At 39.0% G+C, this 144,179-nt stretch overlaps 4 protein-coding genes and 1 pseudogene across 9 annotated transcripts; 4 read left to right on the plus strand and 1 right to left on the minus strand.

Annotated features, from left to right (window-relative positions):
- The first annotated feature begins 5,457 nt into the window (after positions 1 to 5,457).
- LOC127942673 (duodenase-1) lies at positions 5,458 to 96,962 on the plus strand. 6 transcript variants are annotated; one of them, XM_052538542.1, is made up of 5 exons: positions 5,458 to 5,535; positions 5,609 to 5,759; positions 5,909 to 6,047; positions 6,429 to 6,680; positions 6,788 to 7,026. In XM_052538542.1, exons 1-5 carry the CDS (start codon positions 5,475 to 5,477, stop codon positions 6,944 to 6,946), a joined length of 762 nt encoding a protein of 253 aa, XP_052394502.1. In that variant the 5' UTR covers positions 5,458 to 5,474; the 3' UTR covers positions 6,947 to 7,026. The 6 variants fall into 6 exon arrangements, with proteins under 6 accessions (XP_052394502.1, XP_052394506.1, XP_052394504.1 ...); XM_052538546.1 differs by lacking the exons at positions 5,609 to 5,759; positions 5,909 to 6,047; positions 6,429 to 6,680; positions 6,788 to 7,026 and adding exons at positions 27,077 to 27,221; positions 96,186 to 96,324; positions 96,423 to 96,674; positions 96,754 to 96,962 and having other exon boundaries at positions 5,461 to 5,535; XM_052538544.1 differs by lacking the exons at positions 5,609 to 5,759; positions 5,909 to 6,047; positions 6,429 to 6,680; positions 6,788 to 7,026 and adding exons at positions 27,077 to 27,221; positions 27,331 to 27,469; positions 27,568 to 27,819; positions 27,899 to 28,120 and having other exon boundaries at positions 5,461 to 5,535.
- On the plus strand, positions 37,637 to 38,823 carry LOC127942678 (duodenase-1-like). Its single transcript, XM_052538552.1, has 5 exons — positions 37,637 to 37,694; positions 37,777 to 37,927; positions 38,026 to 38,164; positions 38,294 to 38,548; positions 38,651 to 38,823. The coding sequence occupies exons 1-5, from the start codon at positions 37,637 to 37,639 to the stop codon at positions 38,807 to 38,809; spliced, it is 762 nt and encodes a 253-aa protein (XP_052394512.1). The 3' UTR covers positions 38,810 to 38,823.
- LOC127942679 (granzyme B-like) lies at positions 48,334 to 59,748 on the plus strand (annotated as a pseudogene).
- A 27,749-nt stretch (positions 96,963 to 124,711) lies between the features above and the next one.
- LOC127942676 (granzyme B(G,H)-like) lies at positions 124,712 to 125,960 on the plus strand. Its single transcript, XM_052538549.1, has 5 exons — positions 124,712 to 124,780; positions 124,862 to 125,012; positions 125,111 to 125,249; positions 125,378 to 125,632; positions 125,735 to 125,960. The coding sequence occupies exons 1-5, from the start codon at positions 124,720 to 124,722 to the stop codon at positions 125,885 to 125,887; spliced, it is 759 nt and encodes a 252-aa protein (XP_052394509.1). The 5' UTR covers positions 124,712 to 124,719; the 3' UTR covers positions 125,888 to 125,960.
- Positions 125,961 to 141,913: 15,953 nt separating this feature from the next.
- Positions 141,914 to 143,142, minus strand: LOC127942455 (granzyme G-like). The gene is made up of 5 exons (XM_052538155.1): positions 143,085 to 143,142; positions 142,853 to 143,003; positions 142,619 to 142,754; positions 142,236 to 142,490; positions 141,914 to 142,135 (listed from the first exon to the last, which is right to left on the minus strand). The coding sequence occupies exons 1-5, from the start codon at positions 143,140 to 143,142 to the stop codon at positions 141,983 to 141,985; spliced, it is 753 nt and encodes a 250-aa protein (XP_052394115.1). The 3' UTR covers positions 141,914 to 141,982.
- Between the last annotated feature and the right edge of the window lie 1,037 nt (positions 143,143 to 144,179).

A 144,179-nucleotide genomic window follows, 5' to 3' on the forward strand; every position in this document is an offset into this window, starting at 1 on the left:
AACCCAGAGATGATGGCTATGCTTTCCCAGGCCACCGAGAATGTCATGCTTGTGTGGAATCCTCCACCTTGTAGTTCCTCTGATGTCACCACCCTCATTGGTGGAACCGCTTTGGGGTACACAGGCATTCCCTCGGTGTCCAACAGCCACTTCCACTTTGCGGGCTGACCCATTTCTCCCCTAACGGGGCTGTAGGTATTTGTATTATAGGTATTAACATCCTCCTGGAAACAAGGATACCGTGGTGCGAAACACCCTCACAAAAGAACAAAGCCGTCGTGTTTACATCTGTGATGACAAGCACTCATAAGGATCAACTAAACGCTGGATTTTCAAAAGTATGTGAAATATTTAAATATAAAGTTTGCGGCATAGAATATTTAAAATATGTCCAAGAGTTTTACAGAGTGGTCTGTTATTGTGGTGACATTTCCACGCCTCGAAACATGACAATAAACAAAATGAACTGTGATTCGTTGTTTGACATGTCGATCAAACAGCCTCAAGGGCAGGCCTTGGCCAATGAAAGCTGCCATGAATTACAGACCTTCAGTCTGGAGGTCTGGCTACGTGAGACTACTTCAATAACATCAGGCCAAAGCCATGAGAGACCTACCCAACGATTCTACGTGAACTGTGTACTGTGACGGACATCATGCTTTGAATGACGAAGATGACTGTACAGTCTCTAGATCATGCGATGTCCATGCTAGTGGTCCAGGAACGCCATCTGCTGTGTCTGGCCAACATGAAGGAGCATGATTAGATGCAGTTCCTGAACCCTCCCATGTCACACCCAGACTTTTTCCTGCTGTCGAGAGATTTGCCAAGCAGTTCTCGGTGGCACAGAAGTAGACTGGGGCATTCAAACACATCCTATGCAAGAGGAAACCTGCTGCTTTCACCGCACCTGCAGCCCCTCAGCCTGCTTATCACCGTGGGTGCCCCCCGTTGCTGCCTCCAGCCGATATAAGGTTGGGGTTTTACAGCCCTCACTTCATTGTGCCCATGAAAAACAGTGGGATACGACTGATCTTAGATCTGTGAGTTCTGATCCATGCGCTTCAGAAGCTGCTGTTCAAGATGTTGATGCAGAAATGCATTTTCGAGTGCATCTGTCCCCAAGATTGGTTTGCAGTGATCGACCTGAAGGAAGCATACTTTCATGTCTCGAGGCAATTCACACCCATTATTTCAGAGGCTCCAGGGGCCGTTCCACTCGGTCTGCTCCATATGGGACCACTTCAGCACTGGATCCATGGTCAAGTGGTCACCGGGTTCAGATTACACCGGCCTGCTACAGAACTTTAAGCACGTGGTCAGATCCCTAAAATCTTTGGGCAGGAGTACCCCTGACAAAAGTATACAGGCATGCTGTGGTATTCACAGATGCCTCGGCCACCGAGTGAGTTGCCACGTACAACAGGAATGCAGTGTCAGGTATTTGGATGGGTGCACAACTGCAATGACATATCAATTACCTCATATATGAACTTTGAGTATATCAACTGGCAAGGCGGTTTATGCTCCCGTTGCATTCCGCAATTCGTTCGCCACCTCCTCTTGTGGAGTCAGAAGCATCTGAGCTCCCTTCTGCCATCCACATCCCAGGAGTGTTCCATCAGGCTACTGATGAGCTGTCTCGAGCAGCACTTCCAGGAGAGTGGATGCTCCACCCCCAGGTGATTCAAATGATCTGGGGATGGTTTGGAGTTGCTCAGGTAAACCTGTTTGCATCTCCAGAAACCACTTACTTCCAGTGGTTCTACTCCCTAACCGAGGCAACGCTCGGCACGGACGCACTGGCACACAGCTGGTCCCAGGGAAAGTGCAAATTAATTAATTAATAAAATTCCCCAAGTGAGCCTGCTTACACAGACACTGTGCAAGATCAGAGAGGACAAGGAGCAGGTCTTGTTAGTGGCTTCAGATTGACCCAACAGTACCTGGTTCCCAGAACTCATACTCCCCTCTCGAAAGCCCCTCCCTGGCCAATTCCTCTGAAGAATGATCTGCTTTCTCTGTGGAACTAGAGACCGACTCTCTAACCATTAGGCCATGACTTTCCATCAGCCCCCAGGATGATGCAACATATGATAGTGGATGCCATCACTTTGGCAAATAGTAAAAATTCACAGTTTTACAGATTAGATTATGAAATGTTCATATGAAGCTTTGGTAGACTTGTGGCTTTAGCTACACTAAAATTTTTTTATACATTTAAAAAATATGTTTTTCATATTTTTATTCTAGTTTTTATGTTTGAGCTTATATATCTCTATTATCATAAAAGTCTGAGTGATCCTGAACAGTAAACTTTGAAGTGACAGCTTTGTGAACAAATGTTGATTATGAATCTAGTCAGAAAGAATCATGAGCAGAAACATTTTTATTTTGGGTATATAATTTCTGTCTCCCATGCCAAAAAATGGGGGGTGACTGGTAAGGGGTTAATGTCATAGATATGTTAGAATGCATCTCATTTTTGGTTCTGTGGCAGTGCATTGATGCATTAGTTCAATTGAACTTTACTCCAAATATATGAACCAATATTAGTGTTAAACTGTTTGACTTTAAATCTACTATTGATTTTCACTGTTGACTGATTTTGCAGAACATTTATATGCAGATGCGACAAATATGTCACAGGACATGCAATATTAGTTTATCACTATGTTTGAAAGTATATTTTTTTCTGATTATTGATTCCATAGGCTCTCTCTCAAGCACCTGCATGGTTTAAAACACCAAATAGTTATGCTATGACAAGTACAGAGAGTCTCTCTCTTGCTCCACCCATGCATGATAATTTTGTGTATCGCGATCTCACGGTCTAACGATATGATGATTTGAAAAATGAATATATCGCCTAACACTATTGTTAATAGCAGATGTTCATCACTAATATCCAATGGTCTTTAATTAGTCACTTAATTGTCTCATTAACTTTAACTCTTTGAGTACTTGGGATTTGACTTGAGACTTGCTTGTGACTTGAAAGGAATGACTTGGTTGCACCTCTGGTGAAATGAGCTGGCTAAGTTTATGGGTGGAATAAACATATGGCAGTACTTTTACTTTCATACCACTGGACTTTCCACCTCTGCTTGCAGGTCACTAGAATGTTATTAGCATGATTAGCAAACCAATATCATGCCATGAAAAAGTTTCTTGCATGTTGATAACATTATTAGCAAGTGACTATCATGTCACTAGCATGTGTCCAGCATGATTAAGTAATAGCATGTTCCTAGCATGATTAACAAGTGATTAGCATTTTGCTAGCATAGTTAGCATGTGACTAGCATGTTGATAGCATGACTAACAAGTCACTAAGATGTCGTTAACATGATAAGCCAGTTACTAACATGTTGTTAATTCGTTAATTCGAGCATGTTATTAACATTAGCAAGTGACTAGCATGTTGTTAGCATGACTAGCATGTCATTAGCATGATTAGCAAGTTACTGGCTTTTCGCTAACATGTTTCCAGCATGATTAACAAGTGACTAGTATGTTGTTAAAATGATTAACAAGTGACTGAAATTTTATTAGCATGATTAGCAAGTAACTAACATGCTGTTTACATGTTTCAAGCATGTTGTTAACATTATTAGCAAGTGACTAGAATATTGTTAGGACATATCCAACATGATTAGCAAGTAGCTAACATGACTGACAAGTGACTAACATGTCGTTAGCCTTATAAGCAAGCAACTAACATGTAATTAACATGATTAACAAGTCACTCGCATGTCGTTAACAAGTTTCTTGCATTTTGCTAACATTTTTAGCAAATGACTACTTTGACACTAGCATGTTTTCAGCATGATTAGCAAGTGACTACCATGTTCCTAGCATGACTACCAAGTGACTGGCATGTCATTAGCATGATTTTCAAGTAATTATCATGTCACTAGCATATTGCTAACATGATTAACATGTTAGTAGAATGTTGTTAGCATTTTTCTGTGTTTATCCATCTTAAACCATCTAAAACCAGTTGATTCAGTAAAAAAATAAAAATAATATATATATATATATATATATATATATATATATATATATATATATATATATATATATATATATAAAAATAAATAAAAATGCTAAAAACAACATTACATGCTAAAACAGTGGCCAAAACCACTTTAAAACCAGTTTGGGAGACCAGCCAAAGCAACTAATCAGCTTAGGCTGGTTTTAGCTGTATTTTCAGTAGGGAGTTTTAAAGTTTTGCTATGGAAGTAGACAGCTTAAATACACCATAAGTCTTATTGTATAAAAGTTTTCACCCCTCTTCAATGAAAGTCTATGAGATTTTAGGTGGTCTAAATAGTCTGGTTTACGAAAACCATAAGCCGGATCAGATAGAAAATATATAGCAACCCAAGTCAGACCAGTCTGAAGTTTTGGCCCGAGTCTGGTGGTTGTAGCTTTAAAAAAACATTTTAAAATTAGGTCTCAGTAGAAGAAGTTTAAATCAGATTTCAGTAAATTGGCTTTTTCAAGCCACATTAGCCTTTGGCAAGCACCACTAATAATAATAAAATTAAATTAAGGGGAAGTCGCGGCCTAATGGTTAGAGAGTTTGACTCCTAACCCTAAGGTTGTGGGTTTGAGTCTTAAGTTGGCAATACCAGGACTGAGGTGCCCTTAAACAAGACACTGAACCCCCAGCAGCATAAATGGCTGCCCACAGCTCCAGGTGTGTGTTCACTGCTGGGTCGGTGCACTTTGGCTGGGTTAAATGATGAATCTTGTCACGTATGTCACGTGGCTTTGTCAAGCAAATTTAATAATATGAGTATGTGCAATGGTAGAGCCAATATGTATACAGGTCGTGTGCTGCCTTCAACCAATCAAAGACACTAATGCCCCAAATATGCAAATAAGAATGTTAACCTGGGGTTAAGGAATGTTCAGTTTGAAATGCCAGCTTATTAAACCAGAACTAATTGTTAACTCCATGCAAATTGTGAGAAGAGTGAAACGTGAAGCAAGAAAACCCAGGATTGCAGTTTAGAGTGGCCATTTTTAAATATGTGAGTAAATAAATAAATATTAGAAGAGTGGCTCATCTCCTGCCTTCATAATGTCTTTTTGAGAGCTGAAAATCTTTTGAAATCTTTCAAGTCAATTTGTGAATACAATTTATACATGAATAAATTGTTACATGTTTAGGTCTTATTAAAAGCCAATTTTGATGAACTTCACATTATCTCATCGCCTTCTATTTTATCTTTGAGTTTTAAGGTACAAAGCAAATTAGTTATTTTTTCATGCTCGTAGTACATGCTTAATTCTTAAATCCTATTTCTGAAAATTTGAGGCCACAAGGATTGACAAGAACAATGCTTGCTCATGCCACAAGTTTTTTTTTTTTTTTTTGGGGTCTGGCAGCTCAATGTCTCCGCCTCCTTCAAACTATATTTATACAGTGTTTTGTCAGTGAAAGCTCACTGAATGTCTTCATGATGACCATCATCTCTCTGCTCCTGCTGGCCTCTCTGCTGCCACACCTGACCTTCACTGGTGAGACTGACCAAAGTACTGAATTGATTAATCTGCGCAAAATTAGAACTAAATAGCACTCTCTTGTTCTCAGCTGATGTGGATGTGGGTATAGTAAATGGCAGGGAAGCAAAACCCCACTCCAGACCTTACATGGTTTCTATTCAATTTTTTGGACATCACATCTGTGGTGGATCCCTCATTTCTAATCAGTGGGTCTTGACTGCTGCACATTGTTGGAACAGGTAAAAGCTCTGATTACTTTGAACTGAAACATTAAGTTAAAATCACGTTTGACGGACAACATTTGTAGTCCAACGATACAATGTCTTATATGTCATAAATGAGCATCATGACTTCATAAATAAATTTTTACAATACATTCTTTCAACAGACGTATGACTTTGACGGTTGTTGTTGGTGCTCATGACTTAAGAAATAGTACGAGTTTGAGCCGCATCAGTGTAAAGAACTACATCCCGCATCCAGACTACTTAATCTGTACTTTGCAGAATGACATCATGCTTTTGATGGTAACCAACTGTGCTCATATTACTTGTTCAGACAATATCTGGTCAGGAAACAGATTTTGAATAACATTCTGTATGACTTTCTTTTGAAATTTCTTGTTAAAAAATAGAAGGGACTTACTTTCTAACCTATTGAAAATAACTTTGAGTATTTTCCCTGCATGTCCAAAACCTTAGAAAAAAAAAAAAAAAACATAATTTGTTTGAGGTTGTTATATAAAACAGTCAAAAATCTAATGTGCAAGAAATATACTTTAAGAGGAACATTTTTTTTTTTAATTCACTTTGGCCTTTGGGGCTTCTGTCCTAACCACAAGTACAGCAATAAAATCAGCCTTAAAAAAGATTATGTTTATTACTAATGGTTGTGCTTTTGAATTGCAGCTACAAAGAAAAGTCAGACTAAACAAAAATGTTGGACTGATACCATTGCCAAAGGACAGCAAAGACTTCAGTGTGGATACTCCCTGTAGTGTTGCGGGCTGGGGAAGACTGTGGACTACTGGCTTAGGGAGCGATCGTCTAATGGAGGTAAACGTGACTGCACTAAATCACGAAGAGTGTCAAAGTAAATGGGGACCCATCTACTCGGCCTTACAGATGGTCTGTGCATATGGCGGTGGCGGATCCTGCAAAGTATGTACAAAAATTAATAAATACATTTCCATTAAAAAATTCACAGACTTTATGATAATGTATGAACTGATTTTCCTAGTGATGTGCTGATCTGTGTTTCTTAACAGGGAGATTCAGGAGGTCCTTTGGTTTGTGGAGACACTGCAGTTGGTGTCACATCTTTTGGTGACTCTAAACTCTGTAATTCAGCTGAGCGTCCTAATGTGTATACTAAGATTGCAGCATATCTTCCATGGATCTACCAAAACATTAAAAAAGTTAAATAACTTCAAAACAAAAAAAGAAGAAATGTTTTTTTTTCTTGAATTCTTCCATTAACCTTCTTTCAATAAACATATCGCATCAATCGGTCATAGTGTCCTCATTGTCACCACAGATTATTAACAATATTACATGGGAAAACCATAAACCAAAAATAAAACAAAATAAAATAACAAGAAGCCTGGAAAAGCCTCTAGGATTTGATTTGTCACATAAAATCTAACAACATTTGTAACACATTCATAATTAAAATAAATTACAATAAAATAAAGGAGGAAGCTAATTAGTTGACCTTTCTTAAAGAAAAAAAAAATGTTTCCCAGTAAAAGTAAAATAAAAACACTTTTTTAGTTTTAACAAATTCATGTTAAGGTAAATATACCGGGTGTCTATTCCAAAAAACTAATTTCAGTTGAGCTAACTAATGTAACATTTTCTTCAGCTATGTATCAATCTGATGATGCAAGCTGATTTATGTGTTAAAACCAAGCAAACTGATAGCATTAACAGAACAAAGTAAGTGTTTCTCCAGTTGAGTAAGTGCTACAGTTATCCTGCTCACATGCATGTGCTAACATAACCAGAGAGATCACCACGGTATCAATAACTGCAATTACTGCAATAAAGCACTGAACAGTCTTAACGTTTCTAGACCAATCTTCAACCAAACCACAGGCTCTGCTCTCCATCACAATGCTAACACCCTCAAAATGCAGCAATAACAGAGACCCTTTTAAAACCAAACATAACAACATTAATTGTGAGAGATTCCTTTCTTTTCCCTGTTGTACTGTATTCTCCATAAGTCTAATGAATGTTTCCCTGACTTCTGTATCTGTATCTGTTTGCTGTCTACTTTTTATTCAATACTATGGAGCATCCTAAAGCCATCACTTAGTTCATTTCAGTCAGCACTATTTTGGCCTTCCCAGTGCTAAAATTGTAATGGGCCCTCTTTTCATTGTTTAAATGCTTATCTGAATGTAAAATTAAAATTTAATTAAATGTAAATATGATAATACTAGTTAGTCTTTAAGCTCCCTTTTCAGAAACATGTGGTTCACAATCTCTTATGGGTTACAGAAATGGCAAAAGTTGCAGTATACATGGAGTAAAAACTTGACATTTATTTAAGGTAAAGGGTAATGACCTGGGCCCGGTTCCCCAAAACGTTCGTATCGCTAAGTAGTTCTTAACCTATTCCTTAACCTCTCTATTAACGGCTAAGATCTAAATGGCTAAGATCTATAAATGCGTAAGCATGGTGGTGTCCAATAAGCGACCAACTTTGTCAGCAATCCAACGTGTCCTTAATTGAATCAAAGACGGAGCCGGACGCAGAGCCGTTTAGTCCATGTCAAATTTTAAGCCCTTTTGACATTTTGCCTGACGTGGCTATATTAAAAAAGATTTTGCCTCACAAAACAACTCATTATGGAGATGCTGGACCTTCTCACACCTGCGCTTGCCAGGTTAACGGGGAGTCATTTTGCTTTAAGCCCTGAAGTCCAGCTGCTTGCAGCACTAAGGTTTTTTGCTACAGAGAGCTTCATCGAGGTCGTGAGAGAGGGCTACGACCTAAGCAAGACCTCGGTGTGGAGCTGCGTCCACACTGCCAATGCCCTTCTGCACCATGCCGGGGATTACGTCTGGCTGCCGGCAACACGTCAGGAGATCCAGGAGGTGCAGCAGGGCTGTCATGCCATTGTTGGCATCCCCAGAGACTTGGTCCTGGTGGATGGCGCACTTATCCCTATCGCCAATCCATCAGTGATTGATCAGGTGTACATATCGCGAAATGATACGTGGCCATAAACATTAGGTTAACATAGGTTATAGTGGATCATAGGGGTGTGATCTCAAAAACTCCGACCTGGTGGCAAGGTCCAACAAAAATTCAAGTTCCTCTAACGAGAAGCTTGGTGCCCTTTTTTTTGTTTTACGTTGCTTCCCCACCCTATTATGTATCTAACTCTCTCTCTCTCTGTTCATTGTAGATAGGTTGCTTTTTATTTAAAACGTTAACCAATGACAATCAATACCACATTAAACAGAAGTAGGCTAACTACAGCTGCTCGCCAATCAATTCTGATTGTAAAGTACCTTGCCATGAATATAAAAGTTTATTACATAATTTTTAGAAGTCGTTAAACCCATGTCAAGAAGCGGCACAAGTGGCACAACGGAATAAGGAGGGTGGATGATTAGTAAGGGATAACCGGTACATCTAACCGTCACAACAGATCGTGTGAACATATTACTGACCATTTGATAATTTAATTTATAGTCTATATTTTACTGATAACATAAACTATGTTAAATTAATTAATTTGAGGAATGTTTCATTTGCATAAAACGTGTTTTCTTTCATAACACCGTAGTGCACCTTCGTGTGAAGTGGAAAATCAATTCCTGAGCAATCGATGCCAACTAATTCAGCACCTTCATTTTGGACAGCGCCTTTGTAATGTAGAACGTAAGAGGCAGCATGTTTAGAAACTTCCTAAGGGACACTTCAGGGAACACACTTAGGAAAATAAACAACTTTGGTAAGATATATCTTTCGAGTCTTCCTAGTGCACTAAGAGTGAGTGTTATCAGGGAACCTTTTAACATACTCATTTTACTTATTGTGGTGAGCCAGCTAACGAGGGATTAGCGTCGCCCAGGAAACAGCGCTCACACTGCAATCACTGGGGAGAGCATGGTGATCAAAGACACCTGAACCTCATCAGCAGAACAGCTTTTAAGCAGAGGAAAAGGAGAGGTAGTTGAGCTTCGACTCCAGAACTAGACTAACACTGTGTTCTGGCTCTCTTTCAGATTCAGGTGTCTGAGGAACAGCACGTCACGCCGCACCTACTGATACTTTGGGCTGCACAGCCAAGACTCCTACACCAGAGCACGCCAGCACTGCACAGTCTACTTTCACCCACTGCTCAATAAATCGCCCCTCTGGGGACTTCACTGCAGTACTGTCGTCCGTGTGATCACTCTCCCCGCCACACTGGTGGAGAATGCGGGCACTAAGAGAGTGATTCCTTCCCCACAAACCCGGATCGACAATTAGCGTTAAGTGTCCCCGTAGAACCACGCTCTCTCTCTCTCTCGGCTCGGCGTGCCTCTGGGGCTGGAAATGGAGGAGATTATTCGCAGACTCACAGAAATAACGGTCCGACAGCAGCAATTCTCTGAGCAGCTGGCAGCCCGGCAAGAGAGGACGGAACAGGTGGTAGAGCAGCTGCGTGGTGCCACGGCCCAGCGAACCCCACTCCCTGAGCCACGATGGCAGGCCCATCAACACCTCACGAAACTCAATGACCAGGATGACGTGGAGGCATATTTACACACCTTCGAGGTCATTGCGACCAGAGAGGCATGGGAGAAAGAGCGGTGGGCACAGTTGCTCGCTCCTTTCCTGACAGGAGAAGCCCAGCGAGCATATTACTCCCTCCCACCACCCCGAAATGAGGATTATGACGCGCTGAAGAAAGAAATCTTGGCCAGGGTTGGGCTGTCCCCAATGTGTGCCGCCCGACACTTCCAGCAGTGGACCTACGACGAGCACCTCACCATCCGAGCTCAAGCTGCCCGACTGACTCGCCTTGCCCACCTCTGGCTTTTACACGACGGCCCAACGGCGGCCCAGGTTGCTGAGAGGGTGGTAATTGATCGCTTGCTTCGGGCCCTGCCACGTCACTACCGGAGGCTCGTGAACATGCGCAACCCCTCCAGTCTGGCAGAACTGATGGAAGCGGTGGAGCTGGCAGAGGCATCCTTTGCCCCCGAGGCAGGAGACAGAGTGGCGACAACGCCACGGAAGACCAAGCTTGACCGACGACAGGCGGAGGGCACCTCAAGGCCAGTTAATGGACCAGTGGTACCTGCGCCGGGACAAACCGATGAACCCATGCCCACCGAGCCGCCATCCCCGGGAGGTCGCGTGTGGAAAGCTGGTTGTATCGTCCATAGAGCAGTCCCGCAAGGTGCCCCTGAGCGAACCGTCTGCCTGGATGGGGGAACCGTACGAGCTGTCCTAGACTCGGGCAGCTCGATCACTTTGGTCCAGCCTGGGGTACTGCGACCCCGGCAGAGTGGGAAAGCTAGGATACCCATAACCTGTGTGCATGGAGACACCCGCAACGTTCCCGCACAGCGTGTTACCATCTCAGCCAGCCCCGGGACATGGCAACTGGAGGTGGGGGTGGTTAAAGACCTCCCAGTACCGGTGCTACTGGGAAGAGACTGGCCAGGTTTCGATCAGCTAATGGCCACCGCGATGCAACAAGGACCCAACCCCCGGGCTCGCCACAAACAACTAGCAGAACGTACAGAAGGCCGCCGACCAGCCCTTCTGGCCACCGACAGCGACGGGGATGGTGAGTGTGCTAATTCTACTAATATGTATATGAACTTGTTCCAACAGATCACAGCAGGGGGATCGTTTGGCCGAGAGCAGCGGGAGGATGAGCGCTTGAAGAATTGCTGGACTCAGGTTCGTGTAATAGAGGAGGAGGTGCGCCAGCCCCCGCCGCACCCCACCCCTTACTTCATAATCAAGAATGGCCTGCTTTACTGTGTTGCCCAGCGTCGGGGGGAGGAAAAACTGCTCTTAGTGGTGCCAAGGACCAAGACTGAGACGGTAATCGAGCTAGCACACTCGCACCCGATGTCTGGACACCTGGGCGTGGTTAACACCACACAACGGATTCGAGACCGGTTCCACTGGCCAGGATTGGAGGCGGAAGTGAAGCGATTTTGCCAGAGCTGTCCAACCTGCCAGCGCACCTCCCCTCGTCAGCCTCCACCCAGCCCACTTGTGCCACTACCCATCATTGAGGTGCCCTTTAGCCGCATCGGTATGGACCTAGTTGGGCCTCTGCCGAAATCCGCCCGGGGTCATGAGCACATCTTAGTCATACTGGACTATGCAACCCGGTACCCCGAAGCCGTGCCCCTCAGGAAGGCCACTTCCAAAGCCATTGCCCGTGAGTTATTCATGCTATTCAGCCGAGTGGGAATACCACAGGAAATATTGACTGACCAGGGAACCCCCTTCATGTCTCAGCTCATGGCGGAGCTCTGCCAGCTCCTTAAGGTGAAGCAGCTCCGCACTTCGGTGTACCACCCCCAGACGGATGGATTGGTTGAAAGGTTCAACCAGACACTGAAACAGATGTTGCGACGGGTGGTGGCGGAAGATGGGCGTGACTGGGACCTGATGCTCCCCTATGTGTTATTTGGCATCCGAGAGGTCCCTCAGGCGTCCACTGGGTTCACGCCTTTTGAGTTGTTGTTCGGCCGACAGCCCCGTGGGCTGTTGGATGTGGCAAGAGAGGCATGGGAGCAACAGCCAGCACCCCATAGAACCGTTATCGAACATGTGCGAGAGATGCGTGAGAGGATTGAACGGGTGATGCCTCTTGTCCGAGAACACCTTGCAGAGTCACAGCGCGCCCAGAAACGGCTGTATGACCGGCCAGCCCAGCCAAGGGAATTCCAACCTGGGGACCGAGTGCTGGTTCTTGTGCCGACTGCGACTTCCAAATTCCTAGCCTCCTGGCAGGGGCCCTACACCATCATAGAGAAAGTGGGGCCAGTAACGTACCGGGTTCGCCAAGTGGGACGCCGGAAGGAGCAGCAAATCTACCACATCAACCTGCTCAAGAGGTGGGTGGCACCCCGGGAGCAACTGGCAGCTTTTGCCCAGGAGGAGACCCCAGTGGTCGCAGTAGGGGAACAGCTCTCTCCGATGCAGAAGGCGGAAATAACCACCCTGGTCAGACAATTCAAAGATGTGTTCAATCCACTACCCGGGCAAACCCGGATTATACAACATGAGATCCGCACGCCCCCTGGTGAAATCATTCGGCAGAGGCCCTACCGAATCCCGGAGGCTCGGCGGCAGGCTATTGAGGAGGAAGTAGCCCGGATGCACCAGCTGGGAATCATTGAGCCATCCCGCAGCCCTTGGTCCAGTCCCATCGTAATGGTCCCAAAAAAAGATGGAACTCTCCGGTTTTGTAACGATTTCAGACGGCTGAATGAAATCTCAAGCTTCGATGGTTACCCCATGCCCCGTGTGGATGAGCTCTTGGTGAGATTAGGTGGGGCCCGTTACATCTCTACACTCGATTTGACCAAGGGCTATTGGCAGGTGCCCCTCACCCCCGACTCAAAGGAGAAGACTGCCTTCAGTACCCCTGGTGGCCACTGGCATTACCGGGTTCTCCCTTTTGGCCTTCACGGGGCTCCTGCCACATTCCAGAGAATGATGGACATCATTTTGCGACCGCACCAGTCCTACACCGCTGCGTACCTGGATGATGTGGTCATCCACTCGGTGAGCTGGGAGGAACATCTCGATCGGTTACGGAGAGTACTAACGGAGTTGCGGCGAGCTGGACTTACTGCTAACCCAAAGAAGTGCCACTTAGGGCTTGCAGAGGCACAATACCTGGGCTACCAGATTGGCCGGGGGCTAATCCGACCTCAGAGCAGAAAGATAGAGGCGGTTCAGCAAGCGGCGCGGCCCACCAACAAAACTCAGGTGCGTGCCTTTCTGGGACTAGCCGGATATTATCGTTGCTTCATACCAAATTTCTCCTCAATAGCCAGCCCTTTGACAGACCTGACCAAAAAGGGACAGCCAGAAAAGCTGAAGTGGACGGCGGCAGCTGAAGCCGCATTCCAAACCCTCAAGGAGGCGCTCTCGTCTTCGCCCGTCCTACATGCCCCGGACTTCAGCTGCCCATTCATCCTACAGACAGATGCTTCCGACACTGGCCTGGGTGCAGTCCTTTCCCAAGAGAAAGGAGGAGAGGAGCACCCAGTCGTATACATAAGTCGGAAGCTCACCCCAGCAGAGACTCGATATGCAGCCGTGGAGAAAGAAGCGCTTGCCATCAAGTGGGCCATCTTAGAGTTGAGGTATTACTTGTTGGGCCGCACCTTCACTCTTATCACAGACCATGCTCCGCTCCAGTGGATGGCCCGGGCCAAAGATACTAATGCCAGGATCACCAGATGGTTCCTGGCCCTCCAGGATTTCCACTTTAGGGTCCAGCATCGGGCTGGGGCAGCTCATGGCAATGCCGATGGGCTCTCCAGGATGTGGTCACTATGGTCAGGCCTGTCAAATAACACTTCCCTCCCACCCCCCCGATCTCCCTTGTCTCTCCACAGATGTTCACGCAGTACCAGGACGGCGCTTTGGGGGGGGGGGAGTGTGGTGAGCCAGCTAACGAGGGATTAGCGTCGCCCAGGAAACAGCGCTCACACTGCAATCACTGGGGAGAGCATGGTGATCAAAGACACCTGAACCTCATCAGCAGAACAGCTTTTAAGCAGAGGAAAAGGAGAGGTAGTTGAGCTTCGACTCCAGAACTAGACTAACACTGTGTTCTGGCTCTCTTTCAGATTCAGGTGTCTGAGGAACAGCACGTCACGCCGCACCTACTGATACTTTGGGCTGCACAGCCAAGACTCCTACACCAGAGCACGCCAGCACTGCACAGTCTACTTTCACCCACTGCTCAATAAATCGCCCCTCTGGGGACTTCACTGCAGTACTGTCGTCCGTGTGATCACTCTCCCCGCCACATTATGCATTTATGTATTTATTATTTTAATTCTTTTTGCAAGATAACTTTCAATTTAATCTTTTTTTCTTTTTTTGTGGTTTCTAGCAATCAACATAATTTGTAACTGACATGTCAGTTGGGTGATAAGGTGAAGGGGTTGAAAAATATTATTTCTAAAATGGAGAGTGCTATTCTAGAGACGTAAAAATAATAAAAAGTAAGAATAGGCAAAGAAAAATGGATACATGTTAATCCCTGTAACTTTTGCACTGTGAATGTTGTGTTATATATTGCTTGTCATTGTTAATGCTAATAAAAGTGTCTTAAATGATCACACAACAACTTGATGTGATATGCTTATTGTTATTTGAAAAGGGTTCTATATAGAACCTTTTAGGGGTCAGTTTTCTGCATAACAAAAGCATAGTAGACAAACAGTACAGACTATTATTACGATTAAAATCAACAGATTTATGTTCAATAAAGGGATAGTTCACCCAAAAATGAAAAAGGAGACCTCACGAGCAGGCTGTGTTTTAAGGAGAGGCTCAGACAATTCAGTCATTGTTTAGTTTGATCATTTTGTGTCTTTACACATCAATGTATCGTCATGAGACACAGGGTTTATTATTATTTTGTGTGTGTGTGTGTGTTTTTGTTTGTTTTAGTTTATGTTTTAGCCGTGATTTCCATCCACTTACATTATAAGACTGATAAACTGCAACAATTTGTTTTAAAAATGTCTGTTTGTGTTCTACTGAAGAAATAAAGTAACCTACATCTTTGATGCCCTGTGGGCAAGCAGATAAATATCAAATTTACATTTTTGGGTCAGCTATCCCTTTAAGTAAAGTAAACTAAAAAGTGTGAGTTAGGACGTAGACCAATACTGAGATCCAGCCAAGTACAGGACGTCTCTTTTCAGACATTTCAAGACCTGACAAACGGTTTGGTGCAAACCAACATCCATCATGTTCAGTTGATTAAAACAAGCACTGTCCAATGCCAACAGATGTTACACACTTATCAGACAAAACACAACAAACCTGTCTGTTACTCTTTTTTAGTGTCACTAAATGAAATGTAAATAAAGCTTAAGAGATCTTACCACTCCTTTAATGCTTTAATGCATTTAATGCATTTTTCACAAATGTGTATAGATTTTATTTTTTTATTTTTTTTGGCTTCGCAGGTATTTTTCCTGGATAAATAAAGGAATAATAATAATAATAATAATAATAATAATAATCATAATAATAATAATAATAATAATAATATTAATAATAATAATAATGGCAACATTTAATTTTGGACATGTAATATATATATATATTTATATATTTCTATTGGCAGACTAATGCAAAATATATAAATAAAAAATCTAACATGTTTTAGATTTGTGCACACTTCTGTACATATTTGAACAGTGATATTCTGTCTATCTTTAGTCTCATTATAGGGGTCAGCACAATGTTTATGTCCAATCAGACATGGCTAATCCCATAGGAAAGAAAAATCACAAGTGAGTTCTCTTTAACATCTTAAATATTTCTGTTAGAAAAAAATGGAGGTTAGTTTTAATATCGAAAGGAGACATTTGCTCGAGTCTCCTGCTTCTCAAACTTGTCTCCTGAGACAAAAACTCTAACAATCTCACACTGGTCTCCATTAAAGCTTTAAAAGAGATCTCAACAACATACTGTGCTAAGATTTTACTCCTTAGCTAGATACTCTGATTCTCTCACATTTGTCTCTTTTAAAGCTGAATAGATCTCTTACCTAGAGACTCTGGATCTATAACTGTTTATTGTACAGTACACTGGCTTCACCCTTAGTGTCTTTAAAAAACGTTAAATAGATGAACGAAAATCATGCAAAATTGAAGGCCAAAATGTTCTCTTTTTTTTTTTTTTTTTTTTTTTGTAGTCAGATGCTGATTGCACAAAGAATATTTATTCTCTGGTTCTTATAGATCTATGTTCAGAAACTAATATGCTAATCTGAAGAAACTACAGTTTAATGCAACATCAATAACTTTTTTAAATCTCCAAAAAAACAAACAGACGTGCTTAGCTCAACTCAAGAGTTTTAAACAGCCACAAGAGTCTTGATATGAGGATTCTTTGTTGGACCTACAATGTAAAAATGAAAAGAGAGCATCTTTTGGAGAACTTCTAAGAATCCTTTTACAGTTCCCTCAAATATCTAATTTTGTGCTCAAGGAGTTCAAAATGTATTTTAGGTAACTGAAAATCTTTCCTTTATGATGGGATCCCTGGAAGACCTTTGATGTCTTCAAAAGCCTAGCAGGATGATATGGGTTTCTACAGGATCTTCTAAGTACCTCATGGAACTGCCCTTTATTTTAAACCCTGTAGTTAATAGACTTCTCCGTGATATACATGTGCTATCAGGGAATATTAGGTAGTGGCCACCAGATTTTATCGAGGTAACAACATCCTTAAGCCATGTGATATAGTTTTGGCCTCAAGGTCTTATGCTGGTACTATGTTTGTCAGTCTTACTTCAAAATAAAATGTTAATGATTACAGGTTGTGTTGCACTCATTGACTTTCTGTTTCCTTATTTGGTCATTTTCCTGTTCGTGTTTGGTTAATTGATTAATCCACACCTTTCTCCATTCACCTCATCACATTACTTCCCTTGTGTTTAAATACTCTGTCTTTTTAGTTCCTCATCGTCCGTGATCGTTGTTTCCTACGCTTATGTATTGTATTATGTTGAATGTGCCCTTATTCTCCTGCGATTATTAAAAGTACCCTTTAGTATATCTTCTCCTTTGTGCGCCTTCATTCATATACCAGCAGCCGTAACAGGTGGCTGTGGAGATTCAGATTTGTTTATGCATAAACTCATGGCCATGATGTTATTTGCTCAACATAAGAAGTCAAGTGTAAAGAAAAAGATGTTGTTCCCTCAGCATTGGATCTTGAGGCTGCATCTCATTAACACATTCTTATGATATGTTTCAGCTGCATGTAAACAGAAGTGAAGCAAACAAAACATATCCTTTTCCAGTCACCATAAGAGTCAAGAGAAAGAGGAACATGTATTTGGTGGCTTCAAGCTGCAAGCCATTTACATCATACATACAGTGGTGGAAACTTCTAGAAAGACAAACTTTGGGCCTTCAGTGTCTTTGCTCCATCAGCTCAGATGTGGTTTTAGAAATTATTTCTATGAAATGTTACTACACCTTACAACTAAAACGTTGTGAAAGAGCTCTGCTTTTGCAACACAACACATCTTTAATTGTGACAGAATTGTAAAGCAATTAAATATGTTTTGAGTAAAAATAATTAAATAGAAAATAAAATATAATTGTGAATTTTACAGCATTTTAAGAATTAATAATTTCTAGAATGTTTTACTTTTTACTACATAATGCGAACTGATCTAAATATCTGATATTCAATACAAGTGAAGTTTTCTTGATAGCACTTGTTATTGTTGAATACCATGAAAAATAATTTTCACTTGTCCCTTCATTTCGTAATAAAATAAAAATCTATGATACTGTAATACACTTCACGGGGAGAGGGGCAAGGAGAGGTGGAAAACACAGGAACTCAAGGAAGACGTTTACAACAGCCGACTAAGAAAATTGGAACAGGGAACACATATATAAAGGACTTGATGACGGGAGGAAACAAAAGACAGACTCTGACAGATACAGTGAAATGTACTCAGTGTACAAGTACAATGAAAGTGAATGGGGCCAATCTATGAATGTTAATACACTCACTGTTTTACTAGTATTACTACAAGATGTGAACAATGTATGCTGACACTTTTTTACTTGAAAAAAACAAAATAAAATAAAATAAATAAAACCTACTAACCTATTATATGTATATACAACTTTCTAATGTGCGACAACGCCGTAAACGACTGCAAAAATAGTTCACTTCATGGCTCAAATGGGACACAAGTTGTAACATAATAGGTAAAGCAGTTGCTTTATACAAAATTATGAGCTTCAGATTTTTGCTTCTAAACCCTACAAAAATTGGCACATTCACTTTCATTGTAAGTCACACTGCCACACTGTAACATTGATTTTTTTTCAAAGGAAAACAAGAAACAATTTGTATAAAATAAACAATAAAAAATAAATAAATAAAATGCTTTTGATTTATCTAAATTTCTATAAACTATTCAGAGTTGATAAGAGGTTAAACAGTCATTTGGAGCCATTTCCATGTCATGCAGACATTTGGTCAGATAAATGTCTCCACCCCCTTTAAAGTATTTTTATGCAGTGTTTTAATCAGTGAGAACACATTGATTGTCTTCATGATGACCATCATTTCTCTGCTCCTGCTGGCCTCTCTGCTGCCACACCTGACCTTCACTGGTGAGACTGATTGACTAAATTGCATATTGATATATCTGATGAACAAGACAACTAACAGTGCTATCTCTTTCAGCTCATGTGGGTATAGTGAACGGCAGGTAAGCAAAACCCCACTCCAGACCTTATATGGTTTCTATTCAGATTTCTGGTCAACACGACTGCGGTGGATTCCTAATCTCTGATGAGTTTATCTTGACTGCTGCACATTGCTGGGATGGGTACGAGTTTTGTTTAGTCTAAACTGGCATTAACTCAACAATGTTAAAGCCATGTCTGACTGACAAAAGGACTGTGGTGCAACCATACAGTGTATCATTTTCATAAATGAATAGCATAACTCAATAAATAAAGTTTTTTCAATACACTCTTTCAACAGATATGAGATTCCACATCAGAGTGGAAAACTGCATCCTGCATACAGGCTACAAACCTTTTTTGAATCACATCATGCTTTTGAAGGTAGCATCCTGTAATACATATAGCTGTTAAAAATAAAATCTGATCAGAAACACTAGCGATAAACCACACCAATAGACTCACACTATAAGAATGTAATTTATTGCAACTGCAGAAATTAGTAATTCAAGAAGTTTTAGGATAATTTGTTTGTTTAAAACGGCTGAAAATCATAAATACAACCTCCAGTAACATGACTTATTAACTTATCACGTTTGACCAATAGATGGCGCTGATGTCAAATTGATGTGGTGTGTTCCGTGTAAGCTTACAATGGCACACACACAGTTTGGTCTCAATATTCCAAAGCATTGCAGAGATCATCATACCTAAATTACTTGCAATGATTTGTGAAAACAGTTTTGTCCAGCAACACAAAATCCATAACTTTTTGTCAACATGGTCTGAAGATGATAAGATTTTATTTTGGTGAAAATCCAGCGGTCTGGGGGAGTTAGAAAAAGTAGTTTTTTTTAAGAAAATCTAAATGGCAGACAGGAAGTTTGGCTGACTGTTGCAACATTGGTATCGATGTTCTCAGCATGACCCAAGGATTCTAATAAATACCAGACTCTTTACAATTGGCAAAATTCATAGAAATCTATTAGCATTTATTTGAAATGTCATTATAACTTTTGTCTTTCAAAACCTGTTTGAGTACTTTCAGGTCATGTTCTCTATGGTATTGTACATACATACTTTGATAATGGTACACCAATGTGTTTGTAAAATATAGTAGTCAATGGTAATTTCATGTTTTGTTTTACAATGAAATTCCTCCTTGCAACCTTATCGTGGTGTTTTGAGTTTTGAGTACCCGAATGATCCTAGGAGCTATGTTGTCTGGGGCTATATGCCCGCGGAAGGGTATCCCAAGGCACCACCCCCCTTGAGAGAAGCTGGACTCTAAACTACTTTGGAGTTGCCTGCGGCAAGAGGAGGTGGGCTGGTGTGGGGTTGCTCATAGGTCCCCTAGCTCAGTCGCAATATGTTGGAGTTTACCTTGGTGAATGAAAGGGTTGCTTTCCTGCGCCTTAGGGTCGGGGATAGGTCTCTCTCTGCTTACGTGCCAAATGACAGTGTAGAGAACTCTGCCTTCCTGGGGTCTCTGGGAGGAGTGCTGGAAAGTACTCAGACTGTGGACTCCTTCATTCTACTGGGGGACTTCAACGCTGATGTGGAAAGTGACAGTGACAACTGGAGGGGTGTGATTGGGAGGAATGGCCCCTCGAGCTAAATCCAAGTGGTGTTCTGTTATTGGACTTCTGTGCAAGTCACAGTTTGTCCATAACTAACACCATATTTAAGCATAAGGGTTTCCATCAGTACACGTTGCACCAGGACACCCAAGGCAGGAAGTCAACGATCGGAGGAGGGGCGGAGCTGTCAACTGATCAAAACCTGGTGGTGAGTTGGATGCGATGACGGGGAGGAAGCTGGACAGACCCAGTGGACCAAAACATATTGTGAGAGACTGTTGGGAACGTTTGGCTTAGCCCACTGTCAGATTGATCAGATTCCGATGGAGGCTGGAGACATTGAGTCCAAGTGGACCTTGTTCTCCGCCTCCATTGTCAATGCGGCCACTCTGAGCTTTGGCTGTAAGGCCTCTGGTGTCTGTCGAGGCGGCAATCCCCTAACCCGGTGGTGGACACCGGAAGTAAGGGATGCTGTCAAGGTGAAGGCCAAGCGGGCTAAAGCTCAGGTGGTTGTGGAGGCAAAATATCAGTTGGCCTCTAAGAGATTCGTTCAAACTGTACGGCGCCTCAGGAAGGGGAAGCAGTGCCCTGCCAACACTATTTACAGTGGTGGTGGGCAACTGTTGACCTCAACTGGGGATATAGTTGGAAGGTGGAAGGAATACTTAGAGGATCTCCTCAACCCTATCGATATGCCTTCTGTTGAGAAAGCAGAGGCTGAGGGCTAAGAGGTGGACTTGTCCATTTCCCAAGCTGAAGTCACTGTGGTAGTTAAGAAGCTTCTTAGTGGCAAGGTACCAGGGGTGGATGAGATCCTGAGTACCTCATGTTGTGAGGCTGTCTTGGCTGACATGTCTCTGCAGCATCGCGTGACGGTCGGGTTGGAGGGGTCATGGGAGTTTGCCCAACCAATCCATATGTGTTTTGTGGATCTGGAGAAGGCATTCATTGGGGGGTGCTCCGGGAGTATGGGGTACAGGGCCCTCTGTTAAGGGCTGTCTGGTCCCTGTATGACTGGAGCAGGAGCTTAGTTTGCATTGCCGGCTGTAAGTCAGACTTGTTCCTGGTGCATTTTGGACCCTTTATCACCGATCCTGTTCATTACTTTTATGGACAGGATTTCTAATGCTGCCAGGGGCCGGAGGGTGTCCGGTTTGGGGATGTGATTTCATCTCTGCTTTTTGCAGATGATGTTGTCATGTTGGCTTCATCAGGCCAGGAACTTCAGCATGCACTGGGACGGTTTACAGCTGAGTGTGAAGCAACTGGGATGAGAATCAGTACCTCCAAGTCCGAGGCCATGGTTCTGAGCCGGAAAAGGGTGACATGTCCCCTTCAAGTTGCTGGAGAGCTCCTGCCTCAACTGGAGGAGTTCAAGTATCTTGGAGTCTTGTTCATGAGTGAGGGAAGGATGGAGCGGGAGATTGATTAGTAGATAGGTGCAGCTCCTGCATTGATGCGGTTGATGTACCTGTCTGTCGTGGTAAAGAAGGAGCTGACCTGCAAGGTGAAGCTTTCGATTTACCAGTCAATCTACGTTCCTACTCTCACCTATGGTCATGAGCTGTGGGTCATGACTGAAAAGACAAGATCCAGGCGGCCGAAATGAGCTTTCTCCACAGGGTGGCTGGATGCTCTCTTAGAGATAGGGTGAGGAGCTCTGCCACTCGGGAGGAGCTCAGAGTAGGACTATTGGTTATCAAAAAATGCTTTTTGACCTAGACGTGTGGGCATGTTTGAATGAGGCATTTTAGGGGGCTTTAGAATCTGATGCTCCTGCCTCCTGTACTATAAGGGGCTGTTCACATATCACATCTTTTGCATGTTCAAGTTCGTTATTTCAAATGTAGGCGCTGGTATGCACGCTAATAATGGAAGCATCTTCACCGCATCGAGTAAAAAACATCTCAACATTTCAGAATGCCGCAAGCACACCACAGGTAATGTGTCTAAAACCAAGCATGACCACTTTTATGACCACTTCAGTTATAATTAGATACCTCAGACAAATGCAGAGCTGTTGTGCAGGAGAGATGGCTTCATGGCAGAAGCTCTGTTTACTGAAGGGTTTACAGTTCACAGAAGCAGAGCGTGAAGTGTCAGTTTAATGTTAAAGAGAGCGACGTAAGATGAAGCTGCAAATCATTTAATATCAGTCGACTTTTAATAATACATTTTATGATAGAAATGTTAAATGATTTATATTTATATCAAGTGATGAAAATGTTTTTCAAATATGGCCAATTTGAGAAAGAGGGAGAGACATGTGTAAATTGTATGCATCTCTCTCTGAAAACAATGATTTTGCCCCCTTGATGTTGAGAAATATAATGTAGTGATTCAGTATCGATCAAGCAGCAACCTCTCGCTGTGTCTCGTGAAGCCAACAAGGAAGTGACTAAAACTGCAATTCATAGACTGGTCGCTTGAGGCTGGCTGCAAAAGGGAGTCAGTTCTATAGACTCCCCATGTTAATAAAATGGCTGCCCACTGCTCCGGGTGTGTGCTCACAGTGTGTGTGTGTGTGTTCACTGCTCTGTGTGTGAGCATTTCGGATGGGTTAAATGCAGAGCACAAATTCTGAGTATGGGTCACCATACTTGGCTGAATGTCACTTCACTTTTTTTTTTTTAAAACATCCAGCTTTACAGCAAAAAAAAAAAAAAAAAAAAAAAACATGTTTACAGCCTGGTTTAAAAAAAAATTCAGACTATATAGCTAATTTTACCCTTCATGACTACTGTGAGGGGGTGATTTTTTTATTTTATATCTCATTCGTTTAAATTGTATTAAGCCTTAAAGTTCTGCATAATGAAGGCACTACAGTGTCAGGTGGATTGCCGCTGCTTTCACCGCCAGCGCGCAAGGTCGACATGGCTTCAGCAACCAGCCCCTGCATTTTTGCCCATTTTTTATTACCCTGGAGTGATGTGCGGTGACAGACTGCCAGGATGGCAATGGCCTGCTCCATTCACTTTTGGCTTCAAAAACACTCTTCGGAAACCATTGGGTGATGTCAAGGACACTATGTCCTTGTTTTTATACAGTCTATGGTGTCGATTAATAAAAGTTGCATGGCCGCACTGACAAGTTTATGAGCTTCTGAATGTTACTTTTTGCACAGCGCAATCTCTGATCTCTGTGTGTGAGTGGCATGAGTGTTTGTGTGTGTGTGTGTGTGTGTGTGTGTATTGGCCTTGTCACACACACATATATGGCTAACGATTTATCTGTTATCCACATTTTTTTGAAGTGTAAAGAAATATTCATGAAAAAATATTCAGATACTATTTGCATCATATATATATATATATATATATATATATATATATATATATATATATATATATATATATATATATATATATATATATATATATATATATATATATTTTTTTTTTTTGTAACATTAAAAAATGTGTATGTACCATTTAAATACAGAATCGAACAACATTTGGTTTATGAGTCCAACTCTCTAACCATTATTGTAGTATAATGTAGATTATTCCTCACAGCAAATTTTATTAATGTACATCACTTTCAAAAATATAAACTTTAAGCCTGTCTGTTCATTTTTTTTTTTTAAGTCTGTTTAGCAGAAAACACATAAGGCTCACCTAATAATCCTATCCAAATATTTCCCATGAAAGTACAAATGATCAACCAAACTGTACAAATGACCCATCTACAACCTGAATTTCAGAAAAGTTGGGACGTTTTGAAAAATGCAATAAAATCACGAATCTGTGATTTGTTCATTCTCTTTCATTTTTATTTAATTTACAAGTACAAAGAAAATATTTCTGAATTTTGCACTGACCAAATTAAATGTATTTCATAAATATAAGCAAATTTTGATTCTGATGGCTGCAACACACTCCAAAAAAGTTGGGACATTCAGAGCAACACGCATGCATGCTTATCTTACATCCTGTATATTGTGGTTTCACATAATAGTTGATGCAGATGACAAGAAGTAACACAAATAATATCTTCTTACTATCAGTGTTACTTGATACCACAAGCTGAGAAAAAAAAAGTCTTATAGGCAGCTTTAAAGTGCTGTTATGTAAGTTTTTGACTCTATAAAAAAAAAATATTTTGCAAATATTTATGTAAGAAACATGATAATTCAACATACTTGCTTATCTGAAAACAATGTTACAGTCAGTTATTCTCCTTTGAAAATGTGCGTTCCGGGTCAGAATGTAGGTCTCCGATTTGGTTTGTGAAACCCACCCACTGTCAGTTTACCCAACTATATTTTGGTACACCGGGTTGCCAGTTAATAGGAAACACAGGATAATTCATTTCATTCATTGTCAAGTGTTCTCCTTTATGTCGGTGTGGTCAATCTGGCAACCAGCATGTGCGTCAAGTCTGAGGATCAGGGTGGAAAAAGAACATCTCCAATATTTTGAATTTGGACAACAATATCTAGTTCAATTACTCAGTGTCAATCCTACATACAGTACCTTTAATGTCTCCACCCATCCTTATATTAATACAGTGTTTTGCTGATTGTGGTAACCAGGGCCGCTGCTGGCCAAATGTGTGCCCTAAGCAGGATTGTATTGTTGTGCCCCCCTTCCTCAAATATGATGATGGGGAAAAAAACACCTAGTATAGGGGTGAAAATAGAACTTTAATAAAATAAAAAAGTAAATGAATAAATTGTATTATTTACAAATTACAATTGTAGCTCTCGACATTTACCTATGGCTGTAACTTTATTATCACTCTAATTTATTTATAGTCTCAGGCCTAAGGAAATCATGCAAAAGGAAATTAAGCAGTTTTAAAACCATGGTTTATTTTTGTAAGGGTTGTGATATGCACATTTTTTGTTGAAGAAATTATAAAGGCTGTGTCATCTATAGCAACAACAACATCAAAAAATGATTAAGGATGATTTGTGGTGTTATTGTTAAAACCATGGGTAATTTTGTAAGGGAACCTAAAAAAAAAAAAAAAAAAAAAAAAAAAAAAAACTTTCACAGGAATGTGCCTGAAAGTGATAAACGGACCTTGTTTTTACCTAAATGATTTATAATTTATTTTAATATATATTAAAAATGTATGAGGTGTGCATTGTAGCTGACACCTAAATTAACACATTACAGTTGTTTTTATGACTGCAAGTCTTTCTCCTCAAGTGCTATTGAGCTTCAAATTTGCGTTTGAGCCCATGTGAAAAAAGTTGCATAATTTACATATGATTTAAAGTTTATTTTAATAAATATCAAACATTCAATTCAATTGTGCATTATAGCTGTGACCTAGATGAACAATTACAGTTGTTTTTATGACTGTAAGTCATTCTCCTCAAATGCTGCTGACGTTAGAAAAGTGTATACTAATATCACATGTAACTTTAGAGACGGTCCCTAAATTTGAGACTTTCGAACGTCCAACGTCAAGCCAACTTTATGCCTGTTTTTTTGTTTGTTTTTTTGACTATCTTTAGTTTTCTTTTCTCTGCGCCGGATTGCTGATGTCATTTACCCGGGCATAGATGTTCATCCATCAATTATGAACATTCAGCCGAAAACATGAGGTGCGAGCGGTCGCGAGCGCGAATGGGAGAATGGCGGGGATGTTGCCCCCTCTGGGAGTTGGTGCCCTCTGCGTGTAGGGAGCGACGGCACTGATGATGACCATTACCTCTCCGCTCCTGCTGGCCTCTCTAATGCCACACCTGACCTTCACTGCTATAACATTGTGTCACGGCCCCTCCTCTGCATTGCAGGGTGGTTCCTCCTGCAGGCAGAGGTGGGTCGTTAGTGCTGCCATTATATGAAAAATAATTATGTTCACAAAATAAAGAGAATTAACAAATAACATTCTTGATTTTATGGTATTTCATAAAACACCCCAACTTTTCTGGAATTGGGGTTGTGGATTATGCTTTGGCAGAAAGCGACACGTGTCAGTCACAACTGAAGGTGCCACAACATACTGCAAAATGTTCTGCAATTTTCAGCGGCATATGCCACAATCCAAGCTCAGTCAATAGCGTAATGTTGATCACAACATCATTAATTTCCACTTGTTACAAAAAGAAAATTTGGGGCCTATTTGTAAAGGTTAAAAAACGTGCTGTTTCAATATAACTACAAGACAAATAAATAAAAAAATCTATTTCAATATTCTGACATCCAGAGCAACACACATGCATGCTTACACTTACATCTTGTTAATTGTGGTTTCACAAAATAGTTGATGCTGATGAAAAGAAGTAATACAAATTATATCTTCTCACTATCAGTGTTACTTGACACTTCAAGCTGAGAAAAAAAAAATTACAGGTCTCCACCCATCCTTATATTCATTAAGTGTTTTGGGAACAGAAGCTTATTGATTGTTTGATTGTGTTCATGATGACCATCATCTCTCTGCTCCTGCTGGTCTCTCTTCTGCCACATCTGACCTTCACTGGTGAGACTCATTATATAACAGCATATTATACTAACTGGTATGCACTGAATAAGCTGATTAATAATTCTCTCTCTTTCTCAGCTCGTGTGAATGTGGGTATAGTGAACGGCACAGAAGCAAAACCCCACTCCAGACCTTACATGGTTTCTCTTCAGAAGTCCTCAGAACATTTGTGTGGTGGATTCCTCATTTCTGATGAGTTTGTCTTGACTGCTGCACATTGCAAGTAAGACTGCAATTTAGTATGAACTGCAATAATTATAATAATAATGAGAATAAATAAACTTCTATAATGATGCCATTGTTCATTATACTAACAATATTTTCTTACACAGTAAGAAGGGGTTAACAGCTGTGGTTGGTGCACATGACTTAAAAAATTATAAAGGGTCCGTCCGCATTGGAGTGAAGTCATACCACATTCATCCAGACTTTAACAATCAAACTTTTATGAATGACATTATGCTTTTGAGGGTAACAGTAGTTCAAATGACTGGTATTAAAACAATTACTTGTGAGATAATATATGATTCTGCCTTTCTTTTAATGATGATATTGTTACTGCATTACAGTTAGAGAAAGAAGTCGAACAAAACAAGATTGTCAATAAGATTTCCATACCAACACAAGAGGGAGACATCAAAGCTGATTCTGTCTGCAGTGTTGCTGGCTGGGGAGAACTGATATTAAATGGGGGAAAAAGCAATCTTCTTATGGAAGTCGATGTAAAGATCATGAATAACACACAATGCAAAAATAAATGGAAGGAACTCTACTCAGCCTCACAGATGATATGTGTCCACGGCCATGGAGGAAGCTGTACCGTAAGTAAAAACAATATCAGTTAGAGACCATCCATAGTGAGAAGTATCACTTTAGTCATTGATATGTGTTTCTTCACAGGGGGATTCAGGAGGTCCTTTGGTTTGTGGAGACACTGCAGTCGGTGTCACTTCCTTTGGTGACCCAAAAGCATGCAACAGTCTTAAACAACCTGAAGTTTATGCAAAGATTTCAGCATATCTCCCATGGATCCACTCCATAATTGCAAATTTTAAGTGATTTTTGCAATGAAAAAGGATGAAGTCTTTCTTTGAATGTTTAATAAACTAATCATGTGTGAAGCATCAATATGTGTAAGTAGTTCTTATTATTGCACCCCCATGAAACAGTACTGTTACTGCTACTGAACAGAATTAAATTAACCAAAATGACTTTTACCATAATAATATAAAAGCCAAATAAATTCTTGATAATGATAGTTCATGATTATTAGCATGAAAACTAAAGTGAAATGTTCAAATTATCAATGTTCTTCTTCCCACATTGTGGTAACAAGTAGTGTATTTGGACACTTTATAACACTTAAAGTGATTCTGGGAGACTAGACTACAATGCTGGCTGTTCTGTTCTGACAACCAGTACGGTTACATATTTAAAGGATTTGCCACTAATGATTCAAACGTGAGTTTTGAGCAGTGAGTAGCACTTGTTGTTTGTCGTTTCTCTGATCACAAATACAGACACGGTTTTATGTTAAAGCGGTACGATGCAGTGTAACATGTAAAAAATTAATAAAAAAATCAATTTAAAAATCCTTATAATCCATAATCCTTAAATATGTCCCCATTGGATATTTTGGTCTTGTCACTCCCGGACATGACATCACAATATGATAAGCGGAGTAACATTTCCGTCACACGCCTGAGGTATTCGGCAAATCACAATGCACTGGTTAGCTGGCCAATCAGAGCACACCTCACTTTTCAGAATGATGAGCTTTGTTAAAATTGACTTGTTTCAGAATGACAGATCATAGAGGAGAAACAATAATGTATGTGACAAATAATGTTTTTTGAACCTTAAACCACATAAACACATATCATCACACCAAATACACAAAATGTTAATTTTAGCAGCATCATATGAACCCTTTAAAATTCCTTTGGTAATGGAGCAAAATGAAAAGGCACATTGTTTGTTTGTGTGTGTGTGTGATGTTTGAAAGTGTTCTAATTCAATCAAGAAGCAAGCACAGACATGAGTGTGTATCTTTTTCATCTCCTTTACTACTCTCCTCTTTCTCCTTTCTTCATTGCCATCTAGTGGTTACACATTGCCTCTGCAGACACAACATTTCCCCTTTTCTTTGAAGCATTTTTTTAGGGTAATGTTAGAACATCACAACATAACTTTGTTCTCTATTATAAACATCATAAGTAAGACAGAATTACAGAATTACCTTAATAAATGATTTACCTGTTTATATAAAAACAGTAGTACTGTGCTCCTGATGGCTTTGGCTTCAATTAAGAGGGTCAGGGACCTACAGGCATTTTCATTTGATTAAGTGTGCCTGGAATTCGGGCCAGCCAACTCTCACATTATCTTGAGAACCTGGCCTGGATATGTGCCCAAAGTTCCCACCACTCCTTTTATTGATCAGGTGGTGAACTTGCAAGTGCTGCCCCCAGAGGAGGCAGACCCAGTCCTGGCACTGCTCTGTCCAGTATGTGCACTCCACATCTACGTAAACAGAACTCAGTGCTTAAGGACCTCAGACCAGCTCTTTGTCTGTCATGGAATCCAGCAGAAGGGAAAGGCTGTCCCCAAGCAGAGTTTATCCCACTGGATAGCGGATGCTATTTTCCTGACTTATCAGGCTCAATACGGGGTGAGAGCTCACTTAACTAGGAGTGTAGCCTCCTCCTGGGTGCTGGCGCATGGTGCCTTGCTAACAGACATCTGTAGAGCTGCAGTCTGGACGACACCTAACACATTTGCAAGATTTTATAATCTCCATGTAGAGCCTGTGTTCTCCCAGGGACTTATCCCTTCAGAAAAATGACCTGCTCAGTGTCAATCTGCTTGCTGCGCCATTCCACTCCATGGACTGGATTCGTGCGCTATTCCCCTCAGGTGAGTTCCTCAGTTCAAACCCTGGGTTCCTCCAGCATTGTTGATGTCCAGCACTTGCATGCATCCCCTATCGGTCAGCCCCTGTGTTGGACTATGCCCCTCCATGTGTTGTGATTCCACTTTTATATACTATGGGCCTAAAAAAAAGCCTAATTTTCTTTCAGGTGTAGTGGACAGCACATTCCAGGGCCCAGTTTATGGTGGGGCCCCTCTCTGACCACCAGGGCCATGCACAGACATGTTGAGAGGCAGTGGCTCAAACCAAAAAAGAGGGCACAAGAAGGTGGGTGCTTATTAATACAAATTATCCAGTTGTTTCAAATATACAATTAAAAAGAAGATAGCCCACTCTGTAATAATTTCAGACTTTATTGTAAATATTTTGATAAGAGTGGGCTCTCCCTCACTCTCAGAGCCTGCTTCTGTCTCATCTTCAATGGAGGTAGGGGAGAGTGGGGTAAGTTGACCCACCCCCTGCACCTTGGCAACTGTACTCTTTTCACGAGTTCACATCTACGTATATTAATACCGTAAGTTTATGCGTATTTGGCGTGCTGTCCGGGTGGAGGGCTCCGAGCTCGGGAAGTGGCCCGAACCCAGAGTACTCCCCCCGGTTGTGGTAAGAGTAGATGGATCTATAAGTGAGGAGAAATGGGGTGGAGGAGGGATGCTGAAAACGGTCAATGAACAGAGATAGGTTCTGCTGTCATTTATACCTTGTCATGAGTTGATTACTGATTGGTCTCCACTTGTGTTAATCAGGTTAATGAACTGCGACTGTTCCTCCCGAACTTTGTTATAAAACAGCATTTAATGTCATGTGACCATGTATTTTGGAACCATGCATAATTTCTGCCAGACTGTGAAAAGGAGAAACACATTGGGGGAATGGAAGGCACCAAGGCAGTATCCAGGGTTGAAAATTAGTGTGGTCTGGGTGGGAATTGTGCTATAATAACCCCACTCATTATATACACTAAACACTTTAAAAGAGACAGATATGTAGATGTTTGTGAAAGATGTTTTCTCTGTTTTGTAGGACTGAGCATTGTTAAATAATATCACATTGCACCATTACTTTAGGTTAGGGGTATATAATGTTATCGCTTGTTTAATTCAGCAATACATAGGCCTATTACTGTTATAGTTTTCATAAATAACCATTGCTATGCAGATACTAATTTTGTCTAGGGCTCTTACTACAATTTTACTACAATATGAAATAGCATAGATGGAACATTCTTGTTCTACAGATCTCTGCACTAGTGTTATATGCTACTTTTTTGATAGTGTTATTAACCTATCTTACAGATAATATCATGAAGAGTTTTTTTTTTTTGCATTTGCATTTGCATTTGCTTAACGAATGTGGTATCTAACAGGATATCTGACAGCAATAGCATGTCTGTGGGCTCTTTTGATTACCATCAGTTTAAGTTCTGGCAGTGCTGCCAGATATTGCTATGAAAACTAAAAAAAATATATATATATATATAAACTCTCTTTTTAGTCTGTTTTTAGGAAGGCTACAACTGGTGTTCAACATATTGTTTCAGAGATGCAAACAATTAAATATTGAAATTTAAACTTCATTTGGTTGGTTTTATGTTGTTAACGTTATCTTTAAAAAATAAATGTGACTGTCTGTAAAAGGATATTTTTAAGTAGTTTTTAATTTTATCACATGGGTTTGGAACAGATTTGGTCAGATGGTCATTTTACACACAGATGGTGCATCTTACCCACTAACTACACTTGGGTCAACTTACCCCAAACCCCGGGCAAACCAGTGTTAATTTTGACAGCGAATTCGGATTTAGTCTTAGTCTTAGTCTTTTGAATAACACACCATTTAGTTTTAGTCACATTTTAGTCATCTGAAATGTTTTAGTCTTAGTCTAGTTTTAGTCGACTAAATATCATAAGAGTTTTAGTCTTAGTCTAGTCTTAAGTCTTAGTCTAGTTTTTTTTTTAGTAGAACAAAGTCAACTTAGTTGACTTGACTAAATGTTTCCATCAGTCTGTTATATAATGGTATTTATAAAATAAACATAAGGCCTGCTCTCAATGAAAAATATACATGCTCTCTGAAAAAGATATGCATTCGTCCTGAATGATATGCAATGCATATGACATTCTTTCAAGATGAAGTACAGTATTATTGAAATAGACAACCACATATATTATATTTGTATTGTTTGTTCATTCAATTTCTTTATTTGTGCTATTTACACAAAGTTTACATTTTTTTTAAGTTTGTTTTTGTTCATTTAAAATAGCACTGCATAGTCTTCACTGTAAAATAAAATACACAATCAAACCAAAATGTATTCAGACACCTTCAACGTTTCTTACAATATCACAGTTTATTTGCCTGTAGTTTAGAAATTGGTAATAAAATATGACAATAACTCAGGATTAAACTGTGTCAGAACAACAAATTCATCTTGATAATGTCGGATGCAATGCTTAATTTGGTTCAGTCTGTGGTGTGAAAAGGTTGCATTAGCAATTAAAGAAAGAAACAATTAAGCAAAACATGGTCAGGTCCCTATTATTTTTATTTTTTAGTCACTAGTAAAACAATATAATCTATTCTATCTGATTTTTGGATTGACTTTGGATAAATTCTTGTTAAAACTACAAAGTAATTAAATCAAGAGCAGTGAGTGATTTACTTTCATTTTCATACATTAAAGACACTGACAGCAGAGCTAGTAAATTAGGCGCGGTCACTTTAAGAGACAAATGCATCCATTATAAAGATACGCATCCGAGTTCTTTCCAACTCTTTACTTTCACTGAAGACATAACTACAGACTTTTTCGAACACACTTTCCAAGACGGGTATTTCGACATATTTAGTATGTATTTGTTGTCGGTACAAAAGCAAGAAGACTTTGAGACGCGTCTCTGCTTGCTCCCTGAACACCAGAACACCGCGCTGCTGAATTGAGCTTTTTCACTTTTCGCTCTTTTTCTTATGTTTATTTAAAATGCGATTTGTATTTGTTCGTTCAGGTGCAGGAGGACGCAAATGTCCTGAAGGAGATCTCGGTTCAGTGTTGCGCGTAACCATCTGCTCAGTTCAGCGTTCCTGCATCGCGGGGCTGAAGCCAACTTGATGCGTTGAATGCTCGGAGCACGTTATAAAAAGTATTCTTAAAATACACATTTCTGTTTTAATAAATGCTCATATTAAAACATAGCATTACACATAAGTAGGTACAAAAATAATCAGTGATACATTTACGACCCCATAAAAATTTGGGTCCAAATGGCATTTCAAAAGGTCGCAGTGTAGTTCCCTGTGTAAACAACTTAACTGTTATGAAAACGTCCTCGAAACTATGCGAATTTCTGCAAACTCATCTTTGTTCTCTTTTCTGTGTAACTGCTGCTGCGTTTGTTTAGCTGTTGCGCTTGCATTTGCCGCGACTTTTTAAAATGGCTCGGCTGCTTCTGCATAGATCAACCTACCCTCAAAGATTCGCTCTGATTGGATCTCTTCTCCATTCGTCCCTCCCATATATTTTCGTCTAATTTTTATTCGTTGACTAAAGTGTCAATTATATTTCGTCACGTTTTTCGTCATCATATCTGACTTTTTATTTAGTTTTTATTTAGTTTTCGTCCGTGAAAAAGGTTAGTTGACGAATATTTTTCGTCATAGTCTTCGTCAACGAAATTAACACTGGGGCAAACTGAGCTACATAAAGCTAATATATATAAAGCCACATTTCTAGATGTTTTCTTATATAAAAATAAAATAAAAATGATACTTCATTTGGATAGGATAGATACTTTCTTTGTACTTCTGCGTCATTTCCCCTTATCTTGGGGACCACATTAGTAAAAAGTGGCTAATCTTACCCCTCTATCCCCTATAAGTATTAGACATTTAATTTAATAGTTTACAGCATAAATCTATATTATATACTAATAAACAACTCATTTAGAACATTTATACTATATTATTAACTATTTATAGGCCTACTATTAATATGGTTTAAAAAAATATGATGTGTTGTAGATTACTAGTATCAAGGCAGGTGATTATAATAGGAAATATACTTAAGTACAATAATTAAAGTGTGACAAACTGCTAAGTATACTATATTATGATTTACCTGCTGGCTTGCTGGATCTTTGTATTCATGTTTGCAATGTTGAACTGCCTTTAGCCACCTCCCTTCTCTCTCTCTCTCGCTCTCTCTCTCTCTCTCTCTCTCTCTCTCTCTCTCTCTCTCTCTCTCTCTGTGTGTGTCATTTAAATATGTATTATGTTCTACAAAGTGTGCCAACAATAGCAAATTTGGTGTTATCTATATTAGATATATTTGGTTGGTAAGATGGGCACCTCAGCTGAACAGGGCAAAGGGGCAAAAAGGTTTGCTACATTTTGATTGGATCTCGGTGGACTAACATAAGCAAACTGTCCAACGCCATCAGATAAAGATATTGGTCATAATGCAATTTCAGCCCTTCACCCACCAACAGACTGATTCCTCAGGTTTTGAACTGTGACCGCCATAGTAATTCTGTAGGACTTCTGGACATACTTAGTAGCAGTGGTTAAAACAAAGAGGGATCAAAGAGTTTCATCCAAATCCATTCATAAATATGTTCTCAAACTTTAAACTGATGCAAACTACGATAAACATCTTATACTTATTCAGAGAAATTAGTAATCTCAGTGACAGCGACATTTAGTGCAACATCTTATGCAAACTCATCTGTTAACCTGTTAAATGTCACCCCGTCCCGTATACGGGACGCCTACGTTGACTATACTATATTAGAATCAAATTTAATCTAATCTTGACAAACTATATATCGTTGGAAAGGTCTAAGACTCCCAAATATATATTATACCAATATTTTTTGTTAAAAATTATGTAGGAAAAGTAATAGTAATTTATGACAAGAGTGCACCCTCAGAAATCTACATTACAAAAGGAGTTTTGACCTTTGTTTAAAAATAAGACTTCCTCGTTGCCTTTTTCTCTATCACATTTTAGAAATCATCAGAAGTTATATATCACTTGAAAACATAAAATCTCAAAATTCATCCTTCAAAACCCATTTTAAAATCAGACATTGCATTACCATGTAAATGGAACATCAAAATCATGTTACAGAATGTTTTCAGACATGAAATATAAAAATTTAGGTGTGTATCATGCACATTCAAGAAAATGACTGACAGTTATCAGGTTAATGGACCAAAAGATGTATTTATGACAGTTTAATCTTTTCCCATCATGATTGGATTTAATGTGTGCGTAATATTGCCAAATGTATTATGGTTTTGGTTTGGTAATTGAGAAATACACTGGCAAAACTTTAGTGACACTTTTCTGAATGTGTGTTTAGACTATGCAAATAAGTTCCACAGGAGGAAAGATGGGCAGGCCACATCATGTTCACAGCCTGGGAATGGAGAACTGCCAGACTGCAATCTCCTCCCCATTGGAAAGGGATAAAGGCACATTCCCAAAGGAAACTCTTAGTTCTGATTCTTGTTAGGGAAAATACAATAACAGAGCAAGTTCTGAGTCTCCGGCCTGCAAGGGTGAGACGATCAACCTCGGTTCTGAGTCTCTAATACATCCAGGAGACACTAACAGATCAACCTCCGGTCTGAGTTCTGTGAAGGAAAGGACTGCAACAGATCACCAATATTCTGAGCCTCGGGCTCATGAAGGAAGAGGCAATAACAGATATCAAGACCTACCTGTACGTTTTTAGCTTTGAGGCAGCAACAGATATGACCAAGTTCTGAGCCTCCAGTCTGCAAGGAACGAGATCATCTTTGTTCAGACTTCATTCAGTCTTTGTCCAGTGAGGCAACAACACTCCTGGAGAGACAAAGCGGATCGACCAATTTCTTAGCATGCAAATATGTTTATGAACATTTATAAAACTACTTGTACCTTCACTGCTTAAGTGATGTAAAGTTCAACAAACCTTCAAGTTGCAAACCTATAGGTTTCTTTCTTCTGTTGAGCTCAAATATGACTGTGGTTTGCTGAATGTTGGTAAACAAACAATTAAATGCATAATTTTCTTTCAGATATACATTTTTATTATACAGATGTAATATTTTCTTAATTCTATTTATTTATATGTATTTTTTTCATTACCCTGTTGGGGCAAATTAATTGCTAAACTTTATTCTGCTCTATGTTCTACCACTTTAAGACTAATGGATTTTTTGTGTTTTCAATTTTAAGAGATTATAAGATAGATGCAGCCTTTTGGAGGGGTTTGCATCAAATGTTTGTTTTTACATTTATGCATGATATTTTTTTTGTTTATGAATAAAGATTGATCTATTGATAGCAGTTATTTTAAGTTAGATGCCAAATGGTCTCCTCCTATTCAAATTTGACACTGAAGGGGTGAACATATTTGCCCACTGGCAATTATAGTTGCCACACATTCAAATAAGATAGAAAAAAAATAAACAAATAAATAAATAAATATAAATAAATAAAAATAACAAAACCTGGGGAAATTAGATGCAGAACATATTCACATATTAGCATGCATATGCATGAAACCAGAAACATTTGGGCACAAATGGGTTAAAAAACATGCTAAGTTAAAATACTTTTTTTTTTTCTTTCTGAAAAACAATACTACAGTCAGTTATTCTTCTTCGAAAATATGCATTCCAGAATGTTGATCTCTGTTTTGGTCTGTGTAACAGCACAAAGAAGACCTGGCGAAGTACATTCAAATAGATGTAAAGATGTAGTCAACTAATGTGAATTCTAACATTTTCACAGTGTTTAAACTCACATTTCCTCCCCGCTTCCAACCCCTTTGTGTGTTTGTGAGCCTATGCTTTTCAAGACTAAAAGCTAATAAGACTAGAGAAATGCAGCAGTTCTCTGGGGGAATTTTAATGATTGGTTGGGGTGATATTCAGCCCTTCAAAAGATCCCACAGAATGATAGGTAAACTGCTCATCTATTGATCTACGATATCTGGTCCTTTTCTGAGAAATGGAATGCCATTTTTCAGTTGCAAAACTATTTTATTGAAGAAATAGCATGGAAAGCGGTGATTTCTGTGAAAGAGTCTATGGGTACATGTGCGAGCACTGAGGGGAGAGCATGAGAAAGATTTAGCTTTTTATGAAAGGTAATCTCATAAAAAATTGGAATTTGTCATTTATATCCTGTTTGACATATTTATTTTGCTGAGATATGCTGCAAAAGTCTTTGAAATAAATAAAATAATACAAAAAAATCTTGAATTTTAGAAAGCTGTACAGTATAACTTTTTTATAATATGAACTGATTAAGTTTACTTATTGCTCAGTGTTTATTTGTCATCATGACTCCATGGCATAAGAAGTAGGAGAGAAAAATCTGTCCTCATCAGATTGAACATCCTGCATCAAAACAGATCTTGGCCTTTTAGGAAAGACTGTGCTTTTGTAGGATACAAACTGCAGATGTATTATGAACTGTAAATTATTAAAGAGCAAAAATTGCATGCATGCATGCTTAAATTTTTATCATCTTGATTATCTTTTCACTGAAGGTAGGACCAGAAGTATTAACAGGAACGATATGTTTTCATCACTGTTTTGCTCATTTTGCAAGAAAAACACGATCTACCTGTAGGTGAAACCCCATTGTCTCCGCCCACCTTCAAACTATATTTATACAGTGTTTTGCCAGAGAGAGCTCACTGATTGTGTTCATGATGACCATCATCTCTCTGCTCCTGCTGGCCTCTCTGCTGCCACACCTGACCCTCACTGGTGAGACTCATTATAAAAAAGCATTAATTATGAATGGTATGTTTTGGATAAGATCACGTAAATTTATATCTCTCTCTCTCAGCTCATGTGAATGTGGGTATAGTGAACGGCAATGAAACAAAACCCCACTCCAGACCTTACATGGTTTCTATTCAATTCTATGGGGAACACATCTGTGGTGGATCCCTCATTTCTGATCAGTGGGTCTTGACTGCTGCACATTGTTGGAAAAGGTGAGGGGTTTTTGTCTAGTTACAATCATTTTGGCTGGCTTCGTAACTGCAGTGCATTGTATGATAAAACTGAGCATCATGACTTTCTCTTTCAACAGAAATGAGAATCTGACAGTTGTGGTTGGTGCTCATGACTTAAGGGAAAGTAAGAATTCAGATCATATTGGAGTGGAGTCCTACATCCAACATAAAAGCTATAGTGTTGATTTTAATTTCAATGACATCATGCTTTTGAAGGTAACAACCTGTGATACATTTAGTTGTTCTCAACTTCACAAATGGCAGTTTACTCAACTGCAGTTCAGGCTTATAAAAGATAATTAAATTAAATATGTTTTGTTAATAATGGTTGTTTTTGAATTACAGTTACAGGAAAAAGTCAACATTAACAACAACTATGTTAAATCGATTTCATTACCAAAGAACGGAGAAGATGTTAAGGCAAACACTCTCTGTAGTGTTGCGGGCTGGGGACAACTGAAGATTGAAGGCCCAAAGAGCCATTGTCTAATGGAGGCAAACGTGACTATAATGAATGAAAGTGAATGTTACAAGAGGTGGGGAAATGTGTTCTCAGACAAACAGATGATGTGCACATATGGCTATGGTGGATCCTGCCGTGTACGTACAAAAGATGATTCACACACTTCTTACATGAATTTATGAACTGAGTTTCAACTGATACAATGTATGTCATTGACTATTTCTCTTTTATCTTGACAGTTTGATTCTGGAGGTCCTTTGGTTTGTGGACACACAGCAATTGGTGTCACAGTTTTTGGAAATGAATTACTCTGCAATTCACCTGAGAAACCTAATGTGTATCTTAAGATTTCACCATATATTAAATGGATTAACAGCACAATTAGAAATGTGAAGTGAGTTATGTTCTTGAATTTTTCTTCATGACATCTTTCAATAAAATTATCACTTCGCAATCATAAAACATGAAGTGTCTTCATTGTCACACTCAATATTTCATGGGGGGGGGGGGGTTGTCAGTGTCAGTGTCAGTGTAATTGATTGGATGAATGCATCACACGATCAGTTAATATAACACTATTGTTCATCCTCATATTGCTGCTATCAAGTTTCACCTTAAAGGAAAATGCCACCGTTTTTCCATATTCCACTGTTCTTCCCTGAACTTAGATGAGTTGATACGTACCTCTCCCGTCTCAGAGTGTGCACTCAATCGCTGTAGAGCAGCACCATTATGCTAGAGTTTAACTTGGTACCATTTATGTAATTAGAATCCAAACAGGGATTAATTTAGAAGTCACCAAACACTTCAATGTTTTCCCTATTTAAAGACAGTTACATAAGTAGTTACATGAGTAAGTAGGGTGACACAAAATAAAACGTGGTGATTATTAAGGAGTGATGATATTTCGGCACGTGCTGCGAAGTGGGTCAAAGTGCTGCGAAGTGCTCTTCCGCCATACATTATAGTCATAATTTTTAATTCGTTTAGAAAATCGCCACGTTTTATTTTGTGTCGCCATACTTACTCATGTAACCATATTTAAATAGGGAAACATGGAAGTGTTTGGTAGCTTCTATAGTCATCCCTGTTGGGTTCCTAAGGAAAGAATGGTGCTAAGCTAAACACTAGGATAGTGGCGCCACGCACTACAGCGATTAAGTGCACACTCTTGAGATGGAAGAGGTACATATCAACTTGTCTAAGCTCAGGGAAGGATATAGTGAAATATTGAAAGACGGTTGCACATTTGATGTTTTTTTTTTTTTTTTGTCACAATTTGACATTCCGTCACCATTTCCCAGAACATCCTAGAACATATTTGTTTTTGTCCTCTCTCTCTCACTTCCTGTACTTGTGAGTAATAGATAATGGCCTCCATCTGTCACCAATGACTGGTTAACTCTGATCAGAGGATAAGAGGGAACAGCAGAAATTACAGCAGCATTTCCCCCACTGAACAGTGTGACTGTGTCACTTCCTCCCCTAGAAGGGCTCATTTGTTGTTCATGAACTATACTTTGTTGATTGGGTTCTCTTTGGTGAGATTGTGTTAGTCCTCCTGCCACCTCTACAATAACATATCCTGTTTTCTGTTTGTAAATTCATAAATTAATGCTCCTTTAATTAAGTTCTTTACATAATTTGTATTGCTAATATGGGATGGAGTTATTGGTGGGACTGGACTTTCTGGACTTGATTTCTCCTGTTTATGTTAGCGAGGGAGTTAGTAAACAATTTTTTTTTTTTGGTAGCTAATTAGAAGATAGTTAGTTAGTTTCCCTTTTTTATCAGGTAGATAGGTTACATTTGATGTTTTGGCTCCCTCCCTCTAAAAAGACTTTGAAACCTCCTGCATTTGTAAATGAGAGTTAAATTGTTCTTGATTTAAGTTCTATAGTGGGTTTTCTTATTGCATTTTTGGGTTTGAGTGTTGATCCTCACTACACACATATATATTGGGGGTGTAACGATACACCAATGGTATGGTTCGGTTTAGTTTACGATTTTGGAGCCACGGTTCGGTTCGGTCGTTTTGCTGTGGTGGCAGGGTTCATGTCATTTTACCAGCACTCCTAAGGAACAATAGATTCACTTAACTTAAAGGGGGGGTGAAATGGTTGTTTTCACTCAATATCTTTAATCTTGAGTACCTATAGAGTAGTACTGCATCCTTCATAACTCCAAAAAGTCTTTAGTTTTATTATATTCATAAGAGAAAGATAGTCTGTACCGATTTTTCCCGGAAAAACACGACCGGCTGGAGGCGTGACGTCTGGGCGGAGCTAAAGAATCATGAGCGCCAGTAGGCTTTTGCGTTGAGAACGTTTGGAAGTTGTGACATTACCGTGTGGAAAAAAAACCATCATCCAAAACAAACCATGCCTAACAGTCAGATTCAGCCGTTTATTTATGACCCAGAATCAGAACCCGAGGCTGAAGAAATGCAGGGAACAAACAAAAACAATTGCACAACTTCGTTGATGCTCTGTAAAAATAAACTCCATCCACTGGTCCCTTAATGCTGTTTTTTTTTTTTTTTTTTTTTTTTTAATCTGTGCAGGGTTGTCTTGCCCTGGCAACCAAAAACACACTTCTTTTGTGACTTTTGGGAACAAAAATACTCCTTCAAACGTACAACTTAATTTTTGAAACTTTGTCCATGTTTAGCATGGGAATCCAACTCTTTAACAGTGTAAAAAACTCAGTATGCATGAAATAGCATTTCATCCCCCCTTTAATTATAACAACAAAAATAACTTGTCTTTTTCTTTATTAACTTTGGCTTCACATTTTCAGTGCAGTCAGCATACCTGAGTAAACTAAAATTAAATATATTATAAGTAAAATATATATATAAGTATCTTTCATCATTTGATATGGAGACGTTTGATATGATAATCATTACAGTGTGCAGCAGTGCCTGACTCCACTGGAAATACCTTTCCAAACAATTCAGAGATACCTTTTTTTGCTGGAGGATCATCACTTCTGGATGCCACATTTAACTGCTCAGATGCGGGCCAGGCCTAAAGCCTGTTTTAGACTTCTCCTTACTTTTACATTTTAGACATCCATTAATAAGTGATGAAACAAAATTGCCACGCTGGTGGAAACAACGCGAGACCGCGCTACTGTGACTGTGGAGAGCGACTTGACAGTGTTTAGTGTACTCCAGTAGCAGCCCAGCTGAACAGTTCGGCGTTCAAATACACGCAATAGGCTCAAGCTTGCCGCAAAGCACCGGCAAAAGTCATTACCATAAATGTGACAGTGGTAAATAGTATGGAGATATTTGAATTATTTACTAATAATCTAGTTTTTTTCTGAGTCTGTATCACAAGGATGAAGTTTCCTATCTCGCGATTTCCTCATTAGACGCGCAGAGAAGATCTTCACAGATTATTATTATAATGAGAGTTTTTGTTTTAGATTTGTTTTATTTTGTTAAGTAGTCATTTACAGCTTTCTATAGATGTATTTATAATATGAGGTTGTGCCAAAAGTATGTCCACATGCTGTCTGTCTATGCTATGTGTCGTCTCAATTTACTCCTGTCATCTGTCTTTGTCGTTTGACTGTGTCATTTTTTCATTTTGTCATTACTGTGCATCGTTTCCCTCTGTCGTTACTATGTGCCGTCTTCCATGTCTATGCTATGCGTCGTTGCTATGCGTCGTTTCCCTCTGTCATTACCATGTGTCAACATGGAAGACGACACGGTGTACATTTTAGGACATCCTCAGACCTCAGTGTAATAATATTAAATACTCCATACTCATCGGGAAGAAGGAGGCGGGAACCGGCGCACAATCAAAACATAATTTTAATATTCAAAATAAACACAAAACAGCGCGTCAGCCCCTCACGGCGACTGACGCGCACAAATAAAAGCCAAAACATAAAATAATGTCCCAGGCCTGGTCCTCTCTCGTCCTTCACTATAGTCGCTCCAGTTTTATAACCTTCCATCTCCTACGTGGGACTCGATACCGGCGGTGGGGCGCAGGTGCAGCTCATCTCCAATCACTACACCTGGCCTCACTCCTTGTTCCCACGCCTCTCGGCCCCGCCCCACTCGCCACACTCAGTCATTAAATGAAAAGGCGTCATCCCTCAGACTGAAAAGCTTCAGGTCTCAGGAAAAATGTCATCAGGTGTCAGGGCTGCATCCAAAAACTGAAAAATGCTGCCTTCGGAGGACGCATTCCAAGGTAGAAAGACATCAAGGCATGCCCAAATCAACGTCAGCTTCATTTCCTGTCTTCTGAGATGCCTTCATCTGGTCGGTTTTTGAAGGCATCATAGATGTATCCTTCGCTGCCTTTGATATCCCACAATCCTGTGCGTTCCATTCTGTGACTGTTAAGCCAAAAAATAAAGATGGCTTCAGAAAGTTGCGGTTGGTGGTAAGTTTGTGTGTAAATGTATGTTTCTGAACAATGTTTTCTACTTTTTATGTCATTTCTAGCGAGAAGTTAATATTGCAGTAATCAACTATCCACTTAGTTATTGTCAGGATAGTACACGGAGACAGAGGTAAGTGAATTCAACACAGTCTTTATTTAGACAAGGGTTCAGGAGAGGTAAGTAAGTGTAATCTTAGTGCGGGTTCTGTGGGGTTCGTGTCCGTGGAAGCCAGGTGAATTCGCTTCTGTGAAAGCTAGGTGAGTTCATTACGTGTCGAGACGTCAAAGCCACACAATACGTGAATATCAATACTTGTCTCTTCTCTTTGCAGTAGAAGCTCAATGGTCGAAGAATCACATGGGCACTCAGGAGATATCGAGGTACGTAGGAGAGTTCAGATCACGGATAGTGCCAAGAGCGTTCTGGAGACAGGAGAAAAAAGACATACAGGTTAACTTCTCAAATGTAAGTATACATTACTGCTGGTGTTTTCGTGAAGACAAGGTGAGTTGTAGACAAGATCGTGTGGTCGATTCCTGTTGGAGGCTTGACCAGGAACTGAGGTACTGAGACTTCTTTTATACGGTGTCTTGATGAGATCGTTAATCTGGAACAGGTATGGGTGCTTAACCGGGCAGGACCCTTACAGTTATAACCAAAGCTCTCTATATTTTGCTGTAGATCATTAAACCATTACTCCGCCTCAGAAGCCTGTCCGAAATCCGTTTCATGAGGTGCCTTTGGGCAAAAACACTGCCTGCAAAGTCATTACCTGATTAGACAGCAAGGCAGTGAGTCACCTGCCTAAGTTTTCATATGCAGCCCAGGTCTCATACAATAGGCATCAGACAAAACGGACTCAGGTGGAGTATCGCGTTGCCCCACCCCATGTGACGTCACACGCACGCCGTTCAGAGGAAGTGGTATATAATGGTTGATTGATAGCAAAAGGAGGTAAGCAGTGTCTGATATATTATATTTTAACAGTTTTATTCAAATGTTACACAAATTAAGTTTAATAGGGAAGAGAACATGCATTTCGATAGTCATGTATATATGAAACGACGCATAGGGTCACCAACCATTCACAACAACTAGGGGGGCATCACATGACACAAGCTTTAAAAATATTTTTCGTAAATTGTTTTATTATTAACTTGAGATTCTTAAAAGACCATACATAACTCGTTTATGAACACTAACTTAACAACAACAACAATAACAATAATAATAATAATAATAATAAATTATAAATAAATAAAGATTACATGACCACTATCAGTCCCCCCCCCTTCCTTCCCCAATCTGTCAGAGTTGAGGTGGCTTTTGAGATACCACACCTTCTTAATACTATAGTTTTTCCTAGATATATCTCTCGTGTCTCTTTGTTGAGTATTCACTGAGTAGCAGTTCATTTTAATGACGTGTTTTTAAATGAAGATCAGCGCAGACAAAGGCTTCAAACAGCACACCTTGTTTGTTATCTTTATTTTATAAGTGCACAAAGTTTTGTTGTTATTATGTCTGTATACAAAAAAAGGAAACCCTTTACAGATTCGATTGATGTATTGCTCTTATCTGTACGATCAAAACTGAAAGTGTAATTTAAATTCTTTACGGGTTTATCAGGAGAAAATTACTCATAACACGTACATGCGTTAATCGACTCGAATCTGAAGAACTGGGCTGGGTGGACTCGACAGATGAAGGCAGTGGCGTGTCTTCATCCTCAACTCTTTTTTTTTTTTTTTATAAAACATTATAGAAACGGGTTTAGCCCATACAGTCTATGGTTTAGCCATTATTATGGCTATGTTATTACACTGGCTAAAGGCCGCCAGAGCCCGCAGCTCAGAATCTTCCTGTTGCCCTAGTAACATATCAACCTACATTCCGGAGGGAGGTTTTCTACAACTTGCTTCAACAATTCCATTTTATTCAGAAAACAAATTAAACACACACACCAGTCAACAATAAATCAGGTTTATATTAATATATTTTCTTAAATTAGAATGATAAAAATGAACTACAAATTAATTTTAATTAAACTTGCATGGGCGGGGCAGTGAGTAATGTGGGCGGGCCAGTGCCACCCTGGCCCATTACTGGCTATGTGCCTGACATGGAAGATGACACATAGTAACGACAGAGGGGAACGACGCATAGTAACGACAGAATGAGAAAAACACAGTCATGCCACATGCAGCATTGACAAGCAAGATGACACAGTCAAACGACAATGACAGATGACAGGAGAAAGTTGAGACGACACATAGCATAGACAGACAACATGTCGACATAATTTTGGCACAAATGGAACCTCATATTATTAGACATGTTTTCACTGAGTGTCGGTTCATTTTTGTATGCGTTATGAATGATATCCATCATTATCAACAACGGAAAACGGCTGCATATCTGGTGCCATGAAAACACCTAGTGCCTATGCCTGTTTTTGAGGCTTCTTACGTGTGCCATATCAATGTTGGGGTGATGTCTCCGGAGATGCGCTTGCATATTAGATGTGTTTCCTGTCGTATAAGTAAGTTTTGAGGAACAGTTACGAAAGATTGTGTGTGCTTTGTTTACGACACAAATTCCATTCCTGTACTCCACTAGAAAACCAACATGTTCCCACACAAGAGACTTAAATGTGTCCGTGGGATCTGCAATCTCAGGAGCAGCCATCCTGCGCATTAAGTAGTAACCATAGACCTTAAAAGAAATGGACACAGCGACCCCATTGGATTCAACCAAGACAAGGGGAATCAATTAGAAGCACACACTTCCTGAGGGTCGGGCATACTGCGCAGACTCAAACTGAGCTTGATGATGTAGATGTCACGTTAACAACCTGTCTGACAATTGTAAGCCTTCTAATAGCTGTGTAATAGAGAAATCGGAATCACCCACTGAATCTTGCAGAGAAGGCAAGCGTGAACAGGAGCATTTTGATTAAGTATCTCCCTTGACTTCATGCCTCCACATCCCCCCGATAGCCTCATAGACAGTAAAAGATTGCCTGCGAGCTTCTCCTCCTGTCCATATGGTAATTTATCTACTGTGCAACAAAGAGTCGCAGGTTATGATGCAATCGTTAGCCTATTTTTACAAAAAACTGCTTCCACGGGGCCATAACGTAAGATACTAGGTAATGGAGCCTTTTATACATTTTTGTGTTTCTTTAGAAATAATTAATGGACAAATGGAGTCTTTAAACGCTTCAGATGTAAAGTTATTAGCTGTCAAAGTGACGCCAAAATGAATGGGAGTCAATGGAATGCTAACAGCAGGTGGGGGTCCGCTAGCCAATGGCGGCGCCCAGGGTTGCTTCAAAATATGAAACCCTTCCCCCCTGGTAGTAACCGAGTGTGATGCTCACTCCCAAGTCACGAGACATGACATGCACTTGGAAAACAGTAACTTTGGAATATAATATTTAGAACAGCATTTAAAAAGGTCTTGTTAGTCGTTACCAATACAATTTAATCAAATGTATGGAAATAACATTTATTAAATTAATAGATTAGTTAGTAAGAGATAAGTGACATCAACTTCAACAATGGGCAGCAGGAGGCGTAAGAGTACCTCGGTACGCCACGAGAGTTCCGCGATTCGTTTCGTGGGTAGTGTATCTTTCGGTTCGGTTGGTGATATCGTTACACACCTAATATATATGTGTGTGTGTGTGTGTGTGTGTGTGTGTGTGTGTGTGTGTGTGTGTGTGTGTATATATATATATATATATATATATATATATATATATATATATATATATATATATATATATAAAAATATATACTCACCTAAAGGATTATTAGGAACACCTTGTTTAGAAATGTTGGCCCATATTGATAGGTTAGCATCTTGCAGTTAATGGACATTTGTGGGATGCACATCCAGGACATGAAGCTCCCGTTCCACCACATCCCAAAGATGCTTAATTGGGTTGAGATCTGGTGACTGTGGGGGCAATTTTAGTACAGTGAACTCATTGTCATGTTCAAGGAACCATTTTTAAATGATTCAAGCTTTGTGACATGGTGCATTGTCCTGCTGGAAGTAGCCATCGGAGGATGGGTACATGGTGGTCATAAAGTGATGGACGTGGTCAGAAACAATGCTCAGGTAGGCCATGGCATTTAAACGATGCCCAATTGGCTCTAAGGGGCCTAAAGTGTGCCAAGAAACCCCCCCCCCCACACACCATAACACCACCCCTACCAGCCTGCACACTGGTAACAAGGCATGATGGATCCATGTTCTCATTCTGTTTCCACCAAATTCTGACCCTACCATCTGAATGTCTCAACAGAAATCCAGACTCATCAGACCAGGCAACATTTTTCCAGTCTTCAACTGTCCATTTTTGTGAGCTTGTGCAAATTATAGCCTCTTTTTCCTATTTGTAGTGGAGATGAGTGGTACCCGGTGGGGTCTTCTGCTGTTGTAGCCCATCCGCCTCAAGGCTGTGCGTGTTGTGGCTTCACAAATGCTTTGCTGCATACCTCGGTGGTAATGAGTGGTTATTTCAGTCAAAGTTGCTCTTCTATCAGCTTGAATCAGTCGGCACATTCTCCTCTGACCTCTAGCATCAACAAGGCATTTTTGCCCACAGGACTGCTGCATACTGGATGTTTTTCCCTTTTCACACCATTCTTTGTAAACCCCAGAAATGGTTGTGCGATACTGAGATTGTGTTTGTAAAATACTCAGACCGGCCTGTCTGGCACCAACCACCATGTCACCCTCAAAATCACCTTTCTTTCCCATTCTGACGTTCAGTTTGGAGTTCAGGATATTGTCTTGACCAGGACAACACCCCTAATTGCATTGAAGCAACTGCAAAATGTGATTGGTTTATTAGATAATTGGATTAATGATAAATTGAACAGGTGCTCCTAATAATCCTTTAGGTGAGTGTATATATATATATATATATACACACACACACACACACACACATAGCATCACAGCTTTTGAACCCAGAATTAATTGTTAACCCTAATTAAATAGTGAGGTGTGTGAAACAAGAAAACCCAGGATTTCATTTCCACAGGGTTTAGAATTGCCCAGAGTGAACATTTTTAAATAAATAAATGAGGGAGTAAATAAATAAATATGAAAGGAGTAGTTCTCCTGCCTTAATAATGTCTCCTTGAGAGATGCAAAAATCTGAAATCTGAAGTCAAATGATGAAATAATTTATAAATGAATATAATTTTTACATGTTTGATGCTCATAAAAAGCCAATTTTGATGAAATTCACGTTTTCTCATCCCCTTCTATTTTATCTGTGAGTTTTAAGGTGCAAAACACATTTTCATCATTCGTTTTCATGCTCATGATACATGCTTAATTCTTGTTGGTCAAAACCTCTGTGGCTGAAATTTAAGAAGAGGTTTATCAAGAACAAGCCTTGCTCATGACACAAGATTTTTTAGCAGCTCAATGTCTCCACCCACCTTCAGACTATATGTATACAGTGTTTTGTTGTGAGAGCTCACTGATTGTCTTCATGATGACCATCATCTCTCTGCTCCTGCTGGCCTCTCTGCTGCCACACCTGACCTTCACTGGTGAGACTGACCGAAGTACTGAATTGATTAATCTGCTAAAAATTAGAACTAAACAGCACTCTCTTGTTCCCAGCTGATGTGAATGTGGGTATAGTAAATGGCAGGGAAGCAAAACCCCACTCCAGACCTTACATGGTTTCCATTCAATTGAATGAGCGACACATCTGTGGTGGATCCCTCATTTCTGATCAGTGGGTCTTGACTGCTGCACATTGCTGGAAAGGGTACTAGTTTTGATTACTGTCAACTGAAACATTAAGTTAAAATCAGTTCTCACAGACAAAATTCCTGCAGTGCAGCATACAAGGTCTCATATGTAATGAATGAGCATCATGACTTCATGAATACATTTTTCAAATACATTCGTTCAACAGAAATGTGATTTTGACGGTTGTTGTTGGTGCTCATGACTTAAGCAATAGTATGAGTTTGAACCACAGCAGTGTAAAGAACTACATCCCGCATCCAGACTACAAACCTAAAAATGACATCATGCATGGTAACCAACTGTGCTCATATTACTTGTTCAGACAATATATGCTCAGGAAACAGATTTTAAATAACATTCAGTATGACTTTCAGAATGTTGAAATGTAAAAAAAAAAAAAAAAAAAAAAAAAAAAAAATAATATATATATATATATATATATATATATATATAATATATATATATATATATATATATATATATATATATATATATATATATATATATATATATATATATATATATATATATATATATATATATTATTTTTTTTTAAACACTAGGGATTTACTTTCTAACTTATGGAAAATAACAAGTACCTCTTTCATACATGGGAAATTGCTTGTTGTTGTTGTTATATATAACCATCAAAAATCAAAAGTGCATGACATAAACTTTAAGAGGCAAATTAAAACATTTTAATTCACCTTGGCTTAATTCTGTTCTAACCACAAGTACAGCAGTAAAAAAAGATTATGTTTATTATTAATGGTTGTGGTTTTGATTTACAGCTATATAAAAAAGTCAGACTAAACAACAATGTTGGACTGATATCATTGCCAAAGGACAGCAAAAACGTCAATGTGGATACTCTCTGTAGTGTTGCGGGCTGGGGAAGACTGTGGATTAATGGCTCACCGAGCAATCATCTAATGGAGGCAAACGTGACTATACTGAATCACAAAAAGTGTAAATGTAAATGGTAAAAAAGTTGTCAGGTGACTAATGTAAGGTTTTCAGAAACTTCTCAGTTGTATCAAACATGCAAACCACATTAAAAAGACCAAGTAAGTGTTTCTCCAGTTGAGTAAGTGCTACAATTATCAGGTTCACATGCATGTGCTGACATAACCAGAGAGACCACCACCGTATCAACAACTGCAATTATAACTGCTTTTTAAATAAAGCAGTGAGTAGCTAAACCACAGGCTCTGCTCTACATCACAAAAATACATAAAAAATTAACAACTCACTCTCTATATCAACCTTATGCAAAAACATATAAAACAACTCAAAATTCACTCCTAGAGTCTGAAGCAAAGGATTATGGGAACTAGAACTTGATATAATTGTATACAAATCAAATAGTTTTCAGTAACAAAAGCATAGTACACAAATAGTACAAACTATTATCGTTATTAAAATAGTACTACATTATTATGTTCATAATCATTAATTTGTGTGTGTAAAAAGTGAGTTAGGACGTAAATACCGAGATCCAGCCAAGTACAAGACGACTCTTCTCAGACATTTCAAGACCTGAGAAACAGTTTGGTGCTATCCAACATCCATCATGTTCAGTTGATTAAAACAAGCACCATCCAATGCCAACAGATGTTACACACTTATCAGACAAAACACAACAAACTTGTCTGTTACTCTTTTTTAGTGTCACCAAGTTAAGTGTGAATCAGCCTTAAGAGATCTAACCACATAGACACAGTGATTCAGTTTTTCTAACCTCTTGATCTCTCACATCTAACTTTACAAGAAACAATAGGCATGGATTACATCATACATGGGGGAGAATCGTCTACTCTCATTAAGACCATGAGTATAAGGCCTATCTATTTCACTTCAGTGCAAAATGAAAGCCACATCAAGGTGTGATAAAGGAAGTATGATCTCTATTGGGTAGCTAAACCAGCCCATTTTGCATTAAATACCAAAATCGACAATGAGATTTTCAGCGCCCTTACCAAAAAGTATTATACTTCAAGTTTATTTTATTAAATATACTTAAGTAGAATTCAAGTATGTTTTAAGTATTCTTTATGTAGAAAGTATACACTCTGATAGCAGACATATATCTTGGAGACGTCTATTTGACGTGTGAATTTACATCTGCAAGACGTATTTTTTAGAGTGTTTGCTCATCTGCAATATGTCTATAGGACGTTTCCTTTTATATGTCAAATGGATGTCTATTAGATGTCTTTAAGATGTTTATGATTTAGAATGTATGCAAAACTGACGTTTGAAAGACGTCTGTCAGACGTTTTAAGACAGCAAATGCTTTCCAGATCAAAAGATCTTTAACAGACATCTTACAGATGTACGTGTGCTATCTTGATATATATTTTGTTATAGGAATATCTGAACATACAAAACATCCAAAGAAAGAACAGGGTATTTTTTTTTTATTTCTTAAATATTTTTTTTTAACTTTAATGTGGCTAAGTTTCATAAAAAAAATAAAGAAATAAAATTTTAAACAAAAAGCTGAAACAAGACTATGAATTAAGCCCTATTCGGATTGGACTAGTTTTACAGGGGGTCGTTAGAGAAATCTGCGTTTCACAGACATACTTGGTTACTTTAATCCCGTCCGAATCTGCCACGTCTGTGTTTTTCTCACACAACCTCTGTGATAATTCCAGAGCAAATTACCTACCATTTTTCAGCAAACTCACTGATCCTCCGAGAAAACCAATCCCGTCCGAATGCAAATGTCTGTGATTGTCGGTGATTTTTTATTTCACAACGCGTTTCCTTGTGTGTTTTGGCCAATGTGAATTACCGTAGATGCTCTTACCGTGCGGATGTTTGATATATTTGCTTAGCGGCAAATAAATAATAATAAAAAAATAATACAAATAATAAAATCAAGAGCAAGATCGCGTAAACTGTTAATACCGGCTATTGTAATATCAGCATCAGGTAAGATTACTCATGTTCATTTATGTACTCAGTTACATAATGTTTTAATTACATTTAATAATAAAAAAAAAGGAAAACAAGCTAAACTAAAGGAACCACACATTAACATGGTTTTGCTATACTAGCCATTTAGTATTTATTGTGTAATAATACTAAGGCAATCATTCTGAATAAATGCAATGCACGCATACAGAGCGCGTGATCTCTGTGACGCCCAGATGCACAAATCAGACCCTCCCACCTCTGTAATAAACACGGAGATACTAGTCCTGTCCAAATTGGTACATGAAAATCACAGACGTCAGGTGGTAAGAATCGAAACTCAAACGTAGTTTAGAAAACTAGTCCTGTCCGAATAGTGCTTTAGATTCAGAATGATATTCAAAACGTAGATGGAGTCGATCAACACCCCAAAGCTTCAATTTAATTATTGCCACATCATCGGAAGACTTTTTATTTCATAATGTTACAGTTTTGATACTGTTTCATGAAGGACAGTTGTGTTATTCTGCATTCCAGGCAGGGTTTTAAGCTTGTAAGTCACAGCTTCAAACTATGATAAACGATTTTGTAACGTTCCAGGCAAATCATGCCAAACTTCGTGAGTGCAAGGAATTGTAGCTAGATTATTAATTTTATTGCAAAGTTATTGTGGCGAGGGGGGCGTGGTTTGGCGGAATATGCAACGGGAGAGAGACGAGGGAGCAGAGCGAGGTGTAAGTAGGTCACGTGCAAATAACGAACACGTGTGTTTGATTGCAGTAATTGGTGTGGAGAGACCGGATATATGCCGAGTCACCGCAGAGAGAGGGAGAGAGAGACACGCTGGGACCTCGTGCAGTGCTGGGAAAAACCAACAGAAAGTGAATTCTGAGTTATTGACTGTGATTGTGCATTATTATACTATTTGTTCCAAGAGGGCACCGTTACTTGTTTTATCTTCAAATAAATGAGCGTCCCAGCAACAAGCCGACCCCTGTCTTCTTCCTTCCTACTAAGACTGTGTAGAACCTCATCACACTGGCGCCGAAACCCGGGAAGGAAGAAGAATGCCGCCGCCATGCAATCTCCGTCAGGTACGCCATTGGCGGACATCATCCAGTCGCTCGCCGGTCTTCATCAGGAACAACACCAACACATGCTGGCGATCAAGGAGGAGCAGGATAAACGCATCGAGGCGCTCCTCAGGGCCCAGCATGAAGACCGCAAGCTGTTCCGGAGCTGGGTAGACCGGGAGGTCTGGGCCACCCCCCCCATTCAAAGACAGCACATCTCCTCTGCCGGTTAACAAGATGGGGCCTCACGATGATCCGGAGGCCTTCCTGGATCTTTTTGAAAAGTCGGCAGAGGCTCGAGGGTGGCCTCCCGTGGACTGGCCCATGCAGCTCATTCCCCTGCTGTCCGGAGAAGCGCAGGTAGCCGCTCACCAACTGCCAGTCCAAAACCTCCTGGTCTACCAGGACCTCAAGCATGCCATCCTCCAGCGGGTCGGTCGGACCCCGGAGCAACATCGCCAGAGGTTCAGGACCCTGACCCTGGAAGAGTCAGGCCGGCCCTTCGTGATGGCACAGCAGCTCCGGGACTCCTGCCGCAAGTGATTGATGGCCGACAGTAGCGATGTCGAGGACGTGATCGATCGTGTGGTACTGGAGCAGTTTGTGGCCAAGCTGCCGAGGAAGACAGTGCAGCGGGTCCAGTGCCACCGCCCGACGTCGCTGAACCAGGCCACCCAGCTGGTGGAAGACCAAATGGTGGCGTGTCCAGGGGTCGGCGAACCCTTACCATCTGCCTCTCTCTCTCCCTCTCTCTCCTCCCCTCCCCTCTCTCTCTCCAAATCCTAGGTCCCGTGGAGGGCTTCCGCCGAAGCTAGCCCCGAGGTGGAGGATGGGTTATGGGGCTGAACCAGCAGCAGGGTCCAGGGCTCCTCCCAGGGGTGGGAGTTCGCCCACGGGATCCTTTCCCCAAGCCACGCCCTCTCCGCTCTCTCCTCGCCAATCACTTGACCCACTTCCTGCCACCAGGGTGGCGGTAAAGTCTGGGCCGGCCTGTTGGCGCTGCGGGGACGCAGGGCATTTTATTGATAGGTGTCCGCTGATGGAAGTGGGGACATTGATCCGGGTCCCCGATGCGCCACAGGCTGCCCTCGATCAAGCTGGCCTATACCAAGTACCAGTGAGTATCAAGGGGGGTATATATCAGGCTTTGGTGGATTCAGGATGTAACTAATCCTCCATCCATCAAAGTCTGATTCATCCGAGGGCATTGGGTAATAGCCGCATGGTTAAGGTTCGGTGTGTACATGGGGAAGTGGTGAATTATCCTATTTTGCCTGTGGATCCCTTATGAAAAATAACCATGGTTTTATTATAGTAAAACTGTAGTAGCCCATGGTTTTTTGGCGTGTTGACTACCATTTGTATAACCACAGATTTACTACAAATACCATGGTTAAACTATGGTTAATTTAGCAAAACCATGGTTAATTTGTGGTTACCATGGTTTAACTATAGTAACCATGGTTTTTTGGTTTTATTTGTAGTAAAACCATGGTTAATTTTCATAAGGGATATTCAATTCAGGAGAGAAAAGCATAGAATAGAGTTGGCAATAATCCGCACCTCAGGCATCCGATAATTTTGGGTATGAATTGGCCCTTGTTTAATAAATTATTGGGGTATTTGTGTTCGGAAGTCTCTTGGGGGAAACGAGAGAAGGCTAGAGTAGCGGTTGCGCAGGTGGGAGAGGCTGAACCAGAACCTCCAGAGCCTGTTGCAGGGGAACCGAGTGCCCTCGAGCGAAACATCCTCCATGAGCGCGATGATTTCCCCCTGGAACAGTCCCGCGATGAAACGCTGAAAAACGCCTTTGACCAGGTTCGTTCTATTGACGGACAGCTTCTTCCCCCTGATCAACCGCTCTCTTATCCTTATTTTTCAATTTTAAAAGATAAGTTGTATCGGGTGATCCAAGACGCCCAGACAAAGCAAGATACAACCCAGTTATTAATACCTAGAAGCCGTCAGGAAATGCTTTTCCAGGCGGCTCATTGTAATCCAATGGCCGGGCATTTAGGGCAAGCGGCTACACTAAACCGTCTCATGGCCCGCTTCTTCTGACTGGGCATTCACGAGAATGTGCGCAGGTGGTGCGCGGCTTGTCGTGAATGTCAGTTGGTGAATCCACCGGCCACTCCAAAAGCACCATTGTGCCCCCTACCGTTAATGCAGGTTCCCTTTGAACGAATTGGCATGGAACTCATCGGGCCATTAGAGCGGTCAGCACGGGGACATCGCTTTGCATTAGTTCTGCTGGACTATGCAACGCGATATCCTGAAGCAATGCCTCTCCGCTCTATTTCCGCTAAGAGTGTGGCAAGTGCACTGTTTCAATTAATCTCCCGGGTGGGGATCCCAAAGGAGATCCTCACAGATCATGGCACGGCGTTTATGTCACGTACTATTCGCGAGCTTAACGAGTTATTGGGCATTAAATCGATTCAAACAAGCGTCTATCACCCACAAACAGACGGGTTGGTCGAACGATTTAAGCGCACATTAAAATCCATGATTCGAAAGTTCGTTCAGGAAGACGCCAAAAATTGGGATAAGTGGCTTGAACCCCTCTTGTTTGCTGTACGGGAGGTCCCGCAAGCCTCCACGGGGTTTCCCCCTTCGAGCTTCTTTACGGGCGTCAGCCCCGCAGGGTCCTCGACGTCCTTAAAGAAACTTGGGAGGACGGACCTTCTAATAGTAAAAATGAAATTCAATATGTCATGGACCTGAGAACAAAACTCCACAAGTTGGGGTGGCTGTCAATGGAGAATTTGTTGCAGGCTCAAGACAAACAGAGTCGGTTGTATAACAGGGGGGCTAGACTACGTCAATTTGCATCGGGAGATAAAGTGCTTGTATTACTCCCTACGTCTAGTTCAAAGTTACTCGCGAAGTGGCAAGGACCCTTTGAGGTCACACGGCGAGTTGGGAATCTCAACTATGAGGTAGCTCGAATGGATAGGGGCGGGGCACATCAAATATATCAACTCAACCTACTTAAAAAATGGTCTGAGGCTGAATCAGTAATGCTGGCGACGGTAGTGAGTGGGGAGGCGGATCTCGGTCCAGAAGTGAGTTCAAAATCCCAATCTCTCGCTCTGGCCCCTGGAGGAGACCACCTCTTGCCCTCGTAGCTCACTGATATAAAGTCCATTCAAGCAGATTTTGCTGATGTGTTCTCGCCCCTGCCTGGTCGAACGAATCTCATTCAGCACCACGTTGACACTGAGCCGGGCGTGGTAGTTCGCAGCCGGCCGTATAGATTACCTGAACATAAAAAAAGCTAGTTCAAGGGGAGTTAGAGGCAATGCTAGAAAGGGGAGTAATAGAAGAGTCCAACAGTGACTGGGCGAGCCCGATAGTGTTAGTTCCTAAAACGGACGGCTCAGTGTGGTTCTGTGTGGATTATAGAAAGGTGAATGCTGTGTCAAAATTCTACGCATATCCAATGCCCAGGGTGGACGAATTGCTTGATCGACTAGGCACTGCTCACTTTTATTCGACACTGGACTTAACTAAGGGTTACTGGCAGATCCCCTTGTCTCCCATGACCAAATAAAAAATAAAATAAAATTTCACAACGCCGTTCGGTTAACACCAATTTGTTACTCTTCCGTTCGGTTTGTCCGGGGCTCCAGCCACTTTTCAGCATCTGATGGACAAAATTCTCCATCCGCATGCTGCATATGCTGCCGCCTACCTAGGTGACATCATCATCTACAGTGGTGATTGGCAGCGACATATGCAGCATTTGCGAGCGGTCCTGAAGATGCTGAGGAGAGCTGGGCTTACGGCTAATCCGAAGAAGTGTGCAATTGGGCGAGTGGAAGTAAGATATCTGGGTTTCCACTTGGGTCATGGAAAGGTGCGTCCCCAAATTGATAAGATGGCAGCAGTTGCAACGTGTCCAAGGCCCAAGACCAAAAAAGAAGGTTAGACAGTTCCTTGGGCTGGCAGGTTATTATAGAAGGTTTGTACCTAATTTTTCGAATACTGCTAGCCCGCTGACTGATTTAACTAAAAAGGAGGCACCAGATAGAATCTAGTGGACAGAGCAGTGTCAGCAGGCTTTCACCCAGATAAAGGCTGCTCTGTGTGGCGGACCGCTCCTAAATGCTCCTGACTTTTCTCTCCCCTTTATCTTGCAGACAGACCCGTCGAACAGAGGGTTGGGCATGGTCCTGTCCCAGGAGGTGGAGGGGGAAGAACAGCCAGTGCTGTACATCAGTCGTAAGCTCTCTAAGAGAGAGACTATGTACAGCACCATAGAAAAAGAGTGTCTGGCTATCAGATGGGCTGTTCTTACCCTCCAGTATTACCTCCTGGGGCGGGAGTTCACCCTCTGTTCGGACCACGCTCCCCTGCAGTGGCTCCACCGCATGAAAGATACCAACGCGCGGATCACCCGGTGGTATCTCGCTTTACAACCTTTTAAATTTCAGGTGATCCACAGGCCGGGTGTACAGATGGCTGTGGCTGACTTCCTCTCCAGGAGGAGGGGGGAGGGGAGGCTGCAGGCCGGATGGCTCCCCGGCCTGAGTCGGGCGGTGGGGGTATGTGGCGAGGGGGGCGTGGTTTGGCGGAATCCGCAACGGGAGAGAGACGAGGGAACAGAGCGAGGCATAAGTAGGTCAAGTGCAAATAACGAACACGTGTGTTTGATTGCAGTAATTGGCTTGGAGAGACTGGATATAAGCTGAGTCACCACAGAGATAGGGAGAGAGAGACATGCTGGGACCTCGTGCAGTGCTGGGGAAAACCGACAGAAAGTGAATTCTGAGTTATTGACTGTGATTGTGCAGTATTATACTATTTGTGCCAAGAGCCAACAAGCCGACCCCTGTCTTCTTCCTTCCTACTAAGACTGTGTAGAACCTCATCACAGTTATATTGTCCTAAAATAATTTTTGCAACATGTATGACATGAATAAACACTGCATCCATAGGCAATATTATCAGTAGGAGCTGCCATAGTTGTTTCGCGGGTGATGTGATGTCAGAACTCGGAACTGGGAGTACATCGATCTAGTATGAGTTCACGGGTGGGAAGTGGAGGTTGGAAAAACACGGTTACGGGTTTCTTTTTCTTCTTCACTTGTATTATTTTTGGAAATTCTGTACAGAAGATGTGTACTAGCGCCCTCTACCATATAACAATGCAAACACAGATTCTAGGAGAACAAATATGGATAAATATATTTAGACTTTTTTTTTTTTTTTGTATACTTAATTGTCATTTTAAGTAAATTTCTGAGGAGTACATAAAGCCCATTCTGAAAGTACATAAAAAGTAAACTAAAAGTATACTTTTCTATTTTAAGTTTAAAATAAGTATACTAGTAGCACACTTGAATAAACTTTTTTTTTCCTAAGGGTACTCCAGAGAAACAGCATCATGATCATCTCCATGCTTTTGCAAGTCCCCCTGCTACCATATCTGACTGTTCCAGGTAGACAGATAATGGGAATGAACTAACTTCTATTGCATTATGTATTTTACATGTATTATTTTTATTCTTACATTTATGTATTCTTTTTTATTTTTTATATTTTTTTAGGGGGGGGGGGGTTGTTATGCAGCACGTTATAAATATTTCACTGTGAGTCAAAGAGAGACCCATAATGCTGCAAAAGGGTCTTCACTTTGTAAATGACACATGCTATAATAGTATGCAAAAAAATGGGTCCACGACTCCAAGCCAGAGTTAACAAGCTAAAGTTGAACTTTGAGCATGAGCTAAAGCTTGTGGCTTTGCAACAGATGCATCATTGCAAAGAATGTAAATGCATTAACATGGTTTCAAATGCATATTGTTTTAAATTAAGCCTAAAATGCTTAAGTACAGTCTTCATTTACCAGTAAAACATGAATGTATATTTTCTTCCTCATCTTGACAGAGGAGAGAAGCTGACAGCTGTGGTTGGAGCTCATGATTACACTCATGGTTCTCGCCAGATGGATGTGAAGTTCTACCACATCCACCCTGGGTATGAGTCTAAAAGTCTGCTAAATGACATCATGCTACTTCAGGTAAATGACTCAGCTAGGTTTTGCAGCAAACTGCAATAAAACAATTGTTTTCTTATCTGTATGCTAAACAAAATTGAGGAACAGAAAAGAATCATAAATGTCTTACTCCCTTGGGCTTTGTTCACATAGCACACAATGCTGATTTAGGTTCACATCTGATAATAAGGACTTACAGGTCAGATCATTTTGCAAGTGATGTAATACTTTAATTCAATCAGTGCTGTCAGTATCTGGGGTACATTGTCTCCAACACTAACAAAGTGATTCAAAACATACTTGAAACCAGATTTGGCTGTTCAGACTGAACACACAGTGAATTTAAATTTGAATTGGATTTCACAACACATATGTGACTTGGATTGATTTAATGACTTGCTATAGTTACATAAAAAGGTCAATAAGAGAAAGAAAATCAACGGGATCTCCATACCAATGAAAAATAAGGAGATCAAGACCAAAGTGAATGCAATGTTGAAGGATGGGGGAAGAAACCACCAAAGGTGCAGCAAGTGGTAAGCTTATGGAGGTGGATGTCACCAACATTAATGCAAAATAATGTAAGAAGCACTGGGACAAACACTTCTCCATCTCACGTATGGTGTGTGCAGGTGGCCATGGAGGATTTTGCCAGGTACAAAGCAACAGATCATAAAAAGTGTGACAGTTGTATTTCATTCATGGCCTGTAACTTTCAAAACTTTTCTCAGGGGGATTCTGGAGGACCCTTGGTGTGCAATAATGACGCAGTCGGTGTTGTTTCATTCACCGAGGTAAACAACTGTGACTCACCCAAACGACCAAATGTCTACACCAAGATTTCCACATTTCTAAGTTGGATAAAAGCTATTCTTGAAGGTGTGAAGCAAGAACTTGATTAATAAACATTTTATTTAAACTATGTAGTCTGTTGATCATATGCGTGGTTTCATTATGAATTTATTGAAAAGATTAAGACTGATTTGTCAGATGTGACACTTTTCTGTGGAAAGATGGTTTTGTCCCTTCTCTGCAGCCTTGGTTTCCTGTGGGGGCTGAGCTCATTGCATGTGGTCAGAGACCCTCAGTCTGGTTTGCAGAGACATCTTAAAAAGAATGTATGCATATGCAAGGTTATGAGATTCATCACAGCCTCTCTTCATATGCCATTGGTCAGGCAGCTCTGCCCAAACTCACACCATCGGTTGAACCACTGTTGCTCTGCCCAGCTGGTCAGGGTTTTCAAAGCAAGTGAGCAATGTTTTAAAAAAACAAAAAAAAAAAGTGTGTGTACCTTCCAGGTAATCCACCTAAACATGTACCATTTATAGATATTAATGGAAAATTCACCCAATAAATGTCATTTACTGACCCTCGTGACTTTATCCTTCTGTGGAAATTGTCTATACAATGGACGATGGGGGCAGTCGTGGCCTAATGTTTAGAGAGCATTAATAAATACCTTGAATGTGGAGGATTTCTGATATCTCCTCAATATGTTTTTACAGCTGCACACTGCCCAAGGTACTTTTTGTTTTTGTTTTGGAGCCATATTCATCACTGAAATAAATATCTATACTTTTGTTTCACCAAAGGAAAAAAAATGACTTAGGAATGAGTAAATAATGATTGATGATTGAACAGTTCAGGAAAAAGCAACACCTGTTTGGTTGTGATTACATTTTCTTAAGAACAAGACCAAACGTGCACATTTAATAACTACGTATTTGCGTATTTTCAGAGTTATAGGAAAGCAGTTTTGGATATAAAGATGAAGACTGTGGAAATCCCACAACCACATTACAGCGTTGAAAGCAATACACAGTGCTTGGTTGCTGGATGGGAGAGAGAATAAAGGGTGGGTTGTCTCCAACAATTTGATTGATGAGGGTCATAAAAGCCATCAGTTCTGGACACCTGTTTGTACACCCCCCCTCCCCTCGCTGTACACCCCGGTGACCTAGATATGAACTTATGAACCTAAGATGAACTTACGAACCTAAGAAGGAATTTCGTTGAGGGAGGGTGAAAATGTGTTGGGATCTATGTGCTTTTTTTTTTGTTAAACTCTGAAAAGGGCGAAATCATGAAAATGGTATAAGGGGATTTAAGGTTTAAAGTACACAGTGCATTTCAAGAAAAAGCTTATAAACACATACGAGATGGAAAAGATGTAATGCTCGTTTTTCGTAGTTGGAAAAGTGTAAAATGTTGTTAAAGTTGTAACAAATTTAAGAAAACTATTGGTTATTTATCTAAAACAACTAAACAAGTCAAAACTATCAGATGTGTTTTCGTTAAGCAACACGTGAAAAAGACGTGAGAGCTTGTAAAAATTTAAAAAGGTGTTTTGTTACCAGCTAGAAAAGAAAGCATTTATCATTTATACCTTACCTCAAACTAAAAAAGAAACGAATGTAAAGCGGCGATACAAACCAGAAAACATGGCGTTTGTCATAATGGGAGAAAAAGTTAAAACAAAAGAAAAAAGATGGAAGGCATTACGCGGATCTAAAATAAAATCCATCAGACAAGAAACTTGTCAAATCTATGTTGTACTTTACCACTAACTACAACTTAAAAAATCAAGAGTGTTACTGACAGAGAGTTAGACCAAAGAAAAAAAAGATCTCACAGCAAAGTGTTAAGACATCTCCGTTGAGTGATCCTGACAGCATCGCAGACACACTTAGAATGAGGCTCGGGGAATGCTCCGGAAAAAAAACCACGCCTACAGCGGGGGCAGTCTCTAGCGCTGGAGGCGTGATAGCAGCGTGAAATAGATTTAAATGTTAAAATAATTAAACAAGTAGTTTTTAATAAATAGACATCAGTCCTTAATTAGCGAAAACTTTAAATCCGTTTAAACATAAGATCAATTTGTACTTTTTAAGTGATGTAGCTTTATGTGATTTTTATTTCCTTTTAGTCTTAAAAAATACAAAATAATAATAAAAAACAGCATTGAAAAAGCATAATTTGTTTTTAATGTATTAAGTGAATTACTCTAATCTACGACTAGTCTTAATTTAGACTATTGCCGTCGATAGATCTTTTATTTTTGTCAAGCTTATTTTCTCAAGCCATGACAACACACACACACACAAACACACACACACATACTTTCCTTCTGCCGCGCTTGTGTTGTGTTATCTAGTTAATAAACCAGACACATGTAGTTAAAAGTATCCCCATTTAACAATATAGCAGGGAAGAAATATCTCGTCTCAGATCGTGCATCGAAACGTGACCGTGCCGGGCATCTGGTGTCTGTGTGATTACTGCATATTAGTAAGACATCAAACGACTGTAAAAACATCGTTTTTGGGGTTGCAACTCAACTGTTATCTAATTAGTTTTCCAGGGTTCTGGTGTTGTAAATGGTCTGCTGCAGGTCAGCTAAAGTTTAAAAATTTTATGTATTCACTGATCAAAGGGGTACAATTTAAACTTTATGGTTTAGGCCTGTGATCGTGAGGTTAGCTAAAAGTTCATTTACTGGTCAAATGGACGTGAAATCTTTTAACAAGTCAGACCATATAGGAATATGTAGTTTAATTCGAGTTAATTTAGTTTATTTTAGTTACATTTATAATTTTTATTAACCCCTAGATCTTTCAACCTCAACATAAATGTACCGAGAATGCAAACAAGTACACAAACACAACAACACAATCATAAACACACACTCACACACACACACACACACTTTCCTTCTGCCGAGTTTGTGTCGTGTTATCTAGTAATTAAACCATACATATGTAGTTAAAAGTATCACCCATTTAACAATATGACAGGTAAGAAATATCTCGTCTCAGATTGAAACGTGACAAACTTAGTAGTGATTCTTTAAATCCTGTTTATCAACTCTTTGAGATACTTAATCATTGAAACATTTCTATAGTCACATCTTTATTTAACATTTTCTAAAATGAGATCTGGTTTATTTCTATATTAAGTGTAAGTAAGTTGTATTCTTTCGTTGTCATATCTTTTACATTTTATTAAAATAGGTTCAACTGATTCAGGAAGATCACTGTTACGTGCGTCTCACGTACGCCCCCGCCCAGAGTCCTCAACTAATTAGTAGTGCTCATTTCTTAATTATTTTGTCTTCAGATTCTGATTGGTCGAGCTAGGGAAACAAGGCTATAAAATGGATGGAGGCGGACTCTTTCAAGAACGCGCGGCCAGCCACAGACTTCTCCATTACCACATCGTCTCCTGCTCCTATTTTGTTGTTATTTTGGAGTAGGGAGCCCCAGCCTGTTTCTTTTAGTTTAGTTATTTCTTTATTATGTGGCTGGGCTCCCTATCTCATGATTTTGGTTACTTTTGTGAGTATTTTGTGTTAAAATAAATGATTATTTTGGGATACTCCAGCCGTGTCCATCTATTATGTTATGCGTCCCTTTAAACTCCTAGACTTTTGTAGGGACCGTAACATAATTGGGGGCTCGTCACAACTATTTTTAATTAACTGAGTTAACGTTTTTTTTCCAACAAAATTATATGGTCGGAAAATTGTTTTAAATGTGGTTTAATTCGATTTGCTACAATTTAATTGCAAGCCGCTTCACTTCATGCTATATTGTACCAAAAAGCTGTAGGCTAGTTCAAGTCATTCTTTACATTGAATATAGTCAAAACGTTTTTTTATTGCGCTTAAAGGGATTTTTGGTGTACCTTTTCGTCACTTTCTTTGTTCCCAGCTCGCGCCAAGCTTTTTGAACTATTTATGAATGAGTAACCGTAATGACGTCATTGCTAGAGGGGTTTTCCAGTCATTGGGAATTCCGTGCGGCGCATTATAAGCAGAAGCGTGCGTGCTTTGATGGACAAGTTTATTTGTTGTGTTTAGGAGTATTCTTCATTTTTGAGACCCTTTACTTGGTATTGTCGCGGGAAATGCAGGTGAGTGAAGTGTTTTTTCTCTCGTGCACTGTTTTTTGATTGATAGCGGCCTTTTCTCCCCTGTTAGGCTGAAGAGGTGTTGTCCTTTGGGCTTCACCTATTTTCTTTTTGTGTTGATAGTGTCCCGGGGGAGCGGTTAGTGTTAGCTGCGAAAGCAGTTATCTCGGGAGCACGTCAGTAGGCTATTGGGTGGTTGTCTATTTGGCCTCTCAAACCTACTGGTTTTCAGTGCATAAAAACCCGCCGCAGAACCTGCGTGAAGACTAGGGTTTAAGTGAGACAGGTGAGATTGTGTAAGGCAGGTACAGATAGAGGGGTGCATTGGTTTGCTTCGTGTTTTTGCTGTGCGCTATTCTGAATCACCACTTCACTTCACAGTGCATTTCCCAAATAACAGTAGCTATTATGTATTTTGGCTTCTGTTGTTTTGCATTTTGCTGTTGGCTGGATGAGGCTTGACGCAGTCTTTTTGTCCTCTTTAAGTGTTTTCTATATTTTGACTGTGTTTTTTCGGTCTCATTATGGAGTTTAGTCTAGAGGACTTTGTAGCTCACCCAAATTTAGAAGAATTTGAACGATGCACTAAAAATAATCTGATCTCGATTGCTGCTCATTTTAAAGTGCCCATCTCAAAACAAGATAAAAACAAGATATTAAATATCAATTGCACACTGCCTTAGCTGAAAGAAAGTTTCTCCCTCCTATCAGCGCTGTCCCTTCACATTTTGTCACGCATCCCGATCCGGAGCTGCGTAAACTTGAGTTACAGGTGGAAATGAAACGCTTAGATCTTAAGGAAAAAGAGCTCCAGCATGAGTTTGAGCTGCGCAAATTTGAAATCGAGGAGACGGGAAGACGTGAATCAATACGCGTTAAAGCTAGACAGTTGAGCAGGGATTCTGCTATGGACATCGATTTTGATGTTAATAAATGCATTCGTTTAATCCCGCCTTTTTCTGACAAAGATGTTGACAAATATTTTGTGCTGTTTGAACGAGTAGCAACGACCTTAAAGTGGCCTACGGAGGTTTGGCCTCTTCTTCTGCAATGTGTATTTACGGGTAAAGCCCAGGAGGCGTATGCTTCTCTTTCGCCTGATGCAAGTTTAGATTATTACCAGGTGAAATCTGCAGTTCTAAGGTCTTATGAGTTGGTTCCTGAGGCTTATAGGCAGAAGTTTCGCCGTTATAAGAAGGCCGAGGGCCAAAGTTATGCTGAATTTGGTCGTGAGAAAATTGTATTGTTTGATCGTTGGTGTTCTGCACAAGAGGTGAAGAACTTTGAGCAGCTTCGTGATTTAATCCTCATGGAGGAATTTAAAAATTGTCTGCCAGACAAAATTGCAACATACTTGAATGAACAAAAAGTCACTACGGTGTCGGCTGCTGCTATATTAGCTGATGAATATGTTCTGATCCACAAAGAGAGCTTTGAAAAGCCGCCTTTTCCTTTGTCGCAGCGTGGTCCTATTATGCACCCTCACTTTAATGAGCATGTCAGTCCTAAAGACAGTATAACTAAGGCGAGGCCTGTGTGTGCTTACTGTAAAAAGCGTGGCCATCTAATAAACAGCTGTTTTCTGTTGAATAAAAAGAAACCTAAGGCAGTTGCGCTAGTCAAAACATCAATAGTACCACAGCCCCCTCAAACTGAACACATTGACTTGGACATTTATTCTCCTTTTATTATGAAGGGTGAAGTCTCATTGCCTGACAGCTGCGTAAAGGTCCCAGTAACAATTTTGCGTGATACTGCTGCTTCTAGATCTATTATTCTTCAAAGTGTGTTGCCTCTTTCAGATAAAACTTCCTTAAGCTGCGATGAGCTGGTGCAGGGTTTTGGAATGAAGTTTGTAAATTTGCCTATGCACTCTATTCAGCTCGAGTCTGACCTGGTGTCTGGTCCAGTTGCAGTGGCTGCATGCACTGTTTTTCCTATTAAAGGAGTGGATTTTCTTTTGGGAAATGATTTGGCTGGGGGTAAAATTCTAGTAAATCCTGAAGTTACTACTGTGCCCCTTGTCTCTGAAGGCCCTGATGAGTTGCAGATGAAATATCCCACAGTGTTTCCTGTATGTGCTGTCACGCGTTCTATGGCTAAAGCTAATGTTTTGGAGCATGATGGTTTAGAGGGTAGCTTTATGATGCATCCTGAAATGGAGTCAAAGTTATCTAAGATTAGTTCCAACACGTGTCTTTCTCCTACAACCTCTGATTCTATGGTGTCATGTGAAGGTAGCGTGCACCGGTTGCTAAATACTGTGCAAGAGCCAAAGGAACAATTGGAGAGCTTTGGTGGCTCGCAGATGTCTCTGAAACATTTGATTTTAGAGCAGAAGCGTGATCCGTCTCTCTCCTCTTTGTTTGAATTAGTTGTTTCTGAGGATGAGCTTGAAGATATGGCTTCTGGTTATTTTCTTAAAAACGATGTCCTGCTGCGTAAGTGGACACCATCTTACGCTTCCACAAAGGATGATTGGAGTGTTGTCACACAGGTTGTTGTTCCAAACTATTTTCGCAATGAGATACTGAGTCTGGCACATGACAATCCGTTATCCGGTCATCTAGGGGTTACCAAAACCTACAGTCGTATTTTGCGCCAATTTTTTTGGTTTTGGCCAGGGTTAAAACGGGGTGTAAAGTTACACTGTAAAACATGTCATACGTGTCAAGTTTCTGGAAAGTCGAACCCACCCATTCCACCATTCCCTTTATTCCCCATTCCAGCTGTTGATTCACCATTTGATCACGTTATTGTTGATTGTGTGGGTCCGTTGACCCGTACCAAATCTGGTAACCAGTTTTTATTGACCATTATGTGTGCTTCAACACGCTTTCCTGAAGCTATACCTATGCGAAAAATCACTGCACCTGCAGTTGTAAAGGCACTGGTTAAGTTTTTCTCATTGTTTGGACTCCCTAGGGTAATTCAAACAGACCAGGGCACAAACTTTATGTCTCGTGTGTTTGCACAAGTGGTCAGTCAGCTGAACATCACCCATTGTTTTTCAAGCGCTTACCATCCGGAAAGCCAAGGTACACTTGAAAGGTTTCATCAAACCCTTAAATCTATGCTTCGTGCTTATTGCCTTGAAAATGAAAAAGAATGGGATGATGGTGTACATCTTCTGCTATTTGCGGCTCGGGAAGCTGTGCAGGAATCTACTGGTTTTAGTCCAGCAGATTTAGTGTTCGCTCATAATGTACGTGGTCCTTTAAAACTGCTTCGGGAGAATTGGTTGAATGAGTCTCAACCGAAAAATCTGCTTGATTATGTCAGTTCCTTTCGCTACAAGTTACACCGTGCTTGTGAATTGGCTACACAACACTTGTCTGCTGCTCAGTCAAAGATGAAAGGCTGGTTTGATAAAAAGGCAGTGGTCAGACAGTTTAAGCCTGGGGATAAAGTTTTGGTTTTTTTACCCATTACTGGGTCCAGCCTTCAGGCACGTTACAGTGGCCCCTATGTAATAGAAAAGAAAGTCAGTGACCGGGATTATATCATAGCTACTCCTGACCGTGCTCGTTGTAGCAGACTTTGTCATATTAATATGATCAAACCTTATTATGATCGTGAGCAGTTAAACAAGTGCAGTCTTGGTGATGTTAATGCAGTCATGGCCTTGTCCAATGCTGAATGTTCAACTGTCTGTTCGCCTCGGCCTAGTGCTTTGAAGGTAAATGATCCTTCGGTGTTGCCATTCGGTGCTGAAACCGTTCTTGAGGCCTGTGAGTTGCTAGATTTTTCTGATGTCGATTGTGACATGGAGAGCCCTTCTGTTGCTACAATTCAAGGTCGTTTAAAAAATTCTGAGATGCTTGCTAACCTTGATTCTTGTTTTTTGCATCTCCCTTGTTCACAGCGTACAGACATATTAAGATTAATCAAAGGTCATGTTTCACTGTTTTCAGATGTGCCATCCCAAACACATGTATTACAGCATGATATTGACGTTGGTGACAACACGCCAATTAAACAGCATCCGTATCGTGTCAACCCTGAAAAACGTCAACGTCTCCAAAACCAAGTTAACTATATGTTGTCACATGGCATTGCGGAACCTAGTATTAGCTCATGGAGTTCGCCCTGTCTTCTTGCTATCAAGTCTGATGGGTCTGACCGTTTTTGCACAGACTTTAGGAAGGTTAACAATGTCACTAAGCCTGACTGTCATCCTCTTCCTCGTATGGAGGATTGTGTTGACCGTGTGGGGTCCGCAGCTTTTGTGACAAAGTTAGATCTACTTAAAGGCTATTGGCAGGTGCCTTTAACTCAGCGTGCCAGAGAAATTAGTGCATTTGTTACCCCTGATGCATTTTTACAGTATACTGTAATGCCTTTTGGGGTACGCAATGCGCCTGCTACTTTTCAGCGGTTGGTTAACCGCGTTTTGTGGGGGGTGTCAGGGTGTGAGGCGTATTTGGATGACATAGTGGTGCACTCTGCAACATGGGATGAGCACATCGATCAGTTAAACCAGGTTTTTCAGAGGCTGGTTGATGCAAATGTAACCGTTAATTTGGCCAAATGTGATTTTGCCCAAGCGACCGTAGTTTATTTGGGTAAAATAGTTGGTGGGGGCATGGTGAAGCCGGTAGAAGCTAAGATTGAGGCTATCACATCATTCCCAGTTCCTTCAACTCGTCGTGAATTACAGCGGTTCTTGGGAATGACTGGATATTACCGAAGTTTTTGTAAAAACTTTTCTTCAGTGGCTGTCCCACTCACTGACTTGTTGAGTCCAAAAACTACCTTTAAGTGGTCACCAGAATGCCAGCATGCTTTTGAGTCTCTTAAAGCCCTTCTGATGCACGCACCGGTTCTTGCTGCCCCAGTGTACGATCGTGATTTTAAACTAGCTATTGATGCTAGTGATGTGGGAGCAGGTGCTGTTTTGTTGCAGGATGGGTCTGATGGTATTGAACACCCTGTGTGCTACTTTTCAAAAAAATTTCAAAAACATCAAAAGTCTTACTCGACAATTGAAAAAGAGGCTCTCGCTCTAATTTTGGCCCTTAATAATTTTGAGGTTTATATTGGCTCCTCTTCGCGTCCAGTTACAGTTTATACAGACCACAATCCTCTGATTTTTATTAATCAAATGCGTAATTCCAATCAGCGCTTAATGAGATGGGCTCTGTTTGTTCAAGATTTTAATCTGGATATAAAACATGTAGCTCGCAAAAATAATGTCCTGGCAGATGCATTGTCGCGCGTTATTACATGGTGATTGGGGGATTTCTTTATTTTTGGCTCCCCATTCACCATCTGGGGGTGGGGGTGTTACGTGCGTCTCACGTACGCCCCGGCCCAGTGTCCTCAACTAATTAGTAGTGCTCATTTCTTAATTATTTTGTCTTCAGATTCTGATTGGTCGAGCTGGGGAAACAAGGCTATAAAATGGATGGAGGCGGACTCTTTCAAGAACGCGCGGCCAGCCACAGACTTCTCCATTACCACATCGTCTCCTTCTCCTATTTTGTTGTTATTTTGGAGTAGGGAGCCCCAGCCTGTTTCTTTTAGTTTAGTTATTTCTTTATTATGTGGCTGGGCTCCCTATCACATGATTTTGGTTACTTTTGTGAGTATATTGTGTTAAAATAAATGATTATTTTGGGATACTCCAGCCGTGTCCATCTATTATGTTATGCGTCCCTTTAAACTCCTAGACCTTTGTAGGGACCGTAACAATCACATTTAACACAAAGTCCAGACACATGCTTTTCCTCTTATAAATAATGACTGATTAAGTGCAATGGATTCAATTCTATGACGAGATCTTCCTTTCTACCCCCCAAAATGCTCCTTTCATTTCCAACTGTTCTTTGAATATTATATAAATGTCGTCCTTTATTCTCACCATCCCATTTAATTTGTCACGTATCTTTTTATTTTTTTATTTATTTTTTTATTAATCCTTTTATTTCTAATTTACTCATTGGAGTATTAAATTTGATGTCTGACATTTTAATGCTTTTATCTGATCCACTATTCATTACCTTCTATTCCTATATGTGCAGGTATCTATACAAAATAAATATTTGTTTTTGCTTGTATTCTGAACAAACTCTGTAAAATGACTGACAAATTGTCTTGTTGAAGATTCGCCACACTTTAAACTTGATAGTACTGAAAATGAGTCTGAACATATGACTACTTTAGGTATATTAATGTGTTCAGTCCACTGAAGAGCCAAAAATATGACAATCATTTCTGTAGTATAAACAGACGGATGATTAGATGTTCTTTCAGGTATTCTATACCTACCCACTTGGAACATATGTGTCCTGTTTCAGGATCTTTAGATACATCTATGTATATGAGTTAATTTAAAACTATATGCTCTTTATTTTTCATCTAAACAAAAGTCCTTGATGTTTTATTTTATTTTAATAAGTCACTCACACTTACTTTAGTGGCCTAAATCATTGAATATGTCTTTTATTTTCTCAATATCAACTTCTGGCACGAAATTCTACATTCATAAATGTATGTTTCTCAAAACTCCCCGCTTTTGGTGGTATTTAAAGAGGAATTTGTGATGTATTTGGAGACGTTAAAAGGAATGAAATGTCCCAAAGCAAGATTTTGGTATTCTTCATTAAAGGACTTTGGTTTTTCTTAATGTGAAAATCTGTTACTCCCCTACTTTTTCGTTCTTTATCTTTTTCTTCAGTGTTGTTTTATTTATTTTACATTTATTTTGTTTTATGATGTACAGAGTGTGAACGAAAATTGAATGTAATCTCAGACCGTATTTGTAAATCTACCAGTAAAGTACTCCTTTATGTTTTTAATGTTTAAAACTTTGAATAAAAAAGAAATAAAAAAACACCCACAAACACATACCCCTAACACCTCCCTAATAACGTTGGTCACAAAGGTTTAAATGTATGTTTGTCAGTATTAACTTCTATCATTGCTATATCGTTGCTATATCAATTAAAACATGCGTTTAGGCATACACAAATCTAACTGGAATGAAATGTTTTGGAATGTCTTTGATTTTCTTGCCAAAGAAACTTTAACAACATTACAGGAGAGGCTAAATATTTCATCTCAAGTAGTGCGTAGAAACGCGTCTGGTGTCTGGAATCTGATGTCTTTGTGTTTACTGTTACGACCATGCCAGCGAAGATTGTAAAACATCTAAAGGTTTTTTGGGGTTTCCAACTCAACTGTTATCTAATTAGTTTTCCGGGGGTTCTGGTGTTGTAAATGGTCTGCTGCAGGTCAGCTAAAGTAAACAAAAATGGTTTATGGTTTAGGCCTGTGATCGTGAGGTAGCTGAAAGTTCATTTACTGGTCAAAAGGACGTGAAATCTTTTAACAAGTCAGACCATATAGGAAGATGTAGTTTAATTCGAGTTAATTTAGTTTATTTTAGTTACATTTATAATTTTTATTAACCCCTAGATCTTTCAACCTCAACATAAATGTACCGAGAATGCAAACAAGTACACAAACACAACCATACAATAATAAACACACAAACACACACACACACACACAAATGTAAACATTACAGAAAACATGAACATGCAGACTAAATAAATACTAATATACACTCAAACAAGTACAAAAATACACAAACAAAATAGGTCACAAACACGAACATATCTATATAAGATTGAAAATGAGTTGTCCTAAGTTTTCTTTGAAACCAAAAGTGTTTGTTGGTACAAATGTCTGACAGAAATGTATACAATAGATTAGACGTCCTGTCTCACTTTCCAAATGGTGTTGTTAACCATGATGTTTAAAATTGTTTTAAAAAAGTATTATTTTTTAGCTTTCATGCAGGATTCATGTCAGCACTCAAGTGTTTTAACAAGAGTCCAGAGACAGATGAAAATAGATGTGTGAAGAAAAAAAAATGTAAGAGGTTTTTAAGGATAGACTAAATGGTTTAGATTGTTTAAAACAATTGAGTTTACGCATTTCTCTTGAATGTGTGTACAGTAACCATTGCATACATGAAGCAGAACAAATACATAACTCATAAACACATTGTGGTTAATAAAAAAGACTTATTTATCTAGCATAACTTACTTTCTTTTCATAACAATAAACATTCTTACGATTTTAACAACTGCAAACAAACGGTTTGGTTGGAAAATAAAAAAATAAATAAAAACATATTGTGTTTTCTTAGTTAGAATGCTTATAGTTTGTAGTAAAATCACATATATAAGCTAAAAAAAATTTCTTCCAAACCATGCTGCTTTACACACACACACACACACACACACACACACACACACACACACACACACACACACACACACATATACACACACACACACACCCCTCACAAAACTGTCAACAAGGACCTTAAGTTTTTGTTATAACGTTTAGCTGTAGCTGAGACCTTGGTGGAATTATTTATGTACAGTTTTGGGGAGGTTACTATGAACGTTGTAATAGTTTATAGATCACAAATTAACCCATTTAAAATCTAAAAGTTTAAAAAGTAATGTAACTGATAACATTTGATTACATGTTTTAAGACTTGTAATGTGTTCAACCGTTAATCTTTTGAAACGTGTAAACAGGACAGGGGTTAACATTAGAGTACTCAACAACTAATGACCGTCAGACTTTTCAAATCCTTCATCACTTAAATTAGGATTGTGATCATTTCATTTTAAAGCACAACCACCACGAAATCAGATTTGCTTGGAGATTAAATACATATTTAAAAACACAACAAGAAAGTTTAACAGCTATGATACTGTTTTTAAATCAGGTTTTTGCACATCTATGAAGGGAAATGCCATGGCATCTAACAACGGTTGGTAAATCGGTTCAATTTAACAAATAAATATACATCGGCCAAATAGGAAATAAGCATACGTCTTTAACTCATGAAACATCTGACGCATATTTTAAAGTATTTAAGGTGGTTTATGAAATATATCAATGAAATCTGTAATCTGTAAAAATATTCAGATGTAACATTTTCATAATTAACCGCAATTTAATTATTTTTCTCACTGACTGTAACTGATTACATTTATTTTTAATCAAATGATATAATTTAGCTACATGTAACTAGTTGACCCCCTAACACTGATTATGCGTTCTAACAAGAATAGTTGGTGAAAGAGTTCATTACCCTCTTTAACTTTAAAAATGCTTACAATGTCCACAAACAAGGGTTTGCTCTTAAAACAAGCCCCAGACACCGACTTGGAAGCTCAGTAACAAGTATAGCCATTGCAGAAATTTGTTATAGAGATTCAGTAAGTTAAACTCTGGCAAACCCCCATCGTGTACATCATACAAGGGTTGAGGGTGGCTCACTAAAACCATGCGGTAGTACTGTTTTAATTCACGATAAATTTCCGGTTTATTGATTTATTGTATTGTTTGTTGTTCACAGCAGGCAACTGTAGCATTTATCAGCCGGTCTTTGTTGGTTTTAGTGAGCCACCCTCAACCCTTGTATGATGTACACGATGGGGGTTTGTCATCAGGAAGTCATAAACATTGGTCACGCCCAAGATGGCTCCGCCCAAGATGATCACTCAAGTCAGTCGTGATATTTTGATGATTAAAAGGTTGGATAATAATTAATAATCAACATATCTTATATCTGATATAAACTAGGATGATATAATGATGTTAAGTAAACGTCTCGAATGAAGACGATGTTTAAAGCAATATTTTAATACCCAAATCCACAGAAATATTGATTTGTATGAACAAAGAGACCCACTAACGCGAGAGCAAAAACTAGAAAATACAACGTATAAGGCCCTAAGCATAAGACCAAACCATTACAATTAGGATGGTGAAAACTGCTGTAAATAGTTTCAAACAGAAAGAGCTAACAATGTCATGGAAACATATCGTTCAAAGTGTAACGCTATGAAAAACATTGCGGTTTATATCTATTTATGCGTGTGTGTGCATGTGTGTGTATTTGTAAAGACCTCTAACACTAGCTTGCTCTATTCTTTTTTTATTCAATCTGTTTTCTTTTTATTTATGATATTATTTAAAATCCCATGGTACGTGTACTGTGTTAACCTAACTGAGACTTGTTAAAACATTTATATATCATTGCTCTTTTTGTTGTTTTTGATTGCTTCCACCGTCCTCATCTGTAAGTCACTTTGGATAAAAGCGTCTGCTAAATGAATAAATGTACAGTAAATGTAAATATCTCACCGCTCTAGAAAATTTTAGGTATACTTAGCAGGGGGGCTATAGTGTTTTTAGGTTATATTGTACTTGTCATTATGAATATTTGTACGCTTATTTTCATTTCTGCATCTTAATGAACACTTACACAATTTGTCTTCGTTTGAGTAGCTAACGTTACTCGACGGTCACATTTAAGTTTTCACCGCTTACACTTTCAAAAACACCCAAAACCTGTAACTCTGTCATAATTACGTGAATTAAAAATACAAAAACTTAATGCCTGACACTTTTGTAACTGACTAAAAACTGATGTTTAAGCTAAACAACGACAGAGACACTGTGCATAAAACTGCAAACACAAACATCACTAACTTAAATTAACAAAAGATAATAACCACCAATATGTGTTCACACAATTAACTTTTTTTTTTTTTAGATGATTCAGAATTAACTTAAATGAACAAAAGACAATAGCCGCTAATGTGTGTTCACACAGTTAACTTTATTTAGATGATTCAGAATTAACTTAAATGAACAAAAGATAATAACCAACAATATGTGTTCACACAATTACATTTATTTAGATGATTCACAGAAATAAAAATGACTCTTCAGTTGTTAGAAGAAAAAAAAAGTGTACTACGTAACTGCGAAAATGACTTAAGGACCCTATGAATCGGTACATTGAACCAAACTGTCCAAATAAATAATTTTTCAGAAGTGAATCAAACTTTGCTTTACTAAAACAGATCACAGAAAAGAATATGAGTCTTTTTATTTAGGTTATCTGCGTATGCGTTTAATCAGATGTCCAATGATTTAGAGCGTTGCCACATACAATATGAGTATGTATTCACGACGGGCATGTTTGAAGCCTGAGGTGTGTGATGGGTATTGTAGTTCCCTGACCTGAAGATCTACATAGCTTGAATGAGGTATTAGGTAAACATATTAAATTTGTAAAACAAAAACATATAATACATATAACAACAATAAAATAACTGTTAACACATATTTAGAGCAAACGACTATATTCAACAATAATACGATATACATGTGCTAAAACAGGCTAAAATGGGTTGACTATGCTGTAATGGAGCAACCGTTGTCATGTTATCTTGTGAACCATTGGGCATTAGGATTCGTGTGTCCTGAAACCAAATAATTGTCCTTATCTTTAGAAAAAGTAATAATATGGCAAACGTAAGTCGGTCAATCGTGCATCCAGAGTTTAACTTACTGAATCTCTATAACAAATTTCTGCAATGGCTATACTTGTTACGGTGCTTCCAAGTCGGTGTCTGGGGCTTGTTTTAAGAGCAAACCCTTGTTTGTGGACATTGTACGCATTTTTAAAGTTAAAGAGGGTAATGAACTCTTTCACCAACTATTCTTGTTAGAACGCATAATCAGTGTTAGGGGGTCAACTAGTTACATATAGCTAAATTATATCATTTGATTAAAAATAAATGTAATCAGTTACAGTCAGTGAGAAAAATAATTAAATTGCGGTTAATTATGAAAATGTTACATCTGAATATTTTTAAAGATTACAGATTTAATTGATATATTTCATAAACCACCTTAAATACTCTAAAATATGCGTCAGATGTTTCATGAGTTAAAGACGTATGCTTATTTCCTATTTGGCCGATGTATATTTATTTGTTAAATTGAACCGATTTACCAACCGTTGTTAGATGCCATGGCATTTCCCTTCATAGATGTGCAAAAACCTGATTTAAAAACAGTATCATAGCTGTTAAATTTTCTTGTTGTGTTTTTAAATATGTATTTAATCTCCAAGCAAATCTGATTTCATGGTGGTTGTGCTTTAAAATGAAATGATCACAATCCTAATTTAAGTGATGAAGGATTTGAAAAGTCTGACGGTCATTAGTTGTTGAGTACTCTAATGTTAACCCCTGTCCTGTTTACACGTTTCAAAAGATTAACGGTTGAAAACATTACAAGTCTTAAAACATGTAATCAAATGTTATCAGTTACATTACTTTTTAAACTTTTAGATTTTAAATGGGTTAATTTGTGATCTATAAACTATTCCAACGTTCATAGTAACCTCCCCAAAACTGTACATAAATAATTCCACCAAGGTCTCAGCTACAGCTAAACGTTATAACAAAAACTTAAGGTCCTTGTTGACAGTTTTGTGAGGTGTGTGTGTGTGTGTGTGTATGTGTGTGTGTGTGTGTGTGTGTGTGTGTGTGTGTGTGTGTGTGTGTGTGTGTGTGTGAAAGCAGCATGGTTTGGAAGAAATTTTTTTTAGCTTATATATGTGATTTTACTACAAACTATAAGCATTCTAACTAAGAAAACACAATATGTTTTTATTTATTTTTTTATTTTCCAACCAAACCGTTTGTTTGCAGTTGTTAAAGTCGTAAGAATGTTTATTGTTATGAAAAGAAAGTAAGTTATGCTAGATAAATAAGTCTTTTTTATTAACCACAATGCGTTTATGAGTTATGTAGTTCTGTTCATGTATGCAACGGTTACCGTACACACATTCAAGAGAAATGCGTAAACTCAATTGTTTTAAACAATCTAAACCATTTAGTCTATCCTTAAAACCTCTTACATTTTTTTTCTTCACACATCTATTTTCATCTGTCTCTGGACTCTTGTTAAAACACTTGAGTGCTGACATGAATCCTGCATGAAAGCTAAAAAATAATACTTTTTTAAAACTATTTTAAACATCATGGTTAACAATGTGATGCCCACTAAAAGTGTTATCACATTTGTGGTAGTTTCTGAAATTTTAAAATGAATGTTTTCGAATATTTGTTCAGAGGTAATTTACCTGGTTCCACCATCCTTTGACTTACTGTGCGTTCACACCGCCAGCGTCGAGAGCGTCAAAGTGGCCGGAAGTCATTCATTTTCAATGTGAGCCGGTGTCCTGACATTTTATCCTACCCTGTCAGATTTTCCTACCCGGGTTTACTGCGCACGCGCACATCAATATCGCGTCCTTAGTCTCATGCTAAACAACGATATTTAATGTATCTGCATTACTGTAAGGGTAGGTTTAGGGTCGGGGTAGGTGTAGACTTTAATAAAAACGCAATCTAATTGGTAGAAACTAATATTTATTGTTGGTTTCCTGTAACTGTATCCCTTCTAGCTACAACCGCGAATATAACACATAATTACTGTATTTGTAGTACTGTAAGGGTATGATTAGGGTTGTGGTAGGTGTAGACATTAATAAATCATAACTTTACAGTAGCATTTTTCGTTGTACCCACTGTTTTAGTGGGAGGTAGGAAAATCTGACAGCGTAGGACAAATCGACAGAACACCGGCGTCGAGCAGCGGCGAGGAGCGGCGCGGCGCGACTTGGCCGTTGAGAGCGTCGAGGAGAGTTGAAATCAGGGCAACTTTATGGTAATGTTCTATGACGCGGTTGGGCAGCAACCAATCGGAACGTAGAAGTCCACCGCTTGAGAGGATTCCAGAGAACGCAGCTCCGACCATTAGTTCCCAATCACAATGGAGGACAGGTTGATTATTGCTGTTTCGCGTTTGCAATAATCTATGATGTGTCCCTGTTTACGTACAGGGACATAAAAAATAGATTAAAAGTGATACGTGGACCAAGGTGTCTGAGATTGTTCATTTTAAGTAAAGGATCTTAATATTTAGTCCACAACAATATTTAATGAGGTTAACTTATAACTTTACCCTCCTTGTGGTTAGTCTGCACGAGATCAACAAGCTGTTTGCTTTGCGGCCGCTTTAAATTCAAAATAAGCATTCGATCTACGTCAGAGCGTCTGAGCGCTCACGAATCTTTCTGCAGCGTCGTGAGCAGAGCGGCAAGAGCGATTTTTGACGCTCTAGACGCCGGCGGTGTGAACGCAGAGTAAGACATGTTATATAGAGGCGAGGAGTAATTGTGGAGTTCGCCAACAGGGGGTAGTGTGGCATTTATTGTGCTCTACGGGGCTTTACGTCAGTTTTGTCCGCTTTGCGATTTTCCTCTTTCTGCTGAGCGAGACGAAAAACGGACGCAGAGTTTGCCTGGTCTCATTTATTTCTCCTGTTTTCAGGTTGGTGGAAAATTAAATTAATCTAATTACCTGAAGTGTAATATGTTGACATGTCACTGAATGTTTTAATGTTCGCTAATAGGCTTTGTAATGAGTATGTGGACATAATTGTATATATGGCAGTAGCCACATTTTCGCGCCTGTTAATGTCACCTGTTAATACCAAAGTCACGTCTGAAGAGTTTTATTTTTAGCTCCTTGAACATTTTTGTAAAGTTTTAATACTCTTGAAATGTATGATATTGTGTAAAATGTGAAAGGTTAATGTTAAAAACGGAGTTTGTCAGGGTTAAAAGCTGTTGTTAAAACAAACGTGATTTATATTTTAAAAGTGGTTAAAAATAAGTTAAAAGTCTGTCAGCTCATGCATTTTGGGAAGAGTAAAAAAATTACTTTTGCTGGAAGAGGAAAATGCATTTAGGAACCATATGTAAATGGTAACAAACTATGTTTTATATGTAAGTGATGACATAATCTGTGTTTTATTTTGAGTTAAAAAGATACAACTTAAAGGGTAACCGTGGTTATTGTCAGTTTGATTTATTTAATCACCCAAAACTTAAAACTCAGTATTTGCTGAAAGATGAAAAAAAAGACAAATTGTATTTCATTTTGATGTCGTGTTTATTTGATCGTGAACATTGTGTGTTTGTAACAGAGGAGGATTTAAAATGTGAATGTCTAATAAATCCTCTCTCTCTCTTTCTGCTGAGAGAGACGAAAAACGGACGCAGAGTTTGCCTGGTCTCATTTATTTCTCCTGTTTTCAGAGAGAGCATATAAGCTGTTTATGTGGTGCCAGCCGGTACCTGTAACAACAACACCATTTGGAAAGTAAGAAAGGACGTCTAATCTATTGTATACATTTCTGTCAGACATTTGTACCAACAAACACTTTTGGTTTCAAAGAAAACTTAGGACAACTCATTTTCAATCTTATATAGATATGTTTGTGTTTGTGAGCTATTTTGTTTGTTTGTGTATTTTTGTACTTGTTTGAGTGTATATTAGTATTTATTTAGTTTGCATGTTCATGTTTTCTGTAATGTTTACATTTGTGTGTGTGTGTGTGTTTGTGTGTTTATGATTGTATGGTTGTGTTTGTGTACTTGTTTGCATTCTCGGTACATTTATGTTGAGGTTGAAAGATCTAGGGGTTAATAAAAATTATAAATGTAACTAAAATAAACTAAATTAACTCAAATTAAACTACATCTTCCTATATGGTCTGACTTGTTAAAAGATTTCACGTCCTTTTGACCAGTAAATGAACTTTCAGCTACCTCACGATCACAGGCCTAAACCATAAACCATTTTTGTTTACTTTAGCTGACCTGCAGCACACCATTTACAACACCAGAACCCCCGGAAAACTAATTAGATAACAGTTGAGTTGGAAACCCCAAAAAACCTTTAGATGTTTTACAATCTTCGCTGACATGGTCGTAACAGTAAACACAAAGACATCAGATTCCAGACACCAGACGCGTTTCTACGCACTACTTGAGATGAAATATTAAGCCTCTCCTGTAATGTTGTTAAAGTTTCTTTGGCAAGAAAATCAAAGACATTCCAAAACATTTCATTCCAGTTAGATTTGTGTATGCCTAAACGCATGTTTTAATTGATATAGCAACGATATAGCAATGATAGAAGTTACTACTGACAAAATAAAAGACGTATTCAAGGATTTAGAATACTAAAGTATGTGTGAGTGACTTAATAAAATGAAATAAAACAACAATTTTTTTTTTCCAACAAGGAATTTTTGTTGAGATGAAAATAAAATGGTATAGGTTAACCTAATTTTAAAGTAAAAACATCGGTCTAATATTAAAACCAGGTAGAATGTTTTCATCAAATAAGAACTGATGTGTTTTTGTTAAAAACGTTACTTTGTTTAACTCTTTTAACATACATTTAAACCTTTGTGACCAACGTTATTAGGGAGGTGTTAGGGGGATGTGTTAGTGGGTGTTTTTTTCTTTTTTATTTGATGCTTTAAACATAAAAAACATAAAGGCGTACATTACTGGTAGATTTACAAATACGGTCTGAGATTACACTCAATTTTCGTTCACACTCTAAAAATCATAAAACAAAATAAAATGTAAAATAAATAAAACAACACTTAAAAAATAAATAATAAATAAAGATAAAGTAGGGGAGTTAGAGATTTTCACATTAAGAAACCAAAATCCCCCAATGAAGAATACAAAAATCCTGCTTTGAGACTTCAAATACATCACAAATTCCTCTTTAAATGCCACTAAACGTGAGGATTTTGAAAAACATACATTTATGAATGTAGAATTTCGTGCCAGAAGTTAATATTGACAAAATAAAAGACATATTCAATGATTTAGGCTACTAAAGTAAGTGTGAGTGGCTTATTAAAATAAAATAAAACATCAAGGACTTTTGTTTAGATGAAAAATAAAGAGCATATAGTTTTAAAGTAACTCATATACATAGATGTATCTAAAGATCCTGAAACAGGACACATATGTTCCAAGTGGGTAGGTATAGAATACCTGAAAGAACATCTAATCATCCGTCTGTTTATACTACAGAAATGATTGTCATATTTTTGGCTCTTCAGTGGACTGAACACATTAATATACCTAAAGCAGTCATATGTTCAGACTCATTTTCAGTACTATCAATTTTAAAGTGTGGCGAATCTTCAACAAGACAATTTGTCATTCATTTTACAGAGTTTGTTCAGAATACAACCAAAAACAAATATTTATTTTGTATAGATACCTTCACATATAGGAATAGAAGGTAGTGGATCAGATAAAAACATTAAAATGTCAGACATAAAATTTAATGAAAGGAGAATTTTGGGGGTAGAAAGGAAGCTCTCGCCATAGAATTGGACACATTGCACTTAATCAGTCATTATTTATAAGAGGGAAAACATGTGTCTGGACTTTGTGTTAAATGTGATCTTCCTGAATCAGTTGAACCTATTTTAATAAAATGTAAAAGATATGACAACGAAAGAATACAACTTACTTACACTTAATATAGAAATAAACCAGATCTCATTTTAGAAAATGTTAAATAAAGATGTGACTATAGAAATGTTTCAATGATTAAGTATCTCAAAGAGTTGATAAACAGGATTTAAAGAATCACTACTAAGTTTGTCACGTTTCGATGCACGATCTGAGACGAGATTTTTCTTACCTGTCATATTGTTAAACCGACTACTTTGAACTACATATGTCTGGTTTAATTACTAGATAACACGACACAAACTCGGCAGAGGGAAAGTGTGGGTGTGTGTGTGTGTGTGTGTGTGTGTATTGAGGCTTGGAAAATCAAGGTACATGCATTTGTATGGCCTGTTTGCATTCTCAGTACGTCTATAGTACGTAATATTTTGTTAAACAACATTTTTCTATGGTTTGACTTGTTAAAAGATTTCACATCCATTTGACCAGTAAATGAACTGTCAGATAACCTCACGATCACAGGCCTAAGCCATAAAGTTTAAATTGTCGCCCCTTTGATCAGTGAGTACGTACAATTTTTTTAACTTTAGCTGACCTGTAGCGCACCATTTACAACACCAGAACCCCCGGAAAACTAATTAGATTACAGCTGAGTTGCAAACCCCCAAAAACCTTTAGATGTTTTTACACCCGCTGATGTCTAACTGATATGCAGGCAACAGTAATCACACCAGATGCCCGGCACGGTCACGTTTCGATGTTGAGATGACATCTCTTTCCTGCCATATTGTTAAACCGACTTCTTTTAACTACATATGTCTGTTTTATTTACTAGATAACACGACACAAACTTACAAACTGGACAGAAGGAAAGTGTGTTTGTGTGTGTTAATTGTCATAGCTTGAGAAATTAAGCCTGACAAAAATAAAAGATATATCGAAGGCAATAGTCTAAATTTAGACTAGTCGTAGATTAGAGTAATTAACTTAATACATTAAAAACAAATAATGCTTGTCCAATGCTGTTTTTTATTATTATTTTTTATTTTGTATTTTTTAAGACTAAAAGTAAATAAAATCGCATAAAGCTACATCCTTTAAAAAGTACAAATTGATCTTATGTTTAAACGGATTTAAAGTTTTCACTAATTAAGGACTGATGTCTATTTATTAAAAACTACTTATTTTAATTATTTTAACATTTAAATCTATTTGATGTAGGTATCACGCCTACAGCGGGGGCAGTCTCTAGCACTGGAGGCGTGGTTTTTTTCCGGAGCATTCCCCGAGCCTCATTCTAAGTGTGTCTGCGGTGCTGTCAGGATCACTCAACGGAGATGCCTTAACACTTTGCTGTGAGATCTTTTTTTCTTTCATCTAACTCTCTGTCAGTAATAGTCTAGATTTTTAAAGTTGTAGTTAGTGGTAAAGTACAACATAGATTTGATTTGAAGTATCTTGTCTGATGGATTTTATTTTTGATCCGCGTAATGCCTACCATCTTTTTTCTTTTGTTTTTAACTTTTTATAACATCGTGACAAACACCAAGTTTTCTGGTTTGTATCGCCGCTTTACATTCATTTCTTTTTCAGTTTGAGGTGAGGTATAAGTGATAAATGCTTTCTTTTCTAGCTGGTAACAAAACACCTTTTTAAATTTTTACAAGCTCTCACATCTTTTCACGTGTTGCTTAACGAAAACACATCTGATAGTTTTGACTTGTTTAGTTGTTTTAGATAACCAGTAACCTATTTTTTTTTTCTTTTTTATTTGTTACAACTTTAACAGTACAACTTTGTACAAACAGGTTCCCAGAACAGATGGCTTTTATGACCCTCATCAATCAAATTTTTGACACATAGTATACTGGATCCGCTCTCAAAATGTTCTCTTCTTTTTTTTTTTTTTTTTTTTTTTTTTGTAGTCAGATGCTAATTGCACAAAGAATATTTATTCTCTGGTTCTTATAGATCTATGTTCAGAAACTAATATGCTAATCTGAAGAAACTACAGTTTAATGCAACATCAATAACTTTTTAAATCTCCAAAAAAACAAACAAACGTGCTTAGCTCAACTCAAGAGTTTTAAACAGCCACAAGAGTCTTGATATGAGGATTCTTTGTTGGACCTACAATGTAAAAATGAAAAGAGAGCATCTTTTGGAGAACTTCTAAGAATCCTTTTACAGTTCCCTCAAATATCTAATTTTGTGCTCGAGGAATTCAAAATGTATTTTAGGTAACTGAAAATCTTTCCTTTATGATGGGATCCCTGGAAGACCTTTGATGTCTTCAAAAGCCTAGCAGGATGATATGGGTTTCTACAGGATCTTCTAAGTACCTCATGGAACTGCCCTTTATTTTAAACCCTGTAGTTAATAGACTTCTCCGTGATATACATGTGCTATCAGGGAATATTAGGTAGTGGCCACCAGATTTTATCGAGGTAACAACATCCTTAAGCCATGTGATATAGTTTTGGCCTCAAGGTCTTATGCTGGTACTATGTTATTCAGTCTTACTTCAAAATAAAATGTTAATGATTACAGGTTGTGTTGCACTCATTGACTTTCTGTTTCCTTATTTGTTCATTTTCCTGTTCTTGTTTGGTTAATTGATTAATTCACACCTTTCTCCATTCACCTGATTACTTCCCTTGTGTTTAAATACTCTGTCTTTTTATTTCCTCATCGTCCGTGATCGTTGTATCCTACGCTTATGTATTGTATTATGTTGAATGTGCCCTTATTCTCCTGCGATTATTAAAAGTACCCTTTAGTATATCTTCTCCTTTGTGCGCCTTCATTTTAAATATGTTTTGAGTAAAAATAATTAAATAGAAAATAAAATGTAATTTTTAATTTTACAGCATTTTAAGAATGTTTTACTTTTTACTACATAATGCGAACTGATCTAAATATCTGATATTCAATACAAGTGAAGTTTTCTTGATATTGTTATTGTTGAATACCATGAAAAATAATTTCCACTTGTCCCTTCATTTCGTAATAAAATAAAAATCTATGATACTGTCACACTTCACGGGGGAGAGGGGCAAGGAGAGGTGGAAAACACAGGAACTCAAGGAAGACGTTTACAACAGCCGACTAAGAAAATTGGAACAGGGAACACATATATACAGGACTTGATGACGGGGGGAAACAAAAGACAGACTCTGACAGATACAGTGAAATGTACTCAGTGTACAAGTACAATGAAAGTGAATGGGGCCAATCTATGAATGTTAATACACTCACTGTTTTACTAGTATTACTACAAGATGTGAACAATGTATGCTGACACTTTTTTACTTGAAAAAAACAAAATAAAATAAATAAAACCTACTAACCTATTATATGTATATACAACTTTCTAATGTGCGACAACGCCGTAAACGACTGCAAAAATAGTTCACTTCATGGCTCAAATGGTACACAAGTTGTAACATAATAGGTAAAAGCAGTTGCTTTATACAAAATTATGAGCTTCAGATTTTTGCTTCTAAACCTTACAAAAATTGGCACATTCACTTTCATTGTAAGTGCCACACTGTAACATTGATTTTTTTTTCAAAGGAAAACAAGAAACAATTTGTATAAAATAAACAATAAAAAATAAATGAATAAAATGCTTTTGATTTATCTAAACTTCTATAAAAAATTCAGAGTTGATAAGAGGTTAAACAGTAATTTGGAGCCATTTCCATGTCATGCAGACATTTGGTCAGATAAATGTCTCCACCCCCTTTAAAGTATTTTTATGCAGTGTTTTAATCAGTGAGAACACATTGATTGTCTTCATGATGACCATCATTTCTCTGCTCCTGCTGGCCTCTCTGCTGCCACACCTGACCTTCACTGGTGAGACTGATTGACTAAATTGCATATTGATATATCTGATGAACAAGACAAATAACAGTGCTATCTCTTTCAGCTCATGTGGGTATAGTGAACGGCAGGTAAGCAAAACCCCACTCCAGACCTTATATGGTTTCTATTCAGATTTCTGGTCAACACGACTGCGGTGGATTCCTAATCTCTGATGAGTTTGTCTTGACTGCTGCACATTGCTGGGATGGGTAAGAGTTTTGTTTAGTCTAAACTGGCATTAACTCAACAATGTTAAAGCCATGTCTGACTGACAAAAGGACTGCGGTGCAACCATACAGTGTATCATTTTTATAAATGAATATCATAACTCAATAAATAAAGTTTTCCAATACACTCTTTCAACAGATATGAGATTCTAATGGTTGTTGTTGGTGCTCATGACTTTAGCAAAAGTATGACTCTGAACCGCATCAGAGTGGAGAACTACATCCTGCATACAGGATACAAACCTTTTTACAATCGCATCATGCTTTTGAGGGTAACATCCTGTAATACATATAGCTGTTAAAAATAAAATCTGACCAGAAATACTAGCAATAAACCACACCAATAGACTCACACTATAAGAATGTAATTTATTGCAGAAATTAGTAATTAAAGCTGTTTTAGGATGATTTTAGTTTAAAACGGCTGAAAATCATAAATACAACCTCCAGTAACATGACTTATTAACTTACCACGTTTGACCAATAGATGGCGCTGATGTCAAATTGATGTGGTGTGTTCCGTGTAAGCTTACAATGGCACACACACAGTTTGGTCTCAATATTCCAAAGCATTGCAGAGATCATCATACCTAAATTACTTGCTATGATTTGTGAAAACAGTTTTGTCCAGCAACACAAAATCCATAACTTTTTGTCAACATGGTCTGAAGATGATAAGATTTGATTTTGGTGAAAATCCAGCGGTCTGGGGGAGTTAGAAAAAGTAGTTTTTTTTAAGAAAATCTAAATGGCAGACAGGAAGTTTGGCTGACTGTTGCAACATTGGTATCGATGTTCTCAGCATGACCCAAGGATTCTAATAAATACCAGACTCTTTACAATTGGCAAAATTCATAGAAATCTATTAGCATTTATTTGAAATGTCATTATAACTTTTGTCTTTCAAAACCTGTTTGAGTACTTTCAGGCAGTGTTGTAGTCGAGACCAGCTCATTCGAGTCCGAGTTCAGATCGAGTCCAGAGAGGGTCGAGTCCGAGACAAGACCGAGTTCAGAAAGGGTCGAGTCCGAGTCAAGACCGAGACCAGAGAGATTGGGTCTTTGACAAGACCTAAAGAAATCTTCAAGAGTATGTAAAATGTTTGGTGGAAACAATAAAGGGTAAAAGGGCCACATAGTATGTGGTGTAAAGGTAATTTTATTAGTATTATGAATTGTAACTTGTCAATATTAAGTGCTCATTTTCACATAACATCGTTGTACCACTATACACATCCATATAACCTTTCTAGTAAAAGTAACATTACTGTACCACTATACCTGTAAATGTTCAACTGTAACAGCTTTTACATAACTTTTAACCTTGAAGCTTAACTAATGACTGCTAATATCCTTACAATGTCTTGGATTATGTGCACTTTAGATGTTGTGAAGATTACAGATGGGCATAATTACTTTTCAAAAAAATAAGTGAGGAGACCATCCTGCTACCCAACCAAGCACGATGTGGTCTCATGATCAATCCACCCCGACTAAAAACACTCTCTACTGGTGCAGAGGAAGCGGGGACTGACAACAGTTACCATTTTATCACTTTCTGTAACACCAACGGATAATCTAATGCTTATTTCCCTGGATGGTGCATTTTAATGCAGGGTAAAATACACACTAGTCCAAGTTTTTTTTTTAGTTATGGAGGGCATACACACAAGAGCCAACTGACTGTCCAGGAAAATTTCATGCAAAAGTGTGTATGTGCCAGGGGAAGAAAGCTGGATGAAATGCCATATAAGTTCAATGCATTCTGTCAGACATGTTTTTGGGGGGAGATGATTAGTGTTGAGACAGTCAGTCTGTGTCTATATTCATTATATAAGTTTATAAAACGATATTTGTTTTTTTTTTCTGTGACCATTTTGTCCTACTTTGTAAAAATAACACAGTTGAGAGAAATAATGTAGCAATGTGGCTTTCTGGAAAGCGGGATCACTACAGGCGGATGGCAGGAGGGTAACTTAAGGCCGGTGACACACTGGCTGCGTGGCTTCTCTGCTGCGTGCCAGAAAGGTGGTGGCTGCTTCGCGTTTTCTGTGTCTTTACACACCAGAAGCGTGCCTGCACGCGGCGCTTGGCGCACTGCTGCTGCTGTAGAAAACATAGAGGGAGGCCGCCGAAAAACCAGGCTCTTGTCTTCATGACAACAATATCCAATTTTTTTTTTTTTTTTTTTTTACATACCTACTGATAGGACACCGTCAACAGTATTGACGGCACAATAGAGTATGTTTGACAGGTGCAATATTTGAAAATCGTTCGTTCATTATTAATTTCTTTTTTAAATTACATTTATATCTGAATTTATGCCAACCTATAGACTTTCAAATATCAAAATGTCATGAATTAATATGTATTTGTGTACAAAATGACATATAAACATATTTTACTTTTTTGCCTGGAAACGCTTCCAACATGCACGCGTGAAAAATAGGCGTCGGTTCTATTTCTAGCATGCACGGGTTTTACGCGCGTCTCACGCAGGCAGTCTGCAAGATCTAACCTGTTAACATGGGAGCCGAATTAAAAACAGACACGCCACGCATCTGAGGCGCTTGCGCCACACATCCATTGTGTCGCTGGCCTAACGTCTCACGTCAAAAGAAAATCACCAGTCATTGGATGTCTCAAACATACATCAATTTAAATAAACATTAACATACAGTAATAATCATGAAATATTTTGATTGGGACTCGAGTGGACTCGGGCATAAGTCCGATTCCTAATATGTTCGAGTCCGAGTCAATACCGAGTCAAAATGCACACGAGTCCATGACAAGACCGAGACCATTAAAATACGGTCTCGAGACCGAGACCGAGTCCAAGACCGAGTCCGAGTCTCGAGTACTCAACACTGCTTTCAGGTCATGTTCTCTATGGTATTGTACATACATACTTTGATAATGGTACACCAATGTGTTTGTAAAATATAGTAGTCAGTGGTAATTTCATGTTTTGTTTTACAATGAAATTTCCTCCTTGCAACCTTATCGTGGTGGAGGGGTTTGAGTACCCGAATGATCCTAGGAGCTATGTTGTCTGGGGCTATATGCCCCCGGAAGGGTATCCCAAGGCACCACCCCCCTTGAGAGAAGCTGGACTCTAAACTACTTTGGAGTTGCCTGCGGCGAGAGGAGGTGGGCTGGTGTGGGGTTGCTCATAGGTCCCCTAGCTCAGTCGCAATATGTTGGAATTTACCCTGGTGAACGAAAGGGTTGCTTTCCTGCGCCTTAGGGTCGGGGATAGGTCTCTCACTGTCATTTGTGCTTACGTGCCAAATGACAGTGTAGAGAACTCTGCCTTCCTGGGGTCTCTGGGAGGAGTGCTGGAAAGTACTCAGACTGTGGACTCCTTCATTCTACTGGGGGACTTCAACGCTGATGTGGAAAGTGACAGTGACACCTGGAGGGGTGTGATTGGGAGGAATGGCCCCTCGAGCTAAATCCAAGTGGTGTTCTGTTATTGGACTTCTGTGCAAGTCACAGTTTGTCCATAACGAACACCATATTTAAGCATAAGGGTTTCCATCCGTACACGTTGCACCAGGACACCCTAGGCAGGAAGTCAACGATCGACTTTGTGGTCGTTTCCTCTGACCTCCAGCAGTATGTCTTGGACACTCGGGTAAAGAGAGGGGCGGAGCTGTCAACTGATCAAAACCTGGTGGTGAGTTGGATGCGATGGCGGGGAGGAAGCTGGACAGACCCAGTGGACCAAAACATATTGTGAGAGACTGTTGGGAACGTTTGGCTGAGCCCACTGTCAGATTGACCAGATTCCGATGGAGGCTGGAGACATTGAGTCCAAGTGGACCATGTTCTCCGCCTCCATTGTCAATGGGGCCACTCTGAGCTTTGGCCATAAGGTCTCTGGTGTCTGTCGAGGCGGCAATCCCCGAACCCGGTGGTGGACACCGGAAGTAAGGGATGCTGTCAAGGTGAAGGCCAAGCGGGCTGCAGCTCAGGTGGTTGTGGAGGCAAAAAAATCAGTTGGCCTCTAAGAGATTCGTTCAAACTCTACGGCGCCTCAGGAAGGGGAAGCAGTGCCCTGCCAACACTGGTGGTGGGCAACTGTTGACCTCAACTGGGGATATAGTTGGAAGGTGGAAGGAATTCTTAGAGGATCTCCTCAACCCTATCGACATGCCTTCTGTTGAGAAAGCAGAGGCTGAGGGCTAAGAGGTGGACTTGTCCATTACCCAAGCTGAAGTCACTGTGGTAGTTAAGAAGCTTCTTGGTGGCAAGGTACCAGGGGTGGATGAGATTCTGAGTACCTCATGTTGTGAGGCTGTCTTGGCTGACATGTCTCTGCAGCATCGCGTGACGGTCGGGTTGGAGGGTCATGGGAGTTTGCCCAACCAATCCGTATGTGTTTTGTGGATCTGGAGAAGGCATTCATTGGGGGGTGCTCCGGGAGTGTGGGGTACAGGGCCCTCTGTTAAGGGCTGTCCAGTCCCTGTATGACTGGAGCAGGAGCTTAGTTTGCATTGCCGGCTGTAAGTCAGACTTGTTCCTGGTGCATTTTGGACCCTTTATCACCTGTCCTGTTCATTACTTTTATGGACAGGATTTCTAATGCAGCCAGGGGCCGGAGGGTGTCCGGTTTGGGGATGTGATTTCATCTCTGCTTTTTGCAGATGATGTTGTCATGTTGGCTTCATCTGGCCAGGAACTTCAGCATGCACTGGGATGGTTTACAGCCGAGTGTGAAGCAACTGGGATGAGAAATAGCACCTCCAAGTCCGAGGCCATGGTTCTGAGCCGGAAAAGGGTGACATGTCCCCTTCAAGTTGCTGGAGAGCTCCTGCCTCAACTGGAGGAGTTCAAGTATCTTGGAGTCTTGTTCATGAGTGAGGGAAGGATGGAGCGGGAGATTGATTAGTAGATAGGTGCAGCTCCTGCATTGATGCGGTTGATGTACCTGTCTGTCGTGGTAAAGAAGGAGCTGACCTGCAATGTGAAGCTTTCGATTTACCAGTCAATCTACGTTCCTACTCTCACCTATGGTCATGAGCTGTGGGTCATGACTGAAAGGACAATATCCAGGCGGCCAAAATGAGCTTTCTCCACAGGGTGGCTGGGTGCTCTCTTAGAGATAGGGTGAGGAGCTCTGCCACTCGGGAGGAGCTCAGAGTAGGACTATTGGTCAGAAATTGGACCAAGTCACACATGTGCAAGTCTCAAGTAAGTCTCAAGTCTTAACCTTCAAGTCTCAAGTAAGTCCCAAGTATTTTTTTCTTGGGCAAGTCAAGTCAAGTCAAGTCACAAGCTATGTCAAGTCCAAGTCAAGTCACCTTAATATTGTTATTTTACCTGCAGAATCTGATATTAATAAAGTTAAAAGACAAGATATAAGTAACTGTCAGTAAATTAAAATAATTTGGATTACTCATGTTCAGTAAAATACATCATGGAATCAAACAAAATTGTAACTTCCTAAAATTATTTATTTTTCACTTCTGCCAACAGTGTTTGAAATGTTTTACATTTTCAACATTGAGTCCATAAAACAAATAACAGCTAAACATCCAACAGACTCCTCTCTGAACACCTCTCTCTCTCTCTCTCTCAAACACAGTTTACATACAACATTAAACTGTTACATTTCTCCTCTCTCTCTCTCTCTCTCTCTCTCTCTCACACACACACACACACTCTCTCTCTCTCTCAGAGTATAGAATATAAGTATGACGTATTTTCAGTTGTTTCATACTTTTTTGTTATGTACAGTACAGACCAAAAGTTTGGACACACCTTCTCATTCAAAGAGTTTTCTTTATTTTCATGACTATGAAAATTGTAAATTCACACTGAAGGCATCAAAACTATGAATTAACACATGTGGAATTATATATGGAATTATATACATAACAAAAAAGTGTGAAACAACCAAAAATATGTAATATCCTTGGTTCTTCAAAGTAGCCACTTTTTGTTTTGATTACTGCTTTGCACACTCTTGGCATTCTCTTGATGAGCTTCAAGAGGTCGTCACCTGAAATGGTCTTCCAACAGTCTTGAAAATCTATGTCTATGAAAATAAAGAAAACTCTTTGAATGAGAAGGTGTGTCCAAACTTTTGGTCTGTACTGTACATAACAAAAAAGTATGAAACAACTTAAAATACGTCACATATTTATATTCTGTACTGTATATATATATATATATATATATATATATATATATATATATATATGCACTTCTCATGATTGGGTAATCGCGGCAGCTACATTAGTTTTTCTGATTAATTGTTTTGCTCTATGAGAAAGACAAGGTAACAAAATATTCGGGGCTTATGCCCCCTTAGCCCAGCCCTAGCGCCGCCCCTGGAATGCGTTTTTTTGACGGCCTGCTAGCGGATCATTAGGGGCCGTTCACATCACATCTTTTGCGCACGCAAGTTCGTTATTTCCAATGTAGGCGCGCGGTATGCGCGCTCATAATGGAAGCAACGCTCGCGCGTCGCACCGCATCGAGTTAAAAATATCTAAACTTTTCAGAATGCCGCAAGCGCACCGCAGGTCATGTGACTATAACTAACCAAATCAGCTTCATCCTTTCCCGTATCAACGTTGAAAGCTCAGCTAAGATGAAGGAACAGCTGTTCATAGCTGTATATGGATTGCCATTTTGAAACGAATTTAGTAGCAGAGCTACTGCGAGCGATTTTTAGTGCTGCAAATCCATTTATCCTTTGCTGAAATTTCCGCATCTTCATTGAGAGAGAGTGTGTCATGGATGCTTAGCAACGACAGACGCCCCAGGAGCACTTCTGTCCGAGCGCTTTGGAAAGAAGGAGAAAGCGGCGCGACTAGCGTTTTCCACGCGTTTTTAGGCGCAAACTATTGAAGACAAAAGCGATGACCCTCGGTACCTCTCAGGCTGACATGTTGATGTGATGTGATATCTGATTTAAGTGGGCATGGTGTGTAAGGTAGAGAGGGCATGACTGATGATAGTGTCCTGATCCAGTCACGACGCTATTCTCAGCCTGCGCTCCAGCTGAGTAATCAACTTTATTTAAAAAAATAATTTATATATTTTATATTCAAACTGAATATATGAAAACATGATGTGATTAACACTCAAGTCATTCAAGTCATCGTGTCTCAAGTCAAGTCAAGTCCCGAGTCTTTAACTTCCAAGTCTGAGTCAAGTCTCAAGTCCTAAAAATAGCGACTCGAGTCGACTCGAGTCCAAGTCACCAAGTCACAAGTCCCCATGTCTGCTATTGGTTATCAAAAAATGCTTTTTGACCTAGACGTGGGGGCATGTTTGAATGAGGCATTTTAGGGGGCTTTAGAATCTGATGCTCCTGCCTCCTGTACTATAAGGGGCTGTTCACATATCGCATCTTTTGCATGTTCAAGTTCGTTATTTCACATGTAGGCGCCGGTATGCACGCTAATAATGGAAGCATCCTCACCGCATCGAGTAAAAAACATCTCAACATTTCAGAATGCCGCAAGCACACCACAGGTAATGTGTCTAAAACCAAGCATGACCACTTTTATGACCACTTCAGTTATAATTAGATACCTCAGACAAATGCAGAGCTGTTGTGCAGGAGAGATGGCTTCATGGCAGAAGCTCTGTTTACTGAAGGGTTTACAGTTCACAGAAGCAGAGCGTGAAGTGTCAGTTTAATGTTAAAGAGAGCGACGTAAGATGAAGCTGCAAATCATTTAATATCAGTCGACTTTTAATAATACATTTTATGATAGAAATGTTAAATGATTTATATTTATATCAAGTGATGAAAATGTTTTTCAAATATGGCCAATTTGAGAAAGAGGGAGAGACATGTGTAAATTGTATGCATCTCTCTCTGAAAACAATGATTTTGCCCCCTTGATGTTGAGAAATATAATGTAGTGATTCAGTATCGATCAAGCAGCAACCTCTCGCTGTGTCTCGTGAAGCCAACAAGGAAGTGACTAAAACTGCAATTCATAGACTCGTCGCTTGAGGCTGGCTGCAAAAGGGAGTCAGTTCCATAGACTCCCCATGTTAAAACACCCAGCTTTACAGCAAAAAAAAAAAAAAAAACATGTTTACAGCCTGGTTTAAAAAAAAATTCAGACTATATAGCTAATTTTACCCTTCATGACTACTGTGAGGGGGTGATTTTTTTTTATATATCTCATTCGTTTAAATTGTATTAAGCCTTAAAGTTCTGCATAATGAAGGGTGTGGCCACTACAGTGTCAGGTGGATTGCCGCTGCTTTCACCGCCAGCGCGCAAGGTCGACACGGCTTCAGCAACCAGCCCAAGCATTTTTGCCCATTTTTTATTACCCTGGAGTGATGTGCGGTGACAGACTGCCAAGATGGCAATGACCTGCTCCATTCACTTTTGGCTTCAAAAACACTCTTCGGAAACCTGTGGGTGATGTCAAGGACACTATGTCCTTGTTTTTATGCAGTCTATGGTGTCGATTAATAAAAGTTGCATGGCCGCACTGACAAGTTTATGAGCTTCTGAATGTTACTTTTTGCACAGCGCAATCTCAGATCTCTGTGTGTGAGTGGCATGTGTGTTTGTGTGTGTGTGTGTGTGTGTGTGTGTATTGGCCTTGTCACACACACATATATGGCAAACGGTTTATCTGTTATCCAAATTTTTTTGAAAAATGTAAAGAAATATTCATGAAAAAATATTCAGATACTATTTGCATCAAATATATATATATGTGTGTATATATATATATATATATATATATATATATATTTTTTTTATAACATTAAAAAATGTGTATGTACCATTTAAATACAGAATCGAACAACATTTGGTTTATGAGTCCAACTCTCTAACCATTATTGTAGTATAATGTAGATTATTCCTCACAGCAAATTTTATTTAATGTACATCACTTTCAAAAATATAAACTTTAAGCCTGTCTGTTCATTTTTTTTTAAAGTCTGTTTAGCAGAAAACACATCAGGCTCACCTAATAATCCTATCCAAATATTTCCCATGAAAGTACAAATGATCAACCAAACTGTACAAATGACCCATCTACAACCCGAATTCAGAAAAGTTGGGACGTTTTGAAAAATGCAATAAAATCACGAATCTGTGATTTGTTCATTCTCTTTCAGTTTTATTTAATTTACAAGTACAAAGAAAATATTTCTGAATTTTGCACTGACCAAATTAAATGTATATCATAAATATAAGCAAATTTTGATTCTGATGGCTGCAACACACTCCAAAAAAGTTGGGACATTCAGAGCAATACGCATGCATGCTTATCTTACATCTTGTATATTGTGGTTTCACATAATAGTTGATGCAGATGACAAGAAGTAACACAAATAATATCTTCTTACTATCAGTGTTACTTGATACCACAAGCCGAGAATAAAAAGTCTTATAGGCAGCTTTAAAGTGCTGTTATGTAAGTTTTTGACTCTATAAAAAAAAAAAAAACATCATAATATGTTTGCAAATATTTATGTAAGAAACATGATAATTCAACATACTTGCTTATCTGAAAACAATGTTACAGTCAGTTATTCTCCTTTGAAAATGTGCGTTCCGGGTCAGAATGTAGGTCTCCGATTTGGTTTGTGAAACCCACCCACTGTCAGTTTACCCAACTATATATTGGTACACATTTTGGTTGCCAGTTAATAGGAAACACAGGATAATTCATTTCATTCATTGTCAAGTGTTCTCCTTTATGTCGGTGTGGTCAATCTGGCAACCAGCATGTGCGTCAAGTCTGAGGAGCAGGGTGGAAAAAGAACATCTCCAATATTTTGAATTTGGACCACAATATCTAGTTCCATTACTCAGTGTCAATCGTACATACAATCGAATGGCGGGGATGGTGCCCCCTCTGGGAGTTGGTGCCCTCTGCGTGTAGGGAGCGACGGCACTGATGATGACCATTACCTCTCCGCTCCTGCTGGCCTCTCTAATGCCACACCTGACCTTCACTGCTATAACATTGTTTCACGGCCCCTCCTCTGCATTGCAGGGTGGTTTCTCCTGCAGGCAGAGGTGGGTCGTTAGTGCTGCCATTATATGAAAAATAATTATGTTCACAAAATAAAGAGAATTAACAAATAACATTCTTGATTTTATGGTATTTCATAAAACACCCCAACTTTTCTGGAATTGGGGTTGTGGATTATGCTTTGGCAGAAAGCGACATGTGTCAGTCACAACTGAAGGTGCCACAACATACTGCAAAATGTTCTGCAATTTTCAGCGGCATATGCCACAATCCAAGCTCAGTCAATAGCGTAATGTTGATCACAACATCATTAGTTTCCACTTGTTACAAAAAGAAAATTTGGGGCCTATTTGTAAAGGTAAAAAAACGTGCTGTTTCAATATAGCTACAAGACAAATAAATAAAAAAATCAATTTCAATATTCTGACATCCAGAGCAACACACATGCATGCTTACACTTACATCTTGTTAATTGTGGTTTCACAAAATAGTTGATGCTGATGAAAAGAAGTAACACAAATTATATCTTCTCACTATCAGTGTTACTTGACACTTCAAGCTGAGAAAAAAAAAATTACAGGTCTCCACCCATCCTTATATTCATTAAGTGTTTTGGGAACAGAAGCTTATTAATTGTTTCATTGTGTTCATGATGACGAAGTGAAGTGAAAGTGACATTCAGCCAAGTATGGTGACCCATACTCAGAATTTGTGCTCTGCATTTAACCCATCCGAAATGCACACACACAGAGCAGTGAAGACACACACACACACACTGTGAGCACACACCCGGAGCAGTGGGCAGCCATTTATACTGCGGCGCCCGGGGAGCAGTTGGGGGTTCGATGCCTTGCTCAAGGGCACCTAAGTCGTGGTATTGAAGGTGGAGAGAGAGCTGTTCATGCACTACCGCCACCCACAATTCCATCCGGCCCGAGACTCAAACTCACAACCCTTCGATTGGGAGTCAGACGCTCTAACCATTAGGCCACGACTTCCCCAAAATGACCATCATCTCTCTGCTCCTGCTGGCCTCTCTGCTGCCACACCTGACCTTCACTGGTGAGACTCATTGTATAACAGTATATTATACTAACTGGTATGCACTGAATAAGCTGATTAATAGTTCTCTCTCTTTCTCAGCTCGTGTGAATGTGGGTATAGTGAACGGCAAAGAAGCAAAACCCCACTCCAGACCTTACATGGTTACTCTTCAGAGGTCCTCAGAACATTTGTGTGGTGGATTCCTCATTTCTGATGAGTTTGTCTTGACTGCTGCACATTGCAAGTAAGACTGCAATTTAGTATGAACTGCAATAATTATAATAATAATGAGAATAAATAAACTTCTATAATGATGACATTGTTCATTATACTAACAATATTTTCTTACACAGTAATAAGGGGCTAAAAGCTGTGGTTGGTGCACATGACTTAAAAAATGATAAAGGGTCCGTCCGCATTGGAGTGAAGTCATACCACATTCATCCAGACTTTAAAAATCAAACTTTTCTGAATGACATTATGCTTTTGAGGGTAACAGTAGTTCAAATGACTGGTATTAAAACAATTACTTGTGAGATAATATATGATTCTGCCTTTCTTTTAATTATGAAAATGTTACTGCATTACAGTTAGAGAAAGAAGTCGAACAAAACAAGATTGTCAATAAGATTTCCATACCAACACAAGAGGGAGACATCGAAGCTGATTCTGTCTGCAGTGTTGCCGGCTGGGGAGAACTGAGATTAAATGGGGGAAAAAGCAATCTTCTTATGGAAGTCGATGTGAAGATCATGAATAACACACAATGCAAAAATAAATGGAAGGAACTCTACTCAGCCTCACAGATGATATGTGTCCACGGCCATGGAGGAAGCTGTACCGTAAGTAAAAACAATATCAGTTAGAGACCATCCATAGTGAGAAGTATCACTTTAGTCATTGATCTGTGTTTCTCCACAGGGGGATTCAGGAGGTCCTTTGGTTTGTGGAGACACTGCAGTCGGTGTCACTTCCTTTGGTGACCCAAAAGCATGCAACAGTCTTAAACAACCTGAAGTTTATGCAAAGATCCATCTTCCATGGATCCACTCCATAATTGCAAATTTTAAGTGATTTTTGCAATGAAAAAGGATGAAGTCTTTGTTTGAATGTTTAATAAACTAATCATGTGTGAAGCATCAATATGTGTAAGTAGTTCTTATTATTGCACCCCCATGAAACAGTACTGCTACTGCTACTGAACAGAATTAAATTAACCAAAATGACTTTTACCATAATAATATAAAAGCCAAATAAATTCTTGATAATGATAGTTCATGATTATTAGCATGAAAACTAAAGTGAAATGTTCAAATTATCAATGTTCTTCTTCCCACATTGTGGTAACGAGTAGTGTATTTGGACACTTTATAACACTTAAAGTGATTCTGGGAGACTAGACTACAATGCTGGCTGTTCTGTTCTGACAACCAGTACGGTTACATATTTAAAGGATTTGCCACTAATGATTCAAACGTGAGTTTTGAGCAGTGTAGAGTAGCACTTGTTGTTGGTCGTTTCTCTGATCACAAATACAGACACGGTTTTATGTTAAAGCGGTACGATGCAGCGTAACATGTAAAAAATAAATAAAAAAAATCCTTAAAATCCATTTAAAAATCCTTATAAATCCATAATCCTTAAATATGTCCCCATTGGATATTTTGGTCTTGTCACTCCCGGACATGACATCACAATATGATAAGCGGAGTAACATTTCCGTCACACGCCTGAGGTATTCGGCTAATCACAATGCACTGGTTAGCTGGCCAATCAGAGCACACCTCACTTTTCAGAATGATGAGCTTTGTTAAAATTGACTTGTTTCAGAATGACAGATCATAGATGAGAAACAATAATGTATGTGACAAATAATGTTTTTTGAACCTTAAACCACATAAACACATATCATCACACCAAATACACAAAATGTTAATTTTAGCAGCATCATATGAACCCTTTAAAATTCCTTTGGTAATGGAGCAAAATGAAAAGGCACATTGTTTGTTTGTGTGTGTGTGTGATGTTTGAAAGTGTTCTAATTCAATCAAGAAGCAAGCACAGACATGAGTGTGTATCTTTTTCATCTCCTTTACTACTCTCCTCTTTCTCCTTTCTTCACTGCCATCTAGTGGTTACACATTGCCTCTGCAGACACAACATTTCCCCTTTTCTTTGAAGCATTTTTTTAGGGTAATGTTAGAACATCACAACATAACTTTGTTCTCTATTATAAACATCATAAGTAAGACAGAATTACAGAATTACCTTAATAAATGATTTACCTGTTTATATAAAAACAGTAGTACTGTGCTCCTGATGGCTTTGGCTTCAATTAAGAGGGTCAGGGACCTACAGGCATTTTCATTTGATTAAGTGTGCCTGGAATTCGGGCCAGCCAACTCTCACATTATCTTGAGAACCTGGCCTGGATATGTGCCCAAAGTTCCCACCACTCCTTTTATTGATCAGGTGGTGAACTTGCAAGTGCTGCCCCCAGAGGAGGCAGACCCAGTCCTGGCACTGCTCTGTCCAGTATGTGCACTCCACATCTACGTAAACAGAACTCAGTGCTTCAGGACCTCAGACCAGCTCTTTGTCTGTCATGGAATCCAGCAGAAGGGAAAGGCTGTCCCCAAGCAGAGTTTATCCCACTGGATAGCGGATGCTATTTTCCTGACTTATCAGGCTCAATACGGGGTGAGAGCTCACTTAACTAGGAGTGTAGCCTCCTCCTGGGTGCTGGCGCATGGTGCCTTGCTAACAGACATCTGTAGAGCTGCAGTCTGGACGACACCTAACACATTTGCAAGATTTTATAATCTCCATGTAGAGCCTGTGTTCTCCTAGGGACTTATCCCTTCAGAAAAATGACCTGCTCAGTGTCAATCTGCTTGCTGCGCCATTCCACTCCATGGACTGGGTTCGTGCGCTATTCCCCTCAGGTGAGTTCCTCAGTTCAAACCCTGGGTTCCTCCAGCATTGTTGATGTCCAGCACTTGCATGCATCCCCTATCGGTCAGCCCCTGTGTTGGACTAGGTCCCTCCATGTGTTGTGATTCCACTTTTATATACTATGGGCCTAAAAAAAAGCCTAATTTTCTTTCAGGTGTAGTGGACAGCACATTCCAGGGCCCAGTTTATGGTGGGGCCCCTCTCTGACCACCAGGGCCGTGCACAGACATGTTGAGAGGCAGTGGCTCAAACCAAAAAAAGAGGGCACAAGAAGGTGGGTGCTTATTAATACAAATTATCCAGTTGTTTCAAATATACAATTAAAAAGAAGATAGCCCACTCTGTAATAATTTCAGACTTTATTGTAAATATTTTGATAAGAGTGGGCTCTCCCTCACTCTCAGAGCCTGCTTCTGTCTCATCTTCAATGGAGGTAGGGGAGAGTGGGGTAAGTTGACCCACCCCCTGCACCCTGGCAACTGTACTCTTTTAATGTCATGTGACCATGTATTTTGGAACCATGCATAATTTCTGCCAGACTGTGAAAAGGAGAAACACATTGGGGGAATGGAAGGCACCAAGGCCGTATCCAGGGTTGAAAATTAGTGTGGTCTGGGTGGGAATTGTGCTATAATAACCCCACTCATTATATACACTAAACACTTTAAAAGAGGCAGATATGTAGATGTTTGTGAAAGATGTTTTCTCTGTTTTGTAGGACTGAGCGTTGTTAAATGATATTACATTGCACCATTACTTTAGGTTAGGGGTATATAATGTTATCACTTGTTTAATTCAGCAATACATAGGCCTATTACTGTTATAGTTTTCATAAATAACCATTGCTATGCAGATACTAATTTTGTCTAGGGCTCTTACTACAATTTTACTACAATATGAAATAGCATAGACGGAATATTCTTGTTCTACAGATCTCTGCACTAGTGTTATATGCTACTTTTTTGATAGTGTTATTAACATATCTTACAGATAATATCATGAAGGTTTTTTTTTTTTTTGCATTTGCATTTGCTTAACGATGTGGTATCTAACAGGATATCTGACAGCAATAGCATGTCTGTGGGCTCTTTTGATTACTATCAGTTTAAGTTCTGGCAGTGTTGCCAGATATTGCTATGAAAACTAAAAAAAAAAAAAAAAAAATATATATATATATATATATATATATATATATATAAAGATATTTCCACCTGTAGTCACTAATGGCTAACAAACTCTCTTTTTAGTCTGTTTTTAGGAAGGCTACAACTGGTGTTCAACATATTGTTTCAGAGATGCAAACAATTAAATATTGAAATTTAAACTTCATTTGGTTGGTTTTATGTTGTTAACGTTATCTTTAAAAAATAAATGTGACTGTCTGTAAAAGGATATTTTTAAGTAGTTTTTAATTTTATCACATGGGTTTGGAACAGATTTGGTCAGATGGTCATTTTACACACAGATGGTGCATCTTGAAAATAAAATAAAAATGATACTTCATTTGGATAGGATAGATACTTTCTTTGTACTTCTGCGTCATTTTCCCTTATCTTGAGGACCACATTATATTAGTAAAAAGTGGCTAATCTTACCCCTCCCTATAAGTATTATAAATTTAATTTAATAGTTTACAGCACAAATCTATATTATATACTAATAAACAACTAACTTAGAACATTTATACTATATTATTAACTATTTATAGACCTACTATTAATATGTTTTTTTTTTTAAATATGATGTGTTATAGATTACTAGTATCAAGGCAGGTGATTATAATAGGAAATATACTTAAATGCAAGAATTAAAGTGTGAAAAACTGCTAAGTATACTATATTATGATTTACCTGCTGGATCTTTGTATTCATGTTTGCAATGTTGAACTGCCTTTAGCAACCTCCCTTCTCTCTCTCTCTCTCTCTCTCTCTCTCTCTCGCTCTGCCTCTCTCTCTCTCTCTCTCTCTTTGTGTGTCATTTATATACTTATTTATTTTGTTCTACAAAGTGTGCCAACAATAGCAAATTTGGTGTTATCTATATTAGATATATTTGGCTGGTAAGATGGGCACCTCAGCTGAACAGGGCAAAGGGGCAAAAAGGTTTGCTACATTTTGATTGGATCTCGGTGGACTAACATAAGCAAACTGTCCAACGCCATCAGATAAAGATATTGGTCATAATGCAATTTCAGCCCTTCACCCACCAACAGACTGATTCCTCAGGTTTTGAACTGTGACCGCCATAGTAATTCTGTAGGACTTCTGGACATACTTAGTAGCAGTGGTTAAAACAAAGAGGGATCAAAGAGTTTCATCCAAATCCATTCATAAATATGTTCTCAAACTTTAAACTGATGCAAACTACGATAAACATCTTATACTTATTCAGAGAAATTAGTAATCTCAGTGACAGCGACATTTAGTGCAACATCTTATGCAAACTCATCTGTTAATGGACCAAAAGATGTATTTATGACAGTTTAATCTTTTCCCATCATGATTGGATTTAATGTGTGCGTAATATTGCCAAATGTATTATGGTTTTGGTTTGGTAATTGAGAAATAGACTGGCAAAACTTTAGTGACACTTTTCTGAATGTGTGTTTAGACTATGCAAATAAGTTCCACAGGAGGAAAGATGGGTAGGCCACATCATGTTCACAGCCTGGGAATGGAGAACTGCCAGACTGCAATCTCCTCCTCATTGGAAAGGGATAAAGGCACGTTCCCAAAGGAAACTCTTAGTTCTGATTCTTGTCAGGGAAAATACACTAACAGAGCAAGTTCTGAGTCTCCGGCCTGCAAGGGTGAGACAATCAACCTCAGTTCTGAGTCTCTAATACATCCAGGAGACACTAACAGATCAACCTCCGGTCTGAGTTCTGTGAAGGAAAGGACTGCAACAGATCAACAATATTCTGAGCCTCGGGCTCGCGATAACAATAACAGATACCAAGACCTAAGTTTTTAGCTTTGAGGCAGCAACAGATAATGACCAAGTTCTGAGCCTCCAGTCTGCAAGGAAAGAGATCATCTTTGTTCAGACTTCATTCAGAGTCTTTGTCCAGTGAGGCAACAACACTCCTGGAGAGACAAAGCGGATCGACCAATTTCTTGGCACGCAAATATGTTTATGAACATTTATAAAACTACTTGTACCTTCACTGCTTAAGTGAGGTAAAGTTAAACAAAAAAATTAAAATTGTGTCATCGTGTCACCTTCAAGTTGCAAACCTATAGGTTTCTTTCTTCTGTTGAGCGCAAATATGACTGTGGTTTGCTGAATGTTGGTAAACAAACAATTAAATGCATAATTTTCTTTCAGATATACATTTTTATTATACCGATGTAATATTTTCTTAATTCTATTTATTTTTATGTATTTTTTTCATTACCCTGTTGGGGTAAATTAATTGCTAAACTTTATTCTGCTCTATGTTCTACCACTTTAAGACTAATGGATTTTTTGTGTTTTCAATTTTAAGAGATTATAATATAGATGCAGCCTTTTGGAGGGGTTTGCATCAAATGTTTGTTTTTACATTTATGCATGATTTTTTTTTTTAAGAATAAAGATTGATCTCTTGATAGCAGTTATTTTAAGTTAGATGCCAAATGGTCTCCTCCTATTCAAATTTGACACTGAAGGGGTGAACATATTTGCCCTCTGGCAATTATAGTTGCCACACATTCAAATGAGATAGAAAAAAAATAAACAAATAAATAAATAAATATAAATAAATAAAAATAACAAAACCTGGGGAAATTAGATGCAGAACATATTCACATATTAGCATGCATATGCATGAAACCAGAAACATTTGGGCACAAATGGGTTAAAAAACATGCTAAGTTAAAATACTTTTTTTTTGAAAAACAATACTACAGTCAGTTATTCTTCTTTGAAAATATGCATTCCAGAATGTTGATCTCTGTTTTGGTCTGTGTAACAGCCCAAAGAAGACCTGGCGAAGTACATTCAAATAGATGTAAAGATGTTGTCACGTCCCCGGGCTGATCTGTCTGTTTTTCCCCATAGTGTGTGTTGTTTACACTTACCATGTGCTTCTGTGTCACCGTGGTGCCCGTCTCCGCCCTCTTGTTTCATTATTATCTTGTTATTGGTCACCATCACCTGCTCTGCATTATGATAATCACTCCTTCTCTATTTAGTCTCCTCATGTGTGCTGTCTGTTGTCAGATCGTCGAGTTGTTCTCGTCCATGTCCCAACTTTATCCACATCTCTTGTTTAGCCTACACAGAGATCGTGCCTGTTTTGTTTTCATCCTCTAGTTTTTTTTTTTTTTTTCCACTTCCTCCTGCTTTCAGGCAGCGCTACTCTCCAGCCTTCCGTGTTAGAGCTCACCGATCGCTGTCACTCCTCTTCAACAGTTCCCCGCCTCAACAGCGCCCCCGCCTCCCTGTCAGTTTATCCGGGCATTGCATCAGAGGATTTCCAAGTGGAATTCGTCCAGGAGGCTCTTTTGGATCTGCTCCAGACTGCCCTGTTCCTGGATAGTTTTTTGTTAATTCTCGTTTTTATTTTTTTTCTGTCCTTTTGGAATTAAGCCATCTAATAAACTGACCTTTTGAGCACCTGCAACTGAGTCCCAGTCTTGCCCCTTGACAGAACGATCTGACCACCATGGACTCAGCAGGTGCAGATCCCCTCAGATCAGCCGTCACCCAGCAGGGCATTCTCTTGGGCCAACATGCCTCCCAGCTAACATCCACGTCGCGGGAGGTTGAGTTCCTTAATGCCAAGTTGTCGGAGCTGACTGCCCAGCTCCAGGAACTTCGGAGACAGACATCTGCAAGATCGGAGGACCCCACTTGCCTTTCCTCTACCCGTCATGATCTGGAGCCTCATGCCAACTACCCACCTCCCTATGATGGGAACCCTAACTCCTGCAGAGCCTTCCTGTCTCAGTGCTCCCTAGTCTTCGCCCTCCAGCCCCGCCGGTATGCCCAGGAAGAGACTAAGGTGGCTTATGTTCTAACCCTCCTCACAGGCAGAGCCGTGACTGGGGAACTTCAGTGTGGGAGGCCCGGGCTCCCTTTTGTGCCTCGTTTGAGGCTTTTCGACAGGAGATGGTCAAATTATTCGACCGTTCTGCTCGGGGTGATGAAGCAGCGGCCCAGCTGGCACGGCTACGGCAAGGAGGCCGTTCAGTGACAGAGTATGCCATTGAATTCAAGACCTTAGCAGCGGCCTGTGACTGGAATGAGGGGGCTTGCAGAGCTGTGTTTCGTGCTGGACTAGACGAGGAGATCCAAGACAAGATCGCCACCCAAGAGCTTCCATGCAGTTTCGATGATCTGGTTGACCTGGCCCTCCGTGTTGAGAACCGCCTTCGCCTTCGTCACCAACAACTGACTGCTCGCACTTCTTGGAGGGTGGGTGAAATGACCAGCGAATCCACCCCTGTTCTGCCTCTGCCATCTCCTGCTGACCCTGAACCCATGCAGGTGGGACGACTGCGTCTTACTTCCCAGCAGAAGCAAGAGAGACTCACCCGGGGCTTATGTCTCTACTGTGGGAGGGCCGGACACTTTGTCGGAAAATGCCCGCTAAAAGCCAAGGCCCATCAGTAGCCAGGGGGATTCTGGTGGGCACATCTCCGCTTAATTTCCCCCACTCCTCCCGCACACTACTTCCCGTGGGTGTCCAGTTCGGAGGTTCTCGTCACTCCTGTTCGGCCCTGGTGGATTCTGGGGCTGGTGGTAGTTTCCTGGACATGGCACTGGCCAAGCAGTGGGGAATTCCCGCCATTCCCCTCTCTACTCCTATCTCTGTTCGGTCTCTGGATGATTCCCCTATCACTACCATCACTCACCTCACCCCTCCTGTAAGTCTTATCATTTCTGGCAATCACCATGAGATAACCGAGCTGTACCTTCTTGATTCCCTGAGTGCCCCCGTGGTTCTGGGACACCCGTGGTTGGTGCAGCACGGCCCTCATGTGGATTGGGCCAGAAACTCAGTCTTGTCTTGGAAACAGTCTTGTCTTGAGTCTTGTTTGGGTTCTGCCTCTTTTCCTGGTGTTGTGTTTCCTGTTGTGCAGGTGGATGATGCTGATCTGTCCGGGGTGCCGGAGGAGTACTGCGATCTGCGGCAGGTCTTCAGCAAGTCCCGGGCTGTGTCCCTGCCTCCTCACCGGCCTTATGATTGTGCCATCAACCTCCTCCCAGGCACTTCTCCGCCCAGGGGTCGGTTATATTCCCTGTCTGGTCCAGAAAGAGAGGCTATGGACAAATATATTCGTGAGTCCCTTGATGCCGGTCTCATCCGTCCCTCCTCGTCTCCTGCTGGCGCAGGGTTTTTCTTTGTTAAGAAGAAGGACGGCTCCTTGCGCCCTTGTATTGATTACAGAGGTCTGAATGACATTACCATTAAGAATAGGTACCCCCTGCCCTTAATGTCATCTGCCTTTGAACTTTTGCAGGGAGCCAAGGTCTTCAGTAAGTTGGACCTCCGTAATGCTTATCACCTGGTTCGGATTCGAGAGGGGGATGAGTGGAAGACAGCATTCATCACTCCTTCGGGACATTATGAGTACCGGGTGCTACCCTTTGGCCTGACAAATGCCCCAGCTGTCTTCCAGGCCCTGGTTAATGACGTGTTGCGAGACATGGTTAACAAGTTTGTCTTTGTGTACCTAGATGACATTCTTATTTTCTCTCCTTCACTTCAGGTACACACCCAACACGTGCGCCAGGTGCTACAACGGCTGCTGGAGAACCAGCTATATGTTAAAGCGGAGAAGTGCGTTTTCCACTCCAAGTCAGTTCCGTTCCTGGGCTATATCATTTCGGCGGAGGGAATCAAAGCTGATCCCGCTAAGGTAAGGGCCGTAGCCGAGTGGCCACCTCCAGACTCACGAAAGGCACTGCAGCGGTTTCTGGGATTTGCCAACTTCTACAGGCGCTTCATCAGAAACTTTAGTCAGGTTGCTGCACCCTTGACAGCTCTTACTTCCACTAAGGTACCGTTTAGGTGGAATTTGAAGGCTCAGGAGGCCTTTAATGACCTAAAGTCCCGATTCATTTCTGCTCCTGTTCTTTCATTTCCAGACCCTGAACGTCAATTTATTGTGGAGGTGGATGCTTCTGAGATTGGAGTAGGTGCGGTCCTTTCTCAGAGATCCCCCAGAGATGGGAAGGTACATCCCTGTGCCTACTACTCTCACCTCCTGAGCCCAGCAGAACGGAATTATGACATAGGGAACCGGGAACTGTTGGCGGTCAGGCTGGCCTTGGGTGAGTGGCGTCACTGGTTGGAGGGGTCAGCACAGCCCTTCTTGGTTTGGACGGACCATAAGAACTTGGAATACGTCCGTTCGGCCAAGAGGGTGAGTTCACGCCAGGCCCGATGGGCACTCTTCTTTGGCCGGTTCAACTTCTCTCTCTCGTATCGCCCAGGCTCCAAAAATATAAAACCTGATGCCCTCTCCCGTCTCTACAGGGATACAAAAAGAACCAGTGTATCTACTGAAACAATTATCCTTAAAGAAATTGTGGTAGGGTCCCTCTCCTGGGACGTGGAGAGGAGAGTGCTGGAAGCCTTACGAGAGAGAGAGGTGCCGAGGGAGTGCCCAGAGGGTAGACTTTTCGTGCCGGCTGGGCTGCGCCCTGAAGTCCTCCAGTGGGGGCATTCATCCAAGTTAGTCTGTCATCCTGGGGTTCGGAGATCTCTGGCTGCCATCCGCCAGCGATTTTGGTGGCCATCCATGGCCCAGGACGTCAGGCAGTACAGCCCTTACCCATCCCCTCCCGCCCCTGGTCACACATAGCCCTTGACTTTGTCACTGGTCTTCCACCATCGAGGGGTAACACCGTAGTATTGACGGTGGTTGATCGCTTCTCTAAAGCGGCCCATTTCATCCCCCTTCCCAAACTGCCTTCTGCTAAGGAGACCGCTCAAGTGGTGGTTGACCACATCTTCCGGATTCATGGCCTTCCGGTGGACGTGGTTTCTGATAGGGGGCCATAGTTTGTCTCCCGGTTCTGGAAGGAGTTCTGTCGACAGATCGGGGCCTCTACGAGTCTGTCGTCAGGTTTTCACCCTCAGACCAATGGGCAGTCCGAGCGGGCAAACCAGGTTCTGGAACAAGCTCTCCGCTGCCTGACGTCCCATAATCCGAGTTCTTGGAGCCAACAGTTATCCTGGATTGAATATGCCCATAACTCCTTGCCAGTGGCGGCCACAGGTATGTCTCCATTCCAGTGCTCCATTGGTTTTCAACCTCCTATGTTCCCCTCACAGGAACCCGATGCTGCTGTTCCGTCTGCCTTAGCCTTCGTCCGCAGGTGTCGCCGCACCTGGAGGAGGGCTGAGGAAACCTTGGCTCGGGTTTCCAGACGAACCAAAGCAGCGGCTTACCGTCACCGTATTCCTGCTCCCCGCTACGTATGTGGTCAGAGAGTATGGCTGTCTACCAAGGACCTTCCTCTCTGGGTGGCTTCTCGCAAGTTAGCCCCCAGGTTCATGGGGCCATATCAGATCACCAAGGTATTGAGTCCGGTGGCGGTAAAGCTCAAGTTACCTCCCATACTTGGTCGGGTACACCCAGTCTTTCATGTTTCTCGGGTCAAGCCTGTGTTTCATTTTCGCCTTAACCCATCTGCTACTAACCCTCCCCCTCCCCCTCCCCGTCTAGTGGATGGTTCCCCAGCCTTCACTGTCAGGAGGTTGCTGGATGGGCCAGGGGGCGCTCCTGGGGAGGGGGGTAATGTCACGCCCCCGGGCTGATCTGTCTGTTTTTCCCCATAGTGTGTGTTGTTTACACTTACCATGTGCTTCTGTGTCACCGTGGTGCCCGTCTCCGCCCTCTTGTTTCATTATTATCTTGTTATTGGTCACCATCACCTGCTCTGCATTATGATAATCACTCCTTCTCTATTTAGTCTCCTCATGTGTGCTGTCTGTTGTCAGATCGTCGAGTTGTTCTCGTCCATGTCCCAACTTTATCCACATCTCTTGTTTAGCCTACACAGAGATCGTGCCCGTTTTGTTTTCATCCTCTAGTTTTGTTTTTTTTCCCACTTCCTCCTGCTTTCAGGCAGCGCTATTCTCCAGCCTTCCGTGTTAGAGCTCACCGATCGCTGTCACTCCTCTTCTTCGCCGCGCCACAGCGCGCCACCAGTTCCCCGCCTCAACAGCGCCCCCGCCTCCCTGTCAGTTTATCCGGGCATTGCATCAGAGGATTTCCAAGTGGAATTCGTCCAGGAGGCTCTTTTGGATCTGCTCCAGACTGCCCTGTTCCTGGATAGTTTTTTGTTAATTCTCGTTTTTATTTTTTTCTGTCCTTTTGGAATTAAGCCATCTAATAAACTGACCTTTTGAGCACCTGCAACTGAGTCCCAGTCTCGACCCTTGACAGATGTAGTCAACTAATGTGAATTCTAACATTTTCACAGTGTTTAAACTCACATTTCCTCCCCGCTTCCAACCCCTTTGTGTGTTTGTGAGCCTATGCTTTTCAAGACTAAAAGCTAATAAGACTAGAGAAATGCAGCAGTTCTCTGGGGGAATTTTAATGATTGGTCGGGGTGATATTCAGCCCTTCAAAAGATCCCACAGAATGATAGGTAAACTGCTCATCTATTGATCTACGATATCTGGTCCTATTCTGAGAAATGGAATGCCAAAACTATTTTATTGAAGAAATAGCATGGAAAGTGGTGATTTCTGTGAAAGAGTCTATGGGTACATGTGCGAGCACTGAGGGGACAAAAAATTGGAATTTGTCATTTATATCCTGTTTGACATATTTATTTTGCTGAGATATGCTGCAAAAGTCTTTGAAATAAATAGATTAAATAATAAATAGATAAAGATTGATCAGGTGTACATATCGCGAAATGATACGTGGCCATAAACATGTAGGTTATAGTGGACCATAGGGGTGTGATCTCAAAAACTCCGACCTGGTGGCAAGGTCCAACAAAAATTCAAGTTCCTCTAACGAGAAGCTTGGTGCCCTTTTTTTTGTTTTACATTGCTTCCCCACCTTATTATGTATCTAACTCTCTCTCTGTTCATTGTAGATAGGTTGCTTTTTATTTAAAACATTAACCAATGACAATCAATACCATATTAAACAGAAGTAGGCTAACTACAGCTGCTTGCCAATCAATTCTGATTGTAAAGTACCTTGCCATGAATATAAAAGTTTATTACATAATTTTTAGAAGTCGTTAAACCCATGTCAAGAAGTGGCACAAGTGGCACAACGGAATAAGGAGGGTGGATGATTAGTGAGGGATAACCGGTACGTCTAACCGTCACAACAGATCGTGTGAACATATTACTGACCATTTGATAATTTAATTTATAGTCTATATTTTACTGATAACATAAACTATGTTAAATTAATTAATTTGAGGGATTTTTCATTTGCATAAAACGTGTTGTCTTTCATAACACCGTAGTGCACCTTCGTGTGAAGTGGAAAATCAATTCCTGAGCAATCGATGCCAACTAATTCAGCACCTTCATTTTGGACAGCGCCTTTGTAATGTAGAACGTAAGAGGCAGCATGTTTAGAAACTTCCTAAGGGACACTTCAGGGAACACACTTAGGAAAATAAACAACTTTGGTAAGATATATCTTTCGAGTCTTCCTAGTGCACTAAGAGTGAGTGTTATCAGGGAACCTTTTAACATACTCATTTTACTTATGCATTTATGTATTTATTATTTTAATTCTTTTTGCAAGTTAACTTTCAATTTAATCTTTTTTTTTTTTGTGGTTTCTAGCAATCAACATAATTTGTAACTGACATGTCAGATGGGTGATAAGGTGAAGGGGTTGAAAAATATTATTTCTAAAATGGAGAGTGCTATTCTAGAGACGTAAAAACAATAAAAAGTAAGAATAGGCAAAGAAAAATGGATACATGTTAATCCCTGTAACTTTTGCACTGTGAATGTTGTGTTATATATTGCTTGTCATTGTAAATGCTAATAAAAGTGTCTTAAATGATCACACAACAACTTGATGTGATATGCTTATTGTTATTTGAAAAGGGTTCTATATAGAACCTTTTAGGGGTCAGTTTTCTGCATAACAAAAGCATAGTAGACAAACAGTACAGACTATTATTACGATTAAAATCAACAGATTTATGTTCAATAAAGGGATAGTTCACCCAAAAATGAAAATGGAGACCTCACGAGCAGGCTGTGTTTTGAGGAGAGGCTCATACAGTTCAGACAATTCAGTCATTGTTTAGTTTGATCATTTTGTGTCTTTACACATCAATGTATCGTCATGAGACACAGGGTTTATTATTATTTTGTGTGTGTGTGTGTGTGTTTTGTTTGTTTTAGTTTATGTTTTAGCCGTGATTTCCATCCACTTACATTATAAGACTGATAAACTGCAACAATTTGTTTTAAAAATGTCTGTTTGTGTTCTACTGAAGAAATAAAGTAACCTACATCTTTGATGCCCTGTGGGCAAGCAGATAATTATCAAATTTACATTTTTGGGTCAGCTATCCCTTTAAGTAAAGTAAACTAAAAAGTGTGAGTTAGGACGTAGTCCAATACCGAGATCCAGCCAAGTACAGGACGTCTCTTCTCAGACATTTCAAGACCTGACAAACGGTTTGGTGCAAACCAACATCCATCATGTTCAGTTGATTAAAACAAGCGCCATCCCATGCCAACAGATGTTACACACTTATCAGACAAAACACAACAAACCTGTCTGTTACTGTTTTTTATTGTCACTAAGTGAAGTGTAAATCAGGCTTAAGAGATCTAACCACTCCTTTTAATGCTTTAATGCATTTAATGCATTTTTCACAAATGTGTATAAATTTTTTTTTTTTTTTTTAGGCTTTGCAGGTATTTTTCCTGGATAAATAAAATTAATAATAATAATAATTAATGGCAAAATTGAATTTTGGACATGTAATATATATATTTTTTTTTTTTCTTTTGGCAGACTAATGCAAAATATATAAATAACTAAATAAAAAATCTAACATGTTTAAGATTTGTTATATAAGAACAGTTATATTCTGTCTATCTTTAGTCTCATTATAGGGGTCAGCACAATGTTTATGTCCAATCAGACACGGCTAATCCCATAGGAAAGAAAAATCACAAGAGAGTTCTCTTTAACATCTTAAATATTTCTCTTAGAAAAAAATGGAGGTTAGTTTAAATATCGAAAGGAGACATTTGCTCGAGTCTCCTGCTTCTCAAACTTGTCTCCTGAGACAAAAACTCATCTCACACTGGTCTCCATTAAAGCTTTAAAAGAGATCTCAACAACATACTGTGCTAAGATTTTACTCCTTAGCTAGAGACTCTGATATACTAATCTGAAGAAACTAGTTTAATGCAACATCAATAACTTTTTTAAATCTCCAAAAAAACAAAAAACAGACGTGCTTAGCTCAACTCAGGAGTTTTAAACAGCCACAAGTCTTGATATGAGGATTCTTTGTTGGACCTACAATGTAAAAATGAAAAGAGAGCATCTTTTGGAGAACTTCTAAGAATCCTTTTACAGTTCCCTCAAATATCTTATTTTGTGCTCAAGGAGTTCAAAATGTATTTCAGGTACCTGAAAATCTTTCCTTTATGATGGGATCCCTGGAAGACCTTTGATGTCTTCAAAAGCCTAGCAGGATGATATGGGTTTCTACAGGATCTTCTAAGTACCTCACGGAACTGCCCTTTATTTTAAACCCTGTAGTTAATAGACTTCTCCGTGATATACGTATGCTATCTGGGAATATTAGGTCATGGCCACCAGATTTTAACGAGGTAACAACATCTTTAAGTCATGGCCATGCGATATGGTTTTGGTCTCAAGATCTTATGCTGGTACTATGTTTGTCAGTACTTCAAAATAAAATGTTAATGATTACAGGTTGTGTTGCACTCATTGACTTTCTGTTTCCTTATTTGGTCATTTTCCTGTTCTTGTTTGGTTAATTAATTAACCCACACCTTTCTCCATTCACCCGATTACTTCCCTTGTGTTTAAATACCCTGTCTTTTTTAGTTCCTCATCATCCGTGATTGTTGTATCCTACGTTTATGTATTCTATTATGTTGGATGTGCCCTTATTCTCCTACAATTATTAAAAGTACCCTTTAGTAGGCCTATATCTTCTCCTTTGTGCACCTTCATTCAAATACCAGCAACCGTAACAGGTGGCTGTGGAGATTCAGATTTGTTTATGCATAAACTCATGGCTATGATGTTATTTGTTCAACATAAGAAGTCAAGTGTCAAGAAAAAGATGTTGTTCCCTCAGCATTGGATCTTGAGGCCACATCTCATTACCACATTCTTACGATATGTTTCAGCTGCATGTCAATCAATCAATCAATCACCTTTATTTATATAGTGCTTTAAACAAAATACATTGTGTCAAAGCACTGAACAACATTCATTTGGAAAAAAGTGTCTCAATAATGCAAAATGATAGTTAAGGCAGTTCATCATTGAATTCAGAAATGTCCTCTCTGTTCAGTTAAATAGTGTCTGTGCATTTATTTGCAATCAAGTCAATGATATCTCTGTAGATGAAGTGACCCCAACTAAGCAAGCCAGAGGCGACAGCGGCAAGGAACCGAAACTCCATCGGTGACAGAATGGAGAAAAAACCTTGGGGGAAACCAGGCTCAGTTGGGGGGCCAGTTCTCCTCTGACCAGACGAAACCAGTAGTTCAATTCCAGGCTGCAGCAAAGTCAGATTGTGCAGACGAATCATCTGTTTCCTGTGGTCTTGTCCTGGTGGTCCTCTGAGACAAGGTCTTTACAGGGGATCTGTATCTGGGGCTCTAGTTGTCCTGGTCTCCGCTGTCTTTCTGGGCAGTAGAGGTCCTTTCTAGGTGCTGATCCACCATCTGGTCTGGATACATACTGGATCCGGGCAACTGCAGTGACCCTCTGATCTGGATACAGACTGGATCTGGTGGCTACGGTGACCTCGGAACAAGAGAGAAACAGACAAATATTAGCGTAGATGCCATTCTTCTAATGATGTAGCAAGTAAATAGGGTGTTATGTGAAGTGTTTCCGGTTCCGGTTTACCTAATTAATGCAGCCTAAAAATCCTTTAACGGATTTGGATATTAAAAGCATATTAGTATGTTATGTGTATGCCAGGTTAAAGAGATGGGTCTTTAATCTAGATTTAAACTGCAAGAGTGTGTCTGCCTCCCGAACAATGTTAGGTAGGTTATTCCAGAGTTTAGGCGCCAAATAGGAAAAGGATCTGCCGCCCGCAGTTGATTTTGATATTCTAGGTATTATCAAATTGCCTGAGTTTTGAGAACGTAGCGGACGTAGAGGAGTATAATGTAAAAGGAGCTCATTCAAATACTGAGGTGCTAAACCATTCAGGGCTTTATAAGTAATAAGCAATATTTTAAAATCTATACAATGTTTGAAAGGGAGCCAGTGCAGTGTGGACAGGACCGGGCTAATATGGTCATACTTCCTGGTTCTAGTAAGAACTCTTGCTGCCGCATTTTGGACTAGCTGTAGTTTGTTTACTAAGCGTGCAGAACAAGCACCCAATAAAGCATTACAATAGTCTAACCTTTAAGTCATAAATGCATGGATTAACATTCCTGCATTTGACATTGAGAGCATAGGCCGTAATTTAGATATATTTTTGAGATGGAAAAATACAGTTTTACAAATGCTAGAAACGTGGCTTTCTAAGAAAGATTGCGATCAAGTAGCACACCTAGGTTCCTAACTGATGACGAAGAATTGACAGAGCAACCATCAAGTCTTAGACAGTGTTCTAGGTTATTACATGCAGAGTTTTTAGGCCCTATGATTAACACCTCTGTTTTTTCTGAATTTAGCAGTAAAGAAATTACTCGTCATCCAATTTTTTATATCGTCTATGCATTCCCAGGCACGTGCACAGGTAGGGCTCAACCTGTGCAGAGCACATGCCCTTTTTGCCCTTACACTCCGAAGTGCCCTTTTTTTGGTGTTTTTTTTTTTTTTTTTTTTTTTTTTTTTTAATCAATGCTATTGGTCACCCTTTACGTCTGTCTGTCTGTCTGTTTTACCAAATGAAAGTTCTTAAAACGAGCTTATGTAAATCTTATTCGATCCTCAAGCGGTCAGTAAGCTGATAACTCCGCCCCCTCTATATTCATTGAATCAACTGAAGTTCCACTGCAGCCGCACAGTAGACACCAGCTGAGCTGAACAAAGTTTTGCAAAGGGTAAATAAATATCTTGTTGTTTGAATAAGTACTACTAAACACTGTCTATAAAGGCTCATATTTTATTTATTTGATGACTCACTGACTGAGACATGTGGGATGTCGCCTGAGAGAGAGGGCTAGCATTTGCCATCTAGTCATAGCCAATACATAGCCAACACAGTCTGTGCATACAGTTGCATTTCATCTTTTATAAAATACTAATTTGGCCAAATGCATTTTACCACAGGAAAAACTGAGCGCTCCGTCTATATAGCTAAAAAAACTAGTTTGTAACCTAAATGAAAATGTAATGTGATGCCCGCAGCGGCAGGCGCCGTCGCCGTTTTAATGACGGACAGAAAAAAAAATCACATTTGCACACATTTGCTGGTCAAAAACGATATATTGATAAGTAATACAACAACATATAGTTTGTTTTTACCATCGGAAAATCATAACAGGTGCGCCCCCGCTGTTTCGTACTGGAACTTACACAGCGACGAGTGATCTTCGTTACCTAGATAACATATTTCTAAGAAATTTCTTCTTTGATTTATGATTGCTGATACACTTAATTTATTAACATTTAGGCTAATCATGTTATGGTATACTCTCTGTATACTCTCTGTATAAAATGTTGTAAAACATGGTTTTACTACAGTAATGTAGTAGTAACTAAAAAAAAAAATTACAGAAGTTCACTGAAATCTTTATATTTTATCATACAGAATGTAATTCATGATTCATTCCAAGGCTTCATTTATTTGATCCATAATACAGCAAAATCAGTAATATTGTGTAATATTTTTACAATTTTAAATAACTGTTTTCTATTTGAATATTTTAAAATGTAATTTATTTTTGTGATCAAAGCTGAATTTTCAGCATCATTACATCAGTACTCTTCAGTGTCAAGTGATCCTTCAGAAATGCTTTTCACTGCAACTGTACTTTTCACACTATTTTTATTCATTTTTTCATTGCTGGCTTATTTTAGGGAAAGTTTAGTGAATAACAGACCTTCAAGAGACCAACATCCCTGGTCCACCACAGTATCAAATTTTTGCCAGATACATGGCTCACAGAAGGTTGCTGTTGTATTAGGTTTAAAGAAGCCCTTAAAACCCTGTTTATCTATATTATCTAATTATCTAATATTATTATTATGGTTGTTATTAATCGTGAATAAATCTAAAGCTTTTGAGACTATTATTTTGTGTTATTGAATTTGTCATGAAGATGTGACCATTTCTTCCTTTTATGCAGGCTTACTAAATAATCTTGATATAAAAAGGGGGGGGGGGGTGCCCTTTTTCAGTTTCAGCACATGCCCCTAAAAAGGTCTGTGCACGGCCCTGTGCATTCCATTAGTTTTTCAAATTGGTGTGTTTCACCGGGCTGCGAGGAAATATAGAGCTGAGTATCATCAGCATAACAGTGAAAGCTAACACCATGTTTCCTGATGATATCTTCCGAGGGTAACATATAAAGCGTGAAGAGTAGCAGCCCTAGTACTGAGCCTTGAGGTACTCCATACTGCACTTGTGATCGATATGATACATCTTCATTCACTGCTACGAACTGATGGTGGTCATATAAGTACGATTTAAACCATGCTAATGCACTTCCACTGATGCCAACAAAGTGTTCAAGTCTATGCAAAAGAATGCTGTGGTCAATTGTGTCAAACGCAGCACTAAGATCCAATAAAACTAATAGAGAGATACACCCACAATCAGATGATAAGAGCAGATCATTTGTAACTCTAAGGAGAGCAGTCTCAGTACTATGATACGGTCTAAATCCTGACTGGAAATCCTCACATATACCATTTTTCTCTAAGAAGGAATATAATTGTGAGGATACCACCTTTTCTAGTATCTTGGACAGAAAAGGGAGATTCAAGATTGGTCTATAATTAACAAGTTCTTTGGGGTCAAGTTGTGGGTTTTTTTTATGAGAGGCTTAATAACAGCCAGTTTGAAGGTTTTGGGGACATATCCTAATGACAATGAGGAATTAATAATAGTCAGAAGAGGACCTATGACTTCTGGAAGCACCTCTTTTAGGAGCTTAGATGGTGAAGATGGAAGATGGTAAACAGAAGTGAAGCAAACAAAACATACCCTTTTCCAGTCACCATAAGATTCAAGAGAATGAGGAACATGTGTTTGGTGGCTTTAAGTTGCAAGCCATTTACATCATACATACAGTAGTGGAAACTTCTAGAAAGACAAACTTTGGGCATTCAGTGTCTTTGCTCCATCAGCTCAGATGTGGTTTTAGAAATCATTTCTATGAAATGTTACTACAACTTACAATTAAAACGTTGTGAAAGAGCTCTGCTTTTGCAACACAAACCATCTTTAATTGTGACAGAATTGTAAAGCAAGTAAATATGTTTTGAGTAAAAATAATTAAATAGAAAATAAAATATAATTGTGAATTTTATAGCATTTTAAGAATTAAGAATTTCTAGAATGTTTTACTTTTTACTACATAATGCAAACTGTTCTAAATATCTGAAATTCAATACAAGTGAATTTTACTTGATAGCACTTGTTATTGTTGAATACCATGAAAAATAATGTCCACTTGTCCCTTCATTTCGTAATTAAATAAAAATCTATGATACTGTAATACACTTCACGGGGGAGAGGGGAAAGGAGACGTGGAAAACACAGGAACTCAAGGAAGACGTTTACAACAGCCGATTAAGAAAATTGGAACAGGGAACACATATATACAGGACTTGATGACGGGGGGAAACAAAAGACAGGCTCTGACAGATACAGTGAAATGTACTCAGTGTACAAGTACAATGAAAGTGAATGGGGCCAATCTATAAATGTTAATACACTCACTGTTTTACTAGTACCTGAAAAAGTTTACCTGAAAAAATAAAATAAAATAAAATAAAATAAAATAAATAAAACCTACTAACCTATTCTATATACTGTAGTTATATACAGCTTTCTAAAGTTTCCATGACAACGCCGTAAACGACTGCAAAAATAGTTCACTTCATGGCTCAAATGGGACACAAGTTGTAACATAATAGGTAAAGCAGTTGCTTTATACAAAATTATGAGCTTCAGATTTTTGCTTCTAAACCTTACAAAAATTGGCACATTCACTTTCATTGTAAGTGCCACACTGTAACATTGATTTTTTTTTTCCAAAGGAAAACAAGGAACAATTTGTATAAAATAAACAATAAATAAATAAACAAATAAAATGTTGTTGATTTATCTAAACTTCTATGAACTATTCAGAGTTTATAAGAGGTTAAACAGTCATTTGGAGCCATTTCCATGTCATGCAGACATTTGGTCAGATAAATGTCTCCACCCCCTTTAAAGTATTTTTATGCAGTGTTTTAATCAGTGAGAACACATTGATTGTCTTCATGATGACCATCATTTCTCTGCTCCTGCTGGCCTCTCTGCTGCCACACCTGACCTTCACTGGTGAGACGGATTGACTAAATTGCATATTGATATATCTGATGAACAAGACAACTAACAGTGCTATCTCTTTCAGCTCATGTGGGTATAGTGAACGGCAGGTAAGCAAAACCCCACTCCAGACCTTATATGGTTTCTATTCAGATTTCTGGTCAACACAACTGCGGTGGATTCCTAATCTCTGATGAGTTTTTCTTGACTGCTGCACATTGCTGGGATGGGTAAGAGTTTTGTTTAGTCTAAACTGGCATTAACTCAACAATGTTAAAGCCATGTCTGACTGACAAAAGGACTGTGGTGCAACCATACAGTGTATCATTTTCATAAATGAATATCATAACTCAATAAATAAAGTTTTTTCAATACACTCTTTCAACAGATATGAGATTCCACATCAGAGTGGAGAACTGCATCCTGCATACAGGCTACAAACCTTTTTAGAATCGCATCATGCTTTTGAGGGTAGCATCCTGTAATACATATAGCTGTTAAAAATAAAATCTGATCAGAAACACTAGCGATAAACCACACCAATAGACTCACACTATAAGAATGTAATTTATTGCAACTGCAGAAATTAGTAATTAAAGCAGTTTTAGGATGATTTTAGTTTAAAACGGCTGAAAATCATAAATACAACCTCCAGTAACATGACTTATTAACTTATCACGTTTGACCAATAGATGGCGATGATGTCAAATTGATGTGGTGTGTTCTGTGTAAGCTTACAATGGCACACACACAGTTTGGTGTCAATATTCCAAAGCATTGCAGAGATCATCATACCTAAATTACTTGCTATGATTTGTGAAACCAGTTTTGTCCAGCAACACAAAATCCATCCAGGTCGGGGATAGGTCTCTCACTGTCATTTGTGGTTAAGTGCCAAATGACAGTGTAGAGAACTCGGCCTTCCTGGGGTCTCTGGGAGGAGTGCTGGAAAGTACTCAGACTGTGGACTCCTTCATTCTACTGGGGGACTTCAACGCTGATGTGGAAAGTGACAGTGACACCTGGAGGCGTGTGATTGGGAGGAATGGCCCCTCGAGCTAAATCCAAGTGGTGTTCTGTTATTGGACTTCTGTGCAAGTCACAGTTTGTCCATAACGAACACCATATTTAAGCATAAGGATTTCCATCAGTGCACGTTGCACCAGGACACCCTAGGCAGGAAGTCAACGATCGACTTTGTGGTCATTTCCTCTGACCTCCAGCAGTATGTCTTGGACACTCGGGTAAAGAGAGGGGCGGAGCTGTCAACTGATCAAAACCTGGTGGTGAGTTGGATGCGATGGCGGGGAGAAAGCTGGACAGACCCAGTGGACCAAAACATATTGTGAGAGACTGTTGGGAACGTTTGGCTGAGCCCACTGTCAGATTGACCAGATTCCGATGGAGGCTGGAGACATTGAGTCCAAGTGGACCATGTTCTCCGCCTCCATTGTCAATGCGGCCACTCTGAGCTTTGGCCGTAAGGTCTCTGGTGTCTGTCGAGGCAGCAATCCCCGAACCCGGTGGTGGACACCGGAAGTAAGGGATGCTGTCAAGGTGAAGGCCAAGCCTTTTTTGTGGAGGCAAAAATATCAGTTGGCCTCTAAGAGATTCGTTCAAACTGTACAGCGCCTCAGGAAGGGGAAGCAGTGCCCTGCCAACACTGTTTACAGCGTTGGTGGGCAACTGTTGACCTCAACTGGGGATATAGTTGGAAGGTGGAAGGAATACTTAGAGGATCTCCTCAACCCTATCGACATGCCTTCTGTTGAGAAAGCAGAGGCTGAGGGCTAAGAGGTGGACTTGTCCATTTCCCAAGCTGAAGTCACTGTGGTAGTTAAGAAGCTTCTTGGTGGCAAGGTACCAGGGGTGGATGAGATCCTGAGTACCTCATGTTGTGAGGCTGTCTTGGCTGACATGTCTCTGCAGCATCGCGTGACGGTCGGGTTGGAGGGTCATGGGAGTTTGCCCAACCAATCCATATGTGTTTTGTGGATCTGGAGAAGGCATTCATTGGGGGGTGCTCCGGGAGTATGGGGTACAGGGCCCTCTGTTAAGGGCATGTCTGGTCCCTGTATGACTGAAGCAGGAGCTTAGTTTGCATTGACGGCTGTAAGTCAGACTTGTTCCTGGTGCATTTTGGACCCTTTATCACCGATCCTGTTCATTACTTTTATGGACAGGATTTCTAATGCAGCCAGGGGCCGGAGGGTGTCCGGTTTGGGGATGTGATTTCATCTCTGCTTTTTGCAGATGATGTTGTCATGTTGGCTTCATCAGGCCAGGAACTTCAGCATGCACTGGGACGGTTTACAGCTGAGTGTGAAGCAACTGGGATGAGAATCAGTACCTCCAAGTCTGAGGCCATGGTTCTGAGCCGGAAAAGGGTGACATGTCCCCTTCAAGTTGGTGGAGAGCTCCTGCCTCAACTGAAGGAGTTCAAGTATCTTGGAGTCTTGTTCATGAGTGAGGGAAGGATGGAGCGGGAGATTGATTAGTAGATAGGTGCAGCTCCTGCATTGATGCGGTTGATGTACCTGTCTGTCGTGGTAAAGAAGGAGCTGACCTGCAATGTGAAGCTTTCGATTTACCAGTCAATCTACGTTCCTACTCTCACCTATGGTCATGAGCTGTGGGTCATGACTGAAAGGACAAGATCCAGGCGGCCAAAATGAGCTTTCTCCACAGGGTGGCTGGATGCTCTCTTAGAGATAGGGTGAGGAGCTCTGCCACTCGGGAGGAGCTCAGAGTAGGACTATTGGTTATCAAAAAATGCTTTTTGAACTAGACGTGGGGGCATGTTTGAATGAGGCATTTTAGGGGGCTTTAGAATCTGATGCTCCTGCCTCCTGTACTATAAGGGGCTGTTCACATATCGCATCTTTTGCATGTTCAAGTTCGTTATTTCAAATGTAGGCGCTGGTATGCACGCTAATAATGGAAGCATCCTCACCGCATCGAGTAAAAAACATCTCAACATTTCAGAATGCCGCAAGCACACCACAGGTAATGTGTCTAAAACCAAGCATGACCACTTTTATGAACACTTCAGTTATAATTAATTACCTCAGACAAATGCAGAGCTGTTGTGCAGGAGAGATGGCTTCATGGCAGAAGCTCTGTTTACTGAAGGGTTTACAGTTCACAGAAGCAGAGCGTGAAGTGTCAGTTTAATGTTAAAGAGAGCGACGTAAGATGAAGCTGCAAATCATTTAATATCAGTCGACTTTTAATAATACATTTTATGATAGAAATGTTAAATGATTTACATCTATATCAAGTGATGAAAATGTTTTTCAAATATGGCCAATTTGAGAAAGAGGGAGAGAGATGTGTAAATTGTATGCATTTCTCTCTGAAAATAATGATTTTGCCCCCTTGATGTTGAGAAATATAATGTAGTGATTCAGTATCGATCAAGCAGCAACCTCTCGCTGTGTCTCGTGAAGCCAACAAGGAAGTGACTAAAACTGCAATTCATAGACTGGTCGCTTGAGGCTGGCTGCAAAAGGGAGTCAGTTCCATAGACTCCCCATGTTAAAACACCCAGCTTTACAGCAAAAAAAATAAAACATGTTTACAGCCTGGTTTAAAAAAAAATTCAGACTATATAGCTAATTTTACCCTTCATGACTACTGTGAGGGGGTGATTTTTTTTTTTTTTTTTATATCTCATTCGTTTAAATTGTATTAAGCCTTAAAGTTCTGCATAATGAATGGTGTGGCCACTACAGTGTCAGGTGGATTGCCGCTGCTTTCACCGCCAGCGCGCTAGGTCGACTTGTCTTCAGCAACCAGCCCCTGCATTTTTGCCCATTTTTTATTACCCTGGAGTGATGTGCGGTGACAGACTGCCAAGATGGCAATGGCCTGCTCCATTCACTTTTGGCTTCAAAAACACTCTTCGGAAACCTGTGGGTGATGTCAAGGACACTATGTCCTTGTTTTTATACAGTCTATGGTGTCGATTAATAAAAGTTGCATGGCCGCACTGAATGTTACTTTTTGCACAGCGCAATCTCAGATCTCTGTGTGTGAGTGGCATGTGTATTTGTGTGTGTGTGTGTGTGTGTATTGGCCTTGTCACACACACATATATGGCAAACTGTTTATCTGTTATCCAAATATTTTTGAAAAGTGTAGAGAAATATTCATGAAAAAATATTCAGATACTATTTGCATCAAATATATATATATATATATATATATATATATATATATATATATATATATATATATATATATATATATATATATATTTGTAACATTAAAAAGTGTGTATGTACCATTTAAATACAATATCGTACAACATTTGGTTTATGAGTCCAACTCTCTAACCATTATTGTAGTATAATGTAGATTATTCCTCACAGCAAATTTTATTTAATGTACATCACTTTCAAAAATATAAACTTTAAGCCTGTCTGTTCATTTTTTTTTTAAGTCTGTTTAGCAGAAAACACATCAGGCTCACCTAATAATCCTATCCAAATATTTCCCATGAAAGTACAAATGATCAACCAAACTGTACAAATGAACCATCTACAACCCGAATTTCAGAAAAGTTGGGACGTTTTGAAAAATGCAATAAAATCATGAATCTGTGATTTGTTCATTCTCTTTCATTTTTATTTAATTTACAAGTACAAAGAAAATATTTCTGAATTTTGCACTGACCAAATTAAATGTATTTCATAAATATGAGCAAATTTTGATTCTGATGGCTGCAACACACTCCAAAAAAGTTGGGACATTCAGAGCAACACGTATGCCTGCTTATCTTACATCCTGTATATTGTGGTTTCACATAATAGTTGATGCAGATGACAAGAAGTAACACAAATAATATCTTCTTACTATCAGTGTTACTTGATACCACAAGCTGAGAAAAAAAAGTCTTATAGGCAGCTTTAAAGTGCGGTTATGTAAGTTTTTGACTCTATTAAAAAAAAAACCCCATCATAATATGTTTGCAAATATTTATGTAAGAAACATGATAATTCAACATACTTGCTTATCTGAAAACAATGTTACAGTCAGTTATTCTCCTTTGAAAATGTGCGTTCCGGGTCAGAATGTAGGTCTCCGATTTGGTTTGTGAAACCCACCCACTGTCAGTTTACCCAACTATATTTTGGTACACATTTTGGTTGCCAGTTAATAGGAAACACAGGATAATTCATGTCATTCATTGTCAAGTGTTCTCCTTTATGTCGGTGTGGTCAATCTGGCAACCAGCATGTGCGTCAAGTCTGAGGATCAGGGTGGAAAAAGAACATCTCCAATATTTTGAATTTGGACCACAATATCTAGTTCAATTACTCAGTGTCAATCCTACATACAGTACCTTTAATGTCTCCACCCATCCTTATATTAATACAGTGTTTTGCTGATTGTGGTAACCAGGGCCGCTGCTGGCCAAATGTGTGCCCTAAGCAGGATTGTATTGTTGTGCCCCCCTTCCTCAAATATGATGATGGGGAAAAAAACCACCTAGTATAGGGGTGAAAATAGAACTTTAATAAAATAAAAAAGTAAATGAATAAATTGTATTATTTACAAATTACAATTGTAGCTCTCGACATTTACCTATGGCTGTAACTTTATTATGACTCTAATTTATTTATAGTCTCAAGCCTAAGGAAATCATGCAAAAGGAAATTAAGCAGTACTATGATAAAACAGTTTACTATGATAAAACCATGGTTTATTTTTGTAAGGGTTGTGATATGCACATTTCTTTGTTGAAGAAATTATAAAGGCTGTGTCATCTATAGCAACAACAACATCAAAAAATGATTAAGGATGATTTGTGGTGTTATTGTTAAAACCATGGGTAATTTTGTAAGGGAACCTAAAAAAAAAATAAAAAAAAAAACTTTCACAGGAATGTGCCTGAAAGTGATAAACGGACCTTGTTTTTACCTAAATGATTTATAATTTATTTTAATATATATTAAAAATGTATGAGGTGTGCATTGTAGCTGACACCTAAATGAACACATTACAGTTGTTTTTATGACTGCAAGTCTTTCTCCTCAAGTGCTATTGAGCTTCAAATTTGCGTTTGAGCCCATGTGAAAAAAGTTGCATAATTTACATATGATTTAAAGTTTATTTTAATAAATATCAAACATTCAATTCAATTGTGCATTATAGCTGTGACCTAGATGAACAATTACAGTTGTTTTTATGACTGTAAGTCATTCTCCTCAAATGCTGCTGACGTTAGAAAAGTGTATACTAATATCACATGTAACTTTAGAGACGGTCCCTAAATTTGAGACTTTCGAACGTTCAACGTCAAGCCAACTTTATGCCTGTTTTTTTGTTTGTTTTTTTGACTATCTTTAGTTTTCTTTTCTCTGCGCCGGATTGCTGATGTCATTTACCCGGGCATAGATGTTCATCCATCAATTATGAACATTCAGCCGAAAACATGAGGTGCGAGCGGTCGCGAGCGCGGATGGGAGAATGGCGGGGATGGTGCCCCCTCTGGGAGTTGGTGCCCTCTGCGTGTAGGGAGCGACGGCACTGATTATTTGACCATTACCTCTCCGCTCCTGCTGGCCTCTCTAATGCCACACCTGACCTTCACTGCTATAACATTGTGTCACGGCCCCTCCTCTGCATTGCAGGGTGGTTCCTCCTGCAGGCAGAGGTGGGTCGTTAGTGCTGCCATTATATGAAAAATAATTATGTTCACAAAATAAAGAGAATTAACAAATAACATTCTTGATTTTATAGTATTTCATAAAACACCCCAACTTTTCTGGAATTGGGGTTGTGGATTATGCTTTGGCAGAAAGCGACACGTGTCAGTCACAACTGAAGGTGCCACAACATACTGCAAAATGTTCTGCAATTTTCAGTGGCATATGCCACAATCCAAGCTCAGTCAATAGCGTAATGTTGATCACAACATCATTAATTTCCACTTGTTACAAAAAGAAAATTTGGGGCCTATTTGTAAAGGTTAAAAAACGTGCTGTTTCAATATAGCTACAAGACAAATAAATAAAAAAATCAATTTCAATATTCTGACATCCAGAGCAACACACATGCATGCTTACACTTACATCTTGTTAATTGTGGTTTCACAAAATAGTTGATGCTGATGAAAAGAAGTAACACAAATTATATCTTCTCACTATCAGTGTTACTTGACACTTCAAGCTGAGAAAAAAAAAATTACAGGTCTCCACCCATCCTTATATTCATTAAGTGTTTTGGGAACAGAAGCTTATTGATTGTTTGATTGTCTTCATGATGACCATCATCTCTCTGCTCCTGCTGGCCTCTCTGCTGCCACACCTGACCTTCACTGGTGAGACTCATTATATAACAGCATATTATACTAACTGGTATGCACTGAATAAGCTGATTAATAGTTCTCTCTCTTTCTCAGCTCATGTGAATGTGGGTATAGTGAACGGCAATGAAGCAAAACCCCACTCCAGACCTTACATGGTTTCTATTCAATTCTATGGGGAACACATCTGTGGTGGATCCCTCATTTCTGATCAGTGGGTCTTGACTGCTGCACATTGTTGGAAAAGGTGAGGGGTTTTTGTCTAGTTACAATCATTTTGACTGGCTTCGTAACTGCAGTGCATTGTATGATAAAACTGAGCATCATGACTTTCTCTTTCAACAGAAATCAGACTCTGACGGTTGTGGTTGGTGCTCATGACTTAAGGGAAAGTAATATTTCAGATCATATTGGAGTGAAGTTCTACATCCAACATAAAAGCTATAGTGTTGATTTTAATTTCAATGACATCATGCTTTTGAAGGTAACAACCTGTGATACATTTAGTTGTTCTCAACTTCACAAATGGCAGTTTAATCAACTGCAGTTCAGGCTTATAAAAGATAATTAAATAAAATATGTTTGTTAATAATGGTTGTTTTTGAATTATAGTTACAGGAAAAAGTCAACATTAACAACAACTATGTTAAACCGATTTCATTACCAAAGAATAAAGAAGATGTTGAGGCAAACACTCTCTGTAGTGTTGCGGGCTGGGGACAACTGAAGATTGAAGGCCAAAAGAGCCATCGTCTAATGGAGGCAAACATGACTATAATGAATAAAAGTGAATGTCAAAAGAGCTGGCGAATGAAGTTCTCAGAAACACAGATGATGTGCGCACATGGCTATGGTGGATCCTGCCGTGTATGTACTAAAGATGATTCACACACTTCTTACATGAATTTATGAACTGAGTTTCAACTGATACAATGTATGTCATTGACTATTTCTCTTTTATCTTGACAGTTTGATTCTGGGGGTCCTTTGGTTTGTGGACACACTGCAATTGGTGTCACAGCTTTTGGATATAAATTACTCTGCAATTCACCCAAGAAACCCAATGTGTATATTAAGATTTCAGAATATATTCCATGGATAAACGAAAAAATTAAAATGTGAAGTGAGTTAAGTTCTTGATTTTTTTTTTTTTCATGACCTCTTTCAATAAAATTATCACTTGGCAATCATAAAACATGAAGTGTCTTCATTGTCACACACACACACACACACACACAATATTTCATGGGGGGGGGGGGTCAGTGTCAGTGTCATTGATTGGATGAATGCAGCACACGATCAGTTTATTGGTGGGACTGGATTTTCTGGACTTGTTTTCTCCTGTTTATGTTAGCGAGGGAGTTAGTATATTTTGTTGTATTTTTATTTTCTTTTGGTAGCTAGTTAGTAGATAGTTAGTTTCCCTTTTTTATCAGGTAGATACATTTGTTGTTTTGGCTCCCTCCCTCTCAAAGACTTTGAAACCTCCTGCATTTGTAAATGAGAGTTAAATTGTTCTTGATTTAAGTTCTATAGTGGGTTTTCTTATTGCATTTTTGGGGATGAGTGTTGATCCTCACTACACACATATAAATTAGGGGTCTAACGATACACCAATGGCATGTTTCGGTTTAGTTTAAGATTTTGGAGCCACGATTCGGTTCGGTCGTTTTGCTGTGGTGGCAGGGTTCATGTCATTTTACCAGCAATCCTAAGGAACAATAGATTCACTTAATTATAACAACAAAAATAACTTTTCTTTTTCTTATTAACTTTGGCTCCACATTTTTAGTGCAGTCAGCATACCTGAGTAAACTAAAATTAAATATGTTCTAAGTAAAATATATATAAGTATCTTTCATCATTTGATATGGAGACGTTTGATATGATAATCATTACAGCGTGCAGGAGTGCCTGACTCCACTGGAAATACCTTTCCAAACAGTTCAGAGATACCTTTTTTTGCTGGAGGATCATCACTGCAGGACATTTAACTGCTCCTCTGAGACCAATTTTCACGTCATAGTTCAGACGCGGGCCAGGCCTACCAGCTATTTTAGACTTATCCTTACTTTTACATTTTAGACATCCATTAATATGTGATGAAACAAAATTGCCACGCTGGTGGAAACAACGCGAGACCGCGCTACTGTGACTGTGAAGAGTGACTTGACAGTGTTTAGTGTACTGCAGTAGCAGCGCAGCTGAACAGTTCGGCGTTCAAATACACGCAATAGGCTCAAGCTTGCCACAAAGCACCGGCAAAAGTCATTACCATAAATGTGACAGTGGTAAATACTATGGAGATATTTGAATTATTTACTAATAATCTAGTTTTTCTGAGTCTGTGTCACAAGGATGAAGTTTCCTATCTCACGATTTCCTCATTAGACATGCTGAGAAGATTTTCACAGATTATTATTAAAATGAGAGTTTTTGTTTTAGATTTGTTTTATTTCGTCAAGTAGTAATTTATAGCTTTCTATAGATGTATTTATAATATGAGGTTGTGCCAAAATTATGTCCACATGCTGTCTGTCTATGCTATGTATCGTCTCAATTTACTCCTGTCAGCTGTCTTTGTCGTTTGACTGTGTCATTTTTTCATTCTGTCATTACTCTGCATCGTTTCCCTCTGCTGTTACTATGTGCCGTCTTCCATGTTTATGCTATGCGTCATTGCTACAGTAGGTGGCCAGCCTTTCTGTCGCTTACCGCCGCGCATACCGCCGGCGGCAGTGCCGCGGTGGTAACTGTAATTCAGTCGCGTGTTCAAATCATTCGCGAAACTACCGCCAGGTGGCGCAAAGGGACGGATTGCGAAATGAATGTAATTGTAAAATGAGATAAAAGAAGAAAGTAAAACAACAATAACATTATGATATAACATTGTAACATTTAAAAAAAACTGTTTTTTTTTAAATGTTGGATTTTTAAAATCTTAGACTACAGTCTACTAAACAAAAATTAAAAGAAGACCTTAACACAAAGGATCATATGCATGCTATTTTTATTAAACAGTAAATAAATATAAGGCCTATATATATATATATATATATATATATATATATATATATATATATATATATATATATATATATATATATATATATATATATATAGGCCTTATATTTATTTACTGTTTAATAAAAACAGTATGTCTTCTTTTAATTTTTATTATATATATATAATATAAGCTAAATGTTTTAATTTCATTTTCATTTTGATTCATTCTTGGTTTAAAAAAATCTTCAGGTTCCATATGCAGAGCGAAATGGGAACGGTCCAGCATTTAGCAATAATTAGTATTAGTTATTATTCTTGATTTTTCAAACTACCAGCATTTTTTAATTATGCCTTATGTGTGACCAAAAATTAAGTATTTGTTTCAGCTGATCGTGCTGGTGCCTCGCACACATAATGGAAACAGAAGTTGTTCACCAGACAATCCGCGTGAGCACTTTGACATATTGTTAATTATGATTTTTTTTTCATCAATACTGAAACGTACACAGCCTATTTACCTCATGAATAATAGCCTAGTTAAGCTTCAAATGGGCAACATCACAAATATGGAAACGTTTGATTTCTCCCGATTGAGCCTATAGCCTATTTTTTCCTCTCACAAACTTAAAAAAAAAAAAAAAAATGCAGCAAACGAAAATAGGTGATTGATCCGTTAAAATGAAACCTATACACGACTCATATATTTTTTTTCCTCTGGCAATCTTTATTTTTTAGAAAACATTCAGCAAATGAAAATAGGCGATTAATCCGTTAAAATGTGTTACTCTTGGTTAACAGTACTAATTATAATTATTTTACTTCAGAACAGAGCCTAGAACTAATCTAGGTTATCCATGTTTTTTTTATTTTTATTTTTTCCATTGCATCTGAAAACGACTTTGTTCATTACATTCACTTCACGCGATCTGGCGCAGATCAGCCTCCCGCAAAGCTCAGCTGTGGACGATTTAAAAATGTTTGATATAAAGCAGTGGTTCTCAACCTGCAGCCCGTCAAGAATTCTAATGCGGTCTGCACAACATGCTGAAAAAAAAAAAGAAAAAAAAAAAACCTTTATCAGTTTGTAAAATTGTATTGTTTACATCAATTTAAAAAAAAATATGCAACTATTGAAATATAGGCTATATCCTAATGTTTTTACGTGATTTTTTTCTTTTTCATATATTATTTTTCAGACATGAGCACTGGCATAAGCATTTAACGAACACATACAAGCGCGCACTTTGGCAGAATTCAATTCAAATAGTCATCAACAGCCATTAGGTAAATTGCCTGTAAGGTAAAATTGCGCATCAGAATGGACAAATTTGTTTTTTAAGGGAGAAAAAAAAGAAATTCAAAAAATGCCAGCGAATGAAAATGTACAAAATGTCAATAGTCGCAGTATCAGTATTGAAGGAGAAGTGCTGGATTTTCGTTTTATTTATTTATTTATTTTATTTTTATTTTTTGCCCTGCAACTCACTTGAAGAAGTTCAGATAAATGGAAAAATATCTCAAGAGAGAACCTCATATTATTAAATTCAAAAGTGCTTTTCCATATTTGGGTCAAAATAGGCTACATTTGTGAACGCACATTTTCTGAAATGTTGAGCGTCAGGTCATGCAAGCCTGCATCTTAAACCCTCTGTCAAACTTTCTGCATCCGCTATATCCGCTAGGTAGGCGTGATTGGAGAGTGTGTGCAGAGGCTCTATCTGACGACCACGCTGGACAGGTGCGCGTGGTCAGTTGGCTTCAAAAGCAAAATTGCACATGTGCAGCCAGGCAGAGTGAAAAAGCTCATTGCTACTCGAACCTGTGCAATCCGTCAATAAAAGAATATTAAGACAGTCAGATGTGCAATTCTGGGCAATTAGAGCTGGCCATCAGCCTGCACATTCAGAAGTATAAATTGAAGAAGTCTGCGTCCGCGCTGGCCGTGTCTGCGTCTGGATTGCTCATGCGGAAAGTATAACACAGGCGTTACAATCGCAACTTCTTTGTGCTACTCCTTTCAAACTGAATCTCACAAAATTGGTCAGCTCCCGACAGCATCAGGTGTTTTATTTATGGGGAGTAGAATTGTTTATTTCAATGAATGTAATAGATTATATATCATAATAGTTAGGCTATAATATTATAAATCAGGTTGGTTTGTATTGCTGACGTAATATGTAAATTATATGCGTAGACTTGCACTTAGACCATAGTGCGGCTCGCTGGAAAAAAAGGTTGAGAACCACTGATATAAAGGTTGCTGTCCCATTTTATACAGGAATTGTTAATTTAAAAAAAAAATCGAATTATATTGTTACTTCTAATTATATTGTTAACACAAGTTCATTTAGAACTTTTTTTTTTTACTTATAAACTCCTTGAGAATTGAAAGTTAGTTTAATATTATTTAAATTCAAGTTTTCATGTTTATTCATGTAAAAAAATACGTGTTTATTCTTTAGGAAAACAAGGGAAAAAATAAGGGACAATCCGAATATTTGTTTTGCTTTACCTATTTATGTAAGCTACAATTATTCAAATAATAATAATAATAATAATAATAATAAAATAATGTAATTAAAAATACTTTAGAGCATAACAACTGAAGGTTTATGAAACATGGTTTATGAAACAAGCCAATTTTTTTAAACAACGGAACTTAAAGTTGTGAACTAAAATATTATTTCAACCATACAGCATGTGAATAAATAAAATGCATAATTTTCATAACATTTCATTATTAATAAAATGCATAACGTTTCTGGTGTTTGGATTTGTACTTCAATATAATGAGCTCCAAGTTTAAGATTAGTCCTAGACTTCTCTCTCTCTCTTTAACAGCATTAGCTCAATGATATACGTCTTCCTTCCGTTAGACTTTCCCTGCCTTGCTAAATGTTGGGCTCATGACATGATCAATAAATTCGCCTCAATCTGATTCAGTAAAGTCAAACCGCAGACAGTGAAGCCTCGGAGACCCGCGCGCTGTGAGGCGGGAACAGAGGACTCCCCTTGGTCTTAAAGCCTTCCGCATACATCCACGATCACAAATAACAATGATTTTCGTAAAATAATGATTAATTATTAATTGATGATTTGTTATTATCATTATGGTCTTGTGAAAATAATAATATGGGCTGCTAGAAAATTATGAAGTGTAGTGCAGGCATGTTTCAGCCCAGTAACACACCGTGTTCTTCAGAGCCAAAACACATACCGAATTCTGTTCAGCTGGAGGGGGTTGGGTTTTGGATAGTTATTCATGGCTTGTGGGATCGAGATAAAGGTGTGAATTGCTCTTTCATGGACAATGTCTTATGAGGCTTTCACTTGCTGAACCGGTTTATATAGGACTGTTGTTTTGGTTATATTCACAGTGCTGGCTCTCTCCGACGAGAGAAATACAATACATTTACACATTACACTATTCCTTTTCATTCATTTCAAGCTTTCTGTAGCTATATTTTTAATGTACCTATGTGAGACACCACGATATTATGTTAATTAAAAAATTATACATTCATTATCACGAAAAATTAAAGTGATGAGACTGTGCCTTCCTGTCATTAATGCACATTAATAATTTTTGCACAAACACTTGAATATGAGCTTCTTATCACGAGTAAAATTCATGCCAACAGCCAACATATTTAGCTTGATCAGAAGGTTGACTGAAAGAGTCGAGCGGGATGTTAAGAGTTAGTCTGTTTCTTTTACTGATTATTTTCGGGTTAAAGCATGATTTAAACAGATTCACACTCAATTGCTTTCGCAATAATGCGTTCAAACAAATGTAATCTTACAGTGCTACATTATCAGCATGCTATCTGATTTTGAAATCTTGAAGTTAATCGATCTGTTTAGATAAAATAACTGACAAAGATGTTATGTTCATCACAAACAAAATTTTCACAGCAGAAAGCAGCAATTAAAGATTAGTTTGGCATGTGATAGGCCTATAGGGAAAAAAATTACACATAGCTTAAGCCACTTTGAAACTCTCCTGTTATTTTTTAAAAATTGTATTATTATTTTAAGTGCTATGTTATGAACATAACATTTCAAACATACTGAAATACTTTATTCACGCAGTGAAGGCGGAGCGTGTTTCTGGTATCAATAGCCGTGTTTCCACTATCGAGCTAGGACCGGGCGTGCTAGTGCGTGCCAGGGCCAGTCGCGTTTCCACTGTCACTTCCGGGGCTTGATCGTGCCTCGCCGGGGCTTCCTCGGGGCCAACGGCCAGGTTTTTTTCGGCCCGACGAAATCCTTGGGCCAAAGCGGGCCAGCTGGGGCTAGAGGAGGGGTTACGAACAAAGGCGGAGTTTCTCGTGTCTGGAGAGCGTCAGCGCGGATCATTTCAGAAAGAAAACAACTTTAACACCAGCATTAAAGACTTTTTAAAATCAGTTGAGCTCAAAACTCACTCTTAGTCAGCAGCGAGTAATCATGGTATGGTATACTCTCTGTATACTCTCTGTATAAAATGTTGTAAAACATGGTTTTACTACAGTAATGTAGTAGTAGCCTAACTAAAAAAAAAAAAATTACAGAAGATCACTGAAATCTTTATATTTTATCATACAGAATGTAATTCATGATTCATTCCAAGGCTTCATTTATTTGATCCATAATACAGCAAAATCAGTAATATTGTGTAATATTTTTACAATTTTAAATAACTGTTTTCTATTTGAATATTTTAAAATGTAATTTATTTTTGTGATCAAAGCTGAATTTTCAGCATCATTACATCAGTACTCTTCAGTGTCACGTGATCCTTCAGAAATGCTTTTCACTGCAACTGTACTTTTCACACTATTTTTATTCATTTTTTCATTGCTGGCTTATTTTAGGGAAAGTTTAGTGAATAAGAGACCTTCAAGAGACCAACATCCCTGGTCCACCACAGTATCAAATTTTTGCCAGATACATGGCTCACAGAAGGTTGCTGTTGTATTAGGTTTAAAGAAGCCCTTAAAACCCTGTTTATCTATATTATCTAATTATCTAATATTATTATTATGGTTGTTATTAATCGTTAATAAATCTAAAGCTTTTGAGACTATTATTTTGTGTTATTGAATTTGTCATGAAGATGTGACCATTTCTTCCTTTTATGCAGGCTTACTAAATAATCTTGATATAAAAAGGGGGGGGGGGGGTGCCCTTTTTCAGTTTCAGCACATGCCCCTCAAAAGGTCTGTGCACGGCCCTGTTTACTATGGTAACGTTAATGTTTAGGGTGCATGTCTTTTTCATCGCTTATAAATATTTCTGCCTTAGTGATTATAATCCACATCGGATCAAGTTATTTCAAACACTCGCTGCTGACTAAGAGTGAGTTTTGAGCTCAACTTATTTTAAAAAGTCTTTAATACTGGTGTTAACGCTGTTATCTTTCTGAAATGATCCGCAGTGCAGACTCTAACATTACTCTAAAATTACTTTAGTTGTAAACTACTAAAGCTTTTTTTTTTTTACATCTTGTGAATGTTGTTGATTATAATGAGATAACTTGAGTTTAATCGTGAGGACGTTTTATAAATTCTTTAGAGTTTCAAAGATTTAATTGTGCTGGTTTAATTTTATTTGTTTCTTGTTTTAGGCAAATTATGCCTAAATAATGGGAACGAAATTATACAGTGCTTCACATTTAAACATGCAACAATTTATTAATCTTAATTTCTCAATTTCTGAATAATATAACGCATAATTAATATAATATAAATAATATAAAAAAATATATAAATAACCTTTTAAATGTGTCCAATCTAAAATATGGTTTAATACCATGTAGCTTAGAAAATATAAGCACAGACTATTTCTCTTTCTCGGTATAAGAAATGCACATAACTTCATAAATACCAAACTTTCATCTGTGAATATTAAATATTAAATATATTAAATATTTAAACTATAGTGTTTTTCTTTCATTTTCCTTGACTGAAGCCATCAAATGTAACACATCAGCGAGGCAAAACTGACGTCTATTTGCGAAAATGTGCTTTGATGCGCTTGTTTTATAACGTGTGGTTAAAGCGCCACTCAGCGGTCAAAGGCTGCAAATGCACTTTACACCGCCGCCGCGGCTGTAGGAGTGGCGTTAAAAGCGGCGTTTTGGATGTCTAGTTAGTGTATGCATCGTTTCCCTCTGTCGTTACCATGTGTCAACATGGAAGATGACACGGTGTACATTTTAGGACATCCTCAGACCTCAGTCATTAAATGAAAAGGCGTCATGCCTCAGACTGAAAAGCTTCAGGTCTCAGGAAAAATGTCATCAGGTGTCAGGGCTGCATCTGAAAACTGAAAAATGCTGCCTTTGGAGGTAGCATTCCAAGGTAGGAAGACATCAAGGCACGTCCGAAATTAACATCAGCTTCATTTCCTGTCTCCTGAGATCAGGGCCGTGCACAGACCTTTTGAGGGGCATGTGCTGAAACTGAAAAAGGGCACCCCCCCCCCCCCCCTTTTTATATCAAGATTATTTAGTAAGCCTGCATAAAAGGAAGAAATGGTCACATCTTCATGACAAATTCAATAACACAAAATAATAGTCTCAAAAGCTTTAGATTTATTAACGATTAATAACAACCATAATAATAATATTAGATAATTAGATAATATAGATAAACAGGGTTTTAAGGGCTTCTTTAAACCTAATACAACAGCAACCTTCTGTGAGCCATGTATCTGGCAAAAATTTGATACTGTGGTGGACCAGGGATGTTGGTCTCTTGAAGGTCTCTTATTCACTAAACTTTCCCTAAAATAAGCCAGCAATGAAAAAATGAATAAAAATAGTGTGAAAAGTACAGTTGCAGTGAAAAGCATTTCTGAAGGATCACGTGACACTGAAGAGTACTGATGTAATGATGCTGAAAATTCAGCTTTGATCACAAAAATAAATTACATTTTAAAATATTCAAATAGAAAACAGTTATTTAAAATTGTAAAAATATTACACAATATTACTGATTTTGCTGTATTATGGATCAAATAAATGAAGCCTTGGAATGAATCATGAATTACATTCTGTATGATAAAATATAAAGATTTCAGTGATCTTCTGTAATTTTTTTTTTTTAGTTAGGCTACTACTACATTACTGTAGTAAAACCATGTTTTACAACATTTTATACAGAGAGTATACAGAGAGTATACCATAACATGATTAGCCTAAATGTTAATAAATTAAGTGTATCAGCAATCATAAATCAAAGAAGAAATTTCTTAGAAATATGTTATCTAGGTGACGAAGATCACTCGTCGCTGTGTAAGTTCCAGTACGAAACAGCGGGGGCGCACCTGTTATGATTTTCCGATGGTAAAAACAAATTATATGTTGTTGTATTACTTATCAATATATCGTTTTTGACCAGCGAATGTGTGCAAATGTGATTTTTTTTTCTGTCCGTCATTAAAACGGCGACGGCGCCTGCCGCTGCCGGGATCACATTACATTTTCATCTAGTTTACAAACTAGTTTTTTTAGCTATATAGACGGAGCGCTCAGTTTTTCCTGTGGTAAAATGCATTTGGCCAAATTAGTATTTTATAAAAGATGAAATGCAACTGTATGCACAGACTGTGTTGGCTATGAAAATAGCCTGCTTATTCAGTAGAGTCTGTTTCTGTTTATTTGTAGTCACAGTGGCCTATACGTCACATTAAGAATGAATGATATCTTTATTTTTATAAAGGATCCCGAACAAAAACATTATTATATTTTTATAATAGGCAAGAACTAAACTCTCGAGACGAGGCTTGTGATAGATAATATAAGTTAGTAAATACACGATTGTGATAGAGAATAAGAAGCTGACGTCTGATTTCTTCAAGCGGTCATATTTTCCATGTTTAATGTTAATGCCCAGCGTGCATAGTCTTTTACATCGCTTATAAATATTTCTGCCCTGTATGGTGATTATCCACATCGGATCAAGTTATTTCAAACACTCGCTGCTGACTAAGAGTGAGTTTTGAGCTCAACTGATTTTAAAAAGTCTTTAATGCTGGTGTTAAAGTTGTTTTCTTTCTGAAATGATCCGCGCTGACGCTCTCCAGACACGAGAAACTCCGCCTTTGTTCGTAACCCCTCCTCTAGCCCCAGCTGGCCCGCTTTGGCCCAAGGATTTCGTCGGGCCGAAAAAAACCTGGCCGTTGGCCCCGAGGAAGCCCCGGCGAGGCACGATCAAGCCCCGGAAGTGACAGTGGAAACGCGACTGGCCCTGGCACGCACTAGCACGCCCGGTCCTAGCTCGATAGTGGAAACACGGCTATTGATACCAGAAACACGCTCCGCCTTCACTGCGTGAATAAAGTATTTCAGTATGTTTGAAATGTTATGTTCATAACATAGCACTTAAAATAATAATACAAATTTTAAAAAATAACAGGAGAGTTTCAAAGTGGCTTAAGCTATGTGTAATTTTTTCCCTATAGGCCTATCACATGCCAAACTAATCTTTAATTGCTGCTTTCTGCTGTGAAAATTTTGTTTGTGATGAACATAACATCTTTGTCAGTTATTTTATCTAAACAGATCGATTAACTTCAAGATTTCAAAATCAGATAGCATGCTGATAATGTAGCACTGTAAGATTACATTTGTTTGAACGCATTATTGCGAAAGCAATTGAGTGTGAATCTGTTTAAATCATGCTTTAACCCGAAAATAATCAGTAAAAGAAACAGACTAACTCTTAACATCCCGCTCGACTCTTTCAGTCAACCTTCTGATCAAGCTAAATATGTTGGCTGTTGGCATGAATTTTACTCGTGATAAGAAGCTCATATTCAAGTGTTTGTGCAAAAATTATTAATGTGCATTAATGACAGGAAGGCACAGTCTCATCACTTTAATTTTTCGTGATAATGAATGTATAATTTTTTAATTAACATAATATCGTGGTGTCTCACATAGGTACATTAAAAATATAGCTACAGAAAGCTTGAAATGAATGAAAAGGAATAGTGTAATGTGTGAATGTATTGTATTTCTCTCGTCGGAGAGAGCCAGCACTGTGAATATAACCAAAACAACAGTCCTATATAAACCGGTTCAGCAAGTGAAAGCCTCATAAGACATTGTCCATGAAAGAGCAATTCACACCTTTATCTCGATCCCACAAGCCATGAATAACTATCCAAAACCCAACCCCCTCCAGCTGAACAGAATTCGGTATGTGTTTTGGCTCTGAAGAACACGGTGTGTTACTGGGCTCATGCCTGCACTACACTTCATAATTTTCTAGCAGCCCATATTATTATTTTCACAAGACCATAATGATAATAACAAATCATCAATTAATAATTAATCATTATTTTACGAAAATCATTGTTATTTGTGATCGTGGATGTATGCGGAAGGCTTTAAGACCAAGGGGAGTCCTCTGTTCCCGCCTCACAGCGCGCGGGTCTCCGAGGCTTCACTGTCTGCGGTTTGACTTTACTGAATCAGATTGAGGCGAATTTATTGATCATGTCATGAGCCCAACATTTAGCAAGGCAGGGAAAGTCTAACGGAAGGAAGACGTATATCATTGAGCTAATGCTGTTAAAGAGAGAGAGAGAAGTCTAGGACTAATCTTAAACTTGGAGCTCATTATATTGAAGTACAAATCCAAACACCAGAAACGTTATGCATTTTATTAATAATGAAATGTTATGAAAATTATGCATTTTATTTATTCACATGCTGTATGGTTGAAATAATATTTTAGTTCACAACTTTAAGTTCCGTTGTTTAAAAAAATTGGCTTGTTTCATAAACCATGTTTCATAAACCTTCAGTTGTTATGCTCTAAAGTATTTTTAATTACATTATTTTATTATTATTATTATTATTATTATTATTTGAATAATTGTAGCTTACATAAATAGGTAAAGCAAAACAAATATTCGGATTGTCCCTTATTTTTTCCCTTGTTTTCCTAAAGAATAAACACGTATTTTTTTTACATGAATAAACATGAAAACTTGAATTTAAATAATATTAAACTAACTTTCAATTCTCAAGGAGTTTATAAGTAAAAAAAAAAAGTTCTAAATGAACTTGTGTTAACAATATAATTAGAAGTAACAATATAATTCGATTTTTTTTTTAAATTAACAATTCCTGTATAAAATGGGACAGCAACCTTTATATCAGTGGTTCTCAACCTTTTTTTCCAGCGAGCCGCACTATGGTCTAAGTGCAAGTCTACGCATATAATTTACATATTACGTCAGCAATACAAACCAACCTGATTTATAATATTATAGCCTAACTATTATGATATATAATCTATTACATTCATTGAAATAAACAATTCTACTCCCCATAAATAAAACACCTGATGCTGTCGGGAGCTGACCAATTTTGTGAGATTCAGTTTGAAAGGAGTAGCACAAAGAAGTTGCGATTGTAACGCCTGTGTTATACTTTCCGCATGAGCAATCCAGACGCAGACACGGCCAGCGCGGACGCAGACTTCTTCAATTTATACTTCTGAATGTGCAGGCTGATGGCCAGCTCTAATTGCCCAGAATTGCACATCTGACTGTCTTAATATTCTTTTTTTGACGGATTGCACAGGTTCGAGTAGCAATGAGCTTTTTCACTCTGCCTGGCTGCACATGTGCAATTTTGCTTTTGAAGCCAACTGACCACGCGCACCTGTCCAGCGTGGTCGTCAGATAGAGCCTCTGCACACACTCTCCAATCACGCCTACCTAGCGGATATAGCGGATGCAGAAAGTTTGACAGAGGGTTTAAGATGCAGGCTTGCATGACCTGACGCTCAACATTTCAGAAAATGTGCGTTCACAAATGTAGCCTATTTTGACCCAAATATGGAAAAGCACTTTTGAATTTAATAATATGAGGTTCTCTCTTGAGATATTTTTCCATTTATCTGAACTTCTTCAAGTGAGTTGCAGGGCAAAAAATAAAAATAAAATAAATAAATAAATAAAACGAAAATCCAGCACTTCTCCTTCAATACTGATTCTGCGACTATTGACATTTTGTACATTTTCATTCGCTGGCATTTTTTGAATTTCTTTTTTTTCTCCCTTAAAAAACAAATTTGTCCATTCTGATGCGCAATTTTACCTTACAGGCAATTTACCTAATGGCTGTTGATGACTATTTGAATTGAATTCTGCCAAAGTGCGCGCTTGTATGTGTTCGTTAAATGCTTATGCCAGTGCTCATGTCTGAAAAATAATATATGAAAAAGAAAAAAATCACGTAAAAACATTAGGATATAGCCTATATTTCATTAGTTGCATATTTTTTTTAAATTGATGTAAACAATACAATTTTACAAACTGATAAAGGTTTTTTTTTTTTCTTTTTTTTTTTCAGCATGTTGTGCAGACCGCATTAGAATTCTTGACGGGCTGCAGGTTGAGAACCACTGCTTTATATCAAACATTTTTAAATCGTCCACAGCTGAGCTTTGCGGGAGGCTGATCTGCGCCAGATCGCGTGAAGTGAATGTAATGAACAAAGTCGTTTTCAGATGCAATGAAAAAAAAAAAAAAAAAAAAAACATGGATAACCTAGATTAGTTCTAGGCTCTGTTCTGAAGTAAAATAATTATAATTAGTACTGTTAACCAAGAGTAACACATTTTAACGGATTAATCGCCTATTTTCATTTGCTGAATGTTTTCTAAAAAATAAAGATTGCCAGAGGAAAAAAAATATATGAGTCGTGTATAGGTTTCATTTTAACGGATCAATCACCTATTTTCGTTTGCTGCATTTTTTTTTTTTTTTAAGTTTGTGAGAGGAAAAAATAGGCTATAGGCTCAATCGGGAGAAATCAAACGTTTCCATATTTGTGATGTTGCCCATTTGAAGCTTAACTAGGCTATTATTCATGAGGTAAATAGGCTGTGTACGTTTCAGTATTGATGAAAAAAAAATCATAATTAACAATATGTCAAAGTGCTCACGCGGATTGTCTGGTGAACAACTTCTGTTTCCATTATGTGTGCGAGGCACCAGCACGATCAGCTGAAACAAATACTTAATTTTTGGTCACACATAAGGCATAATTAAAAAATGCTGGTAGTTTGAAAAATCAAGAATAATAACTAATACTAATTATTGCTAAATGCTGGACCGTTCCCATTTCGCTCTGCATATGGAACCTGAAGATTTTTTTAAACCAAGAATGAATCAAAATGAAAATGAAATTAAAACATTTAGCTTATATTATATATATATAATAAAAATTAAAAGAAGACATACTGTTTTTATTAAACAGTAAATAAATATAAGGCCTATATATATATATATATATATAGGCCTTATATTTATTTACTGTTTAATAAAAATAGCATGCATATGATCCTTTGTGTTAAGGTCTTCTTTTAATTTTTGTTTAGTAGACTGTAGTCTAAGATTTTAAAAATCCAACATTTAAAAAAAAACAGTTTTTTTTAAATGTTACAATGTTATATCATAATGTTATTGTTGTTTTACTTTCTTCTTTTATCTCATTTTACAATTACATTCATTTCGCAATCTGTCCCTTTGCGCCACCTGGCGGTAGTTTCGCGAATGATTTGAACACGCGACTGAATTACAGTTACCACCGCGGCACTGCCGCCGGCGGTATGCGCGGCGGTAAGCGACAGAAAGGCTGGCCACCTACTGTAGCAATGACGCATAGCATAAACATGGAAGACGGCACATAGTAACAGCAGAGGGAAACGATGCAGAGTAATGACAGAATGAAAAAATGACACAGTCAAACGACAAAGACAGCTGACAGGAGTAAATTGAGACGACACATAGCATAGACAGACAGCATGTGGACATAATTTTGGCACAACCTCATATTATAAATACATCTATAGAAAGCTGTAAATTACTACTTGACGAAATAAAACAAATCTAAAACAAAAACTCTCATTTTAATAATAATCTGTGAAAATCTTCTCAGCATGTCTAATGAGGAAATCGTGAGATAGGAAACTTCATCCTTGTGACACAGACTCAGAAAAACTAGATTATTAGTAAATAATTCAAATATCTCCATACTATTTACCACTGTCACATTTATGGTAATGACTTTTGCCGGTGCTTTGTGGCAAGCTTGAGCCTATTGCGTGTATTTGAACGCCGAACTGTTCAGCTGCGCTGCTACTGCAGTACACTAAACACTGTCAAGTCACTCTTCACAGTCACAGTAGCGCGGTCTCGCGTTGTTTCCACCAGCGTGGCAATTTTGTTTCATCACATATTAATGGATGTCTAAAATGTAAAAGTAAGGATAAGTCTAAAATAGCTGGTAGGCCTGGCCCGCGTCTGAACTATGACGTGAAAATTGGTCTCAGAGGAGCAGTTAAATGTCCTGCAGTGATGATCCTCCAGCAAAAAAAGGTATCTCTGAACTGTTTGGAAAGTTATTTCCAGTGGAGTCAGGCACTCCTGCACGCTGTAATGATTATCATATCAAACGTCTCCATATCAAATGATGAAAGATACTTATATATATTTTACTTAGAATATATTTAATTTTAGTTTACTCAGGTATGCTGACTGCACTAAAAATGTGGAGCCAAAGTTAATAAGAAAAAGAAAAGTTATTTTTGTTGTTATAATTAAGTGAATCTATTGTTCCTTAGGATTGCTGGTAAAATGACATGAACCCTGCCACCACAGCAAAACGACCGAACCGAATCGTGGCTCCAAAATCTTAAACTAAACCGAAACATGCCATTGGTGTATCATTAGACCCCTAATTTATATGTGTGTAGTGAGGATCAACACTCATCCCCAAAAATGCAATAAGAAAACCCACTATAGAACTTAAATCAAGAACAATTTAACTCTCATTTACAAATGCAGGAGGTTTCAAAGTCTTTGAGAGGGAGGGAGCCAAAACAACAAATGTATCTACCTGATAAAAAAGGGAAACTAACTATCTACTAACTAGCTACCAAAAGAGAATAAAAATACAACAAATATACTAACTCCCTCGCTAACAAAAACAGTAGAAAACAAGTCCAGAAAATCCAGTCCCACCAATAAACTGATCGTGTGCTGCATTCATCCAATCAATGACACTGACACTGACCCCCCCCCCCCATGAAATATTGTGTGTGTGTGTGTGTGTGACAATGAAGACACTTCATGTTTTATGATTGCCAAGTGATAATTTTATTGAAAGAGGTCATGCAGAAAAAATCAAGAACTTAACTCACTTCACATTTTAATTTGGTCGTTTATCCATGGAATAAATGGTGAAATCTTAATATACACATTAGGTTTCACAGGTGAATTGCAGAGTAAACTATCTCCAAAAGATGTGACACCAATTGCAGTGTGTCCACAAACCAAAGGACCCCCAGAATCATACTGTTAAGAAAAGAGAAATAGTCAATGACATACATTGTATCAGTTGAAACTCAGTTCATAAATTCATGTAAGAAGTGTGTGAATCATCTTTAGTACATACACGGCAGGATCCACCATGGCCATGTGCGCACATCATCTGTTTGTCTGAGAACTCCATTTGCCAGCTCTCTTGACATTCACTTTTATTCATTATAGTCACGTTTGCCTCCATTAGACGATGGCTCTTTTGGCCTTTAATCTTCAGTTGTCCCCAGCCCGCAACACTACAGAGAGTGTTTGCCTTAACATCTTCTCCGTTCTTTGGTAATGAAATCGGTTTAACATAGTTGTTGTTAATGTTGACTTTTTCCTGTAACTATAATTCAAAAACAACCATTATTAACAAACATATTTTATTTAATTATCTTTTATAAGCCTGAACTGCAGTTGATTAAACTGCCATTTGTGAAGTTGAGAACAACTAAATGTATCACAGACTGTTACCTTCAAAAGCATGATGTCATTGAAATGATAAAAACCATAGCTTGGATGTTGGATGTAGGACTCCACTCCAATATGATCTGAAATATTACTTTTCCTTAAGTCATGAGCACCAACCACAACTGTCAGAGTCTCATTTCTGTTGAAAGAGAAAGTCATGATACTCAGTTTTATCATACAATGCACTGCAGTTACGAAGCCAGTCAAAATGATTGTAAATAGACAAAAACTCCTCACCTTTTCCAACAATGTGCAGCAGTCAAGACCCACTGATCAGAAATGAGGGATCCACCACAGACATGTATCCCATTCGATTGAATAGAAACCATGTAAGGTCTGGAGTGGGGTTTTGTTTCATTGCCGTTCACTATACCCACATTCACATGAGCTGAGAAAGAGAGAGAACTATTAATCAGCTTATTCAGTGCATACCAGTTAGTATAATATGCTGTTATATAATGAGTCTCACCAGTGAAGGTCAGATGTGGCAGAAGAGAGACCAGCAGGAGCAGAGAGATGATGGTCATCATGAACACAATGAAACAATCAATAAGCTTCTGTTCCCAAAACACTTAATGAATATAAGGATGGGTGGAGACCTGTAATTTTTTTTTTTCTCAGCTTGAAGTGTCAAGTAACACTGATAGTGAGAAGATATAATTTGTGTTACTTCTTTTCATCAGCATCAACTATTTTGTGAAACCACAATTAACAAGATGTAAGTGTAAGCATGCATGTGTGTTGCTCTGGATGTCAGAATATTGAAATTGATTTTTTTATTTATTTGTCTTGTAGCTATATTGAAACAGCACGTTTTTTAACCTTTACAAATAGGCCCCAAATTTTCTTTTTGTAACAAGTGGAAATTAATGATGTTGTGATCAACATTACGCTATTGACTGAGCTTGGATTGTGGCATATGCCGCTGAAAATTGCAGAACATTTTGCAGTATGTTGTGGCACCTTCAGTTGTGACTGACACGTGTCGCTTTCTGCCAAAGCATAATCCACAACCCCAATTCCAGAAAAGTTGGGGTGTTTTATGAAATACTATAAAATCAAGAATGTTATTTGTTAATTCTCTTTATTTTGTGAACATAATTATTTTTCATATAATGGCAGCACTAACGACCCACCTCTGCCTGCAGGAGGAACCACCCTGCAATGCAGAGGAGGGGCCGTGACACAATGTTATAGCAGTGAAGGTCAGGTGTGGCATTAGAGAGGCCAGCAGGAGCGGAGAGGTAATGGTCATCATCAGTGCCGTCGCTCCCTACACGCAGAGGGCACCAACTCCCAGAGGGGGCACCATCCCCGCCATTCTCCCATCCGCCCTCGCGACCGCTCGCACCTCATGTTTTCGGCTGAATGTTCATAATTGATGAATTAACATCTATGCCCGGGTAAATGACATCAGCAATCCGGCGCAGAGAAAAGAAAACTAAAGATAGTCAAAAAAACAAACAAAAAAACAGGCATAAAGTTGGCTTGACGTTGGACGTTCGAAAGTCTCAAATTTAGGAACCGTCTCTAAAGTTACATGTGATATTAGTATACACTTTTC

This window comes from Carassius gibelio, chromosome A22, assembly GCF_023724105.1.
Source record: "Carassius gibelio isolate Cgi1373 ecotype wild population from Czech Republic chromosome A22, carGib1.2-hapl.c, whole genome shotgun sequence".
NCBI lineage: Eukaryota > Metazoa > Chordata > Actinopteri > Cypriniformes > Cyprinidae > Carassius > Carassius gibelio.

Excerpts from the sequence above, each read along its gene's own strand:
- LOC127942455 (XM_052538155.1), bottom strand. The coding sequence starts at position 143,142 with ATGACCATCATCTCTCTGCTCCTGCTGGTCTCTCTTCTGCCACATCTG. Across the intron at positions 143,004-143,084 it reads GCCACATCTGACCTTCACTG|CTCATGTGAATGTGGGTATA; the intron begins GTGAGACTCATT and ends TCTCTTTCTCAG. Across the intron at positions 142,491-142,618 it reads ATGACATCATGCTTTTGAAG|TTACAGGAAAAAGTCAACAT; the intron begins GTAACAGTCTGT and ends TTTGAATTATAG.
- LOC127942678 (XM_052538552.1), top strand. The coding sequence starts at position 37,637 with ATGACCATCATCTCTCTGCTCCTGCTGGCCTCTCTGCTGCCACACCTG. Across the intron at positions 37,695-37,776 it reads GCCACACCTGACCCTCACTG|CTCATGTGAATGTGGGTATA; the intron begins GTGAGACTCATT and ends TCTCTCTCTCAG. Across the intron at positions 38,549-38,650 it reads GCTATGGTGGATCCTGCCGT|TTTGATTCTGGAGGTCCTTT; the intron begins GTACGTACAAAA and ends TTATCTTGACAG.
- LOC127942673 (XM_052538542.1), top strand. The coding sequence starts at position 5,475 with ATGATGACCATCATCTCTCTGCTCCTGCTGGCCTCTCTGCTGCCACAC. Across the intron at positions 5,760-5,908 it reads GCTGCACATTGTTGGAACAG|ACGTATGACTTTGACGGTTG; the intron begins GTAAAAGCTCTG and ends TTCTTTCAACAG. Across the intron at positions 6,681-6,787 it reads GCGGTGGCGGATCCTGCAAA|GGAGATTCAGGAGGTCCTTT; the intron begins GTATGTACAAAA and ends GTTTCTTAACAG.
- LOC127942676 (XM_052538549.1), top strand. The coding sequence starts at position 124,720 with ATGATGACCATCATCTCTCTGCTCCTGCTGGCCTCTCTGCTGCCACAC. Across the intron at positions 124,781-124,861 it reads GCCACACCTGACCTTCACTG|CTCATGTGAATGTGGGTATA; the intron begins GTGAGACTCATT and ends TCTCTTTCTCAG. Across the intron at positions 125,633-125,734 it reads GCTATGGTGGATCCTGCCGT|TTTGATTCTGGGGGTCCTTT; the intron begins GTATGTACTAAA and ends TTATCTTGACAG.